The following is a 144,179-nucleotide window of genomic DNA, read 5'->3' as shown; positions in this document are numbered from 1 at the left end:
CTGTAACCATGACATCCTGTTTGTCTTTGGGAAGCAGAGCTGAGCTTGTGATGTCATAATGCCTCATTCCACCAATAAGAGCCATCCTCATCAGTGATGTCACAATGGCTTGATTGTCCTGTTCTCCCCTCTGTCCTCCAACTCAGCCAGCAGATTAACTGTTCCCCTTATCTCAGTGGTCTCAAACTCTTTAATAAGACATTGACTATTTTTTTCTGAGGCCCTCCAAGTCCCTCCAAGTCCAAAATGTGGCCCTCCAAAAGGGTTGGAGTTGGAGACCACTGATATATAGGGGCTCTTATTTTTTTTTAGGACTCTTGCATTTGTATATACTGTAGATTCACATATAACCACAAAACCTGTTGTGTAGTCGTAGCCACTCAGGGGCACCCCACTTCAGACTCGACATGCACCCAATATACGAGGGAGAAAAAGCCTTAGCTTAAAGTAGCAGTGCGTACACCATAAGGCTTTGACTACTGTCACAGGCAAAAAAAGCTCCCTCACAAACAGCTTAGGTTTAGAAATGAGAACTGCCACCCAGGAGCACGCCCAAGGTCTTAGCTTGAAAGGGACGACTTGAGCTCCAACGCTGTCACGTCTCTTCAAACCTCCCAACACGCGACCTTGTGTCGCTTCTTTAAAGCATAGTTTCCACTGACTGTATCATGTAGGAATTTTGAGAAATACGATGGTATCTTTAACTGACTACAACATGTTTTAATGCATAAAGTTTCTGATACGCTGTGATAGTTCGCCGTGGCTAAAAGTGTTTTCCTGCTGATTTTCGTTTGTTCTCAGTGTCCGGTGCATCTCGTCGCAATGTCCAGCAATAGTCAGCCAACATTGATGGATTCCAGTTGCCCTGATATCTTTTTTTTTTTCCATAGTGGCAATGTCTTGGTGAAACCTTTTGCCATGTCCGTTGCTGACCATACCAAGATTTGCGGGGAAGAAATCCTAAGTGTGAATGTAGAAAGTGCATCTTCAGTGACATGTTGCACTTCATGGTTTTGTGTGCTCTAAGAAGTTTGTCAACCAGTTGAATATAGTTTTGTGTTCTGTAACTTCCATGCAAATTCTCAACGACATCCAGGCGATTTTCTCTGGCCCCGACTAACAGATATTCAAATCTCTTGTCATTGAGGACGTGTCTGATCTGTGGACCGAAAAAAATGCCTTCCTTAATCTTGGCGTCAGTTATTCTTGGAAATATCTATCTTAGATATGGAAAACATGTGCCTTTTACGAAATTTTTCATCAGTCCAAGTTTTATGTGAAGAGGAGGCAAAAATATCTTTGTCGGGTCAACAAGTGGTTCATGTACCACATTTTTCTGTCCAGGAACCAAATCCATGTGTGCGAACTGTTTTTATATAGCCTTTTCAGGCAACATCCATCAAGCCCATGTACAAGCATGCCCAGGCATGCCTAGACTGCATCATTTCCATGGACATTATGCAACCTGCCCTAAATGTTCACCTGGACATGCCCAAACTAAATCCAGTAAAATATAATGTGAGTAATAGGCCTATATTAAGAATTAGGCTAAGAATTAATTGCATTAGCCTGAAAGTATAACAGGAAATTGTAAAAATGTACTTTTTTTGTTAAACGGTCTGTGAAATGTAATTTTAAATGTGATTTTCGTGATTAGCAACCAAAAATCTGTAAGATACAGCCGAAAGTGTTGAAGAAGCAAAAACTTTATTGTCCAGCGTTTATGGGTGCCGAATTTCGGAAGGAATAAAGACAGAGTAGCAATAAGGCAGAGTTTGCTTCTTAAACCTTATGATCTGAGACTTACTTAAACAGTACTGTGGAGAAGAAAAAGTTATAAATAATGCCTCAGAGGGGAACACTTTTGATAAAAATGAACTTTTAGCCCCACTATAATGATATAAAGCTGAATTCCTAGAACAGTCTCTCTCTGGGGTGGAGAAAGAGGCAAGAATGGTATCAAAATTACAACCGTAACCCCTTAGACCAGCGATCTGAAAGTCCCTCCTTGAGGGCCAAATCCATTCAGGTTTTCAGGATTTCCCCAATGAATATGCATTGAAAGCAGTACATGCACATAGATCTCATGCATATTCATTGGGGAAATCCTGAAAACCCGACTGGATTGCGGCCCTCGAGGAGGGACTTTGAGACCCCTGCCCTAGTCTAACAAGCACGTGTTAGGATTTATCGCACGCTACATCGATTAGCGTGCGCTAGTCAGCTAATGCCTAAACGTTATGGGATGAATAGTGGGGGGAAATCTGGGACAGTCGGAGATTAAGCCGGGGTTCTCGAATCTGGAGTAATACAGGAATGGAGTAACTTCCCATTTTTAAAACAATGCTATCTAAGGAGGGGGGGGGGAGGGGGGAAAGGGATACCGAAAAGAAAATACATGCTTTGTGAGAGTGAGGAGGCTCGAGGGAAAGAGACCCCGGGGTTTAGACCTGAGAGAGGTCTCGGTTCCCTTGTGGGATTTAAGCGGCAAGGAAAACACCAAAGCACAAAGAAACAGGACACGCTGTAAGCTTTCTGGGTTGAAAACAGTAATGAAGGAAAACACTGTTTAATTTCTGCTAGCAGCATGGGGTTGCAGAGGAGCACACAGAGCAAGCCTACTGTAAAAGCAAGCTTATTTTCCTGATTTGCATTCCTCTGCGCTAATCCTAAACCACCCAAAGGTAAAATTGTAATGTAAAGTACCTGACTAAACACAAGGGAGGGTGGAGGGGGGAGAGGGGGGATTTCCTTCCCTCAGCTTCAGTGTTCCCTGTTTGGGCCTATTATCTGATAAAAATCTTCTAGAGGGGGGAGGCTAAATAGGGGAGATTTAGAGCTTATTTGCTTTGTGCAAAATGTGGCAATTCCACAGTAAATGCTTTCTGTGATTTAAATGCTAGGATGTAAATAGTTGTTAGCTGAAGATGAAAAAAAAAACCCCGAATGCAGGTGATCAGGGCAAATCTTTTAAATTACCACCTTGAGGAGAATCTCAATCATCGTGAAGCTAAATTAATTCTTCGCCACCTGTGTGCCACTTCTAGAGGGTTAAAGATGGGATTTCTGTTTGCTTCTAAATTCACCGTACTGCGGTCTACCCTCTCCCCTCCCCAATTTTTTTTTATTTTTTTTTTATTATAAATTTAATGCTTAACAATATCAGATGATATCAAAGAAAAAGGTTTCTTATACAAAATTTTAAATACTTATATAATACAAAACAATCCTTTTCAAGCCCACAATATTGGGGAGACATGTTGCTTTTCTACCACAACTTGTAAAGGAAAAGAAAGAAATGGGTTGAATTCATATGAATCCTAATCATTCCCTACTATATAGGACTCTGACATCCTACCATTTTCTCAGTGATGAATCATTATAGATAAAAAAGGAAAAAGAAAACTCACTTCTGTTCACGAGCTAACAAAAATTGTTGCAATTGAATGGGATCCCAAAAGACAAATTCAATGTCTTGTATCTTAACAAGACATTTGCATGGAAATTTTAAATAAAAAGATGCCTCAAGAGCTAATACTCTTGTTCTTAATTTCAAAAATTCTTTCCTTCTTAATTGCCCAATTTTTAAATGTAAAAATATAATTGCTGTATATGTACAAGGGCATTAATTTTTTTTTTTTTTTTTTACTGCATCAAGATTTACAAAGACTAGGGGGCACTCGATGAAGTTACAGAGTACCGTAATACTTTTAAAACCAATAGGAGGAAGTATTTGTCACTCCGAAAATACTTAAGCTCTGGAACGCGTTGCCAGAGGATGTGGTGAGAGCGGTTATGTGGCTGGTTTTAAAAAAGGCTTGGACAAGTTCCTGGAGGAGGACTCCGTGGTCTGCTGTTGAGACAGGATTGTATAATTAATGAACCCACTCTAATTGCAATTGTTTGTGCATTACTAAGCAATCTTTACTCTAGAAACTACACTCCTCCCTCCGTATTCACGGTGGTTAGGGGCGGAACATGACCGCAAATACAGGAAAACCGCAAATAACTTTTTATATGTTATTCACGGGTTGTTTTTTTTTGTAACAGCCATCCTTTAATATATTAAAATCGCGAATAATAGCACTCTGTCTTCCCCATTTCCCTTCAGCATCTTCTCCCCACTCTGTCATCCCTATTTCCCTTCAGCGTCTTCTCCCCACTCTCTGTTCCCCATTTACCTTCAGCGTCTTCTCTCTACTGTCTTCCACATTTCCTTTCAGCGTATGTTCCTCCCCACCCCTTTCAGCGTATGTTCCATTCCTTTCCACCATCCCCTCTTCAGCACCCCTCGCGCAGTCCTAGCATCTCCCTCCCTCCCCCTTACCTTCCTGGTGCGTTAGTGTAATTTATGCAGGCCACCGGAGCACGTGCATCTGCGGGCAGAAGCTTCTTCTCTGATGCAACTGAAATTTTTCTGCATATACTGTAAGTTTTTTTTATTCTGTGTTTTGTTTTTGACTTTATTATTCACTAGTCCTTATAACGGCAGCTCCAAATGACTGGAGGGTAGCTCCAATTTTTGTGTCCAGTGATTCGTGTGCAAATTAATGCTTCAAATCCTCCAACTTTAAAAAATATTTCAGAACTACCTTCTACAGACCCCTGAAGCAGGCGTTATATGCTGAAAACGGCCTGCGTTGGGTCCACCGATAATAAATCTCATTGGAATTTACCATGTCTGGATGGCCGAGGTTGCTTTCTTTTTTGTGTTTACTTTTTGCAACAGATTCTGAGTCCCTCTTCTACACTCTCCTAAGAAAATAAAAGGGGTATAAGTCAAGGGAATGGAGTTTCCTTAATAATATAAAAAGTGGGGTAGACATATTTTTCTTTAAAAACAAAATAAGTCAACCGCAAAATGTGTTGAAGTGGTAAATTTAGTTCTGCTGGGCAAGTGTAGATAAACTCAAACAATAACAAATAAGCCCCCTCTTTTACGAACGCATAGCGTGGGTTTTAGCACCGGCAGCGGCGATAACTGCTCCGACGCTCATAGGAATTCTATGAGTGTCGGAGCAGTTACCACCGCTACGACCCGCGCTGTGCGTTCTTAAAAGAGGGGGAAGGTGAAGTGGGAGAGAGAAGGTCTGGTACAGGGGGTCCCCAAAGTCCCTCCTTGAGGGCCGAATCCAGTCGGGTTTTCAGGATTTCCCCAATGAATATTCATGAGATCTATGTGCATGCACTGCTTTCAATGCATATTCATTGGGGAAATCCTGAAAACCCGACTGGATTGCGGCCCTCAATGAGGGACTTTGGGGACCCCTGGTCTGGTAAGTACAAAATTCAAACTACTTGGATTTGGGGATTAGAATTAAGATTTAATTTAAAATATGTCGGGGGAGGGGGGGAGGATCCAAGATGGCTGCACATACCTGACATGTGGTGTTCTCTTCCTGGACAGGTTTTCTGTAGTGTTCTCAAGCGCAGAAGCAAGACCTCTGCTCTACGTTCATACCTGGTCCTACGAATATATTTGTGGAGAGAACCAGGAATCTACAATCATGTTCAGAGGTGACCCTGCAATGTGAGAGGGCATGGAAAATCTAGACAGCGATAATAGGGAGTGAATCCTTAAAAGTCCCTGCAAAGGGCTAGCAAAAGCAGATTCTAGCATTGGAGGAGCAATGGTGGCCATGGAAGAGCCTTATGGCTTGCTTTCTAATCAAGTGGTGCTTGGGACCGAATTGCCAAAGTTCCTTCTAAATAAACTGACTGATTTTACCCTGGATTTTATTTGGCAACTTATTGCTGATCTCAGTACGACTTTATGGCCCCAGGTACAAACTAGGGCAAAAAGGTTAGAGGTGAAAGTTGAAAAAATTCTGGCAATATATCTTTGTTTAATCAACTAGAGTCATTGGAGAAGAATATGCAAACTTTGCAAACTTCATTTCTTAAAAATGAAAGTTTGAGAAACAAATATGAATCACTTAAAAATTATGCTAGAGTTAATAATCTTCATTTCTTGATCTTTTCTCAGATGTTCAGTTGCCGAATGGCTCAGGTACCGGCGGAAGAAAACTCTTCCAGAGATGCAAAATGATGTCCACGCATAGGTTGTTTCAACTTTGGAAAAAGGTCGAAGTCTGGCGGACTCATGTCTGGATTGTAGGGAGCATAAGGTAACATTGCCCAGCCATATTTGCGTAGTTTTTCAATGACGACATTCCCTATGTGCGGGCGAGCGTTGTCGTGAAGAATGAGTGGCCCAGCCAAGAGCAACTGAGATCGGGTTTTGTGCATTTTTCATGATAATACACTGCTGTGACATGGAACTTTGTCTGTGATGATGATGCCTTCATGATCATAAGCAAAAATCATAATTTGTTTGACTTTTGATTGAGCTCGTCAAAATGGTTTCAGTCCTGGGGAAGATGGAGCTGTCCACTCATCATTGAAAAACTACGTAAATACGGCTGGGAAGTGTTACCTCATGCTCCCTACAGTCCAGACATGAGTCCACCAGACTTCAACCTTTTTCCAAAGTTAAAACAACCTTTGTGTGGACATCGTTTTGCATCTCTGGAAGAGCTTTCGTCCGTCGGTTCCCAAGCCATTCAGCAACTGAACTAAAACGGTGTCTTGGATGGAATAATGAAGCTTGGGACTCAGTCATTGCAAAGCAGAAAGACTATATTGAAGGATTGTAAAGAAATACTTGAAAAAAAAATAAAACACGTAAATAAAAAAAAAAAAATAGTGTGCGTTATTTATCAAATGACCCTCGTATTTCAGAACAAATCAGGCCCAATCAGGCCCGATGAATTCTGGAAACGCCAATATGCAGATGGGGGCGATTGGAGAAACGCCCACCATCTGCCTGCCTGGATCACTCTATAGCGATCCCAGCGCATGCGCAGACCATCTTTAGATGGTCTGCGCATACGCTGGGCCTCCGGGCCTGGCAGAGATTTTTTTTTTTTAAATTGAGCATATGGTTTTAACCCGCAGGTTAAAACCACAGGCTTGCACTGCGGGGAAGAGTGGGAGAGTCGGAGCAGGCAGGCGATCTAGTTCAGCGGGAGAGTCAGGGCTGCAGGAGGCGTTCGGGGCTGCGACTTCCTTTTTTATTTTTAACTTTGCTTTTTCTTTTTAGCCCAGCAAGCCTGGGGCAGAGCAGGCAGGAGAAGAGCATCGGGGCGGCAGGCAGGAGAGATTCCGAGGGCAGCAGAGAGCAGGGCTTCGGAGAGTCGGAAAGCCGTTTGCGAGTGGTCTTCAGCGTTCGCTTCTTCAGTTGATCGGCCAGCCCAGTCAGTTTGGAAAATTTGTTTGACGAATCACGTCCCTGCCTACTTTACATGCGTCTTCCCTCATTTGCATGCATGGATTCGAAGCGGATCGCAGGAGAGGTTAGTGAATGGGGCCCGAGAGTCGCAAAGGGGTCGCACACCGATCGGTTTGCTTTGTGAAACCAGCCCATAGTTGTTAAGAGTACACCCTACAAACTCATTGCAAACACAGTACAGCGTTTGCAAAGAGGGTGCGTCCTAGTCAAAGGAATCACACTCTTTCCCGATAGTACGCACATGTGTGACATTTCATGTATGTGTGATGGTCTGCACATGTGCAATGGTTGGCAATGAATGTGCACTCTTTTCGAAAGCGTGGGCGTTATTTCAAATATTGCATGCAGCAAACGAAAATCAAAAATATCACGTTTTGTTCTGTTCTTTTCCATTTGCTGACACCCAACGACGTGGTATTTCTTACGCCTTTGCATCCTTTTCTTGCTAGCAAAAATCTTTAATTATCTCAGCATTCCCGAGTGTATTCAAAGGGACATGACGAGCTGCCTGCTCGTGTCCGAAAAGAACATAGAGATTTCCAGTTTGGAGTGCAAACGTATCAAGAAGTGTAAACATCTGGAAGGCAGGAAATGAAACCAGAAGTAAAAACCGGAAGGCCAAGTGCCTGAAAATATGATTCAAAGGCTTTAAAAGTGCCTGGATGTTTATTGAAGGCTTCACTCCACTTGGCTGCCTTAAAATAAAAGTGTTATTTATAACTAGGGTTTCGGTCTTGTGCAGAAGGCCATTGCTGGAATTCATATGCATTTCCTTTTGGTGTAGGAAACAGTGGATGTTGGGTTACCATATGGCTCCAGAAAAAGGAGGATGGATTGAGACATCCGGGTTTTACTTCCAATGGAAGCAATGAGGACAAATTGAAAGCAATGGAAGCTTAACCTGGATGTCTCAATCCGTCCTCCTTTTTCTGGAGCCATTTGGTAACCCTAAGACAGGGGTAGGCCATTCCGGTCCTCGAAAGCCAGAGCCAGGTCAGGTTTTCAGGATATCCACAATACATATGCATGAGATAGATTTGCATCTCAAAGGAGCTAGGACAGGGGTAGGCAATTCCGGTCCTCGAGAGCTGGCATTGACAAATACAGTGATACCTTGGAATCCGAAGTTAATCCGTTCCAGAATCCCGTTCGAGTTCCAAAACATTTGAATTCCAAGACAAGTTTTCCCATTGAAAATAATAGAAACAGGATTAATCCGTTCCTTGGTCCCACAAACAGATTTTCAATTAATTTTAACACTAAATACACTGGATTTTTTTGTAATTCAGAACACTCTCAAATACAGTACAGTAAAAGAAAGGTAAAGTGAACCTTGATAACACATGAGTCCAAAGCTCCAGCCACCATCCAGCATCTTTCAAGTGGAGAAAGCTTCATCCAAGGCTAGACAAATAATGGGTTGTATCCGGAGAAGTTTCGTCAGCCGGAAGCCCGAAGTCATAATGCCGTTGTACAGATCCATGGTGAGACCTCATCTGGAATATTGTGTACAATTCTGAAGGCTACATTACCAAAAAGATGTGCTGAGAGTTGAATCGGTTCAGCGAATGGCCACTAGGGCGGTCTCGGGACTCTAGGAACATAGAGAAAGAGGAGACATGATTGAGACGTTCAAATATATCATGGGCCGTATTGAGGTGGAAGATGATATCTTTTTCCTTAACTCTTTCAGGACCATAAGGATCGTAGGCCAATTTTTGTGGTTTTGACGACATTTTTATGGTAAAAAGGGCTTGCAGATGCCAAAAAATTGATTTTTTTTGTGAAATATCATTATTTTTATTTAAAAAAATCACACTTCTGGCTTATGGACAGTGTGGCAAGTGAATCTTCTCGTCAATCTAGCAACGACGCTAATGAATGAATGTCGGAACCAGTTTGTTTACATAAAGGCAGTATCATATGGAATCCGTACATATCAAATTTAGAACTGTAGACTATCCCAATCAAAATTTATAGGATTTTAAAGTTATGGGACAAATATGTCCCTTGGTCCTGAAAGGGTTAAAGGACCCACGGCCACAAGAGGGCATCCACTAAAAATCAGGGGCGGGAAATTTCATGGCAACACCAGGAAGCATTTCTTCACTGAAAGGGTGGTTGATCATTGGAATGAACTTCCACTGTAGGTGATTGAGGCCAGCAGTGTGCCAGATTTCAAGAGAAAATGGGATAGGCATGTGGGATCTCTTGGGGGAAGAAGTTAGGTGGGGTGGGTCATTAGAGTGGGCAGACTTGGTGGGCCGTGGCCCTTTTCTGCCATCATTTTCTATGTTTCTATGCTTCTAAACTCGCCTCCTCCTGCGTATGCATGCACCTGACGTATTTCCTGTTTCCGGCAGAAGTGAATGCGGCTGAGAAAGAAGTTGTGTCAGAGGGGGCGGGGCGCTGGTGGCGGCTGACTTCAGACAAGAGCATGAAAGTAGGATCGAAAACCCGCTAATAACCGAAACCGCGGACCGTGAAACCCCGAATATGGAAGGGTACGTGTATATTTTAGCATTGGGGGTGGGTCTGGAGACGGAGAATGGGCGTCCTCTGTGCTAATTGGTTCGCACAGCTACATTAATGTGGGCTAACTGATCAGTATGTGAGCCCTTACCACCTATAGACAGTGGCGTAGTGAGGGTGAGAAGCGCCCGGGGCAGTGGTGCCTCTCCCCTGCCTCTTCTCAACCCCCTCACCGCCACACGATCCTTCCCCGCCCCCTCCTGCCACGCACGTGCCACTTCCTTTTCTCCCATACCTCCGTAACAATCCTGGCGCGGGCTGCGACCCCCCCCCCCCCCCAAGCAGTAGTCACGCCAGCGTCGGCTCTTCCTCTGATGTCATTTCATAGGCATAGACCCAGGAAATGACATCAGATCATGAGCGGACGCTGGGGAGACAGCAGCTTGGGGGTTGCTGCTCGCGCCAGGAATGTTACAGAGGTACAGGGGACAGGAAGTGGCGCACATGCGCAGCGGTGGGGGCGGAGAAGGTGCAGGGAGGGGCGGAGAGGACAGGTGCCTGTGCCTTCACCAAGATGGTGGCCATGGCGGACTACTCCCCCTCTTACTACACCACTGTCTATAGAATGAGTGGCGGTAGGGGCTCATGCGTTAGTAGCCGTTAATATGGAAAATCGAACAATCTGCCATTTTACCCCAACGGTAAAATGGCCTTAATGCACAGGACTTTTTATTTATTTATTTTAAAAAAATGTATAACCTGCAGCATCCAACGATTCTGCGCAAGGTAGAATAAAACAGGCATAATAAAACCATATCATCATATCATAAAATGCAAAACAACAGAAAAACCCACTGCATTAATATAATTAATTAACACGAATCAAACATAATTGTCTTCAGTCACTTCCTAAACTGCAAAATACCAGGTACGTTTCTTACCGCTAACGGCAGAGCGTTCCGCAGGCTGGCACCTTGAATGGAAGCCGCTGAATGCCGATTAACATGGAGCCTCACAATATCTAAACAATCTCGCCTCCAATAACAAATTTATTCCGATCGCAAAGAACGGCAATGCTGAAATAAAGCGACCGACACAGGAGAACCTTTAAGTCTACACGTGCTCGGATTAGCAACTAATGCAAATCACTCAAGACACGTGTAATATGTAGAGTTCTCAAAACGTGACTCACTTAACGACACGCTAAGGTTACTTTTTTTTTACTGCTGCTTGGTAATAGGGCTCTGAAGATTGTGAACTCTGTCTCGATAGTGTGGACATTATTCGCATATCTGCAATGGTTTGCGCATGTGCACAGTATCTGGCGAAGGACATAAAAAGACTTGAAGCGGTCCAGAGGAAGGCAACGAAAATAGTAGGAGGTTTGCGCCAGAAGAAGTATGAGGAGAGACTGGAAGCCCTGAATATGAATACCCTAGAGCAGTGGTCTCCAACTCAAACCCTTTGCAGGGCCACATTTTGGATTTTATAGGTACTTGGAGGGCCTCAGAAAAAAAACAGTTAATGTCTTATTAAAGAAATGACAATTGGTAAAACTCTTTATAGTTTATAAATCTTTCCTTTTGGCAAAGTCTTAATAATAATATTGTCATTTATAGCTAAAGAGACATATGATCAAGAAACTGTTTTATTTTACTTTTGTGATTACGATAAATATACTGAGGGCCTCAAAATAGTACCTGGCGGACCTCATGTGGCCCCCCCCAGCCGCGGGTTTGAGACCACTGCCCTAGAGGAAACGAGGGACAGGGGAGATATGATTCAGACATTCAAATACTTGAAAGGTATTAACGTAGAACAAAATCTTTTCCAGAGAAAGGAAAATGGTAAAACCATAGGGCATAATTTGAGGTTGAGGAGTGATAGACTCAAGCGTAATGTAAGGAAATTCTTTACGGAGAGGGTGGTGGATACGTGGAATGTGCTCCCGAGGGAGGTGGTGAAGAAGAAAATAGTGACAGAGTTCAACCAAACATGGGATGAACACAGAGGATCTCTAATCAGAAAATAATGGGTATACATTGAAGGAACTAAGGCCACTACTGGGCAGGCTTGCCCGGCCTGTGTCCCATATATGGACATTCAGTTGAGGACGGGCTGGGGAGGGTTTCGATGGTTAAGATGGGCTGGAGTAAACTTTGATGGAGATTCCAGTAGATTAACACTACTGGGCAGGGCTCCGGGTTTCTGGCCCAGAAATATCTAAGAAAAAGGACCATTTAAACTAAACTAATTTATGGGCATGTATGGTTGGGCAGAGTGGATGGACCACTCGGGTCTTTATCTGCCGTCATTTACTATGTTACTATGTATGTTACTATGTTTCAGAAAATAGTGCATACTATTAATAATACATGAAAAAACTATGAAATTTCATGACATTTTTCATTTGAAAAGGACTTAGGCAATGTCTTTGACATTTCCCATGTTACCTCAAAAAAATATGCACATCTCTAATCCATTCCAGACATATCCAAAAGGGGCAAAGTCCAAGCCAAGACTTTGTTTTAACTTGCACTGGGAAGATTTTAGCTTCAGTGCAGAAAAAGAAGTGAATGGAAGAGATTGATCTCCAAAGTAAAGAATGACAAGGGGGAAAACATTTATCACCATTCCTTCCACCTTCCCCATGAGCTCAGTCCCCGTCCCCGCCCTGCAAACTGTCAGATCCCACCCACACAAGCCTCGAATAGTTATGATTTTATACTGAACTTATTTTGTTAAAGTATAAAAAGAGACTATTCTGTAAAATTGTCATTTTATAAACACAAATAATCCAGAGCAAGGATCAACAAAACTCCTGTCTCTCCTCCCTTTCACAAATATCCTTTCCACTATTGTGAAAACTGAACAAACCAAATTACTACACAGTGGCGTACCAAGGGGGGGGGGACGGTCCGCCCCGGGTGCAAGCCCTGAGGGGGTGCTCCCGGCCTTGAAATAATTGTCATCCGGTTCCCCCCCAGACGTCTGGGTCTCCTGTCTGGCGTCTGGATTTCCTCCCTCCCCCCCAGCCTCCCCGCACCATTTACCTAGAGAAGTAGCCTGCAGCAAGATCGCAATGCCAGCGATCTTTGCACTGCTTCGGCGCTGTTTCCTCCACCGTGGTCCCGCCCCTCCTCTGACATCAGAGGAGGGGCGGGACCACGGTGGAGGAAACAGCGCCGAAGCTGTGCAAAGATCGCTGGCATCGCAATCTTGCTGCAGGCTGCTTCTCTCGGTAAATGGTGCGGGGAGGCCAGGGGGATGAGCGGTCCTTCGGGGTGGGGGGGCGAGCAGTCCTTCAGGGGGGCAAGTGGTCCTTCGGGGGGGCAGGGCAGCAGGCCTTCAGGGTGTGGCGGGCAGGCCTTCAGGGGAGACATGCCTTCAAGGGAGGGACAGGCCTTCAAGGGGGAGACAGGCCTTCAGTGAGGTGCAGGCCTTCAAGGGGGGGCAGGCCTTCAGGGATGGGATGCAGACCTTTAAGGGGGGGGACAGGCCTTCAGGGGAGGGGAGGGCCCTGTTGTAGAAGTACATGGAGGGAAGGGGGGTTCAAAGAGACATGCATATGCCAGACTTTGGGTGGGAAGAAATAATGGGTCTGAAAATAGAGGAGAGGGAGAGAGATGATGGACCATGGGTTTTAGGGAGGGAAGGAACAGAAAGGGAGAGAAGTTGGACACAAGGGATGGTGTGGGGGGGATAGAGATACTGGGTAGGAGGGTAGTTGTACAGTGGGCTTGACTTGTCTTCTGGAGGAGGGATGGGGAGAAAGATGGGGAGAAGGAGGAGGGAATCAGATGGGCTAAGGCACCTGCTTCAACTAATGAGGGTTCTGGCCAATATTCTGTGAAAACCTGCATAAGTGTCATATGAGGGTTTCTAGTTGAATATTGTCTGGGACCCCCATAAACTCCAGCTGCCAGTACATGCTAGCCCTATGAGGGCCTTATGAGGTTCAGGGGGCTTGATTTGTTATCAGGGGATAAGGGAGGGGCAGTGGTTAAAGCTACAGCATCCTGAGGTTGTGGGTTCAAACCCATGCTGCTCCTTTTGACCCTGGGCAAGTCACTTAATCCCCCCATTGCCCCAGGTACATTAGATAGATTGTGACAGACAGGAAAAAATGCTTGAGTACCTGCTTAAATTCATGTAAACCATTCTGAGCTTCCTTGGGATAACAGTATAGAAAACTGAATAAATAAATAGTGTGAAACGTTTCAGCCTCTGATAACCAGAGCTGGTATTGTGATGTCATAAAGCCTCATTCCACCAATGCTTAAGAGCCAACCTCATCGGTGATGTCACAGTGACTTGATTGTCCCATACTTGGCTCACTTTTATTATATTTTGATTTCTAGAGTGGGGCCGTGGTTAAAGCTACAGCCTTAGCGCCCAGAGGTTTTGGGTTCAAATCCATACTGTTCCCTGTGTCCCCCATTGCTCCAGGTACATTAGATAGATTGTGAGCCCACCAGGGCAGACAGGGAAAAATGATTGAGTACCTGAATAATTTCATGTAAACCATTCTGAGCTCCCCTAGGAGAACGGTATAGAAAATTGAATGAATAAATAAATATCCCTCAGCCACAATCCAGGAAGGTTAACTGAGCACCGGCCGATGTGTAGACCAGTGCCCTGGTAGCTCGGTAGCTAAATTTAGGATTTGCTGTCCTCACTTTAGCCACTTACTTAACTGGTTAGCGGTCTGCTTATTTCTGCTAACTGGTTAACTATCTGCTCTACCTATGAACCACCTCAACTGTAACCAGACAGCGCAGGGGTGGTTTGGGCTGATACTCAGCGCCGTGGTCCCATTAAGCGCCACGGATTATCGTCAGATAGGCAGGCACAAGCCGGTTAAATCACCTTTAATATCCATCCAATAGCATGCTAGAGGTTTCGTCAGCCGTAAGGCGGAAGTCATTATGCCATTGTATAGATCCATGGTGAGGCCCCCACCTGGAATACTGTGTGCAATTCTGGAGGCCGCATTATCGCAAGGATGTGCTGAGACTGGAGTCGGTGCAAAGAATGGCCACCCGGATGGTCTCGGGACTCAAGGATCTACCATACGAAAAACGGCTTGACAAATTACAGCTATACTCGCTGGAGGAGCGCAGAGAGAGGGGGGACATGATCGAGACGTTCAAGTATCTTACGGGCCGCATCGAGGCGGAGGAAGATATCTTCTTTTTCAAGGGTCCCACGACAACAAGAGGGCATCCGTTGAAAATCAGGGGCGGGAAACTACGAGGTGACACCAGGAAATTCTTTTTCACTGAAAGAGTGGTTGATCGCTGGAATAGTCTTCCACTACAGGTGATTGAGGCCAGCAGCGTGCCTGATTTTAAGGCCAAATGGGATCGGCACATGGGATCTATTCACAGGGCAAAGGTAGGGGAGGGACATTAAGGTGGGCAGACTGGATGGGCCGTGGGCCCTTATCTGCCGTCTATTTCTATGTTTCTATGTAACACAGCAGCCCATATTCTGGCGTTAACATTTGGCTCATATATGCAAAACAGCACCAAGGCCTCTTGTACAGAAAGTAGCGCTGTGGTTTTTTTAAAAGCAAGGCCTTAGCAGCGGAATTCTGTGCCCTCAATTCAGATGGAAATGAAAATGAATTGCAAAGGGAGGGCAAATCTCTCCATGCCATTTAATGGGTTTTATCACACACACACACACAAAGAAGCCTCTCAGCACAGCTCGGAGGTGTGACAGTCCTGTGAGTAATCACAGTCTTCAGCTTCAGTTCATCAGCTCTTCTGAACTCCCCAGCTCTATCAGGGATGCTTTTTAGAGACCTCCAAGGCTACGGACTCCCTTTTTGTGACATTTGAACACAGGTTGATGCTTTCTGCTCTACAAGGCAGCTTTCCGTACGCCAGAATAAGAGCTTCCGTCGCTCCTGGGATTTCCTCCGACGTGCTTCTTGAAGTGTAAAGAAGAAACATTTCCTGTTGCCTTTCTCCTTGATGCAAAACTTTTTCTTTCACAAGACATGTGATAAAAGTGATAAGATATAGCGGCACTAGAAAGGGTTCAAAGAAGAGCGACCAAGATGATAAAAGGGATGGAACTCCTCTCGTATGAGGAAAGACTAAAAAGGTTAGGGCTCTTCAGCTTGGAAAAGAGACGGCTGAGGGGAGATATGATTGAAGTCTACAAAATCCTGAGTGGAGTAAAATGGGTACAAGTGGATGGATTTTTCACTCCGTCAAAAATGACAAAGATTAGGGGACACTCGATGAAGTTACAGGGAAATACTTTTAAAACCAATAGGTGGAAATTTTTTTTCACTCAGAGAACAGTTAAGCTCTGGAACGCGTTGCCAGAGGATGTGGTAAGAGTGGATAGCGTAGCTGGTTTTAAGAAAGGTTTGGACAAGTTCCTGGAGGAAAAGTCCATAGGCTGTTATTGAGAAAGATATGGGGGAAGCCACTGCTTGCCCTGGATCGGTAGCATGGAATGTTGCTACTCTGGGGTTCCAGAATCTTTTGTTACTCTTTGGGATTCCGGAATCTTTTGTTACTCTTTAGGATTCCGGAATCTTGCTATTCTTTAGGATTCTGAATGGAATGTTGCTACTCTTTGGGTTTGGAATGAGGCATTATGACATCACAATGTCAGTTCTGGAATGTTGCTCTCTTTGGGTTTTTTGCCAGGCACTAGTGACCTGGATTGGCCACCGTGAGGACGGGCTACTGGGTTAGATGGACCATTGGTCTGACCCAGTACGGCTATTCTTATATTCTAACACCCTTTCATATGTTTCACAGTGCATTAAAGCAGAAGTTTGTTTCACTGATCTACACAACATTCTCTGCACTTTCAACCTGGTGTTACTTAAAGGCACACAGAAAGGTGTGTATTAGAGAATGACACGCTGACAAAATTCATCATCGTTCCCGTTCCCGCGGATAACCGCGGGAAATAATCCCATGTCATTTTCTAGTGTCTATTTCAACCTCAGTCCTTCTACACCAGCATTCTTCAAAGCAAAGCTTGCGGGTCAGTGGTTGTGGCCATTCATACTCTGATTCTTATGTGAGCCAAGGATAATGAAGCCATTGTGACATCACTGATGTGATTGGCTCTTAGGCACTGGTGGAATGAGGCATTATGACATCACAATATCTGCTCTGGATACCAGAGACTGTCATTCTGTAGTGTCTGTTTCAACCTCAGTCCTTCTACACCAGCGTTCTTCAAAGCAAAGCTTGCGGGTCAGTGGTTGTGGCCATTCATACTCTGATTCTTATGTGAGCCAAGGATAATGAAGCCATTGTGACATCACTGATGTGATTGGCTCTTAGGCACTGGTGGAATGAGGCATTATGACATCACCATAACTGCTCTGGATACCAGAGACTGTCATTCTGTAGTGTCTGTTTCAACCTCAGTCCTTCTACACCAGCATTCTTCAAAGCAAAGCTTGCGGGGCAGTGGTTGTGGCCATTCATACTCTGATTCTTCCCTCTCTCCTTAAAGAATGACATGAAGATGGTTTCCCGCGGTTATCCGCGGGGACGGTAACGGTGATGAATTTTGTCACCGTGTCATTCTCTAGTGTGTATCCCTTTTCTCTTTTTGCAAACATGTATTTCTGGGTTTGGAGGTCAACAGGGAGAGACATTCTAAAGTGTGTCTCAAAAGGCTAGCAAGCTGTGTGGTTGGCATGTGCTTGGGGCTGTATGAGAGATGTTTGAGAATGGTATTTATTTTATTTCTTCCATTTGTAAATCACACATACTTATACAAGCTCTAGACGACATTACAGAGGAAGGTTAGAAGAAGGTAAGGAGGACTATGGAGGACAGGAAGGAGTGGAGAGGAGAGAAGTATGTAGAATATTTCATAGATAGGATATGTAAATGAATTAAAGTAATATGTAAAAAGGAAGAGAAGGGAGAAATCGTTAAACAATAGAATTCAGTTGATAAAATAAAAAGAATAGGGGTAAAAACAATGGAATAAAATTTAAAATAATTCATACACTGGAAGAAAAAAAATTGAAAAAACAAAATCAAATATGTCTGGCAGAAGTCCAATTTCCTGAAGCAGCTCTGTTGCCTCAGCATATTTTAAATAATCCCAACGGCAAAAGTCCAGACGGGGCAGATATCAGCTCGGGCTTTCCAGCTGCTGCAGCCCTGACTCATCGCTTCCAGGCAGAAGAAGCACAGAGATAGAACAATCCAGCGCCAGGCCTCACTGCTCTCGTAGGTTTGTGTCTTATGGGTGGGGGGTGAGGTGTATGAGTGTATTTGAGCGAGAGGTAAGGATAGATATATAGTACATATATATATGTGGGGGATGGGCAGGGGAAGGCTTCAGTGGCTGGGAGGGTGTAGATGGGCTGGAGTAGGTTTTAACAGAGATTTCGGCAGTTGGAACCCAAGCACAGTACCGGGTAGAGCTTTGGATTCTTGCCCAGAAATAGTTAAGAAAAAAAAATTTAAAAATTTAAATTGAATCAGGTTGGGCAGACTGGATGGACCATTCGGGTCTTTATCTGCTGTCATCTGCTATGCTACTATGTATGTGTGTGTGTGAGAGAGAGAGAGAAGAGTGGATGGAGATAAGGATGTAAGTAGGTGTCAGGGAGCTGTATATTTTTATGGTTGTGATGTCCTTGTTTGATGTTTTATTTCTTTTTAAATTAAGTATGTTTGTAATCCACCATGAATAAAGGTGGAATAAAAATAATAAACAGTAATGGTTGAACTGACAAGGGGTGTTTGTGTTTGAAAGGTGATAGTGGAGGAATCTGTGTGTGAGAGACAGGACTGAGGTAGTGTGTAGGGGGGGTGTATATATGTGGGGGGTTTGAGGTGCCATGGGCATGTGTGTGTGATGGGCGGATGTAGGAGTGGGGGAGTCTGTGTGTGAGAAGGGTAAGGGTGGGGAGTTCAGGGGGTTCAAATGTGTACAGTACTCCCCCGAAATTCGTGGGGGTTCTGTTCCAGGAACCCCCGCTAATCTTGAAAAAACGCGAATACGGTTTTTAGTGGGGGAAGAGAGGAGAGGGCAGCCGGAGAGGCAGGAGAGAGCAGCTGGAGCACCGGCGAGTGAAGGAAATCACTGGCGGTATGCTCTGACCGCCTCTTCCTGCACTAAAGTCGGGCCTCACCAATCAGGAGCTGCTTTGACACGCAGCTCCTGATTGATGAGGCCTGACTTTAGTGCAGGAAGAGGCGGTCGGAGCATACCGCGGGTGATTTCCTTCACTCGCCGGCACTCCGGTTGCCCTCTCCTGCCCGGTCATTCGCGGTCGGAAAATACCGCAAATGACTGGGACCGCGAATGATCGGGTGAGCACTCTATATGGGGGTGAGATAAGGGGGACAGGGTGGTCCTATTCCATCTGCTTTTCCCCTCTTTCCTACTACTACAACTACATTTTATTATTTCTATAGTGTTGAAAGGTGTACGCAGCGCTGTACATTTTAACATACAATAGACAGTCCCTGCTCAGAAGAGCTTACAATCTAATTTAGACAGGACATTTCAGGGTTGGGGAGTTTATAGTGGGCCTAGGTATCTGACAGCAATGAGGGGGAGTTGAAGAGTTGAAAGCATTTTGAAAAAAGTGGGCCTGTAGCTTGGATTTGAACACTGCCAGGGACGGAGCACGACGTATTGATTCAGACAGCCTGTTCCAGGCATACGGCGCCGCACGAAAGAAGGGACGGAGTCTGGAGTTGCTCCTTCTTGACCTCTGGTTCCCTTTCCCTTAACCTTCACCGCTTGCATTCTTACGGTGTCAGGTCAAAAGCGCGCCGGGACAAAGGCGCGAGCAGACAATTGAGCGCAGCGCGGAGGTGTGCGCTGAAGAAAATTACTGTTTTTAGGGCTCCGATGGGGGGGGGCGTGGGGGGAACCCCCCCACTTTACTTAATACAGATCGCGCCGCGTTGTGGGGGGGGGTTTGGGAGGTTGTAACCCCCCACATTTTACTGAAAACTTCACTTTTTCCCTGTTTTTAAGGAAAAAGTTAAGTTTACAGTAAAATGTGGGGGGTGAGAACCCCTCAAACCCCCCACAACGCCGGCGCGATTTGTATTAAGTAAACTGGGGGTGCTCCCCAACAAAATCCCCCGTCGGAGCCCCTAAAAACAGTAATTTTCTTCGGCGCGTGCCTCCGTCTTGCGCTCAGTTGTCGGCGAGCGCCTTTGTCTTCCACGTTGTTGTCTATGAACCCATTCTTACCCTCTCCTCCCTATATCCCCTCCCCCTTTCAGTGCCCTCCCTTTCTTTCCAATCCTGTCTTCCTTTTCCATTTCTTTCCCGCCCACTCCATTCCCATCTATATAGCTCTGTTTTCTACCTTATGACCTTCATTGTAGCCACCTAAACCCCAACAGCAGACATTGCAGCCCTTTCCTGTAGCGGTGGCTCCTCAGGGCTTCTTGAGCCAGTGGAGGTTGGGTTCCTAGCAGCATGGGTTCTTCCTGTTATAAGAATGCACAAATTTCAAGCAAGTATGCAAACAGACAGATAGACGAGTGAACTCTTACATATAGGTATCTAAAAACAATTATAGAACTACAGTCAACTTGGCTTACGTGCAAGGCCTCCGGACCGGACCGCCACGTGTGCTTAAGCGGAGTAAGCGCGTAATAGGAGTACCACTTTATATCAGGCGGTCGTTTAGCCGGTATCAGCAGTGACCTGGGGTGATGGCGGCAACAGCGAGCAGTGCTGAGAGGAAGGTGCTGGTGAGGGCTCAGCACACCGGCGTAGGTCTCCCGTCTGCTTGCCGCCTAGGACGGCTCGCGATGCTGTGACGGTCCGGGGAGGGGGGAGGGGTGGGGGATGGTCAATGCGGTGCAATAAATACAGAGAACCCGTGACTGCATTTAACCGGAGTGAATAGAGGTGGGACCTGTGACATCAGTGCGCATAAGTGAATTGGGTGCTTTTCAGAAGTGCAGATATCCGGAGTTTACATCCATTGACTTTAATGTTAAAAAAAAAAAATGAGACCCGTGGTGGTAGAGTGCGGATAACCAGAGGAAACCAAAAGCTCTTGATTGCTTTAGTCTATACAGTTACAATTCTTTGGTCAGGTTCCTGGAGGAAAAGTCCACAAACAATTATGAAGTCATTGCTTATCTGTGGAGATAAGCGTCACAGATTCTTATTACATTCTGGGATCCTGATAAGTACTTGTAGGATGGATTGTCCACTGTTGGAAAAAGGATACTGGGTTTGAAGGATCTTTAGCCTGACCAAGTGTAACAGTTCTTATGTTTTTAGATATCTTTTACCACAGCAAACTCTAATTCAATCTGGTTCCTAGATTTGCCTGTGAAGACCTCTGATAAGTTAAATAGAACCCACCTGTATCCAATCACAGTACATGAGCTGATTCAGATAAAGAACAAAACTTTCTGTTGTGCAAAGTGCATTTGAAGCCAGAGTCTAAACATGTTGAATGTGGAACTGCCAAAAAAAAGCTTTGGGATAAAATTATTCAAAGGTATAGATCAGGGAAAGATTACGAAGGGGAGCGCTGAAAAGTTCTGAGCCTGAACAATCAACTTCCTAAATTCTGAGCGTTATTTTGCCACTGCGGCTGAACAGCGCTATCTTATTTCGTTAAATGAAATTCTGTGTTTTTTGACATTGTTTCAGATCATCCATTGAACTGTATCCACATCATTCTCTTCTTGGTCGGGCTGAGAACTTTTCAGCACCCCCTTCGTATAAGAAAATTTCACTGTGTTTGGAATATTCCTTGGAACTCTGTCAGATGCACGATTGTAAAAGAGGAAGCAGTTTGGCATCGCCAAAGCACTGCTTTGATCAAGCTGTGCTTATAAAGGCAGCACCCATGGGTTATAGAAATACTGAAGAAGGTCACTGTGAGACCCAAGTTAACTTTAAAAAAAGATCTGGATTCATTAAGTTTATTAGGATTTTATATACCGTCTATCAAAGTTTTCTAAGCGGCTTTACAATCAGGTACTCAAGCATTTTCCCTATCTGTCCCGGTGGGCTCACAATCTAGCTAATGTACCTGGGGCTATGGAGGATTAAGTGACTTGCCCAAGGTCACAAGGAGCAGCACAGGGTTTGAACCCATAACCCCAGGGTGTTGAGGCTGTAGATCCAACCACTGCGCCACACACTCCTCCTTTCCCGAAGGGGAAGTCCATAGGTCATTATAGAGATGGCTTGGGGAAAATCCACAGCTTATTCCTAGGATAAGCAGTATAGAATCTGTTTACTACATGGGATCTACTTTGGCCACTGTTGGAAGCAAAATACTGAGCTTCATTGACCTTTAATTCTTATGTTCCTTTGTGATCCAAGTTTGGGACAATCAAGCCATTGTGACATCACTGATGAGGTTGGCTCTTAGGCATTGGTGGAATGAGGCATTATGACATCACCATCTCATCTCTGGAATGTTGCTACCACGTAGTTGGTTTTCCGCTTTGCGATCTGGGTTGGCCATTGTTGGAACCAGGATGTTGGGCTTGATGGACCTTTGGTCCTGTTCCCACTAGGATGATAGGAAGGCCCACCTGTAACTTGAATTTGTATTTGGCGCATGTCCTTCTCAGCAAGGAAATATGGACATGAAAATTTGTTTACAAAGCCAAGCTTGATTTTCCAAGTTGGAAAGGAGCCTACCTTATGCTCATGGCTAATGGTGAGATACCATGTGCAATGTGAGCACTGTTTTAACCTATCAGCTGTCCTGATGTTGAGAATAAATACCAAATCATGTTCAGTGGAAAGAGAAGCAGGGGTTGTTTGGGAAAAGTCCTCTAACTTTGACCCTCTTTTATGAAGCCATGTTAGGCTTATTTTTATCACCGGCAGTGGCAGTATTAGCTCCAATGCTCATATGAATTCTAGAAGTGTCCAAGCTTTTACCGCTGCGGCCGGTGATTAAAAAAAAAAAGGCCTAATGTGGCTTCGTAAAAGGGGGAGGGGGAGGAAAGGTTTGTTCTGAAAGTCTATGATGGTCAGGCCAGCTGCCACATCTTCCTATGCATGGCAGATCTTTAACCAAGACAGTCATGTAAATAATAATGATATTAATAATAATAAAGTTCTAAATTTAGAAAAAGACAGAAATCACATCCGATTGCATATCATACCCATTTGAAATGTTTCTTTCATAAAAATATATTCTGTTTGACTCAATTTAAGCTTTATAGGAGAGTCACAAGAACTGCAAATTGCATGTAATGTGTATTACCTATAGTTCACTCTTTAATTAGCACCATCATGAATAACCTTGGAACTGACGCTCATTCTTGTGAAATTACAGGCAGTCCCTGGGTTAAGAACGAGTTACGTTTTTAAAGCTGTTCTTAAGTTGGATTTGTATACAACTCAGAACTTGTAGATTTTAAGATTCTTGCTGCTTATCTCTGCTCCCAGCTGACAAAAGGGCCAACTGTCCCTAGTCCAGAGTTCCCTCTAAGGTACAGCAAGAACAACCACACACTGTTCTTCATGTGGCCATGCATCATTCCTAAATCTACTGCAGGAGAAGTGGAGGAGTCTCTGCCACTGGAAATACTGATCAGTGAAATCAAATGAAGCCGCAACCGCATTCTTAATTACGAGTCGTTCTTAAGTCGGGCATCTGTAACTCAGGGACTGGCTGTACGTGACTCACATAAGAACATAAGAGTTGCCATACTGGGACAGATCAAAGGTCCCTCAAGCCCAGTATCCGGTTTCCAACAGTGGCCAACCCAGGTCAGAAGGGCCTGGCAGAAGCCCAAAGAGTAGCAACGTTCCAGAACTGAGATTGTGATGTCATAATACCTCATTCCACCAGTGTCTAAGAGCCAACCCCATCAGTGATGTCACAATGGCTTGGTTATTTCTATACAGGCGGTCCCCGGGTTAAGAACGAGTTATGTTTTTAAAGCTGTTCTTAAGTCAGATTTGTATGTAACTCAGAACGTGTAGATTTTAAGATTCTTGCTGCTTTCCTCTGCTCTCAGCTGACAAAAGGGCCAACTGTCCCTAACCAGAGTTCCCTCTAAGGTACAGCAAGAACAACCACACACTGTTCTTAATGTGGCCATGCATCATTCCTAAATCTGCTGCAGGAGAAGTGGAGGAGTCTCTGCCACTGGAAATACTGATCAGTGAAATCAAATGAAGCCGCAACCACGTAGTATTTAAGTCGGGCGTCTGTAACTTGTGGACTGCCTGTAGTAGCACAAAATTCCTCGGCATATTCTGATCAAGCATATGCAAATTACTGCGACATCAACAAATGTCGCAGTAATCTACAGCTCACTGCTGTCAGCTTTCCTGACTGTGCCTGAGTAGTGATTGGTTCAGGCACTGACAGGAAAGGATGAAATTAATAAAACATGCCACAGCATATATCTTCCCTTATCCTCACTCCCCAACTTGACACCTCTTCTTGCATCCTCCACAAACATATCCCTGGTGTCTTGTCTTAACAACCGCCCTGCCACCACATGACTCAGTCCGAAAAGGGCGAACAGAATGCTCGGAATGATTAAGAAGGGGATCACGAACAGATCGGAGAGGGTTATCGTGCCGCTGTACTGGGCCATGGTACGCCCTCACCTGGAATACTGCGTCTAGCACTGGTCACCGTACATGAAGAAGGACACGGTACTACTCGAAAGGGTCTAGAGAAGAGCGACTAAGATGGTTAAGGGGTTGGAGGAGTTGCCGTACAGTGAGAGATTAGAGAAACTGGGCCTCTTCTCCCTTAAAAAGAGGAGACTGAGAGGGGACATGATCGAAACGTTCAAGATAATGAAGGGAATAGACTTAGTAGAGAAAGACAGACTGTTCACCCTCTCAGGGGTAGGGAGAACGAGAGGGCACTCTGTAAAGTTAAAAGGGGATAGATTCCGTACAAACGTAAGGAGGTTCTTCACCCAGAGAGTGGTCGAAAACTGGAATGCTCTTCCGGAGGATGTTATAGGGGATTCAAGACAAAGTTAGACAAGTTCCTACTAGACCAGAACGTACGCAGGTAAGGCTAGACTCAGTTAGGGCTCTGGTCCTTTACCTAAGGGCCACCGTGGGAGCGGACTGCTGGGCACGATGAACTGCTGGTCTGATCCAGTTTGGCAATTCTTATGTTCTTTCTCCTACTATTTTAAAAAAAGGACTCTGATGGTCTATTGGTCCTTGGGGCCCCCTTTCCTCCCACCCATCCACAAAATTCCCTAATAGTCTAATACACTGTTTCTCAGCTCGGTCCTGGAGGACCCCCCCAATGGCCAGTCAGGCTTTCAGGATATCCACAAGGAATCTGCATAAACTTTGATTTGCATACACAGTCTTCATTATATGCAAATTTATTTCATGCATATTCATTGTGGATATCCTAAACACCTGACTGGCTAGGGGGTCCTCTGGGACCAAGTTGAGAAACCCTGGTCTAGTAGTCCCTTCCCTCCTCCCCAGTCACAAAAACATCTCTGATAATCTAGCAGGCCCCCCAACTCACCCCATGACCCCACGCTGAGTACTCTGACTCCATATCTTGAATGAGACAGGTGCAATGCCCCCTCACTCCTGCCTAAGTCACCATCGTCTTCAAAATGGCAGTGCCCTGCCCCCTTGTGATTTATTCTGGGATGCACCATATTGGGGAATTTTTAGACCCGCAGGGAATTTGAGTAGGGGAAAGGAAGGGGGGGAGGGCATAGTTCTTTTTCTAATATTAAGGGAAGGGGAGTTTTGCCAGACCACCTTGGAATTTTTTTTTTTTTAAATATGGGGGTGGGGGGTCAAGAAGCAATTTAGGGCAGGGCAGTCAGGTTGGATACCCACTCTTCTACACTGCCCCAGACCTGGCAAAAAGTTCCCCACACCCAACCTCCATAAGAACGTGTTGTTTTTTTTTCTTGTAGCATGTCCGCTGAATACCTAATGAATGCATTAAGATGCATTTTATTGCAGTCGGTGGTAATGGTTTCCACACCAGTTAATATCTGCTGAAACCATCCGAGCATTTTTCGACCAGAAAAACCTACGTCAAGACCTGGTTAAAGCCGCAGTATTGCTTTGTGCATCGACCCCTGAGTTTGCAATTCTCTTTCGACCTTTTTATTGCTTTCTGTTGTAAATGTTCATTTCGCTGTTGAAAGTCGCTGATGTTAATTAGTTGCTAACAGCATCATAATGTGATCTTGATGGATAACCGTGTCATTAGTACTTAGCCCTGCAATTCACATCTCTAGTAGGACAAAGGTTACACCATTTTGCGAGCTGCAGACCTAGAGCAGTGTCACGGCACAGTGGTGTGCCCCAAAGAGATTCTGGGTGTGCCACAAGAGATTCCAAATTTTACTTGATTTTTTAAAAATTCCCTTCATAAGTATACACTAGAATACATGACATGTACATCGTGTACGCAAGAGTCTGTCAATGTTATGAGCATTGATACAATCGTCCAGGCAAGCATCAATCTTGAAACCTGACGACAAGTAATTTTAGGCCCTCTTTTACTAAGGTGCGCTAAGCGTTTTAGCGCACGTTTGGCACGCGCTAACTCAACGCATGCGCTAACGCGTCCACAGGATAGCATGCACGTGGTAGCGTTTAGTGCGTGTTTAGCGTGCGCTAATATTTATCGCGTGCTAAAAAGCCTAGCGCACCTTAGTTTTCGTTTTTATGCCGTAGTTATCCTAACTTGAGCAATGAAGCGATCAAGGCTTTGTTACCGTTTGGATCTTTTTATCTTTGCGAACTTCGATTTTCAGCTCTGTCAGAAATTAAATTGGAAAAAAAAAAAAAAGAGGACTGCAGATGGTGGATGATGAAATGGGCCTTTGCTTGCCCACTATCGAGCTACGTTTAGAGTTAATTTGCACTCAAAAACAAGCATTGATTAGCAATTCTGTTCTATCTATTTTAGTTTCACCGTTGTTACAATCGGCCTCTTATACAAAGCCACATTAGCGGCTGCGCTGTGCTAACGGCCCCGAAGCCCATAAAGATTTAAAGGGCTTTGGGGCTGTTGCCGGGCAACAGAGGCCAAATGACCCATTTGATCAAAAACTAACCCAATATACTTGTTGGCTAAAGGAGGAATCCTGTATCTTGTTACAATTACCCATACATAGCTTAAAGAACTTTAAATAAATAACTCTCAAATTTAATTGTTTTCTTGCTTTGCAATTTTATAATTTCAATTATAATGTGCAGCAAAATCATTAGCTCCATTTAGTCGCCAGAGCTAAAAAAAAAAAAAAGTTTGAGAGACACTGATCTAGAGTATATATATAATATAACTAGCCATCAGTTACGTCCCTTATCCCATTTCAGATCAAGAGCGCAGAGCTCGCAGCGCACTCCCTTGCATGAATGGGGCAGTCAGAAAAGGGCATTTGAAAAACACCATCAGCCCACGTGAAAACTCCCTAGCGCTCTAAATTTAGCTCTGAGTCGCACTTGCGAGAAAGGTGGCTCAAGACTCCCTTAGTGTATTTTAATAATAAATGCATTTACATTGTACATTGTAATTTTTTCCCTTTTTTCAGGAAAGCTGCAATTTTTCTTTACAGGTCCGCTCCGAAATTCTTAGCAAACATTATATTTTGTAATTTTGATTCCTAATAGTCTCTGTACTCTATACTCCCTCCACATATTGTAAATCACTGAATGTCCAGCTCTCTTGAATGTAAACCGCCTAGAAGTCGCAAGAATTGTGGCGGTATAGAAGAGTAAAGTTATTATTATTATTATTATTATTACATCACATTTCTTTAGTGATTTCTATTCCACTTTTACCTTGCGGTTCAAGGCGGATTACATAAGATTTCTCAGGAGGTTACAAGAATTGTAACTTTACATAAGAATTGTCATAAGAACTGCATAGGAATTACATAAGAATTTATGGGAACTCGATGGGATACCTGTTGGGTAATTAGATACATTTTAGATTTGAAAGGGGTAGAGAGTGTGGTAGGTGGAGATTGGGAAGGAACTGGTGGGTGTTAAATAGGTTTAATGTATTTTTTGAAGAGTAGAGTTTTAGTTTCTTTTTTGAAGGTTTTTGTAGTCTGTGGTCGAAGACAGCAGATTGGTGATTTGTCTGTCTAGTTTTGCTGCTTTGGTGGCCATTACATTGTCATATCGTTTTCTACGTTTGACATTTCATCATTCTCATGAAACAAAGGCGTTGCAAAGCCAACGCATTCATGCACTTTTTCAACTACTGTAATCCGTTTTCTTGCATTTCGCCTAGAAATATTTGAATCGGCGACTATATCAAATTGTAACAAGACTTGAAGACTTAACAGAAACGCCTCGTGGTTTTTCGCGTAACAAAGCGCGTCATTTTTTTCATTCTCGATTAATAACTCCATATCAATCGCGCGCAAAGCTTCTCCCGCCTCCAGTCGCGGATTTGCTTCCACTCCTGCCAGCGAAGGCCGGGCCTGCGCGCAGGGCGGCTCGTATTCCACCGCCTCGCTCCGCCCCGTCGCCCCACGGGAGTTGTAGTTCTCCTTCGATCCGGCCGGCCGGCCCGACTCCTCTCAAAAGACTACACGCCCCGCGTCGCCCCGCGGCTCCCCGGCTCCGGCGGGCCGGCTTGGGCTGTCAGATGACGTCACGGGCTTGGAGGGGGGCGGGGTTTGGGGGTCCGGCGGCGGCTAATGCGGAGTATGGATGCTTATAAACAGGGAGGCAAGTGTCAGGCTCGTCTGCCTCGCGTGGCTTAGGGCGAGCGCGTGCCCAGACTCGCGAAAGCCAGCGCGCAAAGTGGCTCCGCCGGGCGCGAGACTAGCGCGCTTTGCCCAGCCTTGCGAAGCCCAGCGATGAGGCGGAGGAGGGTCACGGTGGCCGCCGGCTTCTGCTTCTCCTTCTGCCTGGGCACTTTGCTCAACCTGGTCTTCGTCCCCGGCTTTGATCATCACCAAAGCGGGGTCGCGCGCTCTCGGACCGATCCCTCTCCGGCCTCCGCCGACCTAGCCCGGCAGCTTCGGGAGCGCTACGGGGAGGTGATCCGCTACCGGGAGCATCGGGCTCCGCCGGCCGCCGCCAAGAGGCTCGTCCGACCGCTGGAGAGGAGGCTGATGGACCTGGCCCGGCGGGCTCCCGCTGAACATCGGTCGGAGAGGGCGGTCGCCCCCTCCCCTAAGTCCCGGGTCGACCTCGCCGCCGGGGCTCCTTTGCTGGGCTGCGGGGACCTGGGCGACGCCACCGACGTCCGTTATCTGGGCTCGGGCTACACCAAAGCGGTTTTCAAAGCGGTTCTGAACGGGACGGCTTGGGTGGCCCTGAAATCGGTGGACTTTGGGGGGCACGACATCGAGAACTGCCTGAGACGTTTCGGGGCGATGGGGGACTGTTACAGGCTGGCCTCCTACAAGCTTGTCAAAGAAATGATACTTTTGCGGCGGCTGCAACACCCCAACATCTTGCAGGTAAAAAAAAAAAACCAACCCCCAAACCACAGGGTACCGCTGCCTTTTGCATCTTACCACGTGTCTGATTATATTGTAATTATAAATCTGTAGCTGGAGGAAATCGGATTTTAAGCGGGCTGTTGCAACGGCTGCACCTATCGTGTTACGTTTTCCATTTAAAAATAAGGCTCAGAATTAAACGGGATGAGCAGATTTTCATAGGAACCTCTCCCGGTGTAATAATACGATTACAGCCTGTAGTGTTTATAACATGAGAAACCCTTTGGCAGTTCCATAAAGGTGTAAAGTACATGTGTGGTTTTGAGAACTCGGGGGATAGGTTTTGTTAAACGGGATGATCAGATTTTCATAGAAACATCTCCCGGTGTAATAATACGATTACAGCCTGTAGTGTTTATAACATGAGAAAAAAAACCCACCTTTGGCAGTTCCATAAAGGTGTAAGTACATGTGTGGTTTTGAGAACTCGGGGGATAGGTTTTGTTAAACGGGATGATCAGATTTTCATAGAAACATCTCCCGGTGTAATAATACGATTACAGCCTGTAGTGTTTATAACATGAGAAAAAAAAACCCACCTTTGGCAGTTCCATAAAGGTGTAAGTACATGTGTGGTTTTGAGAACTCGGGGGATAGGTTTTGTTAAACGGGATGATCAGATTTTCATAGAAACATCTCCCGGTGTAATAATACGATAGTGTTTATAACATGAGAAAAAAAAACCCACCTTTGGCAGTTCCATAAAGGTGTAAGTACATGTGTGGTTTTGAGAACTCGGGGGATAGGTTTTGTTAAACGGGATGATCAGATTTTCATAGAAACATCTCCCGGTGTAATAATACGATTACAGCCTGTAGTGTTTATAACATGAGAAAAAAAACCCACCTTTGGCAGTTCCATAAAGGTGTAAGTACATGTGTGGTTTTGAGAACTCGGGGGATAGGTTTTGTTAAACGGGATGATCAGATTTTCATAGAAACATCTCCCGGTGTAATAATACGATTACAGCCTGTAGTGTTTATAACATGAGAAAAAAAAAACCCACCTTTGGCAGTTCCATAAAGGTGTAAGTACATGTGTGGTTTTGAGAACTCGGGGGATAGGTTTTGTTAAACGGGATGATCAGATTTTCATAGAAACATCTCCCGGTGTAATAATACGATAGTGTTTATAACATGAGAAAAAAACCCCACCTTTGGCAGTTCCATAAAGGTGTAAAGTACATGTGTGGTTTTGAGAACTCGGGGGACAGATTTTGTTAAACGGGATGATCAGATTTTCATAGAAACATCTCCCGGTGTAATAATACGATTACAGCCTGTAGTGTTTATAACATGAGAAAAAAACCCCACCTTTGGTAGTTCCATAAAGGTGTAAAAGTACATGTGTGGTTTTGAGAACTCGGGGGACAGATTTTGTTAAACGGGATGATCAGATTTTCATAGAAACATCTCCCGGTGTAATAATACGATTACAGCCTGTAGTGTTTATAACATGAGAGAAAAAAAAAACCACCTTTGGCAGTTCCATAAAGGTGCAAAGAACACGTGTGGTTTTGAGAACTCGGGGGTGGGGTGGGGACAGTTTTTGTCTAACGATTACTATTCGTGGGGGCTGAAGCAGGTTAAGAATTGGTCCAGGCTTAGTTACTGCAGATAATTTTTCTCTAAATATGAGAATGGACTATTCATTTGATTCGAGAGTAAGCAAGAAGTCTGCATTAACTAACATTTTCTGAAACTCTATGGATGCTATCATTAAAAACATGAAGACAAAATATATATATATATATATATGTATATATATAAACTTTGTTTGGGTTGTGGGATTTGGGGAGTGCAGGACAAAGAGATCTAACATATTGCAGAGTCTGTTTGAAGTTTGCTAATGAATACTGACAGATTTCACTGGAGCTGCCAGGGTGACAGGAAAAGAGGACAATGTCCTCATGATATCTGGCCCAGGAGAAATAATGCGCTGCAGGGTAGGAGAGGGGGGGAAAGCCGGAGGGATCCGAGCCGCGGGCTGCTCTCCTTGTGAACTCCTGCGCTTTGGCCTAGCAGCCCTGCTGTTTATTTGCTTTTGGGGGGGGGGGGGCGTTGCTTGTTTCCTGCAAGAGGGGCTAACATTTGAAATTGTTCAGCTAGAGAGTGCATGGAAACCTAGTTGAAGTGTGAAGTGGAACAGCCTAAGTAAGGCGAGGGGTTAAGCCAGGCTTGTAGGTTTCTAGAAGCATAATCAATCATTTGGTGTAGAAACCAGGGAGAGGGGGTCCTTGGACCTCACCGAGATAATAATGGCATCAAATCTTTCACACTTCATGATTAAAGAAAAGAAATTGAGTCAAACTCAAACACTGATCCGTTTCATTTTCCAAAAAGAGCATTTATACATTTCGGTGTTGTTTTTTTCTTTTTTCTTTCCATGTAATTTATAACATTTTATTGAAGGAAATAGTTAAATATAATACTATATAATACAAATAGATTTCATTTCAAATAGAGTCACAATTATGATATTTTCATACATATTTCTATCATTCCTCCAAAATATATTTCCATAAGACCCGTATCAACCCCCCTACTACTCCCCAACTCCCTTCCCCCTCCTCCCTCCTATTCATATTGCATTGAAGTAATTAATGAAATTATAATAAAATATGAAATTTATCATTCCTTCAATATACATTTCTAGATGACCTATTTCATCCTACCCCTGCACCCCCTATTCTCCCCCCCCCCGAATGCAAGATGACACATATTACCAGGTATTGCAAAGTTATATATGTTTCTAAAGCTTCGATGTAAAATATTAATAATCATACTTTGTGCTCTAGAAGAAAGATTTTGAAAATATGGATCCCAAATTTTCAAAAAGAAACTCGGAAACTTACAAACATCCCTAACATTTTGGTTTTTAATAGCTAAGATTCTGTGCTCTTCCTAGACAAAATTGCATTTGCCACTGCCTTCTGCTATCCCGAGGTATTCCTCTGAACAAATATTGTGCCTGATTAACTAAAGAAAGATGAGGAATCTCTGAACAGCACTCCTTAAATAGGATTTATCTTTAAGAAGTCATTTATTTAGGTTAACTCAATTTGGTTAAGCAAAGTGTTGTGGTGGTCGAGTCCTGGTGAGCGAAGCTTAATATGTTAAATTAGTTGAATAAACAGAGCCCCCCCCCCCCTCCGGAAATGCGTTTAATGTCCAAAGCTTTCATTCAGGCGACTAGACTAAGCAGTAGTGTGGAAACGTTTTGGTTTTACTTTCACACCGATTCAAAAAAAAAATCTGCAAGATGACCGCCTTAAAGAAAGTCTCTAAATCAGAACGCGCAATGGTTTGAACTGTATTATGCTTTGCTTAGTTGAGCCGTGGAGGCTTGCTAGTTTATAATATTGATTTGGGTGAAGATAGGTACTGAAAGAAAAATCAGTATGCTCCTTTCCTTCTCTATTACGGCCAACCTCTTTTAAGTTCAGCGGACTGAAACCTTCAAATGCTATAACGATCCGTCTTTCAGGTTTTATCTGGTCTAAAGCAACATCCGTAATAGCCAATAACACAGAATCTCCAAGACAAGAAGACAAAAAGTCATCTCTAAGCAAGATGGGACCTGCTATTATGTATGTTCCTAACCCCCGAAATGATAATCACCCGGGGTAGAATAACTTTGACCCTAAGCGGGCATCTGTTTCTGCCTGACACACATTCATTTGGGTTCAGTGCAGCCGATCTGTGTAGCGAAGCTGTAATTCCAACTGATTTGCCCGTAGTTCTTTGGAAGCGCGCTATTTTCAATCTGTAGGGCCAGCATCCAGCCGTCTGAAATGAACAGACGCAGTTGAATTTTAGCTGACTTTCTGAAAAATAAATAAATAAAAGCAGCATAGAAAACTAGCACGATGGTCATGGAGCACTCTGCTGAAATATATCCAGGATCGATGCAGCTTAACCCTTTTTTTTTTTTTTTTTTTTAAGTGGCTTTCCATAATATTGTTCTCTCCTGGGTTCGGGAGAACGGCTTAAATTTCAACGCAGAAGTGAAATTTCAGTTTCCCCCCGAGAGCAATTTGCATCGAGTTTCCCGTTTTAGAAGAAGCGATATTTTCAGAGGGGTTTAAAAAAAAAAAAAAAAAAGCAGCTCAGTTTCACTCTGGCACGGAAGCCCGAAATACCGCAAAATGAGACAGTTGCTGAATTAACGCAGCGAAGGGTGGTGTAACAGCTCTACGAACCCCGCTAAATTACAGCCTATTTGCAACTGCACCATATAACATACTATATAATAATACCACCTTCTAAAACGAATTTAGGGTTTGTCCCTTAAATGTGATATTTCCAACAGAAGCACGAGTCTGCTAAGTACATCTTTCTTGTAATAAATCGGTTATTAGGGACACCTTTCATTTTTCTATTGCTCTATCACAAGATTTTTTTGTAAATTGTTGGTTCTTCTGGCTACAGAACAAGTTGGTTCTTATAGTGTAGATTAAAAATAAGGAATGCACACAGATCTCTGTTAAAAGTCTATTAATATTCTTTTCTAAAGATATTAATGTACAGCATATGAAAAATTTCTATCACAGGATGAAACCTGTGAAGTTGTAACATGCTACACACATCCTATTCTGCACCAGTCCATATGGATTAGTTCTTGTCTGGTTTATTTTTTGAGGGCGGGGAGGGCTTTTTTATTTATACTTTTTGACAGTAAAGTAAATAATGCAATGAAATAATCTAATGGAAAACAATTAGACGTACAACATTTTATTTTTCACTTGGAAAAATTCAGTGCAAAATGAGCTAATCCTCGCTCATGCAACATGAGAGAGAAAATATTGTTTTATTTTAATTAACTGTAATATTTTGCCACTATTCGCCCTTTGAGGGAGTCCCTCACCAGGAGTTGGACGGGATCAAAATCGCCATCTATCCCTCTAACAAGTTTCACTCCAGTTCCAAGAATGAGGATCTTTCTGCTGACCGCGGGCTCTTTGCTTGTTCAATTCTGGTGTGTGTCTTCACTTTTTAAGCGGTTCTTTAGAAGGCCTGGTTCGTGTTAACATGAAGATAGGTTTCAACAAAGAAATTTTGAAAGATTACAACTTTTAGGCCCTCTTTTACTAAGGCGCTAACGGATTAACGTGCGCTAAATGCTAGTCTATGGACGATTTAGCGTTTAGCGCTTGCTAATTCATTTAGCTCATGCTAATCGGTTAGCGCACCTCAGTAAAAGAGGGGGGGTTAGATTTATTTATATTTTAATTTAAATTTCCCTTCTCATACTTTCCCCCACAATATAAAACAAATTACACACTTACATATAAAAATCAAATTGCATATGACAGACATGTCGCATCAACGACGAACATTATTTAAGGCCAAAAAACTGGCCAAACCCTAAAATACATGAAAATATAAAATTCCATGTAGCATACAGGACGCCTCAATGACAAACATCGTTATGCCAAATAGAACAGACTAGACCATTGAAAACCTCTGTGACCAGCACTCAATAGTCACTACGCCTTCTCCCTCAGCCAAACTCAGACCCCATATTTCTGTGGTCTCAAACTCGCAGCCTGGGGGGGGGGGGGCCACATGCGGCCCGCCAGGTACTATTTTGAGGCCCTCAGTATGTTTATCATAATCCCAAAAGTAAAATAAAACAGTTTCTTGATCATATGTCTCTTTAGCTATAAATTACAATATTATTATTAAGACTTGGCCAAAAGGAAAGATTTATAAACTATAAAGAGTTTTCCCTCATGCAAAATTGTCATTTCTTTAATAAGACATTAACTATTTTTTCTGAGGCCCTCCAAGTACCTACAAATCCCAAAGGGTTTGAGTTGAAGACCACTGCTATATTTCATCATACAGGTGTCTTTTCAGCATTTTCCTAAAGTTCTGTAAATTTTGCTGTTTACTAGCATAGGAGAAGACATATGAATCCGAGCACTGGAAAAATGACCTCGGTGGAGGGCTGCTTTGCCACTTTAAGCCTGGCCTCGTATTATGGCTTCCCGTTGCCCAGTCTCTCGCTGCAAGCTTGCGTAGGGCTGAAGGGCCGCAAGGCCATCTCCTTTCCCTGCATTGCTCGGGTTTCATGCATTCCTTCCTAAAGAGCTATTGTGATAAGCAGGTGCAGGTCCATTAAAATGGAAATGTATTTGGTTTGGAGGGTGGGTTCATGAAAGCTGATTTAATAATGAGGGGGGATTTGGGTCACTGATTTATTTGTAGCGAAGGGGCTTAGCAGAGAACTTAATTGCTTTGCAGCCGCTCTGTGGCCACTATTCCTGATGGTCTCTCTCCTGCAGCACTTTTGTTCCTGGGCTTAAAAGTTAAATGGTCTGTTTAAAAGCCCCGCATTTTCTTGTCAGGAAGAAAGACGCTGACGAAGAAGCCGGAGGCCTTCGCTTTCTCTTATGCACCTAGGAAAAAAGGCTGCTTTCTATTAGTTTAGGCTAATTGATATTATCCTGGAAAAGGCAACGATTTACAGTATCAAATAACGTATGTTGCGTCTTCATGTTACTCTTATTGCACAACACTGAGCACACGAGACTGCTGGCAGCGCTCCCGGCCCATACGTTTTCATTGAATAAAACAATGAGCAAGAGAGGTAACAGTCCAATAATCCTGCTTCTGAATGATTTCGGCACTGTTGTCTCCTAGTACTTTGTGGCTGACTGGAGTGGAAGGCAGTCCCTAGGTATTTGAGCTCACACTTGAGCCCCAAGCCTGACATGATCCCCCTCTTTTACAAAGGTGCGCTATGCTTTTTAGCGGCGAAATATTAGCGCGGGCTAAACGCACGTTAAACGCTGATGCGTGCATGTTATCCTGTGGACGCGTTAGCGCACGCGTTGATTTAGCGGGCGCTACACGCGCGCTGAAAAGCATAGTGCACCTTTGTAAAAGAGGGTCTATATCTTTTATAAAAGAAACAAAACAGAAAAATAAATGTTTTCTTTCTCCGAGTTCCTGGAATATCTGCCATGTACTGTACATTAAATCTTAATTGACAGATGATGCACAGTCTCTCTACTCCCCCCCTCCCCCAATTAGTTGGTAGAGAAATAATTTACATATAGAGAACTAGGTGTTTGGGGAGTGATAATTATAACTCTTCGCTGTGCTGGAGAAAAAGTCCAGAGTCTGTTATTGACCCAGTAGGGCTATTCTTATGTTCTTACATGAGCCAAGTGTAGGACAATCAAGCCATTGTGACATCACTGATGAGGTTGGCTCTGAGGCACTGTGGAATGAAGCGTTATGACATCACAATCTAGGCTCTGGGGTTCCGGAATCTTGCTGTTCTTTGAGATGCTGGAATGTTGCTACTTCTTGGGTTTTGGCCAGGCATTAGTGACCTGGATTGGCCACCGTGAGAATGGGCTACTGAGCTTGATGGACCTTTGGTCTGACCCAGTAAGGCATCTTAACTGAGCAACCCCTCAACTATATGATGCAGCACAAACTGAAGGTGTAGGATGGCAACCTATGAGAGTTGAGTCGGTTCAGCGAATGGCTACCAGGATGGTCTTGGGGCTCCGGGATCTCACGTATGAAGAAAGGTTAAAAAAACTGCGGATATACTCACTGGAGGAGCGAAGAGAGATTGAGACCTTTAAATATATCACGGGGCATATAGAGGTAAAAGATGATATCTTCAGTCTTACAGGACCCACGGTAACCAGAGGACACTCGCTGAAAATCAGGGGAGGGAAATTTCAAGGTGATGCTAGGAAGTACTTCTTCACCGAAAGGGTGGTCGATCATTGGAACGAGCTGCCTCGGCAGGTGATTGAGGCCAACAGCGTGTCAGATTTTAAGAGAAAATGGGATATTCATGTGGGATCTATAGGGGAGTAAGAATCAGGGAGTGGGTCATTGGTATGGGCAGACTCGATGGGCTATGGCCCTTTTCTGCCGTCAATTTCTATGTTTCTATGTTTCCCTTCTCTCTGCAGTGCCAGAAATTTCCCACCATGTGCTGGAACTTACTAGACTTTACAGTTAGTAAATGTGAGGGTGGGCAGCTCAGCTGATCACCGAGACCGCGCAGCTTCACCCTAAAGTTCTTTGGTGGCCAATGCACAAAGCATTACCATGACTATAACCCAGCTTTATCATGGATTTTACTGGCCAAGAAATTCTTAAATAGTTTCAGTGCTGGTATTAGCTTGAATGAAAACCACTGTTTCCTGTAAGCTGAGCAGCTGTCCTCCAACTGCATTGCTGCCAGTAGGGGGCAGTGCTTAATTATTATGTTTTCAATTACTAGGCGCAGGTAGGTTTCTCTGGAGTCCTGCAGAGCTTGCCAGTCTCTCACTATTGAGAATATAGTCATGAAACATCACCCCCTACTGGCAGGACTGCAGGTGGAGGACTCTTGCTTAGCTTAGAGCAGTGGTCTCCAACTCAAACCCTTTACAGGGCCACATTTTGGATTTGTAGGTACTTGGAGGACCTCAGAAAAAATAGTTAATGTCTTATTAAAGAAATTACAATTTTTGCATGAGGTAAAACTCTTTATAGTTTATAAATCTTTCTTTCAGGCTGTCTTAATAATAATATTGTAATTTATAGCTAAAGAGACACATGATCAAGAAACTGTTTTATTTTACTTTTGTGATTATGATAAACATACCGATGGCCTCAAAATAGTACCTGGCGGGCCGCATGTGGCCCCCGGGTCGTGGGTTTGAGTCCACTGCCTTAGAGGGAACAGTGATGGAAACCATTATCACAGATCATAGTAACACGCATTAAAATGCATGGTAATGGAGTCATTAGATATCCTGCAGTCGTGCTAAAATAAATAACATTCTCACACCTGTTGTAAGTGGAAAGTTTAGCCAGGCTGCCGCAGAAGGTTGCAGCTGACAGGAGTGTAGTAAGGGGTGTGTGTGTGTGTGTGAGACGGGGTGGTCCACCCCGGGCGCCATCTTACTCGGGGCGTCGGAACTCCTCTCTGCCCCCTTCCTACTCCTCCCCCTGCTGCCCACACGCTCCTTCCCTTCCCCCGTACCTTTTTGACTTTGGCGTGAGCAGTCACTAATTTACTACCCGTGTCGGGTTCGGCGCTCTCTCTGACCTCAGTTCCGGGACCCGCACCTAGGAAGTCACATCAGAGAGAGCGCCGAAGCCGACACGGGCAGTAAGTTGGTGGCTGCTGTTGCCTATATTAAAAGGGTACAGGGAAGGGGCTTGCACGTACCGCAGGGGGTGGGGGTTAGGGGAGGGGCGCTGCTCACCCTCGCTTCGCTACTGGCAGCCGCTATTTTGAGATTGGAAATGGCGTGAGCAGGAGTGATTGGGGATTGATCTGGCTCGTGTGGGTTCCGGTCCCAAAGTGATGGCGGCCACCTCCTGCAGCGGTCTCGCCGGGCTGCCTCAGGACATTCCGGCCGCCATTTTTACGGTGGAGACAGGAGCAATTCAGGATGCTGCAGCTTCAGAGAGATCCACTTGAATTGAAGAAAACAAAAAATTTGTTCAAACAATTAACAATTACATAGGCAGGAGAACAAATTAACATCAAGTTTGATTGGATAACCAGACCTCAAATACCCAAGACACTACTTAAATTATCTTTCGTGTCCTTAGTGAAAAAACCAAAACTTGATCATTATTTAATTAGTGTCAATCTCAGCTAAACTGAAAGAATATCCTCTTAAGCATTTAAACCATATTTAAATCTCACATTTATTCCGAAAAGCCTAAGTTCTAACACACTGTCCAATTTATTAAAAAAATTATTTGAAAATCTTATTGACTGATTGATTTGTTATTAGTTATTTATTCAATCAGTCAATAAGATTTTCAAATAATTTTTTATAAATTGTTATTTTTTAGTTTTGGTGCATGCATAGAAGGAGGCAAAGCCCCTTATGAAACCGAGTGTGAAACGGTTGGGCAGCCATCGGGCATAAAAGATAAGTGCCTTCCTTTTTTTAGCACCTTAAACACTAAAAGCACTTTATATTTATTGTATGCTATCAAATCAAGTTTAGAAAATAAATTTAGAGCACATGTCACTTTACCAAGACCAATGATGAACTCTATTACCCCAGTTGAGACACGAAAGATTAATTAGTGTCTTGGGTATTTGAGGTATGGTTATCCAATCAAACTTGATGTTAATTTGTTCTCTTGCCTATGCAGCTGCTTCAGAGAGGCCACTTGACGACCAGGGCTTTTAGAAAGTAGGCCTGTGGGGGGCGGAGCCGGTGGGCTGCCTGGGAGGGGCAGGCTTTCTGTCAGGGTGAGGCTGGCCCAGGGAAATGAGCTTGCAGCAGTGGCGGTGGTACGGGGTGGGCTCCTTTTACTAAGGTGCGCAATGCTTTTTAGCGTGCACTACGCGCACGCTAAACGCTGACGTGTGCATGTTAACCTATGGACGGGTTAACGGTTAGCGCGTGCTAAAACGCTTAGCGCATCTTAGTAAAACAGGGGGCAAGTGGTGAATTTCAGTCCCGAATTTGGTTTCGCCCGGGAACGAAAACCGCCTGTTGCAGTCGCCCTGTAATTCTAATTGATTAGAGCACGCCTCGGCATTTTTATGGTGCTAATTTCAGGGTAGAGCAGGGGTGTCCAACCTGCGGCCCGATGGGCGCCTGCGGCCCCGTGAAGTATTTTGTGCGGCCCCTGTCGAGGGCGATGCAGTGTTTTTCTCTGCCCACGGGTTTTTACCGTCTTGCCGGCTCCTTCCTCTGTCTTGCTGCAGCGTTTGCACGGCCCAAGGAACATTTTTTTCGGCCAATGCGGCCCAGGGAAGCCAAAAGGTTGGACACCCCTGGGGTAGAAGAAAGGACTCTACTGCGAGCCTTTGAGTACATCAACCCCATTATGTCTCGGGTCAGAAGTGTAGAAAAGGGTGCGAGCGAAGAGTGCGGAAGACAGAAAGAGCGGTGATTTGATTGTGCTCCTAGAAAAGCAGTGTATCCCAGAGTGAAGAGAGCGTGTTAACACAGACGACGGTGGTCTGTTTGGCAACACAGAAAACCAAATATAGATCTGCAGCTGAACACCTTGTTCCTGCTGTGCCCCTGAATCCTCTCCCCCCCCCCATCCCCCCTCATTGCAACCGATGCAATGAGCATCAAACCTATGCGCAGGTTCGTGCCTGCGTTCCGACGGCTATGGGGCAACAGTGCAGAAAGTAGGCGGACCAAGGAGGGGTAATTTCCATTGGACGCAGCGTGCTTTTGGGAAAATCTGGCTTCCATAAAATGGGCAACTTTAAAGCTTAGTAAGATGCGATTAGTTAAAGAGAAAACCTCTCGCATGAGGAAAGACTAAAACAGTTAGGGCTCTTCTGCTTGGAAAAGAGACGGCTGAGGGGAGATAGGATTGAAGCCTACAAAACCCTGAGTGGAGTAGAATGGATCGAGTTTTCACTCCGTCAAAAATGAGAAAGACTAGGGGACACTCGATGAAGTTACAGGGAAATACTCTTAAAACCAATAGGAGGAAATATCTGTCTCGGGGGAGAGAGGGGAAAAAAAAAAAGATTTGCATGCATGCGCACTCCTACCTGCGGTGCCCTACAGCTCACGGAAAACAGGCGCATGCGTGGCTTAGGGTTTTATTATATTAGATTATAATATTTTCATCTTTGTTTTCCATTCCTTTCCTGATAATTCAATATGCGAACTGTTTCACGATACTACTCGTAAATCCATTTTCTCAGTTACTGCCCCCTCTTTGTGGAATGCCCTCCCATTAGATGTTCGATTAGAGAACTCGCTTGAAAAATTTAAGACCAAGCTCAAAACTTTTCTCTTTAAAGATGCCTTTCTAGTCCGTAAATTGTTTCTGTTACTGAAACCGTTAATAAAATCTAAAGAAAGAATCCGTTTCAGGCAGCGTCTGAATGTTATCTTACAACCCCCTTTCTGGTATTGGATTTTACTTATTCTATGTTCTTATTTCTAGTCTATTGTTTTATTTCATATGATTGTATGACTCTTCGTGGGGTACTGAGGGAGGTGCTGGGGTGTTGCATAAGTATAGACAGCTCACCAGGTCGTGCAGGTGCAAGGCTGGAGGGTTAGGACATTGATGGGAAGATAGGACTTCGATGAGAAACCTAGGGGGCAAGGGGGCCCCTTCTGGTGATTAAGGCAGGTCATGACCTGTTGGGCCGCCGCGGGGGCGGACTGCTGGGCGGGATGGACCTCTGGTCTGACCCGGCAGAGGCACTGCTTATGTTCTTATTTTTTCACTCAGAGAATAGTTAAGCTCTGGAACGCGTTGCCAGAGAATGAGGTAAGAGCGGATAGAGTAGCTGGTTTTAAGAAAGGTTTGGACAAGTTCCTGGAGGAAAAGTCCATAGTCTGTTTTTGAGAAAAAACAAAGAGCAAACAAAACAAAACTGCAGATCTGTACAAGATGTAGGCAAAATTTATTGTGACAAAATAATTATATGCAAACCCTTTTACCAATCAGGGGACCCAACACGGTCCGTGTTTCGGACAAACCTTCGTCAGGGGTCCATGGTAAAAAAAGGGGGATAATAAAAAAGTCACAAAAAACTGTAGAGTAGCAGCAGAGTATGAGCGACGTCAAAATTCGCCACTGCAAAATCAACGCATGCGCTAACCGCTAGCGCTTCCATAGGATAGCATGCAGGCGTTAGCGTTTAGCATGCGCTAACATTTACCGCGCACTAAAAAGCGTACCTCACCTTTGCAAAAGAAGGGGGGGAGGGGTTTGTCTCTACCACTTCCGCTGAGAGGCCATTTCATGCATTCACCGCCTTTTCCGTGAAAAAGTATTGTTTGAGGTCAAAATTTTGTGCAAAGGGGTTTCCCCTGAAAATTAACTCCGCCTTACATAGAAACATAGAATATGATGATAGAAAAGGGCCAAAGCCCATCAAATCTGCCCACGCTAATGACCCACTCCCAGACTTCACCCGGCTAGAGATCCCACATGCATATCCCATTTCTTTTTAAAATCTAGCACGCTGCCGGCCTTAATCACTTGCAGTGGAAGTTCATTCCAATGATCGACCACCCTTTCGGTGAAGAAATACTTCCTGGTGTCGCCATGAAATTGCCCGCCCTTGATTTTCAGCAGATGTCCTCTTGTGGTCGAAGGTCCTTTAAGAAAGAAGATATCGTCTTCCACCTCGATGCGGCCCGTGATATATTTAAACGTCTCAATCATGTCCCCCCTCTCTCTTCGTTCCTCGAGCGAGTATAGCTGCAGTTTATTCAGTCTCTCCTCATATGGGAGGTTCTTGAGTCCCGAGACCATCCTGGTGGCCATTCGTTGAACCGACTCAATTCTCCGCACATCTTTATGATAATGTGGTCTCCAAAATTGAACACAGTATTCCAGATGAGGTCTCGCCATGGATCTGTATAAGGGCATTATGACTTAGGAACACACAGCTAAGCTTCTTTGTGATAAAGTCTATCACTGTGAATCTGATTTGCATATTACAGTACTTAATTGGATGGGTAGCACACATCAAGGTTTTCATGTTACTGGCCTTGTCCTGTGAATCCACTTGCAAATTCGTACATTGTGGCCCCCTAAAGGACATTTTCTTAAAGGTCTGGCCCATGGAGAATGGCTGCTTATATGGTGTCAGGTCAAAAGTGCGCCAGGACAAAGGCGCGTGCAGACAATTGAGCGCAGCGCGGAGGCACGCGCTGCAGAAAATTACTGTTTTTAGGGCTCCGACGGGGGACCGTGGGGGGGAACCCCCCCACTTTACTTAATAGAGATCGCGCCGCTTTGTGGGGGGTTTGGGGGGTTGTAACCCCCCACATTTTACTGAAAACTTCACTTTTTTCCCTGTTTTTAGGGAAAAAGTTAAGTTTACAGTAAAATGTGGAGGGTTACAACCCCCCAAACCCCCCACAACGTCGGCGCGATCTCTATTAAGTAAACTGGGGGGGCTCCCCAACAAAAACCCCCGTCCGAGCCCCTAAAAACTGTAATTTTCTTCGGCGCGCGCCTCCATCTTGCGCTCAGTTGTCGGCGTGCGCCTTTGTCTTTCGCGGGGTTGTCTATGAACCGCTTATATTAAGAGTACAGATTTTATTGCATCTTTTACAGATTATGTATTAAAATATTATATTTGTCTTTTTTTTTTTTTTGGAGAAAGGATAGGAATATATTTGACAAATTACAATGGGCCTGTTTTACAAAGCCACGCTAGCAGCTGCTGCGTGGTAACGGCCCCGAAGCCCATGGAGATTTAAAGGGCTTTGGGGCTGTTACCACGTGGCTTTGTAAAACAGGCCCAATGATTTTTTATTTCATTTATTAACATTTATATCGAACATTATCCCCAAAAAAGTTTTGGTTCGATGCGGCTTACAATAGAACAAAATATAAAATTCATCCTATATAATAAAACCCTAAGGGTTTCGTGTTCCCTGCTGCCGTGGTGTGTGATCCGTGGCCGTGTTCCATTTTAGAACCCGGTGGCAGAGAACACTCTGGCCACTCCCCTCCTCCCGCCCTCACTCACCAACCGCTGCTGCTGGAGGAAACTGCAGGCAAGTTCTCTCCCAGCGGCGCCAGAGCCGCATCATCGCCGTCCAGTACCGCTGCCGACGCCGCTCTTTATAGGAGCCTGGTGAGAATAGCGGCCGCCTGTAACAAACTTCGCAGGCCGCTCAGCATCTCAGTAGCACGTTTCCTCTGACGTACGTGATCGCGTTAGAAGGAACTTGCTACTGAGGTGCATAGCGGCCTGCAAGGTTCGCTACAACTGGCCGCTATCCTCACCAGGCTGCAAACGAACATGCTGGACAGGGGGAGCAGGTAAGGGGCGCTGATGGACCGGGGAGCAGGGAAGAGGGACAGGGGGAGCATGGAAGAGGTGCTGATGGACCGGGGGGGAAGGGAAGAGGGACAGGGGGAGCACAGAAGAGGTGCTGCTGGACACGGGGGACATAAAAGGAAGGGAGAAGGGCTACTGCTGGACAGGGGGAGCTGGCAAGGGGTGGTGGTGGTGGACAGTGGAGGAAAAAGAGACAGAAAGAAAGAAAGACAGACAGAAAGCAGCCAAGGAGAGAGAGAGAGAGAGAAAGAAAGACACATCTACTCTAGCACCCGTTAATGTAACGGGCTTAAAGACTAGTATACAATAAAGTACTAGTTAAAAATACTTAACCATGAAAGAATGGATAGTAATAATAAAAAAAGAAACGCAAGACAAACCTTCATCACTTACCCCCTCCCCCCCTCTTTTTATTAAGGCCCTCTTTTACAAAGGCATGCTAAGCATTGTAGCGCGGATTTAGCGTGCACTAAATCAACATGTGCACTTACGCATCCATAGGATAACATGCATGCATGCTTAGTGTGCACTAAAAAGTTTAGCACGCCTTTGTAAAAGCGGGGGGTAAATCTCTCATTAGACTTTTTTATTGCCTTTTTCTGAAGCCGCATTTGGCTTTCTTTTATCACCTCTTTATAATGTCACTGGGGTACTAATAGTTAAATATTAGTGGAAGTCAGAAAAATATTAGAGTTCAAATAAAAGAACTGTCTTCTCATTCAAATTGGTAACCAAACTTCAGGATTGCAACCGTCACGTTTGAAAGTCACTCAGAGGTATAGAGTTCTTCAAGAAGAGAGTTGCGCCCTCTAGTGATGAACCAAAGTATATTTTTCAGTCGTTGCAACTTTATTAGTTCTGGCTACGCTCCAAGTTTGATTACAAAAGTAAATAAATAAATAAATGTCTTTACAGTCTTAGAGACCCCGAACCTGTTATAAACTGAATTATCAAGCTGCTCTCAATTTTCTCACAGAGCGATGTTCATTTGAAAAGATTTGTAAAGATAAGAAAAACAAAGTATTTTCATACAAGTGTTTGAAAGACTGTAAAGACATTTATTTATTTATTTACTTTTGTAATCAAACTTGGAGCGTAACCAGAACTAATAAAGTTGCAACGACTGAAAAATATACTTTGGTTCATCACTAGAGGGTGCAACTCTCTTCTTGAAGAACTCTATACCTCTGAGTGACTTTCAAACGTGACGGTTGCAATCCTGAAGTTTGGTTACCAATTTGAATGAGAAGACAGTTCTTTTATTTTAATTTCTTTTATCACCGGCCGTGGCGGTTTTATCTATGACGCTCATAGTCGGAGCTAATACCGGTGATAAAAAAAAAAGACTAATGCGGCTTCATAAAAAGGTGTGTGTGTGGGGGGGGAATTAGCCATTACTTCTGAAAAAGATGTGTATTTAAATGATCTTTAAAAGATCAGATAATTTCTTTGACTCCTAATGTCAAAGGGAAATGAGTTCCACCATTTTGTTCCTAGGTAAGCATAGCCAGTGGAATGAACAGATTTATAAGTTATTTCATTACATTTAGGATAATGAAATATTAAATATTCCCTCATGTCCATTTTAGCATTGCAAGGGGGAAGATCCATTATATAAACTTAAGGATGGGCTGGAGTTAGCTTTGATGGCAACTCCAGCAGTGCTTATGTAGTATCACATCCAAATTTACAAATGTATCTCGTTTGGCAGACTGGATGGACATAAGAACATAAGAAATGCCATACTGGGACAGACCAAAGGTCCATCAAGCCCAGTATCCTGTCTCCAACAGTGGTCAACCCAGGTCCCAAATACCTAGCTAGATCGCAAGTGGTAAACAGATTTTATGCTGCTTATCCTAGGAATAAGCAGTGGAATTCCCCAAGCCATCTCAAAAATGGCCTAAGGACTTCTCTTTTAGGCAATTATCTAAATCTTTTTTTAAACCCCGCTAAGCTAACTGGTTTCATCACATTCTCCGGCAATGAATTCCAGAGTAACTGTGATTTGGGTTATTCTCCCCAATGTGCGTCCCTTTGCATTTGTCCACATTAAATTTCATCTGCCACTTGGACATTCAGTCTTCCAATTTCCTTAGGTCTGCCTGCAATTTTTTCACAATCCGCATGCGTTTTAACAGCTATGAACAGTTTAGTGTCAGCTGTAAATTTAATCACCTCGCTCGTCGTCCCAATTTCCAGATCATTTATAAATAAGTTAAATAGCAGCAGTCCCTGCACAAATCCCTGCGGCACTCCACTGTTTACTCTCCTCCTTTGAGAAAAATGACAATTTATCTGCCGTCATCTACTACGAGCCCCTATATGTTACAATCTTAATATTTCAAAAGTGCTCAAGGATGAAAATTGTCAAAAGCAGCAAAAGAAATAGTAATGAAGTTGTGTTGAGGTTTTTCATCTGAAAATGTGACCTGCAGAGTGAAAAGGTACAAAAATGACAAAAAAGCAATAAAAGTTACGAGGGAAAACACATTTTTGAAAGGTTTGTGTACCATGGGGGTCAGTTGAATGAGTTTATGCAATGTTCTTCACAGCTTTGATGTTTCTCATGTTTAACAGCTTGAAAACCACAGCTCCCTAAAGTGGGGGGGAATGTGATTTATGGGGTTAATTGCTTGACAAACATTTTTAATTTCTTAAAGACAAAATTAGTCCATACCTGAAACTGTGCAGGATTCTGCAGTTGATATCTCTCTATCTTGTACTGTACAAATATATTGCGTACCCCGCTTTTAGAATCTTTTCACTCAGCGGATCACAAATGGTGTTTAGTGGAAAAGTTTAAATAGAAAATTTCATTGTTAGAGCTAAGCAAGAACTCTCTCTCCCCCCCCCCCCCGTCTCTCTCTCCCTCCTCTCTCTTTCTTCCTGTCTCCTTCCCTCCTCTCTCTCTCTCTCCCCCATCTCTTTCTCCCTCCTCTCTCTTTCTTCCTCTCTCCTTCCCTCCTCTCTCTCTCTCTCTCCCTCTCCCTCCCTGCCCCCCTCTCTCTCTCTATTCCTCCCTCTCTCTTTCTCTCTCCCTCCCTCTCTCTCCAAACCAGTGTCTCTTTGTGAAAAGAGAAAATCTTAAAGACGACTGCTCACAGTACTTCAAATATGTGTAAATTCCATGCTTCTGATAACCTCTTTAAAAACAGGGACATCATCAGCTAGAAAACCCTTGGGAAGTCTTTTCAAATTTCACCCTGGCAGAATAACTTCCCCTGCTGAAAATCAGACAGCCAGTGTATGAAGCGTGAGAGTCGCTATGGCCTTTTGCTTCAGATCGGCAGCGGGTGTGCACATTAATGTGATCAATTGCATTTTACATCCCTTTCGAAAGCTCAGTGATCGGTCGTCCGATGGCCAGTTTGACAAATACACAAGAAAATATATTTTTAAAAGGAGCGGGGCAGTAATGCTAAGTTGTTCCAGTCAGATATGAGTCTACTCTATCTGTCCGAAAAACTATGACACATTAGTTAGGGTCTGAGGACATACAGAACCTTATACTTGAATATTCCCCTGCCTGCTTTGTGTTTTCCATATGTTGCCCAAGGCAGTCAGAACTTAGTTTGCCCTGACCTTGTCAGTGAAACTCTTAGTTAACCTTTTCTTTAAACTATTAAACTAAACCATATACTTTTCATTGCAATACAAGTTAAATTTACATGGGAAATAAAGGTTACTTAAGTAATCTCATCATTTGTCAAGTAGAAAGACATGTCTGTAGCCAGAATTAGCTTTATTTTCTTACCGCGATACAGCCCTTAGCAGTGAGGAAGGCAGGGAGTACGGTATATTATTTCCTTCTGTTATAGACACATCAGAAAAAAAAAAGTTAAATCCGTATCCTTGATAGTCACAAATTTACCCCCTCTTTTACTAAGGGGTCCTTTTATCAAAGCGCAGTAGGGGTTTAACGCACAGAATACCGCGCGTTAAACCGCCTGCCGCGCTAGTCGCTATCGCCTCCATTGACGAGGCGTTAGTTTTTTGGCTTGCCGCGGGGGATAGCGCGCGACGAAATGTCCGACGCGCTAACCCCGCTAGCGCACCTTGATAAAAGGAGCCCTAAGGTGTGCTAATCGATTTAGCACGCGCTAAACGCTAACGCGTCCATAGACTAACATGCACGCATTAGCGTTTAGCACGCACTAATTAGATTAGCGTGTGCTAAACCGGTTAGCGCACCTTAGTAAAAGAGGGGTTTAGTTTTAACAGTGGCTGTTTCCTGCCCCCCCCCCCCCATTCAATAATAGTTAATTTGGAAACCAAGCATTGCTTAAGAAAACAATTTTCAACTTGTTTTTCTAGAAAACTCTATTCATCAAAGCACTTCTTGGGTCTTCCTAGGACTCATTCCCTTGAAATGGTTCACGCGCGCTCTTCAGAGGCGCTCGGGCGCGGTATGTTGACAAGAGCAAACAGAGATGCTTCAAAAGCTGTAATCCAAAAATTAACATGTCAGGCTCAAGTTTCAAGTTTATTAGGATTTTATATACCGCCTATCGAGGTTATCTAAGCGGTTTTTACAATCAGGTACTCAAGCATTTTTCCCTCTCTGTCCAGGTGGGCTCACAATCTATCTAACGTACCTGGGGTTATGGAGGATTAAGTGACTTGCCCAGGGTCACAAGGAGCAGCGCGGGGTTTGAACCCACAACCCCAGGGTGCTGAGGCTGTGGCTTTAACCACTGCGCCACACTCCTCCTCCTCCAGGGCTCTGCTCTTGCCCTGGACTTAGCTTTAGTGCCCGTCCCGAGCAGCAGGGAAAATGTTTAATAAGGAAACCTGTAACGTGTTACCTTATGAATGCAGAATAACATTGTCGCTTAAATCTTTTCTTAGCAGTGGTTGCCGGAGCTAATGTGGCTAATGCCGGAGGGTCTGTTTGCATCTACTGCCCCGCTGATGACAGCTTAATAAGGTCTCTTAGGCTGTGTTTTTATTCAGTAGGGCTTGTCGGCTTTTGTGTGTAGCCTGACCTCTGCCTTTTTTTGTGTGTGTGTGTGCGTCTGAAAAGGGCAGCTGTGTTCCTATAATTTGTAATAATAGGGAATCCTGAAGTGACATGGGAATGTCTTGTCTGCGTGGATTGGAAAACCCCAAAGTTCTTATGGAAGAACTTAAGAAAATCAAACTGGATCGTAAAAACGCAGAAAACAAAATCCTATCGGGAGATTTACACTTTCAGGCTGAAATAAAACCACTGCTTTTTTTTTTTTTTTAATCTGTACACTTGGCCCTCCCCCCCCCAAAAAAAAACCAAACTTCAAATAAAATCAATTTTCTTCTTGCTATTACAGAATTATGTATTTGTGATTTCGCCTAATTCTGCTTCTGATGCCCAATGTAACTCAAGTCCATCCTCAGTTTTAATACTGTTCATAGCTGTGACTGAACCCTGGAGGCGTATCCTTTTTTTCGGCAGCAGACTTTCTGAAAATGTCTCCAAAGCATAACCCCCTTGGGCTATAGCCACACTCTGTCTTTTGTCAGCTTAAAGCTGTGGATCAAATGCTTCATTTTCAAAAGCGATATGACATTTTGTGCCTGTGGCAATAATCTTAACAATAGAGAATCCCGGCTTTTATCTTGTTATATTTACACTGTTCTGATTATGCCTTGTTTCTTTTGATTTTTTACTTGAAGGCTGTCAGTGGATCTTCAGTCGTTTCATCTAATCAGTTCTAAGGTGTCTTTTGGTTTTATTTTTTTATGCAACTGTTCGAGGGGGTGCTGAAAAGTTCTCAGCCCAACCAAGAAGAGAATGACTTGGATATGGTTCAATCAAAGATCTGAAACAATGTCAAAACACGGACTTTCCTTTCTGCAAATTGGCACTTAACGAAATAAGATAACGCTCTTTTCAGCCCCTAGGATTTAGGAAGTAGGTTGGGTTGAGAACTTTTCAGCACCACCTTCTATGTAATAAAAGTGAGCCAAGTACAGGACAGTCGAGCCATTGCGACATCAGTGATGAGGCTGGCTCTTATTGGTGGAATGAGGCATTATGATGTCACAATCTCAGCTCTGGAATGTTGCTATGAGAGGGTGCTGAAAAGTTTTCAGCCCAACCAGGAAGAGAATGACGTGGCTATAGTTCAATCCATAATTAGAAACAATATCAAAACACACAAGGGCTCCTCAAAAAGTTTCCACACTTTCATATTTTCGTGAGAAATGGTTGGGGGCGGGAGAAGTGGGGAGAGGGTGTGTTATAGAATGTCATGTGACTAGTCAGTCAGGCAAAGCAGGGTGGCTGTGGAAAAGTGATGTAATTTGCTTTTGAGATATTTAATAAATAATGTTTAAAAAATGAAAGTGCAGAAACTTTTTGAAGGTCCCTTGCAGAATTTTGTTTCTGCCACTTAGCACTTAATAAAGGGGTCCTTTTACTAAGGCTAAATGCTAACACGCCCATTATATTCTGTGGACGCGTTAGCATGTAGCGCGCGCTAATCGTTAGCATGCGTTAAATCGATTAGCGCGCGCTAAATCGGTTAGCACGCCTTAGTAAAAGGGCCCTAAAATAAGGCGACGGAATAATGCGCACAATGTAGGAAGTTGGTTGGTTGGTTGGGCTGAGAACTTTTCAGCACCCCCTTGCTTTCCACGACGGCGGCAACAACAACAACAACAACAAAAAGTTTAATTTGAAGATCGAAATAAAGAAAAGAAGAAGAAACGTCCCCCAAATAACAGCAGCAATAACGTAAAACCCAAACAAAATGGGGGGAGGCCCACTCCGATTCCAACACAAGGGTTTATTATACGTCCACGGAAAAGACTCAAAGTGGAACTGTGGGCTGCTTTTACGAAGCCGCGTTAGGGCTTTAACGCACAGAATAGCACGTGCTACATTGTTGCGCGTGCTAGACCTTAACGCCAGCATTGAGCTGGCGTTAGTTCTAGAAGCGTAGCGTGCGGTAATTTCCTCCATCTGCTAGAAACACTAGCGCATCTTAGTAAAAGGAGCCGGTGTCAGGTCAAAAGCGCGCCAGGACAAAGGCGCGAGCAGACAACTGAGCGCAGTGCGGAGGCGCGCGCCGAAGAAAAAGACTGTTTTTAGGGGCTACGATGAGGGAAAAAGTTACGTTTTCACTAAAATGTGGGGGGTTACAACCCCCCAAACCCCCCACAACGCCGCCGCGATGTGTATTAAGTAAAGTGGGGGGGGGGCTCCCCAACAAAAACCCCCGTCGCAGCCCCTAAAAACAGTCTTTTTCTTCGGTGCGCGCCTCCGTCTTGCGCTCAGTTGTCGGCGCGCGCCTTTGTCTTCCGCGTTACTGTCTATGAACCAAAGGAGCCCTGTGTTTTGGCTCAGGGCGTCTGGCTCAGAAGTCAGAGTCAACGTAGGTGGGAATGCTGACAAACTTTCGTAGAAAGCGTACCATATACTGGCCACAATATCTTGAATAAGCAGTAACTGAAATGACAGGACCAACAGGAACCCCCACCACCACTACCACCACATCCTGATAATTTTCAAAATTCTTTATGGTCTAGCCCTGACTTATCTTTCTGATACAATTTCATTCCATTCTGCTGCAAGACCGCTATCTTTGACATGAGAAATTACATTCGTAATTTCTTCAGTTTCGGTTTGCCTGAAGTCGACAACCAGGAAGAGATCTATTGTAGGCTGCGGCCTTGTTTTGTGCAATAAATTATTGCATTAAGTTCCTAAGGGGGATTACAATTTATTACACATTTAGAAAATTGGTAACCCGAAATTGGAAGAACTACGACCGCCTAAATTTTCCTTTCTGGTGGGCCAATTTGTGCTCCAGCTAAAGATATGAAAAAATGAATGCCAATAGTTTGGGGCACAGTAATTTATTTAAGCTGATTGGGGGGCCGTTGACATCATATATTACCTCACTATAGTAGGTCTTTGATTATAAGTCAGTTTTGGTTTATTTTCGTACACATCCAGGAAAGGGGGGGGGGAGCTATTTCTGTCCTAATTTGACTTTTGAGTATGTCCACCTAGGGTGGGAGGATATTTTTAATCTGAACAGGGTAGGGTTATTGGGATAGTCTATGTTTCTGTGTTTTATTGAATAATCATTGGGGGGGGGGGGAGAAAATGGTTGGTTATGCATATTTGTAAGTTGAATGTGCTTTTATTAACTTATTATATTTATTAACTTATTATTATTTCCACTACTTTAAGGCTCCTTTTAAAAAGCCGCATTAGGTTGTTTTGGGTTTTTTTTATCGCCGACTGTGGCGGTGTTGGCTCCAGCGCTCCTATTTACCACCTTTATGAAAAGATTCATCCAAGGCGGTGTACAGCAGGTATAATTCAACATAAAACATACAATTTTGTTAACAGTAGTAAAAAGACCAAATCTAAACTTTGATACAATGAATAAGGTAAACTCAAAATCGGCAAACTGAAACTTTACCCCTCTTCTACGATTCTAGTGCAGAGAGCCACGTTGAATGGCCTGCCCTGCTCCCGACGCTCATAGGAACTCAATGAGCGTCGGGAGCAGCGTAGTCCATTCAGCGCGGCTCTCTGTGCTAGAAACTGCTAGCGCAGTTTCATAGAAGAGGGAGTTAAAATGGGACTATCATTGAAAGAGTCTAAAAAAATATATGAGGGAGCTTCAAAAAGTTTCCACGCTTTTATTTTATTTTTTTTGTTTTAACAGCAGGGACTTTTCAGAAATTTTATGGATGTTTGGGAGCCATTGGCTAAATTTTGTAAAGAATGATAACTGATTTTATGTCATTGAGCTGTAAACATACACATCCAGGGTGGGTGGAGGGGAGGGGGAAGGGAGTTGCACTGGAATTTGATTCAGGGAATTTATGGATAGTTTCTTGAAATTTTTATTTTATTTGAATATCTGGTGGGAGGGTGGGGGGGAAATATAATTGTACATTAATATCTGAAAATTTTATTGTGCTTTTCTTGTAATATTATATGTATAATAGTCTTATAGCCCGTTACATTAACGGGTGCTAGAATATATGTGTGTGTGTCTCTCTTTATTTCTTTTTCTCTCTCTCTCTCCTTAGCCGCTTTCTTTCTTTCTGTCTTTCTTTTTCCTTGGCTGTCCATCACCACCCCTTGCCTGCTCCCCCTGTCTATTTTCCCTTCCTTTTGCCCTTCTCCCTTTGTTTTATCTCCCCTCTGTCCAGCAGCACCTTCCTTCTCCCCCTGTCCAACATTAGGCCTCCGTTCCTTTTTCTTCACCCACCCCCTGTCCATCAGCACCTCTTTCCTTCTCCCCCTGTCCAGCAGTAGGCGTCCCTTCCTTTTTCTCCCCCCCCCTCCTTCTTATTCCTATGATACAGTTACCTTGCTCTGCCTCTGATCAGAGGTTCCCGACAGCCGCCCAGTTTGCACCCATTGGAAAAGTTCCCTCTGCGGCATCCCGCACCTCTCCTTATGCGACTCCCGCTGTCTTTCTTTCTGTCTGTCTCTGTCCCTGGCCCCCTTTGTCTGTTTGTCTTTCTGTATATCTCCCTGCACCTGTGTTTTTCTTCTTGTCTTTCTGTCTCCTTTCCTTCCTCTGTCTGTCTGTCCAAAGCAGCATTCCCTCCCCCTCCATTTCCCTCCCCCCATACCAGTTCCCTGTGCACCTGCCCCTGTGTCTTTCTTCTTGTCTTTCTGTCTCCCTTCCTCCCTTTGTCTGTGTGTCCAAAGCAGCATTCCCTCCCCCCACACCAGTTCTCTGTGCAGCAGCATTATTGTTTCTTCTACCCCCTTTCCCTTCCCACAATCGCGACTACAAACGCGGGCCCGAGTCCTTTGCCGGCGGCCCCCCCTTCCCTTCCCGCGGGTCCGAGTGCACATGGCGATTCAAGCAGCGTGTCCAGCAGTCTTCACACGCTGCTTCGGGTCCTTCTACTGGCCTGATTTACTCTGGCACGTCCGGAGCAAATCAGGGTAGTAGAAGGGCCCGAAGCAGCGTGTGAAGACTGCTGGATACGCTGCTGAAATCGTCAGTTGGGGCCGCGGTAAGGGAAGGGGGGGCAGCGGCGGAAATCTTCTTCTCCCTTGCCTCTCCTCCACCGTCGGGAGTCAGCGCCAGGAGCTTTAACGGCTGGTGGTTCCGCGTTGAAACAATCGCGCGGCTCTTTGAAAACTGTGACGCCGCTGGAGCCGGGAGACGACGGAGAGGGCAGGGGGTGAGCCGCGCATGCGCACTTCCTAGCTACAGCTCACGGAAAACGGACCCACGCTTAGGAAATGCTCATGCGCGGCTTACCGTTTTATTATATTAGATGAATTACTTGTTGCACAATTGTAGTTTGACAATTCAATAAAGACATACAAAAAAACCACTATTTATTAAATATCCCAAAAGCAAGACATCACTTTTCTACATAATCGCCTTGTTTTTCCTGACTGACTAGTCACATGACGTTCTACAACACGCCCTCTTACCACCTCTCGTGCCCCAACCATTTCTCGCAAAAATACGAAAGTGTGGAAACATTTCGAAGAACCCTCGTACTTAACAGCATTAAAATCCAAATAAAAGAGATATAATACAAGGTCAGCATAATATTTATTTTTTTATTTTTAAAATTTCTATACCATCTAGTTCAGGGATCTCAAAGTCCCTCCTTGAGGGCCGCAATCCAGTCGGGTTTTCAGGATTTCCCCAATGAATATGCATGAGATCTATGTGCATGCACTGCTTTCATTGGGGAAATCCTGAAAACCCGACTGGATTGCGGCCCTCAAGGAGGGACTTTGAGATCCCTGATTCTAGTTCCTAGGTGGTTTACAGTGTACATATCCTGATTGTATTTGTCCTGATTGAGGATTAACTGTGAACTTAAATGCTAAGATTTGTCTTTTTATGTGGTACCTTGGATTACGAGCATAATCCGTTCCAGGAGCATGCTCGTAATCCAAAATGCTCATTTATCAAAGCCAAGTTCTCCATAGACAATAGTGGCAACAGCTACGATTGGTTCCAGAACCCGGGGTCTGTACCTGTCGGGGCTGGGTGCTGCAGCGCCGTCTCCTCCGTATGCCACCTCCATCCGTCATCGGAAGAAGAACCCGACAGTGCCGCTTCGGGGGGGGGGGGGATGCGTGTAATGTCCGCCAGCCGCTAGAGAACCCCGCAGTACCTTCAGAGGGATGCCTTCTCCATCTGCCGGCCAGCCCTCCACGTCGGATGCTCCTCGCATGCTGGAGAGCCCCCCACCCGAGCCCACGCAGCCGATCGCCGCCCCACCTGCACGACACGCACAACGCCGATGATTGATGCTGTGCGGGTCACACGCAACGCACAGGCGGGACAGCGCCCGGCCGCGCAGGCCCAGATAGAGGTCCTCCAATCTGCAGAAGGCACCCGACGTAGAAGGCTGGCTGGAAGACGGTAGAGGAATCCCCCGAAGCGGCGCTTCCTGGTCTGTAAGTGCTCGTTGATCGGGGCAGTGCCCGGTTTGCGAGTCAAAAGTTTGCTGAGGGTTTTGCTCGTCTTGCAAAACACTCGCAAACTGAGGTTCCACTGTATATGTATGTATATAAAAAGACAAATCTTAGCATTTAAGTTCACAGTTAATCCTCAATCAGGACAAATCAGACCCTATAAAAAGGCATTAACAAACAGTTGTGTTTTGAGGCGTTTTCAAAAAGCTCCTCCATCAACCCATTTTCTCAACTGCCGTTCCAGCGAATTCCATAAATTCACCCCAGCTCAACAAAAGGTCATTGAACAAGTTCCAACATATTTTGGATTAACTCTGGCCTTTGACAAAACAGAATTCTCAGAGTGCAACAATCTGTTAGGCTGGTAATGAAGCACTGAATATGGCACTGATGCTTTTCTACAATCTAGCTTATCATATAGATCCAAGGGGGCCAAGGGCAGATATTAGATGGGGATAAGATGGCTGGTAGAGAGTGCATTGGGATCAACCGATGGGAGGCTAAACTCAAGCCAGTGGGTTTTATACAGTTAAACAAGACGTGAGGAGTTGACTTACCCTCTCTTTCATAAAGGTGCGCTAAGCTTTTTAGCGCGCCCTAAACGTGTGCTAAACGCCAGTGCGTGCATGTTATCCTATGGATGCGATAGCGGTTAGTGCACTGCTATAAAACAGTATTTGGCCTATCCCCAAGCTACTTAAACCCTCACTTCTATCTGAATCACATAAACAAGCACTCCCGCAGAATTCAACTCTTCGCCTTCCCCTCCCTAAAACTATGTCACTCCAAAAGATTCCTTGATAAAACTTTTGCCTTCCAGGCCGCCAAACTGAACCCATGGCTAGCCCAAATTGTCCTTGAGGCCCCCACCTACCTTGGGTTTAGAAAATCTCTCAAAACTCACCTATTCCATGGACAAGACACCTAACACCCCTCTCCAATGAACAACAATCCCCTCCTCCCCCCTTCCACCTCCTTTCCCAACCTACCCACCCCCTCCCCCCCTAACCTACCCCCCTCTCTTCTCCTAACTTCATTCTACCTCCTTGCTCCAAATATTGTTCAATTGTTTTTGAACCACTTGTAATTTTTTGTTAATCTAATGTAAACCGCCTAGAACTCCTTGGGTATGGCGGTATACAAAAATAAAGTTATTATTATTATTGATTTAGCACGCTCAAAAACGCTTCGAGGGCCTTAGTTACCGTGTCTGAGGCACTGAACTGTTGCAATCGACACGCTAGAACAGAGCTGTCAAATTTTTATGTTATATGTTAAACACACCCAAGTACGAAGCTATCTGGTTTGCTAAAAATTGAACTTTGACTCCCACTGTCCCCCATTATAAGGGGTACTTGTGTTTCTGCCAGGTATTATTCCGGTGTCGGGTCAAAAGCGCGCCGGGACAAAGGCGCGAGCAGACAACTGAGCGCAGTGCAGAGGCGCGCGCCGAAGAAAAAGGCTGTTTTTAGGGGCTACGACGGGGTTGTGGGGGGGAACCCCCCCACTTTACTTAATACAGATCACGCCGCGTTGTGGGGGCGTTGTGGGGGGTTTGGGGGGTTGTAACCCCCCCCCCCACATTTTATTGAAAACTTAACTTTTTCCCTGTTTTTAGGGAAAAAGTTACATTTTCACTAAAATGTGGGGGGTTACAACCCTCCAAACCCCCCACAACGCCGCCGCGATATGTATTAAGTAAAGTGGGGGGGGCTCCCCAACAAAACCCCCCGTCGCAGCCCCTAAAAACAGTCTTTTTCTTCGGCGCACGCCTCCGTCTTGCGCTCAGTTTTCGGCGCGCGCCTTTGTCTTCCGCGTTACTGTCTATGAACCATTATTCCTGCTTCCTGAGTATTATTTCTGCTTCGATTCATGCCCTGCTTTGTCTGTCACTGCTCTTCTGCTGTGGCATCTGCTTTTGAGGTTGTTTTACAAAAGACTTTTGCCCTGAAGCCTTTTTCTTTTTGTCTCACTGAGATCTAAACACTTTTATGCTTTTTTTTAATTTCTAAATTGGACTATTGTAATTTCCTTTATCATGGTTTATCTGGCTATCAGCTCCAAAGGTTACAGATAGTTCAAAATGCTACAGATAAGTTATTATAAGTGATCATCCGTATTTGCAGCTCTATATTGGCTGTCTATAACTTATCATATTAACCCCCTCTTTTTCAAAGGTGTGCTAAGCGTTTTAGCGTGGATTTAGCCCGTGCTAACCGCTAATGTGACCATAGGATAACATGCACATGTTACCGGTATATAGCGCGCACTAAAATGCTTGGCGCACCTTTGGAAAAGAGGGGGTAAGTGTAACATCTTAATTTTGTACATTTTTTTTCTTCATTCCGATCAGCCTTTATATCTTGTAAACTGGTAGATTCCTTATCACTTCATATTATAAAAAGAGGGGGTTTCTTTGGACCACAAAAAGTTATTATTTTGAAATTTTTTAATTACACAGAAGTGTAATAAATTCTACGTGTATCAATGCAATGTAGATGACATCCTGCTCAAGCCGTTAATCCGGACATCCTAGTTGGAATTGGCGAACAGCCATTTCGATAACTGTTGCTGCTTCTTCTTGTATATACAAATTTGAGGACGTTGTCCTTCGTTGTTTCTTGATATGAAAATTAAGTTATAACTCTAGTTAGACATAAATAAAGGTCAAGGTGCGCTAATCAATTTAGCACACGCTAAATGCTAACACGTGCGCTAATCGGTTCGCACACCTTAGTAAAAGAGGGGGAAAGTTTACATGTAAGGTTGGGACGGAGGTTTGATGTAAATTATTATATTATAACTTCAGCAGGGACTAGATTGCTAAGAGTCAGAAAAAGCACTGAACTATAGTACTTATAGAACTTATAGTAAATTATTATATGGCAGTTTATCTATTCAGGATAAGGACCTGTAATAACATAAATGTTATATGAGGTTCTAAGTACTGAGCTTTTTGCCTCCATATGATACTTCAGCCTCCTAGTGAACTTATTACTTGGGAGAGTTTTCTTCAACTAGGGTGTCCCGTATTAATGGCTTGAGTAGGATGTCATCTACATTGGATTCTTACACGTATAAGTTATTACACTTGTGTGTAATTAAACATTTTTAAACTAATAACTTTTTGTGATCCAAAGAAACGCTCTCTTTTTATGATATCATTTCATTATTGGATATACAGTGGTGCCTCACACAACGAACTTAATTGGTTCCAGGAGCAAGTTTGTTATGCGAAAAGTTCGTTATGTGAAACGCGTTTTCCCATAGGAATACATGTAAAAAAAAATAATTCGTTCTGCAGCATAAAATATGCTAAGATGACATAAAAAAGATAAATTTTTTGTTATTATTTTTATTTAGATACATCTAAAAACATACATCTCCCTGTCCTTTTACTTCCACTATCTTCCTATCCCATCTCTATTCCCTTTTGTCCCTCTCCCCATGATCAATCATCTCACCACCTCTCTCTGCCCTCACCCTCAGGGTTCAAGATTGCTTCCACTCTTTTTCCTGTTGTTCTCTCTGCCTGTCACCCTATGATTTAGCATCCCTTCTGCCCTTGTCCAATATTTCCCCTTCTCTCCCTCCCTCTCATCCCCTGCTCCAACATGTGCTTTCAGCGGCCTTCTCCCCCCTTAAGCGTCTTTTCTTCTCCATTCCACCTTTCCTCCCTCCCTGCCTCCACCTTTGTGGCGCTTTTGCACCCGACCGACAACAGAACAGGCCCGGTCGGACAAATCTCCCTGTCCTGTAGCCGCGAATCTAAATTACCTTCTTACAGCAGCTGGATTATTGAAGCTGCTGTAAGAGGTAATTTAGATTCGCGGCTACAGGGCAGGGAGGTTTGTCGGCCGGGCCTATTGTCGGTCGATCGGGGGACCTGACCAGCTGTGCACATTCTTCGGGGCGGACCGCCCCCTCCCCCCTCTTTCGTTCGCCATTGCCTTCTTCCTACCTGCCCTGCCGCAGCCGCACACAGCCGACCGGAAGTCTTCCTGATGTCAGCGCTGACGTCGGAGGAAGGGAGGGCTTTGCTTAAGCCCTCCCTCCGACGTCAGCGCTGACATCGGGAAGATTTCCGTTCGGCTGTGTGCTGCGACAGGGCAGGTAAGGAGAAGGAGACTACCCTCGCGGCTCGACCAACCCCGCTGCGATCCAACCCCGCAGGAACCCCGGAAGGATGCAGCTCGGGCGACTTCGTTGTGTGAAACGAAGTCCGTTGTACGAATCAAGACATAAAGTTCGTTGTGCGCAGCGTTCGCTGTGCGAGGCGGCCGTTATGCGAGGCACCACTGTAGTTTGAAGTGGTCCGTGTTTTTTTGTTACATTCCTTATCGCTGTCTTGTTCACAGGCCTTGCTTTTCACCATTCCCTCATGCCTGCGTATCCATCCAGAGGTGACAGAGCACTGTTTTCCTATCGGATCCCCCTTCCTCTGGAATTCTTTGCCTCATTATTTATACAAAGACCATTCTTTTATATATTTTAAGAGAGGATTAAAACCGTGGCGGTTTGAACTGGCCAGTGCAAGAGCATTAAATGGCCTAGGCCAGGGGTAGGCAATTCAGGTCCTCGAGAGCCGGAGCCAGGGTCAGGTTTTCAGGATCTCCACAATAAATATGCCTGAGATCGATTTGCATCTCAAGGAGGCAGTGTGTGCAAATCCATCTCGTACATATTCTTGGTGGAGATCCTGAAAACCTGATCTGGCTCCGGCTCTCGAGGACCGGACTTGCCTACCCCTGGCCTAGGCAAACTTTCAGCCCAATCAGTTGTCTTTAGGTTTAGGTTTCTCCCTGAGATTGTCATAACAGATCTCAGCAACCATGATTATCCCCCAAATCATCCATCCACGAACAATCTTGCAATAACATTACACTTTTAAATATTTTTAATGTTTTATATGTTTTTACATAGTATGTAATTGAGTAAATACATAGTATGTACATGTTAATACATGTTTTACTATGTGTTTTAGCATACGTTTAGCGTGCGCTAAATATACGCGCATGCTAACCGCTAATGCGTCCATAGACTAACATGCACGCGTTAGCGTTGAGCGTGCGGTTAGTGCGCGCTAATATTTTGCGCATCTTAGGCCCTCTTTTACAAAGGCACTCTAAGCGTTTTTGCGTGGATTTAGTGCGCGCTTAATCAACGCGTGCCCTAACCGCTAACGCGTTCATAGGATAACATGCACGCGTTAGCATTTAGCGTACGCTAAAAAGCTTAGCGCACCTTTGTAAAAGAGGGGGGTTAGTAAAAGGAGCCCATAGTATACATACTAAATACATACCCCCTCTTTTTCTAAGGTGCGCTAACCGATTAGCGCACGCTAATCGATTTAGTGTGCGCTAAACGCTAACGCATCCATAGAATATAATGGATGCATAAGCGTTTAGCGCGCACTAAATCGATTAGCGCGCACTAATCGGTTAGTGCGCCTTGCCCCCTGTTTTACTAAGGTGCGCTATGTGTTTTAGCGCACGATAAATATACGCATGCGCTAACCATCAATGTATCTAGACTAACATGCATGCGTTAATGTTTAGTGCATGGTTAGCACACGCTAATATTTAGCGCGCACTAAAAAGTATAGCGCACCTTAGTAAAAGGAGCCCTTAGTAAAAGAGGGGGTTAGTATGTACATAGTACAGTACTCCCCCGTTATTTGCGGGGGTTCCGTTCAGGAACCCCCACGAATCTTGAAAAACCATGAATACGTTTTTTAGCGCGGGAGACAGGAGAGAGCAGCCGGAGCGCCAGCAAGTGAAGGAAATCACTCACGGTATGCTCCGACTGCCTCTTCCTGCACTAAAGTCAGGCCTCACTAATCAGGAGCTGCTTTGACACGCAGGAAGAGGTGGTCAGAGCATACCGCGAGTGATTTCCTTCACTCGTTGGCGCTCCGGCTACTCTCCTGCCTCCCTGGCTGCCCTTTCCTGCCTGGTCATTCGCGGTCAGAAAATACTGCGAATGACTGGGACCACAAATCGCTGACCGCGAATGACTGGGGGAGCACTGTATGTACATGTTCTATATGTATATACATAGTATGTAATTGAGTAAATTTTAAATGTTTTTATATGTACAAACATAGTGAGTGGTATGTAATTGAGCAAATAGGCTACTTGCAAATTTCCACTCTCCCCTGCATTAAAAATATGTGATGTTGGTTTGGGTTGTCTGTCTGTTAGAATCTATTGTTTTGGTTTGACTGAAGTAGTTCTTTTGTTTTCTACCTAGAAGCTGCTTCCCCAGGCAACTGTCTATTTGCCTAGTGATTAAGCCAGTCCTGATCTTGTCAAAGCTTTTTTGTTGGATACATGCAGATGGGTTTATAATTTACTAGTGTTTAAGCCCGTTAGATTAACGGGTGCTAGAATAGATGTGCAGACTTAACAGTTAAAAAAATTTACTCTTTTTGCTGTCTGTCTCCTTGGCCGCTGTCTGTCTGTCTGTCTCATTGGCTGCTGTATGTCTGTCTGTCTTTTTTTGCTGTCTCTCTTCTTGGCCGCTGTATGTCTGTCTGTCTTTTTTTTGCTGTCTGTCTCCTTGACTGCTGTATGTCTGTCTGTCTTTTTTTTTTTGCTGTCTGTCTCCTTGGCCGCTGTATGTCTGTCTGTCTTTTTTTTTTGCTGTCTGTCTCCTTGGCCGCTGTATGTCTATCTTTCTTTTTTTTTTTGGTGTCTGTCTCCTTGGCCACTGTATGTCTTTCTGTCTTTTTTTCTGTGTGTCTTTCTCTCCTTGTCCGCTGTTTGTTTTTTTCTTTCAATCTGTCTCCCTAGTCCCCTGTCCTATGTGTGTGGAGATGTCGGGGGAATATTGGGGATGTTAGGGGGGATGTCATGTGTGTGGAGATGTCAGGGGGATGTCGGGGGAATATGTCCCTTCTTCCACCTTCCTTTTTTTTTTTTTTAATCGCGCATTGTCTTGGAAAGGGCAACTGGCACAGAGTAACTTGTATAAAAACGCCACTCGTTGGAAATAAAACATGCGCATGCGCCAAATTTTCTCTGCTTTACAATTTCTCTGCTGGCCACAGAGCTACGGATCACAGAACGCGCAGGTTGGAGTGCGCATGCACGCTTAGGGTTTTATTATTAGTGATTACATTATACTATACCTCTTACTGCCAGAGCAGGTCATAGTTTAAGAACTGGGTAATTTAATTTTCTTTTATTTTAATACTTTTTTTAATTTTTGGTCATTTTATTCATTTTCTTCTTTTTAGTTAATGTTACTTGCATTCTGAGTTCTCTTTTGGGGGGGTTATAAATGGTATTTTATTGCCTGTTTTTTTTTTTTTTTTTAAATCAGTAAACCACTCTGGAAACCTGGTTGGAGGGGTGGTTAAGAAAATGTTATAAATAAATACATCAGCTGAAAGGTTCTCAGCCCAACCAACCAACTTCCTAAATTCGGAGAATATTTTGCCCCTGTAGCTAAAAAGAGTGTTATCTTATTTCCTTAAGTGCCAATTTGCAGAAATGAAATTCTCTGTTTTGACATTGTTTCAGATCATTGATTGAACCTTATCCACGTCATTCTCGTCTTGGTTGGGCTGAGAACTTTTCAGCACCCCCCCCTCATAGCAGCATTCCAGAGCTGAGACTGTGATGTCATAATGCCTCATTCTACCAGTGCCTAAGAGCCAGCTTCATCAGTGATGTCACAATGGCTTGATTGTCCTATACGAGGGGGTGCTGAAACTTTCTCAGCCCAACCAACCAGCTTCCTAAATTCTGAGTGTTATTTTACCACTGTAGCCTAAAGCCACGCCCCAAGGAGGCAACTGGCCCAATTCCGGTTGGCCCAGGAGCCTAAGGCCCCTGCTATGGGTGGGGCCTTAGTCGCCTGGGCCAGTCAGGCCCTAGGCCCGCCATTCCGAGGATGGCGGGCCTGCCGGTCTGGGGACCTGGCCAACCGGCCAATGTTAAGGTAAGCAAGGGGGTTGTCCGGGGTTAGGGAGGCGGGTAGTGGGGGAGGGGGTGCATTCAGGGGCTCGGGGGGCCGTTCAGGGGTTCACAGGGGTGCGCCTTTGGCAGGAGGGCCTGGGCTCCCTCCTGCCGGTATTGTCAGGGCTGGGTTGGGGGTGTCGAGGGTGCGCATTGGCAGGAGAGCTTGTGCTCACTCCTGCCGTTGGGTGGGGAGTTCTGGGAGTGCGTCTCCCTGGGATCCCTCCCGCCTGTATTCGAGGGGGGGGGAAGGGTGTCGGGGGTGCACCTCGGCAGGAGAGATTGGGCATATCTCCTGCCAGTATTCGCGGCAGTTCAGGAGGGATCGCAACAGGGGGTGGGCAGGTTGCCGGGGCAGCTCAGTGGCCCCTATTTGGAACTTAGAGCTGTTTTGACTTGGTCTAAGTCAAAATGTATAAGTTCCGACTGGGCAACCTCGTTAAACTTTTGGTTATACTTGCTGTACAACTAAGTCTAGGTCGGCCCACCTCCTGCCCTTTCCCCTCCTCCAAAACTGCCTCTTTTCGCTGTAGGCGTTCAGAGTCAGGGGAAAGGCCTAAGCTGGTTTTAAATACGTTTAAAACCAGCTTTGATTATCGGTACTTGGACGATCTGTCTTTTTGATCGTCCAAGTACCGATTTAGGCCACTTTTTGGGCGTGTTTTTTTGAAATTATGAGCCCCATATTGTCCCTTGCAAGCTTTCACCCACAGGTTTGTGCTTTTTAAAATGATTGCTTAGCATTTTCATTTCACGAGTAGACTTCTAACGGTATATGCCAAAATAATGCCCAACCAGCTCAAATTCTGGTCTCCATGCTTGTTTGGAACTAGAAGTCTTTTTAGTTCAGTGCCAGTCAATTGTTCCTACAGGAAATCGCAAACTCAAGAACCTTCAGGCTCTCAAATGCACTTGGACCTCTTCGAGCAGCCAATCAACTGACCCATTAAAAAAAGAAAAAGAAAATGTAAACACGCCATAATTGCCTTGGCAGGGACATTTTATAGATTCTTATTTCTTCATTTTTATAAACAGATTTGGTTGTATTCTAGCTCTGCATTGTATATTTCACTTTTTTTTTTTTTTTTTCATAATTTCACATTCCTATGAATCGTGGAAACCGAAAGCTCTCTTTCTTCTTAAAAGCCACCCTGCGTGTCTCTGCTAGGATTATTTTAAAATACCTGCCACGAGTACGTCGGCGATGCCAGGCTCTGACAATGCGGTTTTTCAAATAAGCCCTTTAACTTGCTTCTCATTGTGCATAGGTCTGCCCTTTATTTACCAGGAGACCTTTTTCAAATCTTTAGGTTCAATAAAAACACTAATTTATGAGTAGGTGCTTAAAAGTTCTCAGCTCTTAAAAAATCAGTCTAGTTTGCCGTTCCTGGACGTCCAGGCGGATTTCTTGAGACACCAGGCCGCTCGGTGGTATAAATTAATACAGTGGTACCTTGGATTACGAGCATAATCCGTTCCAGGAGCATGCTCGTAATCCAAAATGCTCGTTTATCAAAGCGAGTTTCCCCATAGAAAATAATGGAAACTCGCTTTGATACGTTCCCCCCCCCCCAATAACCGGCATCACTCTCCCCCGCTCGCAAAGGCCCCCTTGCTCCAAACGGCGCCCCCCCCTCGCGTGAACCGCCCCCCCCCGCCCGAACAACTTAAACTTACCCCCCCCCCCACGTCTAGCGCAGGCACAGATCGTGTGCCTAGAAGATCTTACGGCTTCTGCCTGCCTGCCTTGAGCATGCATCTGTGCATGCTCAAGGACTTCGAATTCTCCCTCTCGCCGAGATCCCGGATTGAACCTTATCCATATCATTCCTTGTTTAGGCTAAGAACTTCTCAGCACCCCCTTATTGTTGTTTTGCTTATTTTCTGGTTTAAACCCCCCCCCACCCCCCCATTTCAAGTGAAAGAAAGGCAAGTAGGATTAACTGTAACTCAGAGCTGTCAAAGTCCCTCCTCGAGGGTCGCAATCCAGTCAGGTTTTCAGGATTTCCCCAATGAATATGCATGAGATCTCTTTGCATGCACTGCTTTCATTGTATGCTAATAGATCTCATGCATATTCATTGGGGAAATCCTGAAAACCCGACTGGATTGCGGCCCATGAGGAGGGACTTTGACACTCCTGCTGTAACTGATCTATTGTACTTGCCTGTCATATCTGACGGGTGTTAAAAGTGATCTGAGGCCTAGCAGCTCACACATGTGCATTGGTGACAGTACTTTAGAAATTGCCAGTAAAAATTGAAGATTTGGTCGCTTTTAAACAGGGCAATTTTGCAACAGTGTCAACATATACAAGGGGGCGCTGAAATGTTTTCAGCCCAACTAACCGACTTCCTAAATTCTGAGCGTTATTGTTGCACTGTAACTGAAAAGGGTGTTATCATATTTTGTTACGGGCCAATTTGCAGATACTAAATTCTGTTCCCCCTCTTTTACAAAGGTGCGCTATGCTTTTTAGCGCGCCCTAAATGTTAGCCCACGCTAAACACGCACTAAACGCTAACATGTGCATGTTCTCCTATGGGCGCGTTAGCGGTCAGCGCACGCGTTGAGTTAGCGCGTGCTAAACGCGCGCTAAAATGCTTAGCGCACCTTTGTAAAAGAGGGCCTATGTTTTCGACATTGTTTCCGATCTCTGATTGAACCATATCCATGTCATTCTCTACTTGGTTGGCCTGAGAACCTTTCAGCAACCCTTAGTAGTGTGAAGAGTTTCCGTCTCTGGTAAACTAGAGCTCAGATTGTGATGTCATAATGCCTCATTCCACCAATAAAGCCCAACCTCATCAGTGATATCACAGTGGCTTGACTGGCCTATACACGGCTCACTTTTAGTACATACGAAGGGGTGCTGAAAAGTTCTCAGCCCAACCAAACAACTTCCTAAATTCTGAGCGTTATTTTGCCACCGCAGCTGAAAAGAGTGTTATCTTATTTCGTTAAGGGCCAATTTGCAGAAACAAAATTCTATGTTTTGACATTGTTTCAGATCATTGATTGAACCAGATCTACGTCATTCTCTTCTTGGTTGGGCTGAGAACCTTTCAGCACCCCTCATAGCAACATTCCAGAACTGAGATTATGATGTCATAATGCCTCATTCTACCAATAAGAGCCAGAGACCTCATCAGTGATGTCACAAGGGCTTGACTGTCCTGTACTTGGCTCACTTTTATTACATACGAGGGGGTGCTGAAAAGTTTTTAGCACAACCAACCAACCAACTTCCTAAATTCTGAGCGTTATTTGGCCACCGTAGCTGAAAAGAGTGTTATTTTATTTCGTTAAGGGCCAATTTGCAGAAACAAAATTCTATGTTTTGACATTGTTTCAGATCATTGATTGAACCAGATCCACGTCATTCTCTTTGTGGTTGGGCTGAGAACCTTTCAGCACCTCCTCGTAGCCACATTCCAGAGGTGAGATTATGATGTCATAATGCCTCATTCCACCAATGCCTAAGAGCCAACCTCATCAGTGATGTCACAAAGGCTTGATTGTCCTGTACTTGGCTCACTTTTATTACATACAAGGGGGTGCTGAAAAGTTCTCAGCCCAACCAACCAACTATTTTAAAATTGTACTTTGTGAAAAAACAGGAGATGTTTTGTGGCCAACGGGTGATAATTTTTCCTGATGTCTCTAGACAAACCCAGTTTAAAAGGAAGCAGTTCCTTCAGCTAAAGCCTAAGGTTTTGGCAATTGGAGCTATTTTCTTTTTGAAATTTCCATGCAAATGCTTTATATCGTATGGAAGTGATAAATATGTGTTTTATGATCCAGTTCAGTTAGAAGACTTTATTAAAGAGAAACCTTTGTTGAAAGTTTAGTTCCTATTACTGATTTTATTTTTGGAGGATGATGTGTATAAATATAAATGCCATTTTGCCTGTCCTTAGATGGTAGATTGATGGATTTGATTCTTTTTTCCTTTTTCCTTTTTAAAAGGTACTGGCGACCATGATAATGTGGACTAAGACACGGTTGATAATTGCCTATGTTTTCATGTTCTCTTTATTGAGTTTGTTGTGGTCATTCATGAATATTTGTTATTAATGTATTGTAACAAATAATTAAATAAAGAATTAAAAAAAAAAAAAATTAATTGCCATTTACAGGATTTCCCTCTTAGGACCTGATTCTATAAATGGCGCTTAGATCACAGGCACCGTTAAGAATGGTTGTTAAATCAACTTCTAGGTGTTGTTTATAGAATCACAACTAGCAGTACCTAGGCGTTCTTAGATGTCGGTAGGAATCATTAGCTTAGCACACTCGCATTTAGGCCAGGTCTAAAGGAGTGCATCTAAAGTAGATGCCTACCTATGCCCAAGTCATTCCATGCTCAAACTCTGCCCCAAATCCACCCCGAACCTGCCCATAATTGTGCCTAGTTGCTGGCGCCTTGGTGTTGATGCCTACATCGAAGTTGTAAGCATCTACCGAGGTAGATGCCTGTCGGCAAATTCATTTTTTAATTGGTTTTTAATGGTGCGTTCAATTACCAATTATTTATGCCAATTCAAAAAATGACCCCCCCCCCTTTTTATGAAGCCACATTAGGCCTTTTTTATCGCCGGCTGCGGTGGTAAAAGCTCCGACACATTGGGATTCCATGAGTGTTGGAGCTATTACCACCATGGCCAGCGTTTATATTTATATATATATATATATTAAAAAAAAGCCTAACATGGTTTCATAAAAGGGGAGGTAAGGTTGGTGCCTAGATTGGAGCGGTATACCAATTTAGGCGCCTACCAGAAGGCATATTGTATAGAATCAGGGCCTTACCCCCTTCTTTTACAAAGGTGTGCTATGCTTTTTAGCGCGCGGTAAATATTATCGCACGCTAAACACGCGCTAACACTAACGCGTGCATTGACGCCTTAGCAGTTAGCGCACGCGTTGATTCAGTGCGTGATAAATCTGCTTAGGTCGCCTTTGTAAAAGAGGCCCTTCATTTGTTGTAGAATAAAGATTCTCTTTAAAGGCTTATTTAGGCAAATATGGAAGATAAATAATTTGCATTTCTTTCTTGTGTGTGTGTGTTTTTTTTGTCTCTAAATTTTAGTTATATGGTTATTGTTATCAAGACAGTAATGAAATCTCAGATGCATTAACTACTATCATGGAACTGGGTGCACCATTAGAAATGATTCAGCTTTTGCAGACCTCCTGGGAGGACAGATTTCGAGTAAGTACTACATTTTAATCCTGACAAAGTGAACGTGTATTAATGCATCAGTTTGTTAGGTAACAACAGGCTCTGTGTCTCTTTTCCTGCTATAATCTTAACGCAGTGTCTCGCAAACTTTGCGAAGCCACGGCACACTAAACTGGTAGCTGCGGCTTGAGGGCGTCCGAAAGTGCGCAGACGTTGACATGATGATGTCAAGTGCATTTGTGACGTCATCATGTCAAAATCGTAGGCCCTCCAGACAAGGTGCTGAGCCGCCAGTGAGGGGTTCTGGAAGGGAAGAGGCGTGGAGAGGCGGCTGACTGCCTACAGGATATGCCTTTTGCCGTGAGAGGCATGTCTTGTAGGCAGTCAGCCAATGCTGGCGCCTCTCCTCCTCCCCGGTGTCTCACCTGGAATCTCATGCGGCATACTAGTGTGCCACGGCACACAGTTTGCGATGCACTAGTCTAACCCAAGTAGCCCTCAAGAAGAATACATAATCCCCTGGACTCAATGTAGGGCATACTTGGGTGCTGGATGAAGGAATGTCCGGGCTTAAGGATTTCTCATACGAGGACAGGCTGCACAGATTGCGGCTATACTCTCTCGAAGAGCGTAGGGAGAGGGGAGACATGATTGAGACATTTAAGTACATCACTGGCCGCATAGAGGTGGAAGACAACATTTTCTTTCTCAAGGGTCCCTCGACCACAAGAGGACATCCGCTAAGAATCAGGGGCGGGAAATTTCATGGGGATACCAGGAAGTACTTCTTCACAGAAAGAGTGGTGGACCATTGGAACGAACTCCCGGAGAAAGTGATCATGGCCAGCAGCGTACAAGATTTTAAGAAAAAATGTGATGCCCACGTCGGATCTCTACGAGGGCAGTGTAGAGGTGATGCCACCTGTGAGTGACCCTTTGGGGGGTAGTTTGGGGAGGGTTAATAGAGTGGGCAGACTTGATGGGCTATGGCCCTTTTCTGCCGTCATCTTCTATGTTTCTATATGTTTGCAGATGCCAGTTCGATGTTTGGAAGGGTCCACCATGCAGAAGTAGCACTTGCTTGAGTGGTTAGTGGGTTTCTGCCAAAATCTTGGGATAGCAAATTCATGGCTCTCTTTTCCCCTCTGTATCATCCTGTAGAAAAAAAATGAAATTGTGGTAATGAAAACAATAAATTTATTTCACCTATAACCCTAACCCTAATGTGTACAAGATTCTTGCAACATATTTCATAAAAGATATAATTTTCAAATAACATTGAAAAATTTTAAATTTAATTTTTTTTTTTTTTTTTAAATTAAACATTCTAAGAAAATTTATAGCGGAAAATTCCACCGTCCTAGTGAGAAACAAACCCCCTCTTTTACAAAGGTGTGCTATGCTTTTTAGCGTGTGGTAAGTATTAGCGCGTGCTAATCATGCACCAAACGCTAATGCGCGCCTGTTATCCTATGGGCGCATTAGCGGTTAGCACACGCGTTGATGTAGTGCCCGCTAAATCTGAGCTAAAATGCTTACCGCGCCTTTGTAAAAGAGGGCCTTAGAGTGTTGGGGGTCAATTTTGAATATTGGTTCTCTAAGTAGAAGAAGTATATTAAGAAAGTCCATGGACTAGTGTGAACCATTTTTTAACATGGCCACACCCTATGGTAACAGAGCAAGGCCATTAATGAAAGCTGTGTTAATGGCAAAGACCTACATGAGGGTGTGCTAAGGACATTAATACAGCGTAATAAAAAGGCCCGTAATAGAATTTCACCACTAGTAAAATATAAAACCCCTCACGTGTAGCACATGCCTTTTTTTTTTTCCTTTCAGATCTGTTTGAGTTTAGTTCGCCTCTTGCATTACCTCGCGCACTCTCCCCTTGGATCTGTTTCCCTGTTGGATTTCCGTCCTCGGCAGTTTGTGATTGTGGACGGTGAGCTAAAAGTGACCGACATGGATGACGCTAGCACCGAGGAAGAATCTTGTTCTAGAAACAGTGACTGCTTTATGGAGTTTCCAGCGAGAAATTTTACACTTCCGTGCTCAGTCGAGGGCAGATGTCAAAGTATGAATGAAAAGAGGAACCTCTACAATGCATACAGGTAGATTTCATTGCTTTTACCACTTTTTATAATTCCTTCCCTCCCCCCCCCCCCCGTTTTATGGAGCCCCATTAGGCTTTTTAAATTGCCGGCCGCAGCAGTATTAGCTCCGAGAATTCCTATGAGCATCGGAGCTAATAATTGCCACGACCATTGATAAAAAAATGCAACACAGCTATGTAAAAGGGGGCATTTTTTTTTTTTTTTGCAGTTTGTGGGATTGTCATTACAACCTATTTCGTGCTGTCTAAAAAGAATTGATTTGCTGAGTACAGCACTTGCTTTTAAATTGAATACAGATAAAACTATGGCCCTCTTTTACAAAGTTGTGCTAAGCGTTTTAGCGCGCACTAGATCAACGCGTGCGTTAACCGTTAACGCCTCCATAGGATAACATGCATGCGTTAGCATTTAGCATGTGATTAGCGCGTGCTAAAAAGCATAGTGCACCTTAGTAAAAGAGGGGGTAAGCTTATTTGGCTTGTTAGAACTGGTCAGAATACACTTCTCCCTCCCTATTCGCGGGGGTTAGGGGCAGAGCCAGCCCGCGAATAGGGAAAAATCGCAAATAACTTTTGGTCGGCTCTGACCCAACCCCCGGACTTTACCTGGTGGTCTAGCGGTGACATGGGGCAGGAGTGAGCTTCCTACACTCCTGCCCCATGCAAGAGCCGTGCTGCCGAGTTCCCGTGGTCTCACGAGACTACAACAGGAACTCCCTGTTGTAGTCTCGTGAGACCACGGGAACTCGCAGCACGGCTCTGCACGGGGCAGGAGTGTAGGAAGATCGCTCCTGCCCCGCATCACTGCTAGACCACCAGGTAAGTTCCACGCTCCGATCGCCCCCACCCCACCTCCGATCGCCCCCCCGCCACCTCTGATCATCCCCCTCACCACCTCCGATCGCCTCCCCGCCGCCTCTGATCGCCCCCTCCGCCACCTATGATCGCCTTCCTCCAAGTCTCGGGGCCAGTTTTTTTCGATGCCAACGAGCAATTCTGAAGGGGGGGGGCTGGGGAAAAAATCACAGATAATTGAAACCGCGAACATTGAAACCATGAATAGGGAGGGGGAAGTGTATTCCTAAGGAACTGTCTTTTCCTGATGGTCTTATATTGAAAGTCGACAATGTTACTAAGATACTTGGGCTGTGTTTCTATAAAGCCCGCTCTGATTTCTGCCCTGATTTTATAAAACTTAGGCCCTCATCTGTATCCAATACACTCTCTAGAACCTAATTCTAATGTACCGTATTTTCACGCATATAACGCGCACGTTATACATGATTTTTACAAACCGTGCATAACCTTGGGCGTTATACGCGTGAGCGCGTTTTACAACTTTTTTAACATAGTTCCCCCCCCGACGTCCGATTCACCCCTCCCCCCCCGCAGGACCGCTCGCACCCCTACCCCGAAGGACCGCTCGCACGCACTTCCACCCGCACCCGCACCCCCACCCTGAAGGACAGCTCTCACCCCCACAGCCTCCCGAACCCCCCCCCATATCATATAGAAGCTCCTACCGGTGTCCTGCTGCTTCCTCTTGGCGGTCCCGGCCCTTCTGTGAGCCCTGCTTCTGCGCTGCTTCCTCTTCCGGCGGTCCTGCCCTTTCACAGAGAAAGGGCGGGACTGCTGGAAGAGGAAGCAGCACAGACGCAGGGCTCACAGAAGGGCCGGGACCGCCAAGAGGAAGCAGCAGGACACCGGTAGGAGCTTCAACATGATGGGGGGGTCGGGAGGCTATGGGGTTGCGAGCGGTCCTTCAGGGTGGGGGTGCGGGTGCGTGCAAGCAGTCCTTCGGGGTGGGGGTGCGAGCGGTCCTGCGGGGGGGTGAATCGGACGTCGGGGGGGGGGGCATCAGGCTTTCAGGGTGGGGACAGGACTTCAAGGGGGAGAGGAGAGTTGGGGCGGGCGAAAGGAGAGTCGGACGGTGACGGGAGAGTCGGGGCAGCATGCGCGGTATACGGGTATACGCGGTATATATAAAAATTTATTTACATAAATTACAGTTTCCCGCGCGCTATACCCGTGTGCGTGTTTTACACGGGTGCGCGGTACATGAGTGAAAATACGGTAATAACAGATTCCAATCTTATTGTAAGCTGCAAAGATCCCTTGCTGAAAGCTGCGGGATATAAGAAACTGTATGGTATGGTATTATAGAATCACGCTTAGCATCACCTAAGCGTTCTTAGGCTGCGCTCTGCATCTCGATATTTAGGCGCATCATATTTATGCCAGAGTTTTCTTTGCCTAAAGTTGGCATCAGTATCAGAGTCTAATAGCAGCTAATTCGCAAAGAAGCGCCTAACTCAAAAACACGCCCGTGACCCACCCTCTAACCATGCCCTCTTTTATTGTAGGCACATTGGGCTAGGCGCCTAGTCTATGTAGAATTGATTGATTTGAGTTAGGCGCCTAACTTTCAATTAAGTTCAGCTGAAGCCGATTGTGAGGTGTTGGGTGCCAATATCAGCCCTGATTAAATCTGTGACTTATTAACCCCTCCCTTTTATGAAACTGCATTAGGCTTTTTTTTTTTTTATCACCGGCCATGGAGGTAAAAGCTCTGAGGCTCAAAGAATTCCTATAAGCATCGGAGCTAATACCGTCACAGCCGGCAATAGAAAAATTTAACACGGCGTCATAAAAGGGGGGATAAGTGAGGCTGTGAATTTTGAAAAACCACAAATGCGGTTTTGAATCTGTAAAAAGGTAGGAGAGGGCAGCTGAGGCGCCGGCGGGTGCAGTAAATCATACCCAGTATGCTCCATGAAGGGGAGAGGAGGAGGAATCGACTGTGCAGAAGGCTGATTGGCTGACCGGGGTGGGGGGAAAGGAGGAGGAATCTGCTGTGCAGAAGGCTGATTGGCTGACCAGGGGGGGAGAGGAGGAGGAATCGGCTATGCAGAAGGCTGATTGGCTGACCGGGGGGGGGGAGAGGAGGAGGAATCGACTATGCAGAAGGCTGATTGGCTGACCTGGGGGGGGGAAAGGAGGAGGAATCGGCTGTGCAGAAGGCTGATTGGCTGACCAGGGGGGGAGAGGAGGAGGAATCGGCTATGCAGAAGGTTGATTGGCTGACCGGGGGGGGGAGGGGAGGAGGAGGAATCGGCAATGCAGAAGGCTGATTGGCTGACCGGGGGGGGGGGGAGAGGAGGAGGAATCGGCTGTGCAGAAGGCTGATTGGCTGACCAGGGGGGGAGAGGAGGAGGAATCGGCTATGCAGAAGGCTGATTGGCTGACCAGGGGGGAGAGGAGGAGGAATCGGCTATGCAGAAGGCTGGTTGGCTGACCGGGGGGGGGAGAGGAGGAGGAATTGGCTATGCAGAAGGCTGATTGGCTGACCGGGGGGGGGAGAGGAGGAGGAATCGGCTGTGCAGAAGGCTGATTGGCTGACCGGGGGGGGGGGAGAGGAGGAGGAATCGGCTGTGCAAAAGGCTGATTTGTGAACTCATTCCCTGTATTTTCTGACCAGAAGAGGCAGTCAGAAAATACAGTGAATAACTGAGTTTGCGAATCGCGAATTTGCGGGAAAACACTGTATATTAAATAAATTGAACTTGAGCAGAATGGGGTGGGGCCATGTGACCTTAGTTGATTTTTTTTTTTTAAAGAAATCTGGTAAACCTAGAGAAGCTTCCAAAACTTAAAGTAGGGCAGGATTAAGGCCTAGCTAGAGTTACCAAATTTTCTTTTGGGAAAATCTGGACCCATGGCCACGCCCCTAGGACTGCCCAGTTCTGCCTTTGTCACACCCTCTTCCTCCCACCCAGCCACACCCCCAGACAGCATCAAAGCATGTGCGGACGTGATGCAATGACATCCCGTGCCTGTGTGCGTGATGTCGCTGCGTTGCGTCTGCAAACGCGTGGATGCTCCTTTCCTGACGCAATTTTGACGGGAAGCTTTTGAAAACCCTGACAAAGTGCCGGGTTTTGAAAAGCCGTACTCCGGACCCTCAGACACGGCCCCAGAAGGAGGATATGTTCAGGGAAACCGGACGTATGGTAACCCTAGGCTAGAGAATGACACGGTGACAAAATTCATCACCGTTCCCGTCCCCGCGGATAACCGCGGGAAACCATCTTCATGTCATTCTTTAAGGAGAGAGGGAAGAATCAGAGTATGAATGGCCACAACCACTGACCCGCAAGCTTTGCTTTGAAGAATGCTGGTGTAGAAGGACTGAGGTTGAAACAGACACTACAGAATGACAGTCTCTGGTATCCAGAGCAGATATTGTGATGTCATAATGCCTCATTCCACCAGTGCCTAAGAGCCAATCACATCAGTGATGTCACAATGGCTTCATTATCCTTGGCTCCCATAAGAATCAGAGTATGAATGGCCACAACCACTGACCCGCAAGCTTTGCTTTGAAGAATGCTGGTGTAGAAGGACTGAGGTTGAAATAGACACTACAGAATGACAGTCTCTGGTATCCAGAGCAGATATTGTGATGTCATAATGCCTCATTCCACCAGTGCCTAAGAGCCAATCACATCAGTGATGTCACAATGGCTTCATTATCCTTGGCTCACATAAGAATCAGAGTATGAATGGCCACAACCACTGACCCACAAGCTTTGCTTTGAAGAATGATGGTGTAGAAGGACTGAGGTTGAAATAGACACTAGAAAATGACATGGGATTATTTCCCGCGGTTATCCGCGGGGACGGGAACGGTGATGAATTTTGTCAATGTGTCATTCTCTACCCTAGGCCTAGGTAAACTAGGAGGAGCTACGTCAGATGTTCAGTGACCCCTGATGAACAGTTTTGCCCTGGTAAGCAAGCTGAGAGACCAGAACCAGCCTTGCCCACAGCGGACCATCTATTCTCCCCACCCCGTGGCTTCTTCCCCTGTGGTCAGAAAAATGCAGGAACCCCGCGTGTGAGAGTTTTTACCTGTCCTTAAAGATAGGCAGCGTGTTTGTTTGCCTAAGGCCCATCAAAGGGTTAATCCTGCCGTAGCCTAAAGAATGACAGAACTTGACTATGAAATTGATGCAATTACTTAATAGAACAGGGTATCCCTAATCAGATTTCATCCTGCTGCACTGGCTGCAACAGACGTTGTTACTTAAGAGTTAAGAAAGCAAAAATGTGCTGTTTATGAAAGGCTATAGGATGCCAAGCTGAACTAATGTGATGGACTGTGGGAAGTACTGGAGAAAGAGACCCTTGACGAGGGAAAACCATCCTAAGGAAGACTTGAAAAGAAGAGGACATTTAACCGAAATGTCTTTACTTTGCTGTACTTTATTAAAGGAAACTGACTTTCATTATTTTTCCCCTCAGAAGGTATTTCTGCTCTCCTAGATTCTATATAGGTCATCTAGATTTCGGCATGTAAATTTGAGATACCGATTCCAGTAAACTAGTTAATGTGGTTTTAACAACCAATTATAATTATAATTAGTGTTAATTGGCAATCCTAAAGGTTTACATAGAAACATGATGGCCACATGGACCATCCAGTCTGCCCATCCACTATTTCCTCCTCTCCCTTTTGGCTAAGTCTCTTAACACTTACATTGTGAGGCCATAGAGGTTTATGGTTATAGATCTAGAAATATTGTAACATTTTTCATCCAACATTTATTTTTACTTGATTGTCATATATAAACATGATGGCCGATAAAGGCCAAATGGCCCATCCAGTCTGCCCATCTGAGCCATCCACTACTCCTCCTCTCCCTAAGAGATTCCACGTGCCTGCCCATGCTTTCTTAAATTCAGACAACGTCTTTGTCTCCACCACTTCTACTGGGAGGCTATTCCAAGCGTCCACCACCCTTTCTGTAAAAATGCATTTCCTTAGATTACTACTGAGCCTGTCACCTCTTAACTTCATTCCAGAGCTCACCTCGTGTGCATGTACGCCATGTAGGTATTTAAATTTTAAACATCTCTATCATGTCTCCCATCTCCCGCCTTTCCTCCAAAGTATACAGATTGAGATCTTTAAGCCTGTCCCCAAACACCTTATGACGAAGACCACACACCATTTTAGTAGCCTTCTTCTGTACCGACTCCATCCTTTTTATATCTTTTTGAAGGTGCGGCCTCCAGAACCGCAAGGTAATGGCGGAATAAAAATCACTAATGTAATGTAATACAATATTCTAAATGAGGTCTTACCAGAGCCTTGTACAGAGGCATCAATACCTCGTTTTTCCTACTGGCAATACCTCTTCCCATGCATCCTAGCATCCTTCTAGCTTTCGCTGTCATCTTTTCAACCTGTTTGGCCACTTTAAGATCATCACATACAATCCCACCCAAGTCCCGCTCTTCCGTCGTGCACATAAGTTCTTCACCCCCTAAACTGTATCGTTCCTTTGTGTTTTTGCAGCCCAAATGCATGACCTTGCATTTTGTAGATTGAAATTTTAGCTGCCTATTTTCAGGGTTGTAGAAGTCTGCCCAGCTTTAGCTCTTGTTCTCCAACAACTGAATTTGGCATCTAAGCCTCACTCCAGCCCTTCCAAATTCTCCAACCGCAGTCAGGGCTCAGACCATAAAAGTCTGCCTGACACTGGCTTAGCTGTCTAGCCACAAACAGGGTGCAAACTGTGGATGTCTGTCCAGCACTAACTGTGATTCTCAATTAATGGTGTTGGCATTTTTGTAGTTTTGTAATCTCTGTAGGTTTATTTTTGGGGGTGGTACCTTTTCTTTTATCAACAACAAAAAATGCCAAAGTTGGCGAGCTTTTGAAAAAATAAAGGTTCCTTTGTCAAATAAAACATGGCAGTGAATGACAAGACAGTAATAAGAACATAAGAATAGCCTTACTGGATCAAACCAGTGGTCCAGGTAGCCCAGTACCCCGTCTTCATGGAGGTCAATCCAAGTCGCAAGTACCTGGCAAAAACCCAAACAGTAGCAGCATTCCATGCCACCAATTCTGGGCAAGCATTGGCTTCTCCCACATCTGTCTCAACAGCAGTTTATGGATTTTTCCTCCAGGAACTTGCCCAAACCTTTTTTAAAGCCAGCTACATTAACCGCTCTTACCACAACCTCTAGCAATGCGTTCCAGAGCTTAGCGATTCTCTGAGTGGAAAAAATATTTCCTCCTATTGGTTTTAAAAGCATTTCCCTGTAACTTCATCAAGTCTTTGTAAATCTTGATGTAGTTAAAAAAAATCGATCCACTTGTACCCGTTCTACACCACTCAGGATTTTGTAGAGTTTGATCATATCTCCCTTCAGCCGTCTCTTTTCCAAGCTGATATTGCGGATTCAGCATTATGACTGTTCAAAGGTTAAATAAACCTGGTTGGAGGATCTGGATTATAATATTGCACATGGCTGGGAATGTCTAGGAGTGAAAAGGCGTATGGGGACAGACTTAAAGATCTCAATCTGTATACTTTGTAGTAAAGGCGGGAGAGGGGAGATATGATAGAGATGTTTAAATACCTACGTAATGTAAATGCGCATGAGTCGAGTCTCTTTCATTTGAAAGGAAACTCTGTAATGAGGGCATAGGATGAAATTAAGAGGTGATAGGCTCTGGAGTAATCTGAGGAAATACTTTTTTTTACAGAAAGGGTGGTAGATGTGTGGAACAATCTCCCGGAAGAGATGGTGGAGAAGGAGACTGGGTCTGAATTCAAAAGGGCCTGGGATAGGCACGTGGGATCTCTCGGAGAGAGAAAGAGATAATGGTTACTGCGAATGGGCAGCTCTATGACCTCACAATGCAGGTGCACAGTGCCTTAGCCTATAGGAAGAGGAGATGCAAATGTTAAGAGCCTTAGCCAATAGGGAGAGGAGGAGATGGATGCTGTGGATGGGCCATTTGGCTTTTATCTGCCATCATGTTTCTATGTATGATTGCATCCATATGGTAGTTATCTAAAGCAAATGTGACGTACTTACAAAAATAATTGATTCATATTTTATCTCTAGTTTTCAAAGTCTACTTTATATCAAGAGTCAGCATTTCAATTTCAAGATTGCAGGCTTTATTTCTTGAACACTTTTTAATTTGGTGTTGATTTTCCAAGCAATTTACCGAGGGATACTGTGGACTCTTTCACATGCTGTGACATTACATCAACCCCATCGATCCTTATGATCGAGGATCACGATGTGTTTATCTGTCAACGAGTTACAGCATGTGAGGTATGCTAGTACCAGTGCTATGGCTATTTTGGTGGCAGGGGTAAAGCTTTGGAATAGTCTATTGAAAATGAATAATAACTTTCAGAGTGTTAAAAAATTATTTAAAATGCCTCTTTTTAGAGAAGCTTTGTAAATGGTTATGAAACAGTAACTGAAGGAATAATGTGATTAATGGAAATGTTATCTGTGTGTTGTTTTGTTTTATTGTGTGTTTTTATCTTATGATTATGTTTGTTGGTTTTTTTTTCTGTTTTTTTCTATAATCCGCTTAGGTATAAAGTGAATATAACTTTTTAAAATAAATAAATATTTTTCTATACATGTCTCTAAAACCATAAATCATGAAAAAAAGTTCAAGAAGACATACAGTCCAATATCATATGGTGAAGGTCACTTTTATTCAAATGAGCCCAACACAGCTTCATTGACAAGGAGTTTCATTCACCTGTGGTTTGAGTCTTGAGTCCGGTCTTCATATGTGAATTATCTGTCAGATACAATTTTACTACTTGGAGATTAAATAAAACTATAGGATCATTGTTTAGGCCCCTGATGCAGGCATAAGCTGAAACGTGGCCATGTCGGGTTCATTTGAATAAAAGTGACTTTCACCATACTATGCTGGATTGTGTGTTTTACCCAACTTTTTTCATACCTCTGTGTTCTTTTTAATGGATTGTGCCTATATTTTGGTTTCTTTATTCTTTGGGGTATGTCTACTAAAGGGTATTAAGCTTTAACGGTTGCTTAGTGCATGTGAGAACGTTTACTGCAAAGTACCTTAAAGTGTTCTGTGGTAAGCAACTTGTTTGCATGGGCTAGGCCAGGGGTAGGCAATTCCGGTCCTCAAGAGCCGGAGCCAGGTCAGGTTTTCAGGATATCTACAAACGTAAGGAAGTTCTTCTTCACCCAGAGAGTGGTGGAAAACAGGAACGCTCTTCCGGAGGCTGTTATAGGGGAAAACACCCTCCAGGGATTCAAGACAAAGTTGGACAAATTCCTGCTGAACCAGAACATACACAGGTAGGGCCAGTCTCAGTTAGGGCGCTGGTCCTTGACTAGAGGGCTGCCGCGTGAGCGGACTGCTGGATACGTCTGACCCAGAAGTGGCAATTCTTATGTTCTTATGTTTAGAAAACTGTTGAAAACTTTTCTTTTTTTCTCAATTTCTGATCAGATTTCTGTATATTATATTATTCCTGCATTTTTTCATGGCATAATCTTTTGTTAACCGCATTGAACGTATGGCTAAGCGGTTTGGAAATCTGTGATTACGTTATGTAAACTTATGCTCTTATGGGGTTTGTTTGGATTTTTTTGCAGATTTTTTTTCACTTATCTTCTACCACACAGTGCACCTTCACCACTCAGGCCGATGTTGGACCTGATAGTCAATGCTACAGGTAATATATCATATCCTTTGTACTGTGGGGTGGGGAGGATAGGGGGCTTTTTCTGACATGGCTAAAACTGTGAGAGTGTGCAACACTCCTGAACAAAGCTTCATTCCTGTGTTAACCCTTTCAGGACCAAGGGACATATTTGTCCCATAACTTTAAAATCCTATAAATTTTGATTGGGATAGTCTACAGTTCTAAATTTGATATGTACGGATTCCATAGGATACTGCCTTTATGTAAACAAACTGGTTCCGACATTCATTCATTAGCGTCGTTGCCAGATTGACGAGAAGGTTCACTTGCCACACTGTCCATAAGCCAGAAGTGTGATTTTTTTTTAAAAAAAATAATGATATTTCACAAAAAAAATCAATTTTTTGGCATCTGCAAGCCCTTTTTACCATAAAAATGTCGTCAAAACCACAAAAATTGGCCTACGATCCTTATGGTCCTGAAAGGGTTAACCTTCTGAAAATGTACTTTGTGAATTGTATTGGGTTGATTAGCTGTAATAGCTGTTCTGAGAAAGTGATTAGTGAAAAGTGTACTACCGTATTTTCACGCAAATAACACGCACCCGTATAAAACGCGCACACGTGTATAGCGCGCAGAAATCACGATGATAAGCACAAAAACTTTGGTATAACGCGCTCACGATTATACCGCGCATGCTGCCCGACTCTCCGTTCACCCCCCCTGACTTCCGTGCACTGCCCCGCCTCTCCGTGCGCTGTCCCGACTCTCCGTTCACCCCCCCCTGACTTCCGTGCACTGCCCTGACTTTCCGTGCGCTGTCCCGACTCTCCGTTCACCCCCCCCTGACTTCCGTGCACTGCCCTGACTTTCCGTGCGCTGTCCCGACTCTCCGTTCACCCCCCCTGACTTCCGTGCACTGTCCCCCCTTGAAGGTCTGTCCCCATCCTGAAAGCCTGATGCCCCCCCCCCCGACGTCCGATACATCCCTCCCCCCGAAGGACCGCCGACTCCCCAACAATATCGGGCCAGGAGGGAGCCCAAATCCTCCTGGCCACGGCGACCCCCTAACCCCACCCCGCACTACATTACGGGCAGGAGGGATCCCAGGCCCTCCTGCCCTCGACGCAAACCCCCCTCCCCCCAACGACCGCCCCCCCCCAAGAACCTCCGACCGCCCCCCAGCCGACCCGCGATCCCCCTGACGACCCCCACGACCCCCCCACCCCCTTCCCCGTACCTTTGGTAGTTGGGCCAGAAGGGAGCCCAAACCCTCCTGGCCACGGCGACCCCCTAACCCCACCCCGCACTACATTACGGGCAGGAGGGATCCCAGGCCCTCCTGCCCTCGACGCAAACCCCCCTCCCCCCCAACGACCGCCCCCCCCCCAAGAACCTCCGACCGCCTCCCAGCCGACCCGCGATCCCCCTGGCGACCCCCACCCCCCTTCCCCGTACCTTTGGTAGTTGGCCGGACAGACGGGAGCCAAACCCGCCTGTCCGGCAGGCAGCCAACGAAGGAATGAGGCCGGATTGGCCCATCCATCCTAAAGCTCCGCCTACTGGTGGGACCTAAGGCGCGTGGGCCAATCAGAATAGGCCCTGGAGCCTTAGGTCCCACCTGGGGGCGCGGCCTGAGGCACATGGTCGGGTTGGGCCCATGTGCCTCAGGCCGCGCCCCCAGGTGGGACCTAAGGCTCCAGGGCCTATTCTGATTGGCCCACGCGCCTTAGGTCCCACCAGTAGGCGGAGCTTTAGGATGGATGGGCCAATCCGGCCTCATTCCTTCGTTGGCTGCCTGCCGGACAGGCGGGTTTGGCTCCCGTCTGTCCGGCCAACTACCAAAGGTACGGGGAAGGGGGGTGGGGGGGTCGTGGGGGTCGCCAGGGGGATCGCGGGTCGGCTGGGAGGCGGTCGGAGGTTCTTGGGGGGGGGCGGTCGTTGGGGGGGAGGGGGGTTTGCGTCGAGGGCAGGAGGGCCTGGGATCCCTCCTGCCCGTAATGTAGTGCGGGGTGGGGTTAGGGGGTCGCCGTGGCCAGGAGGGTTTGGGCTCCCTTCTGGCCCAACTACCAAAGGTACGGGGAAGGGGGGTGGGGGGTCGTGGGGGTCGCCAGGGGGGTCGCGGGTCGGCTGGGGGGGGCGGTCGGAGGTTCTTGGGGGGGGGCGATCGTTGGAGGGAGGGGGGTTTGCGTCGAGGGCAGGAGGGCCTGGGATCCCTCCTGCCCGTAATGTAGTGCGGGGTGGGGTTAGGGGGTCGCCGTGGCCAGGAGGGTTTGGGCTCCCTTCTGGCCCGATATTGTCGGGAAGTCGGCGGTCCTTCGGGGTGGGGGTGCGAGTGGTCCTGCCGGGGGGGGGGGGATGTATCGGACGTCAGGGAGTCGGCCGGGCAAGAGGGCTTGGGCTCCCTCTTGCTCCGATCGTGGATGCGGGTGCGGGTGGGAGCGCGTGCGAGCGGTCGTTCGGGATGGGGGTGCGAGCGGTCCTGCTGGGGGGGTGAATCGGGCGTCGGGCGGGGGTGGGAACTATGTTTTAAAACTTTTGTATACCGCGCTCACGCATATAACGCGCGAGGGGTATGCGCGGTAGGTAAAAACGCGTATAACGCGCGCGTTATATGCGTGAAAATACGGTACTCTTCTGTTCATGATAAAGAATCTCTCTGTTGGCTTGTGAAGATGTGGGTAATATCTGATATGTGCCTAGATATGATGGGCAGTGTTTGGGGCGGAGCTTGGGTAGGGTTGCCAGATTTTCGGTTTGGAAAATCCAGACCCATTAGATCGGCCCGGAGCCCGCCCAGTTCCATCCATCCCTGCCCCTTCATTACCCAGTCCCGCCTCCAAGTCCGCCCTAGCCCCGCCCCAGCCACAACTCCTGCTGCCTGCTCTAGTCGGGCAGGATCGCAGGCGCGCACGTGCCTGTGATGTCATCGCGTTGCCCTCCCGCCCGACGGCGATTTTGAGGGAGGCTTTTCAAAACACGGACAAAGTGCCGGGTTTTGAAAAGCCGGCCAGACCCCCGGATGTCTGGTAACCCTAAGCTTGGGCAAAGTTTGCAAGCATGCACCCATGAGGGAGTGCATAAGAGAACCCCAGGCCACCTTAAAAGGGCCAAGACAGAGGAATTCAACCAGGAGGGTGTGGTTGGTCCAGGGAAGATGAAAGCCCAGAGCTATAGATAGTCAGAGAGGCGCAGAGGGAAGAGGAAGGAGCCTCCAGGGCAAACCTCCAAACTGCTAAAGGCTGCTGAGGAAGAGGTTGGGGATTTCTTGTTGAATGCAAAGTCTGGCAGCGCTATAGACACGATAAGTAGTAGTAGTAAATTTAGATGAAGGCATTTGCACCACATTTTCCTTGGTGCAAATGACCACACCTAAATTTAGGGCTTCTTTTACTAAGCTGCGATAGCGATTTTAGCGCACGCTAGATGCTAACACCAGCATTGAGCTGGCGTTAGTTCTAGCCGCGTAGCGCGGGTTTAGCGCGTGCTAAAATTCTGCATGCGCTAAAAACGCTATCGCAGCTTAGTAAAAAGAGCCCTTGGTTGCGTTTCCCAGGCATAAGACCATTTTGTAAACCACACCTAACTTTAAGCTCAGCTTATATAATAGTGCTTTTTTTGGTGCTGATTTTTTGGGTACCATTTATAGAATTTAGCGCTGTATTTTTAGTATTTTTCTGTGAAGCTCATTCCTTCTTTAGCTTTAAGAATGTACAGTCTCAGCATACGCTATCCTATATAATAAAACGCTAGCCGCGCATGCGCACTCCTCTCTGCGTGTTCCATGATCAGTAGGTCTGTGGCCGCAGGAGTGCGCATGCGTGCCTAGCTGTGACAATGGCTGGCAGAGAATCTGTACGCGGGACTCCCTGCTCTTCAGCTCCTCCAGGCAGTGGCCGACCAAACAGGACCCGATCGCGGAACCCAAGGTAATGTTCTGACCGAAGTTAGTTTTTAAGTTCTAAGCCGCGGCGGCGGCTCCTCTCACAAGCCGCACCTGCGTCGGAGAAGGCTTCCGACGCAGGCAGGGATCGTGAAAGAAGCTGCTGCCGCGGCTTAGAACTTAAAACTAACTTTGGTCAGAACTAAGGGAGTCAAGGCCCCAATTGTAAAGGTCGTCGGCATCATCTTCGCCCCTCTCCCCGGCACACCCGAAACTCCGTTCAGCCTCCCATCCGACCCTCCCTTCGGCTCCCTTAGTCCTTTGCTGACACTCCTCTTCTCTTTCCGCTGTCCCGACAAACGTCCTGACTCCAGCAGCGGCCGCAGCACTGTAAACACGCTGCTTCGTGGCCTTCTACTGGCCTGTTTGCTCTGCCGTATCGGGCAGAGCAAATCAGGGCAGTAACAGGCCACGAAGCAGCGTGTTTAGAGTGCTGTGGCCGCTGTTGGAGTCAGGACGTTTGTCGGGACTGCGGGAAGGGGGCGGCAAGGGACTAAGAGAGCCGGCCACACTGCGGGAAAGGAGGGTCGGATGGGAGGGAAAGGGGGCTGCTTTGGGGGGCGGGAAGACAGAAGGGGGGCCACTGAGACACAGTAAGGGAGGAAATGGAGGGGGAGAGGAATAGGGGGCTGCTTTGGGGGAGGGGTGTGCTGGGAGGCAGACAGCTTTGCTTGGGGGAGGGGAGACAGAAGGGGGCCACAGAGAGACAGTCAGGGATGAACTGGAGGGGGAGAGGGAAAGGGGGCTGCTTTCTAGCACCCGTTAATGTAAAGGGCTTTAACACTAGTTTCTTATAAATTGTATTTTCTTGTTCATATATCCAGTTTTTCAAGATCTTTATGAAGCCAGCCTATTATATGTGTGAGACCTGCTAGATCAGGGGTGCCCAACGCGTCGATCGCGATCGACCAGTAGCTCAGGAAGGCAACTCGAGTCGATCGCACTCGTGTTGCCGTCCTGATCTACGGGCCGATCAGCCTTCCTCTCCAGTGTTCTCCCTAGGGCCTTTTAGCTGGGCGGTCCGCCCAGCTGTCATCTGCCGCTGCTGAACATTAAAAAAAACCCCAAAAAAACCGGCTTGGAGATTTCAGCCCCTAGCGAACTTATGCTCCGGGCTCTAACGTGTGCGTGCAGGCTTCTCTTCTCTTCCCTCCGAAACCGGAAGTTATGCCCGGGGAGGGGGAGGGGGGGGAGAAGGGAAGCCTGCACGCACATGTTGAGAGCCCTGAAGCAAGCGTTCGCTACGGGCTAAGGCGGGAGACAGGTTAGTGAAGCATTTCCTCTTCTTGCTGCCGGGTCCTGCCTACTTTCTGTTTCCGCGAAGGCAGGACCCGGCAGCATTTCCCCCAACAGTTCCTCGCGATGCTGGTCGGCCGAAGCAGGGAGAGGTTGGGGCGGCGGCGGCTTTTGGGCGTGTTATTGGCGTCGGCTTTCGGGCCTGTTATTGGTGGCGGTTTGGGTCCTGGTCCCCGATGGCAGTTTGGGTCCCCGATGGCAGTGGCAGTGTCTTGGGAGAGGGCAGGGAGAAAGAAAGAAAGAAAAAGGGCAGGCAGGGAGACAGAAGGAAAGAAGAGAAACAGAAAAAAAGGAAAGGGAGGCAGAGAGAAAGAAAGGGCAGGGAGAGAGAAAGGAAAAGTTGGGGGAGGGAATGAGGTGTGGAGGAGAGGAAGCATACAGGCTGAAAGAAGGGAAGAAAGACTGGATGCACAGTCAGAAGAAGAAAGTGCAACCAGAGACTCATGAAATCACCAGACAAGGTAGGAAAAATGATTTTATTTTAAATTTAGTGATCGAAATGTGTCTCAATTTATATCTGCTGTCTATATTTTACACTAAGGTCCCCTTTTACTAAACCGCAATAGAGTTTTTTTTTAGCGCAGGGAGCCTATGAGCGTCGAGAGCAGTGCTGGGCATTCAGCGCAGCTCCCTGCGCTCTAAAAACTGCTATCGTGGTTTAGTAAAAAGGGAGGGGGGTATATTTGTCTATTTTTGTATGGTTGTTACTGAGGTGATAGTGCATAGAGTCATCTGCTTTGACCTCTTTGAAAAACCCTGGAATAGGAATGATAATTAACATTTTCTATGCGTACAGTGTGCGTTGTGTTTTTTTTAAATTTTATTGTTGGTAGATCATTTTGACTTGGTCATTTTAAAAGTAGCTCGCAAGCCCAAAAAGTGTGGGCACCCCTGTGCTAGATGATAGATGACTTGTGTCTTATGTTGTCTCAATTGTATTCTCCTGTGCTATTCTTTGTTGATCTTTTCTTTCAATAATCTATGCTGGACTGTTGCTGTTTCCTCAATTCCTAGACATTTATATACACTTTCCTGTTCAAGTTCCATTACGTGACAGTAATTAGTCAGAGATGTTTTCAGATTTGCTCAATTTTTTCTGTAAGGAAGGTTGCCTTAGCACGTACGTCCAGGTCAAAAGTCATCTTGATAACATCTGTAAAGCTTTCCAGTACATGGAGTTGTTCCACTAGGCCAGGGCTGCCCAAGTCCGGTCCTCAAGATCTACTGGCAGGCCAGGTTTTCAGGATATCCACAATGAATATGCATGAGAAAGATTTGCCTGCACTGCCTTCTTGGTATGCAAATCTCTCCCATGCATATTCATTGTGGATATCCTGAAAACCTGGCCTGCCAGTAGATCTCGAGGACCGGACATGGGCAGCCCTGCACTAGACACTGATAATGGGAACTATAAAGCTTCAAATCAAATCTGCAGACAGTAGATGTGATGTTATCTCTGGACGTTTACCATTTTTAGGAAGAAAGAAGAGACACTTTGTTTAGTTCTGAAAAACTGTTTATTACCGTATTTTCGCGGATATAACGCGCACCATTGTAAAACGCGCACAGGGGTATAGCGCGCAGAAATCACGATGATATGTACAAAAACTTTTCTATACCGCGCTCAGGCATATAACGCGCATGCTGCCCGACTCTCCTCTGGCCACCCCGACTCTCCTTTCGCTCTCCCCGACTCTCCTCTGGCCACCCCGACTCTCCTTTCGCCCTCCCCGACTCTCATCTGGTTGCCCCGACTCACCCTGACTTTCGGTGCACTGCCCCGACTCTCCTCTGGTTGCCCCGACTCACCCTGACTTTCGGTGCACTGCCCCGCCTCTCCTCTGGTTGCCCCGACTCACCGTTCACCCGCCCTGACTTTCGGTGCACTGCCCCGCCTCTCCGTGCCTGTCCCCCTTGAAGTCCTGTCCCCCCTTGAAGGTCTGCCTGTCCCCCCTTGAAGGTCTGCCTGTCCCCCTTGAAGATCTGCCTGTCCCCCCTTGAAGTCCTGTCCCCATCCTGAAAGCCTGATGCCCCCCCTCGACGTCCGATTCTTCTCCCCCCTCGGCAGGACCACTCGCACCCCCACCCCGAAGGACCGCCGACTCCCCGACAATATCGGGCCAGGAGGGAGCCCAAATCCTCCTGGCCACGGCGACCCTCTAACCCCACCCCGCACTACATTACGGGCAGGAGGGATCCCAGGCCCTCCTGCCCTCGACGCAAACCCCCTCCCCCCAACGACCGCCCCCCCCCAAGAACCTCCGCCCGTCCCCCAGCCGACCCGCGACCCCCCTGGCCGACCCCCACGACACCCCCACCCGCCTTCCCCGTACTTTGTGTAGTTGGGCCAGAAGGGAGCCCAAACCCTCCTGGCCACGGCGACCCCCTAACCCCACCCCGCACTACATTACGGGCAGGAGGGATCCCAGGCCCTCCTGCCCTCGACGCAAACCCCCCTCCCTCCAACGACCGCCCCCCCCCAAGAACCTCCGACCGACCCGCGACCCCCCTGGCCGACCCCCCCACCCCCCTTCCCCGTACCTTTGGAAGTTGGCCAGACAGACGGGAGCCAAACCCGCCTGTCCGGCAGGCAGCCAACGAAGGAATGAGGCCAGATTGGCCCATCCGTCCTAAAGCTCCGCCTACTGGTGGGGCCTAAGGCGCGTGGGCCAATCAGAATAGGCCCTGGAGCCTTAGGTCCCACCTGGGGGCGCGGCCTGAGACACATGGTCGGGTTTGGCCCATGTGCCTCAGGCCGCGCCCCCAGGTGGGACCTAAGGCTCCAGGGCCTATTCTGATTGGCCCACGCGCCTTAGGCCCCACCAGTAGGCGGAGCTTTAGGACGGATGGGCCAATCCGGCCTCATTCCTTCGTTGGCTGCCTGCCGGACAGGCGGGTTTGGCTCCCGTCTGTCCGGCCAACTTCCAAAGGTACGGGGAAGGGGGGTGGGGGGGTCGGCCAGGGGGGTCGCGGGTCGGTCGGAGGTTCTTGGGGGGGGGGCGGTCGTTGGAGGGAGGGGGGTTTGCGTCGAGGGCAGGAGGGCCTGGGATCCCTCCTGCCCGTAATGTAGTGCGGGGTGGGGTTAGGGGGTCGCCGTGGCCAGGAGGGTTTGGGCTCCCTTCTGGCCCAACTACACAAAGTACGGGGAAGGCGGGTGGGGGTGTCGTGGGGGTCGGCCAGGGGGGTCGCGGGTCGGCTGGGGGACGGGCGGAGGTTCTTGGGGGGGGGCGGTCGTTGGGGGGAGGGGGTTTGCGTCGAGGGCAGGAGGGCCTGGGATCCCTCCTGCCCGTAATGTAGTGCGGGGTGGGGTTAGGGGGTCGCCGTGGCCAGGAGGGTTTGGGCTCCCTCCTGGCCCGATATTGTTGGGGAGTCGGCGGTCCTTCGGGGTGAGGGTGCGAGTGGTCCTGCCGGGGGGGGGGATGTATCGGGCGTCGGGGAGTCGGCCGGGCAAGAGGGCTTGGGCTCCCTCTTGCTCCGATCGTGGATGCGGGTGCGGGTGGGAGCGCGTGCGAGCGGTCGTTCGGGGTGGGGGTGCGAGCGGTCCTGCTGGGGGGGTGAATCGGGCGTCGGGCGGGGTGGGAACTATGTTTTAAAACTTTTGTATACCGCGCTCAGGCATATAACGCGCGAGGGGTATGCGCGGTACGTAAAATCACGTATAACGCGCGCGTTATATCCGCGAAAATACGGTAAATGAATAGTAAAAAAATTAAAAATAAAAGGGAAAACATAAGGGGCTAATGATAGCTCGCACTGGGCCAGAGGTAGGCAATTCCGGTCCTCGAGAGCCGGAGCCAGGTCAGGTTCTCAGGATCTCCACCATGAATATGTATGAGATGGATTGGCATGCACTGCCTCCTTGAGATGCAAATCGATCTTTATTGTGGATATATCCTGAAAACCTGACCTGGCTCCGGCTCTCGAGGACCGGAATTGCCTACCCCTGCCCTAGGCTATTATGACAAGATTTGATCTAAAATTATACAGCCGCAAGCGCTTGAGGTCACCTTTTCCCCTATAAAACATCTCTTGAATAACAACTACTGAGATGTACAATGTCTGCATTTGAGACAATCGTGGTTTTTCTTGCTGCATAGAGCTTTCTGGACCCCCTGTTCGTTTAAAAAAATTAGATAGCTCTAAATCTGATAAATGCTGGCATTGTCATCTTGAAGCAGGGACTTTAGATCATTTGTTATTCTATTGTCCATATATATTAAAATTTTGGAAATCAATCTGGAATCAAATTAATTCCCTATTAGAAAATCATGTGGCATTATCATATGACAGTTTTATTTGGTATAGAAATGAGGGCTAAGAAACAAATCTCATCTAATAATAACAAGTTATTGCTAATTTTAACTGGGGTTGCCATTCAATAGATCACTTATAATTGGAAGAATTGGAATAGACTTAATTATTGTTTTTGGTGGAACTCTGTATGCCATACATATAAAATGGAGAGGACACTAGCTGTCCAAAAAAGGAAATTATAACAAATTTCAAGATGTGTGGAGGCCATTAATAGATTATTATAAAGATTAAAAATATTCTTCCCTGTATAAAAATTTTAAGACATTAAGTGGGGGAGGGGGATGGGTATTTTTGATTATAATTGAAATAAATCATTTTCATAAATAAATAAGGGAGGGGGTAATATTTTATATTATGATGATCAATGATAGGATTTCAAGTGTATTTGAATGCTTAATTGATAAATATCAATATTGTACTTGATTTAAGATTTGAAATGAATAAAGATTAAAAAAAAAAAAGAATAACTACTAATATATTTACAGGTCCTTTTACTAAGGTACGCAAATTGATTTAGCATGACCTAACGCGTCCATAGAATATAATGGACGCGTTGGCTTTTAGCGTGCGCTAAATTGATTAAATCCTCAAAATAAATTTCCCTCCCCCCACCCACCCACCCTGGATGCGTAAGGAAATCTAAGAAAAGGAGAGATACATGACCCTTATTGTGAGGTAACAAATGTAGTCAACGGGCTCCACGCTTTATTAAATGAACTACTAAACCCCATACATTCCGCATTCATTCTCTCATATTTATATGTGGTACACACATTTGCCCACCAAAATATGTAATTTATTTTGTCGTGGCTCTTCCAGTTGTTTGTGACCCTTTGGATGGCTATTCCCGTCATGATTAAGAAAAGACGGCTTTTATATTTATCCAAAGTAGGCTTAACGTGTAGTAACGTACCACAAATTATGGCTTCATAAGTTAAGGGAATAGATGACTCAAGAATAAGATTTATTTGTCCCCAAATTGACCTCCTGAAATTAAGTGTCAATGGACAAAAATATGACAAGTGATCCAGAGTCTCTATATTAATATGACAATGCCAGCATCTATTAGACTTAGAACAATCTAGTTTTTGTAAACGAACTGGGGTCCAAAAAGTCCTATGTAATAAAAATAACCATGTCTGTCTCATAGATGCTGACGCTGTACATTTCAACCTCCAAGTCCAAATTTGTGGCCGAGATACAGAAATATACTGTTTTATCTCAATGCTCCAAATGTCTCTATTTGAGGTCAGTTAATATTAAAGAGAATACCGTATTTCCCCCATGTATAGGCCGCAGGAAATGTAGATTTAGGTTGTAAAACTCTTAGATAAGCCGCCCCTTGTTACTAGCCGCAGCTTATCTAAGCGTTTTAAAAACCTAAAATGGCCTATACAATGGGGCGGCTGGGGCAGCCTATACATCCCTCCCCTGGTAAATACCTTCACCAGCTGCCTCTTGCCTCGTCACGGCCAGCGGTGCAGGGCAGGCGCATTCTTTTCAGCATCCTGCCGGAGCCACGCTGCTTCCTCAGTGCCTCCGTCAGTTCTCACGAGTCCCACAAGAACTGGCGCAAGCATTGAGGAAGCAGCGCGGGGCCGGCTGGATGCTGAAAAGAATGCTCCTGGCCCTGCACCGCTGGCTGCGACGAGGCAGCCGGTAGCCGTCCAGGAGGGAGCTGCAGGCAAGGGGGACTCCACGGCTGTTCTTCCAATGGGGCGGCTTATCTACGATGTCTTTAGATAGGCCGCCCCATATAAGGAAGCCGCAGGGGATTGTAGAACCCACGAATAGGCCGCAGCCTATGCATGGGGAAATACGGTATAGTAGATGAATTCCCTGATAAACAATGACACATTAAAACTGACGAACTGAAGCCTAATTAGGCACAGTTTTTCCTGGCGCGATCTGTGGTATAAATCTGAGCTTGTTTCAGCTAAAGTAAAGCTTGGCTGCAGTGTATACCTTTCGCTCCTGTGTAATTCACACATTTCTTGGCAGGAGTCTAGATTTTAAAAAAAGATACCAGCTGGAAAGAATGTCACAGTGGAAGTTTCCTTTTGGTTAGAAGGGGGTGGGGGGGGTAGAACTGAACATTTACAAAGTGTGTAGTGAGATGAGGCTCGATTAGGGATATTTAGCTAAGAGTGAGGTATAGGAATCCTGTCGGTCAGACAGCCTGCCGCTTCCCGGGTTTTACTTCCCCCTTCCAATGCGTTGCAGCTGTTGCAGTGGAGACTTGACACATCTAATTCAAAACGTGTGCCTGCGTCCGGCGAGTATCAAAATTGGCACGTATAATTCAAAAATAACTGATTTCCAAAGCAATACCTATATGTAGAAAGGCCACTTTTACTATGCCACGTTCAGCGCTAACGATGGTGTACCGTCGGATGCGCTTGAGTGTCTTTTGGTAACTGCTAAATTAGTGCGGGGGGGGGAGCAGAGTGGGCGTTCCTGCGCTAACCAGTTAGCACATTCTTAAGTGCGCGTGTTTACTGGTTAGCGCAGGATTATCGTGTCTTTACTTTACTGCCTACAAAATGGCTGAGGGTAAGTGCTCACTCAGTGGGTTTTTTTTTTAAACTCTCTTCACGGCACAGCCTTTACAGAATACTAGCGTAGCGCGGATTTTGGACTCAGTTCTATAAAAGGCGCCTAGGAACGCAGCGCTTGGTACATGCTAATCTTAAATTAGATGCCGTTTATAAAATTGCCGGTAGATGTCTGAACCTTAGACGTAACCTATTAATGCCAGGTTTTTTGTAGCCTAAATACTGGTGCCCACATAGAGAATGGCATGGGGACAAATTTTTTCCCGGTCACCTCGGTGTCTAAAAATGTACCTGGTCACATCTCATTGAGTGGTAGAATACCTCAATTGGTTCATAGTCGCGCGCGAGACACCAGCGTGCCGACAATCGAGCGCTGACAGTTCGGCGCATGAAAGAAGCGCACCACGGGAAAACTTAGTTTTAAAGAGCTCCGAACCGGGGTGTGAGTGGAGAACTTCCCTCCCACTTTACTGTATAGTGTTCGCACTGCTGTTGGGGGGGGGGGGTTGGGGGGTTGGAACCCTCCATTATAGAGAAAACAGAACTTTTTCCAATTTTTTTCGTGAAAAGTTCCGTTTTCTCTATAATGTGAGGGGTTGCACCCCCCCCCCCCCCAACGGGGCTCTTTAAAACTAAGTTTTCCCGCGGCGCGCTTCTTTCTTACGCCGAATTGTCAGCGCTCGATTGTCGGCTCGCTGGTGTCTGGCGCGCGATTATCCTGTCACCCCTCAACTACTCCATTCTTATGTAAGTCTAACAAAAGGGAGCCATCAAAACAGGTAGCTATTAATTCCCATTAATTGTAGCTTTTCGTTGTTTCTGTAGGAGAGCTTCGTTGGGGGATAGATGAAACATTCAGTCAACTGGAAAAGGTTTTGTATTTATACAAGAGTGGTTTATATCTACAGAACGTTTCACACGCACACAAAGCTGGTAAGATATAACCTTTGGTTTTACCCAAAAACTAGTCTTTGAAAGTTGAAGTCAGTTGGGGTGACGTTGAAATCTTTGTCCTGCATCATAACATTCTCTCTGTGATGTGTTCATCAAATATCTTTGGTACCCGTTCATTAAGGTGTAGTAAAAAGTGGCCTTAGCATACCCCTGATGTGGGTCTTTCCTGTGTGCTAAGACCATTTTACTGCAAATATTAAAACCCTTTATTTTCTATTTATTTCAATTATTGTCATGCATTGATGTTACCATTAGTGTGCAGAAAATTAAAAGACGTGGGATAAGTAAAACTGAATTTAAGAAAGCCTGGGATAGGCAGGTGAGAGAGAGGAGGAGATAGTGGTTGCTGCGGATGGGCCATTTGGCCTTTATCTGCCATCATGTTTCTATAACCATAAAGCTCTATGACCTCACAATGCAGGTGTAAAGAGCCTTAGCCAATAGGAAGAGGAGATGCAAATGTTAAGAGCCTTAACCAATAGGGAGAGGAGGAGATAGTGGATGCTGCGGATGGGCCATTTGGCCTTTATCTGCCATCATGTTTCTATAACCATAAAGTTCTATGACATCACAATGCAGGTGTAAAGAGCCGTAGCCTATAGGAAGAGGAGATGCAAATACTAAGAGCCTTAGCCAATAGGGAGAGGAGGAGATAGTGGATGCTGCGGATGGCAATTTGGCCTTTATCTGCCATCATGTTTCTATGTTTCCATAACCATAAAGCTCTATGACCTCACAATGCAGGTGTAAAGAGCCTTAGCCAATAGGGAGAGGAGGAGATAGTGGATGCTGCGGATGGGCACACTGGATGGGCCATTTGGCCTTTATCCGCTACCATGTTTCTAGGTATACAGATAACCTTTATTGTCAAGAAGCTTCATTGCAGCACTTAATATATGAATGAGATCAACAAAAATAATGGTTGATGTGGAAAGGACGCAACATGGTCTGTGTTTCGGCACGCCTGGCCTAGGGATTGGGGACGCCTTGCCAAGTTCTGCGCGGAACTCAAAATCAATTAATTGGCTTTATTGGTGTGGTAATTGACCATGACATTGAAGTTATTTAAAACAAATATAAAAAATGAATCAATTAAGAGATCCGCATGGACCTCGGAATGGCACCTAAGTTGAGGTGCCTCCCATGCCTAACAACGCCTGCCTGAAAAGTAGGCGTGATTAGGGGCGGAGAGTAGACTTAGTAAGACTTAGGAGCCGGTAGGCGCCTGTGTTAGGTGCCAGAAAATTAGGCCAGGAAAACCCTTCTATGATATCTCATCAGACAGATCGAAAGAGAGATGAGCCAACCCTTGCCAAAATAAAAGCCATCATGTTGGGTCCTTTTCACATCAACCATTATTTTTGTTGATCTCATTCATCTATTGAGTGCTGCAAACGAGCTTCTTGACAATACAGGTTGTCTGTATACCTATCTTTACTTATCCCACTTCTTTTTGGGTTTTGTCTACTTGTGAAGGGGTGCTGTCAAGTTCTCAGCCCAACCAAGAAGAGAACGACATGGATATGGTTCGATCAATGATTTGAAATAATGTCAAAACACAGAATTTTGTTTCCGCAAAGTGGCACTTAAGGAAATAAGATAGCACTCTTTTCAGCTACAGGGGCAAAATAACACTCAGAATTTAGGAAGTTGGTTGGTTGGGCTAAGAACTTTTCAGCACCCCATCGTATGTAATAAAAGTGAGCCAAGTATAGGTCAATCAAGCCCTTGTGGCATCACTCATGAGGTCTCTGGCTCTTATTGGTGGAATGAGGCATTATGACATCATAATCTCACCTCTGGAATGTTGCTATGAGGGGTGCTGAAAGGTTCTCAGCCCAACCAAGAAGAGAATGACGTAGATATGGTTCAGTCAATGATCGGAAACAATGTCAAAACATAGAATTTTGTTTCTGCAAATTGGCACTTAACGAAATAAGATAACGCTCTTTTCAGTTGCGGTGGCAAAATAACACTCAGAATTTAGGAAGTTGGTTGGTTGGGCTAAGAACTTTTCAGCACCCCATCGTATGTAATAAAAGTGAGCCAAGTATAGGTCAATCAAGCCCTTGTGGCATCACTCATGAGGTTGGCTCTTATTGGTGGAATGAGGCATTATGACAACATAATCTCACCTCTGGAATGTTGCTATGACAGGTGCTGAAAGGTTCTCAGCCCAACCAAGAAGAGAATGACGTAGATATGGTTCAGTCAATGATCGGAAACAATGTCAAAACATAGAATTTTGTTTCTGCAAATTGGCACTTAACGAAATAAGATAACGCTCTTTTCAGTTGCGGTGGCAAAATAACACTCAGAATTTAGGAAGTTGGTTGGTTGGGCTAAGAACTTTTCAGCACCCCATCGTATGTAATAAAAGTGTGCCAAGTGTAGGTCAATCAAGCCATTGTGACATCACTGATGAGGTTGGCTCTTATTGGTGGAATGAGGCATTATGACATCATAATATCACCTCTGGAATGTTGCTATGACAGGTGCTGAAAGGTTCTCAGCCCAACCAAGAAGAGAATGACGTAGATATGGTTCAATCAATGATCTGAAACAATGTCAAAACACAGAATTTCGTTTCTGCAAATTGGCACTTAACGAAATAAGATAACGCTCTTTTCAGGCCAAATAACGCTCAGAATTTAGGAAGTTGGTTGGTGGGTCTATCTGGCTGCTAAACTTAGCCAGTCAGCCGATGAATATTGTCTGTTTTGTGCAACATAGCTGGTGACCAGGCTAGCCACTGGGGGCATCTTTGGGGGTGGAGAGTGGGCATGACAGCGCTAATCAGTTAGTGCATGAGGCATTGCCGTGCGCTAATTAATTAGCGCTGAAGTGCTGACTCCGCCCCTAGAACGCCCACAACATAGCTGGCAGTAGCCGTGATATTCAGCAGCATTTAGCCGGTTAAATGCTGTTGAATATTGGCGTCTAACCCTGACCAACCCCCCCTCTTTTACAAAGGCGCACTAAGCGTTTTAGCGCAGATTTAGCGCACACTAAATCAACACGTGTGCTAACCGCTAACGTGTCTATAGGATAACATGCACGCGTTAGCATTTAGAGTGTGTTTAGCGTGCGCTAAAAAGCATAGTGCGCCTTTGTAAAAGAGGGGGCAAGTGATTGAACTGGTCAGCGGCTGGCTAAATCGCTTTCAATATCAGCCCTATGGTTGCTTCAACAGTGTTTAAATGAATGCGGCTTATATTTTGGGGAGCTGAGGTGCAGAATCTACAAATGGCGCCTAACTTAATTGCTTTAATTGGCGCACTAATTGACTGCGCTAATTAAAAACCAATTGAAATATTGTTTGGGTTTTTTAAATTCTTTATTCATTTTCAAACGTACAATAAGTGTATCAATATGTTAAAACAAATAAATCATAAATATATCACTTAATAATCATCAAGAGTACACATAATATGCTGTTAACCCCCACCCTTCCCATCCCTTCCTATCATATAATCAAATACATTGTACAATATATAATAATAAAATTATCCCCCCTCCCTCCTTATAATTGAACCTGTAAATCAAGGGAAAAAATGTCATCTAATCAGTACAATATTTTGTTAATGGCTCCCACACATCTTGAAATTTCCTAAAACACCCTCGCTGTATTCCATTTTATTTATATAACATGGGGAATTCCACCAAAAATTATAATGTAGTCTACTCCAGTTTTTCCAATTGTACGTAACTTGTTGAATGGCAACCCCAGTCATTATAAGTAATAATTTGTTATTTGTAGAAATCTGACTTTTTGCTCTCATTGCCATACCAAATAGCACAATATCATATGACAATGCCACTGGATTATCTAATAAACAATTAATTTGGTCCCAAATTGATTTCCAAAGGTCATAATAAATGATCTAAAGTCCCTGCTTCGAGATGACAGTGCCAACATCTACTAGACTTGGAGCTATCCAATTTTTGTAACCAAACAGGGGTCCATAACGCTCTATGTAACAGAAAAAACCATGTTTGTCTCATAGATGCTGACATTGTACATCTCATCCTCCAAGTCCAAATTTGTGTCCATTTAGACACAGAAATTTGATATTTAATCTCCATGCTCCAAATGTCTCTCAGACCAGTGTTTTTTGGTTGTTTTTTTTTTAATAATTCCAGTTAATAATTTATACCACTGGGCAGCCTGGTGACCCAGGAAGTCCGCCTGAAAGCATAAGAACTCCATACTATATTGCTCACTAAGATTTTTCCATTCAGGGGAGCCCGGCCTGCTTCAATTGCAACTATCTAAAACTTTCTGATTTATTAAGGCCATATTTATATTGCAACTGTGAAAACTCAAGCATTTTACTGTTAAAGATAACATCATTCAATAAACGTATACCTACTATATCATCCAATGCTTCCAGACGATCTTTTTTCCGCCGATTTGAATCTTGGAGTTTAGATATATAGATTGATTTGTAGATTTGTAAATTGGAATAGTTGTTAAATTACTTACATAAAGCAATGTTTTCCATGTATCAGCTAATATTCTGTTATCTTTACTGTAACTAGGCATTTTGATACTGAGCACATGGCAAAGGCGTACTGGAGACATGAGTTGCCATTCTAACCACAACCAATCTGCGAAATATTGTTTAAAAAAATGTAGAAACCCGCATGCGCTTACAAAACGAATCGCATCAACAGCGTTGCCTAACAGCGCTTAAAGCCAAAGCAGACGTGGTTTGAGCTGGAAATGACTTTAGGCACCGTTAGGCGTGATTCGCTGTGAAAGGTAGGCCTTTAAAAACCTGGCCCACGTTACCGGCGCCCGCCTTTAACGGGAGCCGCGATTCTGCAGATGTCGCCGTAGTGCGGTTGATGCGAATGGTGCTGTCTTCTCTTACCAAACATTTACCCCCCTCCTTTTACTAAGGTGCGCCAACCGATTAGTGGGCGCTAAACGCAAACGCGTCCATAGACTAACATGCACGCGTTAGCGTTTAGTGCGCGCTAAATCGATTAGCACGCACTAGTCAGTTAGCGCACCTTAGTAAAAGAGGGCCTTAGAAGATCACTGAAGACTCATTTATTCGACAAATTTGTTTAAATTCTTACCGGTTTGATAAATGATAATTGCTGTGTATGCTGGTGTATTTTGATGTTCTCGTTGCTTATTATGCAATTTATCTTGATGTAAACTGCTTAGAACTGTGAAGTAGGGTGCGATATAAATAAAGCTATTATTATTATTATCATCATTGAGACGCTGTTTGCAGAATCTGACTTTAAAGGGGACTTGTACTAAGACGCACCAGCTGATTTAGAGCGCGCTAAATGCTAACGCTTCCAGTATATTCTATGGGCACGTTAGCATTTAGCGCGCTAAATCGGCTATTACGCCTTAGTAAAAGACCCCGTAAATGTTTACTGTACTTGTATTTAACAGCAGCTGTTTTCCACCTAAACTGCTTTAACCCTATGGTACAAATGCTGTGCGTGAAATTAATCAATCTAATCCAATAGAATAAAACACCGCTGTTTGTTCAGAAAAAGAAATGGCTTTAAAATGTGCTCTGAAAATGAATTTTACTTATTTCACTGCAGCTAGAGAAGAGAAATTTAGGGCTCCTTTTACTAAGGTACGCTAGCGTTTTTAGCGCAGGCAGGAAATTACCGCGCGCTACGCTTCTAGAATTAACGCCAGCTCAATGCTGGCATTAAGGTCTAGCACGTGCTATTCCGTGCGTTAAAGCCTTAGCACAGCTTAGTAAAAGGGTTTGGGGTGTTAGATTAGATTATAGATTGCCTTTTGAGAATCAGATAAATGAACGGGTCAGCTGGATTTTTTTTTTTTCTCAATTGGGCCAGTTGCATGCAGTCCGCCCTGTTACGCCTTCAAATAGTTTTCGAACAGGAGAGCGGTCGATTTACCTCAATTGGATCATTGTAATTCATTGTATCGTGCTATAATGCTGAACTTGAGAAATGGACTGGAGCTACTTTAGAATGCAGCGGCTCACCGAATTTTCAAAGCAAAAAAAAATATGGATTACTGCGCTTTAACAACCAATCGCATTGGATCACCATTGAAAACATAGGGCTCCTTTTACAAAGGTGCTTTTGGGCCTTAACGCGCGGAATAGCGCGCGCTAGACCTTAATGCCAGCATTGAGCTGGCGTTAGCTCTAGAAGCGTAGCGCGGGTTTTGCATGCGCTAAAATCCTGCGTGTGCTAAAAACGCTAGCGCACCTTATTTATTGTATCTTTTAATGCATCATTTTTGTAAACCGCTTAGAAACCTCACGGTTATTAGCGGTATATAAGAATTAAATTAAATTAGTAAAAGTACCCATAGTTAATTTTAAGATGGTAGTATTGATATACATATTATTGTATGGTTTGAGACCGGACGGTTTGTTGAATTATTTATCCTTTCAAGTTAGCCGGATTACTTCTCAGTCTTTCAAACTTGTACTGGCTTTACAAAAGTGCGGTCCAGTGAGGTAAATGTTCCAGCATTTATATTGATATATTATTATATATATGTTATATGTTATATTATTATATATATGTTATTGTTATATTGTTGGATATAAGAGAGGGGAGATATTTGATGAGAGCTATAATTTGATGATATAATAAGTAATGTTAAAGTATAAAATGATTGTATTTTGTGTTATACTTATTGTGAGTTTAAAAAATGAATAAAGATTAATTAAAAAAAAAAATTCCAGCGCTCATTGAATTCCTACAATATCCTACAATATAAGCGTTAGAGCATTTATCTCACTAGCCTGCGGTATAAATCTTTACCACACCTTTGTATAAGGAGCCCTTGGTTATCCATCAGTTAAGTACATTCATTTGAAGTCCCTAATTAATAAATTTTTTGAGTATTTGGGTACTTAGCTTTGGAATGATCTGCCAGCTGAACTGAGAAAAATTCCTTCTTTTTATGTCTTTCATAAAATCTTAAAGACTCACTATTTAATTTATGGTTTGAACAGTGGGGCAGCGAGGGTGAGGGTTCATAGACGAAACTGCGCGAGACAATCGCACGTGGACAAACCCGCCCAGACAATCGCGCGCAGGATGTCAGCACGCTGGATTTCAACATTATTTTAAAGCGATGTGAAGGGGCGTGGAGGGGAACCCCACCACTTTAGTTAGAAATGTTGGTGCTCCTGTTGAGGGGTGTGGGCAGGGAGGAACCCCATCCCATTACAGAGAAAACAGCCTTTTCCCCTATTTTTTAGGGAAAAATTACTCTTTTCTCTATAATGGGGGTTCCCCCCCCCAATGGGAGAGGCAACATTTCTAAGTAAAGTGTTGAAATCCAGCGCGCTGACGTCCTGCGCATGATTGTCTGAGCGGGTTTGTCCGCGTGCTTTTGACTGAGAGTGAGAGGCACTTGGGGCAGTACTGCCCTTCCCCTGCCCTCTTCTCTGCCCCCCACCTCCATTCACTCCTTCCCCGCCCCCTCCCACCACATGTTTGCACCCCTTCTATTCCTCCTGACCTCTTTAACGTTTCTGGCATGAGCAGCAACCCCAACTTTTGCTGCTGGTGCCAGCGTTGGCTCTTCCTCTGACATCACTTCCTAGGTGCGGGGCCAGGAAGTGACATCAGAGGAAGAGCTGACACTGGTGTGAACAGCAGGTTGAGGCTATTGCTCCCGCCGGGAACGTTAAAGAGGTATAGGGAAATGGAAGGGGGGCACGCACGCGGTAGTGGGGGGGGTGTGAATAGGAGAATGAGTGCTAGCGCCCCCCAGCTAAATGGCACCTGGGGCAGACCGCCCCTCTCCCCTTACTATGCCACTGGGCTTAAAGTATGTCAGATGTAATGTTATCCACCTAGAATCTAGTATCAGATTAGTGTGGGTATAAAAGTAGAATAGAAGGAACTTAGGGATGCTCTGATAGCTCCGCTGACTGATCTTTTCAACGAGTCTCTAGAGTCGGGAGTGCTAACGAAGGACTGGAGAAGGGCGGATGTGGTCCCTCTCCACAAAAGTGGAAGTAAGGAAGAATTAGGGAATTACAGGCCGGTAAGTCTGACTTCTGTAGTAATCAATTTCTTTGACTGGGTTACCAGAGAATTGGATAGAGGATGTGCGTTAGATGAGATGTATTTAGATTTTAGCAAAGCCTTTGACAGTGTTCCACACAGACATCTAATAAATAAACTGAGTGCCCTCGGGATGGGTCCCAAAGTGACAGGCTGGGTCAGGAACTGGTTGAGAGGAAGGCGACAGAGGGTAGTGATCAATGGAGATTGCTCTGAGGAAAGGGATGTTACCAGTGGTGGGCCTCAAGGTTCTGTTCTTGGGCCTGTTCTTTTTAACATTTTTATAAGAGATATTGCTGAAGGGTTGTCGGGTAAGATTTGCCTCTTTGCGGATGATACCAAAATCTGCAATAGAGTAGACACACAGGATGGTGTGAATAATATGAAGAAAGATCCTTACGTGCCAGTTATTCAAATGTCTGTACCGTTAGTCTAGTGCTGTTCTTTTTATTTTAATTTTATTTCCTTTGTATACCCCGCTTTGAATTTCTGATAAGATAGAATATCAAATGTTAATAAACTTGAAAGTTGATGTGCACAACAGAAGAGCGGGACTTGGGTGGGATTGTATGTGATGATCTTAAGGTGGCCAAACAGGTTGAAAAGGTGACGGCGAAAGTTTCAAGTTTCAAGTTCAAGTTTATTAAATTATTTGATTAAACGCTTTTCAGGATACAAAGCGTTTTACAAAGAAATAAAATTGGATTTCTTAAATCACAAATACATCATAAAATAAATAAAAATAATTACTTTAAAATTAAAAAAAAAAAAACGAACTGGGGTAACAAACACATGAAACAATAGGAAAGGAGGGAAAAAGAAAAAATACAATAAAAAAAAGAAAAGAAAATGTGTTAATCAGATTAGGTTAGAACATAAGGATGATGTGAGAAAAGAATTTGCAAACAAGAAAATCTAAAAAGAGGGGAAATATAATCTGAGTTTAATACAAGACGATGAGATTAAGAATCAACCGGAAAGTAAACTTTTAGTTAAAGGCTTCTTTAAAAAGAAAACACTTTAGACTATTTTTGAATTTTTTCAAATCTTGTTCAAGTCTTAAATAAAGAGGGAGTGAGTTCCAAATAGTTGGGGCTGTAACCGAAAAGATCAGGTCACGGCGAGTACCGATGATTTTTAAAGAGGGGACATATAGGGACGCTTGAGAGGATGATCTGAGAACTCTTGACGGGCTGTAAGGAATCAGAAGCCTATCTATAAATGCAGGAGTATTATTTCTTATTGTCTTAAAGACTAATAGTGCTATTTTATATGTAATCCTATATGAAATTGGTAGCCAGTGAGCGTTTTGAAGCAGAGGTGTAACATGATCGTATTTTTTTGAACCTGAGATTACCTTTATTGCAGTGTTTTGTATGATTTGGAGGCTATGCCCTCTTATTGCAGAGTTTCCTTTCAAATGAGAGAGACTCGACTCATGTACATTTACATCACGTAGGTATTTAAACGTCTCTATCATATCTAGAAGGATGCTAGGTTGCATGGGAAGAGGTATGGCCAGTAGGAAAAAGGAGGTATTGATGCCTCTGTATAAGACTCTGGTGAGACCTCATTTAGAATATTGTGTACAATTCTGGAGGCCTCACCTTCAAAAAGATATAAAAAGGATGGAGTCGGTCCAGAGGAAGGCTACTAAAATGGTGTGTGGTCTTCGTGATAAGGTGTATGGGGACAGACTTAAAGATCTCAATCTCTATACTTTGGAGGAAAGGCAGGAGAGGGGAGATATGATAGAGACATTTAAGTACTTACATTGCATAAAAGTGCTTGAGTCGAGTTTCTTTCATTTGAAAGGAAGCTCTGGAATGAGAGGGCATAGGCTCCAGAGTAATCTAAGGAAATACTTTTTTACATAAAGGGTGTTAGATGCGTAGAACAGTCTTCCGGAAGAGGTGGTGGAGACAGAGACTGAATTCAAGAGGCCCTGGGATAGGCACATGGGATCTCTCAGAGAGAGAAAGAGATAATGGGCCGACTAGATGGGCCGTTTGACCTTTATCTGCCGTCATGTTTCTGTGTTTCTAGAATCGAATTATGTAATGGACAGAGACAGATAATGAGTGAAATTGGATTTTGGAGAAGTGAACAGTATAGTTTTTTTTTAATTTCACAGTAACATGTTCAAATTATAATAAATGCTTTAATATTTAGTTTTTTGTGAAACTATAAAGGAATCTTGGTTCAGGTGTTCAGTTGCCTTTTTGATTTTCAGATTTTGTCACATTCTTTGCTTAGTGACGCCTGTCATCACTGGAAAATTATTTTCAGCCGTACAATCTATAATACAAACAGCCCCTTTGTCAAAGAAGTGCTGAGGAGTTTGAGGCTTGATACGATGGCGCTTGCTTCTTCTTATGGCTGCCAGGTCAGATGATGTGAGATTTGGTATTCAAAGGCATTGGGCTCCTTTTACAAAGGCGCGCGGAATAGCGCGTGCTAAATTGCCATGTGCGCTAGCCGCTCCCGCCGCCTTTTGAGCAGGCGGCAGATTTTTGGCCATCGCGCGCCATTGCGCACGCTAATCCAATGCGTGCGCTTAAAACGCTTGGCGCACCTTCGTAAAAGGAGCCCGTTGTGTTGCGAAGAAAGAGCTGTGCACTAGGTACATCCTAACGAGGGCCGTATTTTTAAGCATAGAACATGCCCACCCACATAGGATAAAATTATTTATATGGCGCTGAAAATTCGGCAGTGTAAAAAAAAATGAGCAATTAGGCCCTGGTTCTGTAAATGGCGCCTTTCTCAAAATCTAGCCCGGGGACGGCTTTCATGGAAGCGGTTCATAGACAACCCCGCGAAAGACAAAGGCGCGCGCCGACAACTGAGCGCAAGACGGAGGTGCGGGCCAAAGAAAATTACAGTTTTTAGGGGCTCCGACGGGGGGTTTTGTTGGGGAGCCCCCCCAGTTTACTTAATAGAGATCGCGCCGGCTTTGTGTGGGGTTTGGGGGGTTGTAACCCTCCACAGGGAAAACAGGGAAAAAGTGAAGTTTTCAGTAAAATGTGGGGGGTTACAACCTCCCACAACGCGGCGCGATCTCTATCCCACGCCCCCCCCCCCTTAGAGCCCTAAAAACAGTAATTTTCTGCGGAGCGCGCCTCGGCGCTGCGCTCAATTGTCCCGGCGCGCTTTTGACCTGACACCGATGGAAGCTCCAGTGACAGGACGGTTAGGACAGTCTGGAGTGAGCTTCAACGGCAAATCCGGTAGTGGGAACCCAATGGCGATACTGGGTAGACTTCTATGGTCTATTGCCCAGAAATATTAAAGAAAAGACTATTTAAACATGAACGTATAAGGAGGGAGAATGTTGGACAGACCGGATGGACCATTCGAGTCTCTATCTGCTGCCATTTACTATGGCCCTCTTTTACTAAGCTGCGCTAAGCGTTTTAGCGTGCGTCAAATCAACATGCGCGCTAACCGCTAACGCGTCCATAGGATAACACGCACGCGTTAGCGTTTAGCGTGCGCTAATATTTACCGTGCGCTAAAAAGCATAGCGCACCTTAGTAAAAGAGAGGCGGGGGAGGGGTGTTTTTTCACACCCTCAAAAATGTAGCAAATTGGTAAAACAAGATTTCCCTAGGCTCGTTCCCTGTTTATGCTGTCCCGTTAAAGCAGTGTATCGCAAACTGTGTGCCGTGGCCGATTCCAGGTGTGCCGCGAGATGCCGGAGAGGAGAAGAGGCTGACTGCTTACAGGACGTGCCTCTCGCAGTGAGAGGCACGTCCGGTAGGCAGACAGCCGGCGCCGGTGCCTCTCCTCCTTGCTACACTTCTCCTTCTCCAGCAACTCCCCCCCCCCCCCCCCACACACTTCCAAGTAGTAATAGGAGGCTCAGGGCCACGGCTGGAGGTCATCCGCGCTTATGTGGATAGCGACGTGATGACATCACACAGGTGCGTGACATCATCGCACCAACATCTGCACATTTCTGGATGCCCTCCAGCCGCGGCCCTGTGTTTAGTGTCCCGCGGCTTCAAACAGTTTGCGGCACACTGCGTTAAACCATATTGTACGAGTATATGTAGTCAGTAATATATGTTTTTTTTAATAGTTTCTACCATTTTGCCCAGCACTGACGTCAGGCTATTGTCTGTAATATACAGTGACACCCCAGGGGTCTATAACATACAAAAATATTTGCATACATAAATCCAAAAGTACAAATTTAAAACAACATTTAAAAATATCATCCTACTTTTTACAACTCACAACATCCTATATTGATTCCCTGAAGGGTGTTTTCCCCTATAACAGCCTCCGGAAGAGCATTCCAGTTTTCTACCACTCTCTGGGTGAAGAAGAACTTCCTTATGTTTGTACGGAATCTATCCCCTTTCAACTTTATAGAGTGCCCTCTCATTTTCTCTACCTTGGAGAGCTAAAGGCCCACTTTTTTGAAACTGCTTTTAACTCTTAACTCCCACTCACTACTGTCAGCTACCTAAACACACTATAATTTCCCCTACCCTGAAACGTCCTTTGTGCCTATCATCACCTTTCTTCCAGGTCTCCCTCTCTCCCTCCTCTGTTATGATCTTGCATCTCTCTGTTCTTCCTCAGGGTCTCTTCCCCACGGTCTCTTCTGTCTGCACCTCCCACAGTCCAGCATCTGCCTCCTGTCTTTCCCCTTTGGTCAGGGCCTCTCTCTTTCTGTCTTTCTTCTGCTTACAACCCCCCTTCCCAACCCATCCCCATGTCCAACATTTGTTCTCCTTTCTTCCAGGTCTTTCTCTGCTTCTCTCTTTCTCTCTCTCTCCTTCCTTCCTTCCTCCCTCCCTGGACCAGAATCTTTCCACCTCTCTGTAGTCTCTCTCTCTCTCTTCCCTCTATATACCCCCAAGTCCAACATCTGCCCCCTCTCTTCTGCCTCCCCTTTGTTTCAAGTATCTTTCTTCTGCTTACAACCCCCTATCCCATTCCCATTTGTTCTCTTTTCTTCCATGTCTTTCTATGCTTCTCTCTCTCCTTCCTGGTCCAAAATCTTTCCACCTCTCTGCAGTCTCTCTCTTCCCTCTATACACCCCCAAGTCCAACATCTGCCCCCCTCTCTTCTGCCTCCCTTTAGTTTCAGGATTCTCCCTCTTTCTATCATCCTTCCGCTAACATTTTGAGTGTGTTTCCCCTGCCTACCCCTTTTAGTCCAGCAACTGCCTTGTCTTCAAGTCTGTTTTCCTGCCCCTCCTCAAGCTTCTTTGGAAGCCTCTTCTCACTCTCACCCCCCCCCCCCCAACCCGGTGTCCAGATCCAGCATCCTGCTGGGGCACTCGCGACAGGCGGGGCCTTACATCCAAGCTGTTTCCTGACCCAGCGAGAGAGGTCGTCTTCCACGATATGACCGCTGCTGACCTAATTACAGCAGCCTGCAGAGCAAACTTAGCAGGCTGCCATTGGCCTCCGAAGTGCGTTACCTCTGCCGCGGTCCCGCCCCTCCTTTGACATTAGGGGCGAGACCGCTCTGCAGGCTGCCATAATTAGGTCAGTAGCGGTCACAGCATGGAAGATGGCCTATCTCGTTGGGTCAAGAAGCAGCTTGGCAATAAGGTCCCACCCATCACGAGGGCCCTGGCGGGACACTGGATCTGGACACCGCGGGTGAGAGTGAGAGGAGGCCTTCAAAGATAGCTGGGTGCTCACTGACGCTAGGGAGAGCCATATTGGACGCAGACATTTAAAAAGGTACGTCGGGAAGGGGGTGGAGTGTTTAAAAAAAAAAAAGTATCTTCGCTGCATAAGACGCACTGACATTTCCACCCACTTTTGGGTGAAAAAAAGTGCGTCTTATGGAACGAAAAATACGGTATATAGTTTTTTGAAAATCGTCTACTTAGATGTCTTGGTCACCGGGACGTCTAACTATATACTCCATTTTCGATCAGAAAAAAAAAAATCCATGTTGAAAACATCCGAATCCTGACCATTTGGATGTGGGTGGGGCTAGCATAGTAATGGACCGACCACATAGACCTCCCGAGAAAGCAATGGAACACCTTAGAGGGCAATTCTGTGAACTTCACATAAAGAGTGCCAGGTGTATATCTTACCATAACCCCTTTGTAATTTAGGGTGAGCCCCCAAACTCCCCCAGTGGCACTTATGACTGCAGGTGGTAATATATCAAATCATTCAACTGACCCACATTGGTAAAAAAATTCATGGAGAGTGATCAAAATAAAGTTTATAAAAGAACTCAGAGATGTGGAACTCTGTAAGGAAGGCTTGAATACCTCCCTTGGGTGAAGAGTTCACCTTCCAGTCATTGTTGTTTTATAAAAACTTTGATCACTAACTCCACAGAATATTGTTTGATTCAGTCTCAAAAAACTTTCATAATAAAGATTTTTAACGTATTTGAGAGTCACTGTGTGTTGTACTATGTGCTGAAATAACACTTAGCTTAAGCAGGACTTGGAGGTCCCAACGTGGCCCCGTTTCGTTCCCTGCGTCAGGGGACCCGAGTAGTATAATTCAGACAGGTTCCTGATGAGATGCTGTTGAAAAATTGCTCTCGTGACTATCAAAATGATTCTCTGCTGGAAAACAGTTGTTTAATTCAAAAACCGCCAGCTGGTATATATATGGCAGCATAGTAGGGTCTGAGTGGGCTCAAACATTCTACCATGAATGTAGTGGTTAGAGCGGCTTAAGGGCCTGGGCCCTCCTCTCTATGGTTCACTAGCCCACCCACTAGGCTACTTAAAACACCTGTGTGCAGCTCTGCTAAGCATCCCTATACCAGATGATGCGGTTTTCGAGACAGGTGTATACCTTTTTGTTCCCATTTTTGTGTGGTGGAAGGGGGGGTCCATGAGCACTGGGGGGGAGTGTAGGGGTGTCTTACCTTGATGCATGCAGTGTCATCTGCTCAGTTTGGGCACTTTTGTGGCACTTACACCCTTCTGAAACAGGTCTAGTTCCAAACGTATAAGTTCCATCCGGGATGTCTTGCAAAATGAGACTGCTCAAAGCCCACCCGTAACGTCTCCACCACCCTCATCTCATGCTTTGAACATACAGAGGCTGAAACACCTCTCTAGATGTACAGAAAGACGATTTCAATTATCGGCACTTGGATGTCCTGGAGATTAGGACATGCCGATTTAGGATGCTTTTTGGACATCTGTGTTTTTTGATTATGAGCCTGTTAGTATGAATAGTGAGATGTGTTTTTTCTTTTGCCAAGTTGTGTCATGCTTTGTGATACTATGCTCACCATACTATTTCTCATCATACCATGTTTGTCATGTTATGTTTTTTACCATGCTTTGTTAATTATGTTTTGCCATCTTCGTCAATGTTTGCCATGCTGTCTCTTACCATACTATAATAATAATAATAATAACTTTATTTTTATATACCGCCAGCTATCTTGCGACTTCTAGGCGGTTTACAGTAAAAGAGATTGTGAATACAATAAAAGAAAATGTAAATACAATAAAGAGAGGCTTTACGTACAATGAATTAAGGAGTTTAGCAGTATACTTCTCGTACAATGACTTATAAAGTAAAGCAGGTTACATCTGATAATATTAATAATGTTAACAACAGTTTGTGTGTTGTAAGGCCCGGAAGTGCCAAGCTGTTTGTTCAGAAGTAGAAATATTCCGTGACTTGAATAGAGTGTTCGTAGGTAGTGATTAGGGGTTGGGGTTAACAGTTTGCAAGTTTGATTATGTGATGGTGTTACGAGGGGGTTGATGTTCCGGTTCGTTGCCTAGGTGTTTCAAGAATAGGTAAGTTTTTAGGTGTTTCCTGAATTCTTCATAATTGTTTGTGTGTGCAATGAGTTTTTCTAGGTCTTTACCCCATATGGCTGCTTGATATGATAGCAGTTGTTGATGGTATCTCTTATATTTGCACCCTCTAGCCGGTGGGGAGACAAATTTCATGTGTGTTTTTCTTTCGTGTCTGTTGGTTGGGAATGAGAAGAGGTCTGTGATGTATTTTGGGGCTAGACCATTTAATACTTTGAAGCAGAGACATCCTAGCTTGAACTTTGTGCGCGCCTCCATCGGCAGCCAGTGTAGGAGTCGGTATGAGAGTGTGGCGCAGGGATTGAAGCTTTCAGGCTCGGCATCCTGAGGTTGTGGGTTCTGCTCCTTTTGACCTTGGACAGGCCACTTGATCCCCTAATACCCCAGGTATATTAGATAGATTCTGAGCCCGCCGGGACAGACAGGGAAAAATGCTTGAATGCCTGAATTAATTCATGTAAACCGCTCTGGGCTCCCTTGGGAGAACCATATAGAAAATGGAATGAATGTGTTATAGGTGCAGTAGTGTGGAAATAACTTCCTGGTTTGAGAATATGTAAAATAGTCCTTTCTATTTTGAATTTCTCTTTTCAGTAGAAGCAGATGCTTGATTGTATGTGAATAAAAACAACATTTTTTTAAAAAAAGGTGCATTAAAGTGTGCTAATGAGTCAATATAGGTTAGAAAATTGATCCTTACATTTCCTCAAAATCTCATTGTCATTGGCCTTCCTGAGTACATTCTTTCTCTAAAGCTAAAAACAAACTTGCATTTTTTTTCCCCCTGGAAATATAGGGCTCCTTTTACAAAGGCGCACTAGCGGTTTTAGTGCAGGCGGTAATTTTTTCGGCTAGCACGCGCTAATCTTGTGCGTGCGCTAAAAACGCTAGCGCGCCTTAGTAAAAGGAGCCCATAGTGGACAGCAGCCTCTGTTTATAACTCTAAAGCAGGGATCTCAAAGTCCCTCCTTGAGGGCCGCACTCCAGTCGGGTTTTCAGGATTTCCCCAATGAATAGGCGTCGAAAGCAGTGCATGCACATAGATCTCGTGCATATTCATTGGGGGAAATCCTGAAAAACCCGACTGGATTCCGGCCCTCGAGGACCGGAGTTGCCCATCCCTGACATAGACACTCTAATCCAGGGGTCTCAAAGTCCCTCCTTGAGGGCCGCAATCCAGTCGGGTTTTCAGGATTTCCCCAATGAATAGGCGTCGAAAGCAGTGCATGCACATAGATCTCGTGCATATTCATTGGGGGAAATCCTGAAAAACCCGACTGGATTCCGGCCCTCGAGGACCGGAGTTGCCCATCCCTGACATAGACACTCTAATCCAGGGGTCTCAAAGTCCCTCCTTGAGGGCCGCAATCCAGTCGGGTTTTCAGGATTTCCCCAATGAATAGGCGTCGAAAGCAGTGCATGCACATAGATCTCGTGCATATTCATTGGGGGAAATCCTGAAAAACCCGACTGGATTCCGGCCCTCGAGGACCGGAGTTGCCCATCCCTGACATAGACACTCTAATCCAGGGGTCTCAAAGTCCCTCCTTGAGGGCCGCAATCCAGTCGGGTTTTCAGGATTTCCCCAATGAATAGGCGTCGAAAGCAGTGCATGCACATAGATCTCGTGCATATTCATTGGGGGAAATCCTGAAAAACCCGACTGGATTCCGGCCCTCGAGGACCGGAGTTGCCCATCCCTGACATAGACACTCTAATCCAGGGGTCTCAAAGTCCCTCCTTGAGGGCCGCAATCCAGTCGGGTTTTCAGGATTTCCCCAATGAATAGGCGTCGAAAGCAGTGCATGCACATAGATCTCGTGCATATTCATTGGGGGAAATCCTGAAAAACCCGACTGGATTCCGGCCCTCGAGGACCGGAGTTGCCCATCCCTGACATAGACACTCTAATCCAGGGGTCTCAAAGTCCCTCCTTGAGGGCCGCAATCCAGTCGGGTTTTCAGGATTTCCCCAATGAATAGGCGTCGAAAGCAGTGCATGCACATAGATCTCGTGCATATTCATTGGGGGAAATCCTGAAAAACCCGACTGGATTCCGGCCCTCGAGGACCGGAGTTGCCCATCCCTGACATAGACACTCTAATCCAGGGGTCTCAAAGTCCCTCCTTGAGGGCCGCAATCCAGTCGGGTTTTCAGGATTTCCCCAATGAATAGGCGTCGAAAGCAGTGCATGCACATAGATCTCGTGCATATTCATTGGGGGAAATCCTGAAAAACCCGACTGGATTCCGGCCCTCGAGGACCGGAGTTGCCCATCCCTGACATAGACACTCTAATCCAGGGGTCTCAAAGTCCCTCCTTGAGGGCCGCAATCCAGTCGGGTTTTCAGGATTTCCCCAATGAATAGGCGTCGAAAGCAGTGCATGCACATAGATCTCGTGCATATTCATTGGGGGAAATCCTGAAAAACCCGACTGGATTCCGGCCCTCGAGGACCGGAGTTGCCCATCCCTGACATAGACACTCTAATCCAGGGGTCTCAAAATCCAGTCGGGTTTTCAGGATTTCCCCAATGAATTTGCATCGAAAGCACATAGATCTCATGCATATTCACTGGGGAAATCCTGAAAACCCGACTGGATTGCGGCCCTCAAGGAGGGACTTTGAGACCCCTGCTCTAAAGCATTTCAGTCCTTATCGGTCTAGCTTGGTCCTTTTTCCACCGACCCTCTGTCTTCTCTCACCAGGCAGCTCACTGTACATATCAGGCCATTTTTTTCCCCAAAGTCATATTTGATAACCTTACGGTTTAACCTCTTCTGTGTTAATGCCAAATGCCCTTTGAAGTCTAGACAGATCACGTCGGCTGCTTCCCTCCCTCCATCTGCTTCTGATTGTCCTGTTCCAAATTTCACTTCAACGCGACTTACCATTTATAAAAAAAAAAAAAAACCACGGGTCTTTGTTTTCCATTTCTGTAAATGTTTTGTTTTCATATCCTTGACTTTAAAACACTGCAACCTTGCTTTCCTTCTTGACACTTAAGGGCTCCTTTTACGAAGCCGCGTTAGAGGTTTTAGCGCACGCAGCTTTTTAGCGCAGGCTAAACCCGCGCTACGCGGCTAGAACTGACGCCAGCTCAACGCTGGCGTTAGCATCTAGCGCGGCTGGCAGTTTAGCGTGCTCTATTACCCGCGTTAAACCGCTAACGCAGCTTCGTAAAATGAGCCCTAAGTTTAAGTTACTGCTACATAATTTTCGGTTTCATTTTTAGTGTCCTATTATCGTCTTAATTCTTTGAACAGTACTACCTTACTGCTGCTAGTATTTATTATTTCCATAGCACTGAAAGGCCTACACAGCGCTGTACATTCTAACACACAATAGACAGTCCCTGCTCAGAAGAGCTTACAATCTAATTTAGACAGGACGTTTCAGGGTAGGGGAGAATATAGTGTGTTTAGGTAGCTGACAGCAGTGAGTGGGAGTTAAGAGTTAAAAGCAGTTTCAAAAAAGTGGGCCTTTAGCTTGGATTTGAATACTTCCAGGGACGGAGCACAACGTATTGATTTAGGAAGCCTTACCCTCCCACCCCCCTTTTACAAAGCCACAATAGCGACTGCTGTGAGGCAAATGCTCCGACGCCCATTAAATCCCTACGGGTAGGGTTACCAGACGTCCGGATTTCAACGGACATGTCCTCCTTTTGAGGAGACATGATCGAAACATTACTGAAGGGAATAGATTTAGCCGATAAAGACAGGTTGTTCACTCTCTCCAAGGTAGAGAGAACGAGAGGGCACTCTCAAGTTAAAAGGGGATAGATTCCTTACAAACGTAAGGAAGTTTTTCACCCAGAGAGTGGTAAAAAACTGGAATGCTCTTCCGGAGGCTGTTATAGGGGAAAACACCCTCCAGGGATTCAAGACAAAGTTAGACAAGTTCCTGCTGAACCAGAACGTACATGGGTAAGGCTAGACTCAGGGCACTGATCTTTGACCTAAGGGCCACCGCAAGGCATGCTGGACCACTGGTCTGACCCATCAGCGGCAATTCTTATGTCCAGGGGTCCGGCACTTTGTCTGGGTTTTGAAAAGCTAAGTAAAGGTTCCCGACAAAATCGCATCGGGAAGAGGCATCCAACGCAGTGATGTCACGCGTTGCGTCTGCGCATGTGTGGATGCCAGCGTGGGGGAGGGTGGAACTGGGCAGTCCCAGGGGCATGGCCATGGGTCTGGATTTTCCCGAAGGAAAATCTGGTAACCCTATCTATGGCTGCCGTGAGTATCATAGTCTCTCGAGACTACGACGGGAGCTCACGGCAGCCATTTCCTATTAGTGATCTGCAAGGGGCAGGAGCGTAGGAAGATCGCTCCTGCCCCAAAAGCCTGCTAGATCACCAGGTGAGCCCGGGATGCCTAGGGGAAGGCTAAACTATGGGTTTTTTTCTTTTTTTCCCCCTCCCCCAAAATATGTGAAATCGCGATTGCCGAAACCGCGAATGGGGAGGGGGCAGTGTACCACCTTTGTCTGCTGGGAGAGAGTCTAGTCCAAGGTACTCGGGTTTATCCATGATTACAATTAGGTTAAAGTAGGACTGAGTTACACCTCTCAGAAGGGAGGAGCCACATGAAGTTGCACCATGTGAACTAGGCTCATGGCACAGAGAGGCCTAGGTTTAAGCTTTCATAATGTTTCAACTGCAAAGCTTCTTTTTATGATGTTGTAAATTGCGTTATCTCTGGACTTTGCTTCATTAACCCAGAAGCAAAATCAGAGTGGCCGGAAAACCACTGTCATTAAATGCAAAAGGTTGTTTAACTTTTCATGTAATGGTGGGTTCTGATGCAGTAAAAATGGGCTTGGTGCATGGGAAAGTGTCCTGTTAGGATATACTAAGCTCGTAGTTTGCTCATTTTACAGTTTAGTGAAAGGAACCCTTTATGATTTATAGTAACTTTTGAGGGTATATAGTCATATTAAGGTGCCCTTTAGTTAAATCGCCATAAGGTTTTTCAATTACCAGAGGGCCTTGGTGGGGATAGCTGCATGTGCGCTAAAAACTGCTAGCACAGTTTGATAGAAGAGGCTGTAAGTTTTTTTTTATAATTTTATGTTTATTTTTATTAGAATTTTATTTTGTAATTTTTTATTTTTTTTCAGAATTTTTACTTTCCTATTGACGATGGAGGTCTTTTCTTTTTGTTTTGTATTATGTAAACCGCTAGGATGATGTATCGAACAGCGGTCTATAAATACCAAGAAGCACAAACATAAATCATGTTTCTGTGTTCTATTCAGATACTCAAATATTTTCCCCCATCTGTCCTGGCGGGCTCACAATCTATCTTTAAAAAAAAACCAAAACTTTATTAATTTTCAAAACTAATACAAAGTGCCAGGAATTATACAGACATTAATAATCAACGCAAGCACTTAAATTCCATCAATCTCTTTCTCTCTCTTTTTCTTTTTCTCTCTCTTTCTCTCTCTCTCTCTCTCTCTCTTTCTCCCTCTCTTTTCTTTCTCTCTCTTTCTCTCTCTCTCTCTCTCTCTTTCTCTTCCATTTATTAATTTTCAAAACTAATACAAAGTGCCAGGAATTATACAGACATTAATAATCAACGCAAGCACTTAAATTCCATCAATCTCTTTCTCTCTCTTTTTCTCTCTCTTTCTCTCTCTCTCTCTCTTTCTCTTCCATTTATTAATTTTCAAAACTAATACAAAGTGCCAGGAATTATACAGACATTAATAATCAACGCAAGCACTTAAATTCCATCAATCTCTTTCTCTCTCTTTTTCTCTTTCTCTCTCTCTCTCTTTCTCTCTCTCTCTCTCTCTCTCTCTTTCTCCCTCTCTTTTCTTTCTCTCTCTTTCTCTCTCTCTCTCTCTCTTTCTCTTCCATTTATTAATTTTCAAAACTAATACAAAGTGCCAGGAATTATACAGACATTAATAATCAACGCAAGCACTTAAATTCCATCAATCTCTTTCTCTCTCTTTTTCTTTTTCTCTCTCTTTCTCTCTCTCTCTCTCTCTCTCTCTCTTTCTCCCTCTCTTTTCTTTCTCTCTCTTTCTCTCTCTCTCTCTCTCTCTTTCTCTTCCATTTATTAATTTTCAAAACTAATACAAAGTGCCAGGAATTATACAGACATTAATAATCAACGCAAGCACTTAAATTCCATCAATCTCTTTCTCTCTCTTTTTCTCTCTCTTTCTCTCTCTCTCTCTCTTTCTCTTCCATTTATTAATTTTCAAAACTAATACAAAGTGCCAGGAATTATACAGACATTAATAATCAACGCAAGCACTTAAATTCCATCAATCTCTTTCTCTCTCTTTTTCTCTTTCTCTCTCTCTCTCTTTCTCTCTCTCTCTCTCTCTCTCTTTCTCCCTCTCTTTTCTTTCTCTCTCTTTCTCTCTCTCTCTCTCTCTTTCTCTTCCATTTATTAATTTTCAAAACTAATACAAAGTGCCAGGAATTATACAGACATTAATAATCAACGCAAGCACTTAAATTCCATCAATCTCTTTCTCTCTCTTTTTCTCTTTCTCTCTCTCTCTCTTTCTCCCTCTCTCTCTCTCTCTCTTTCTCTTCCATTTATTAATTTTCAAAACTAATACAAAGTGCCAGGAATTATACAGACATTAATAATCAACGCAAGCACTTAAATTCCATCAATCTCTTTCTCTCTCTTTTTCTCTCTCTCTCTCTCTCTCTCTCTTTCTCCCTCTCTTTTCTTTCTCTCTCTTTCTCTCTCTCTCTCTCTTTCTCTTCCATCTATTAATTTTCAAAACTAATACAAAGTGCCAGGAATTATACAGACATTAATAATCAACATAAGCACTTAAATTCCATCAATAACAATGCAGAAAAAAAATATCCCTCCCCTCCCATCCAACAATTTAATCAAGAAATAAACCAAAAAGATATCCCCCCAGCCCGTCCTGCATATGTATAAAAATAAACAAAACAAAAATAAAATAAAAGACAACTATGTTGAAGTAACAAAAGATGTCAACGGGCCCCAAACCAAATTAAAAAAATTGCTATGCTCCAACATATCAGCATTCATCTTTTCAGATTTGTAACATAAACATAAACTGGCCCACCAAAAAGGAAAGTTGAGGCAGTCGCAACTTTTCTAATTGCGGGTTATCATTTGCATAGCGATCCCTGTCATAATTAGGAAAAGCCTACATTTGTAGGGCTCACAATCTTTTTTTTGAACCATTTTTGAAAAAACACGTCCAAAAGAAAAATGCACAAAACAAGCCGTTGGGTTGTAGGAGGAGTCAGCATTTTTAGTAGATTGGCAAGACATCCCAGCACAGCGGTGGGGCATCTTAGTGGGCATGGCAGTGAACTTCATACAAAAAGGCCCAGGTCCACATCTCACATAACCCACTTATAATATAAGGTAAGCTCTCCAAAGCCCACCCAAAACCTACTGGACCCAACTGTGCACCACACCAGTAGTCCTTATGCCAGCAGGTATCACCTACAAATAGGTACAGTAGGATTTGAGTGGGTTGTGGAAGAATTAGGGTTACCAGACGTCTGGATTTCCCCGGACATGTCCAGAGGTTCAGATTGTTTTTCAAAACCCAGCACTTTGGGATTTGAAAAGCTTTCCTAGTCTACGTCATGTCAAGCAAGAGGGCGCGGATGTCACGTGATGACATCATGCGCATGCACGTGACGTCATTCCATCGCATCCGTGCATGCGCGGATGTCCTGCCCGACGAGAGCAGGCAGTGTGGGGATGGGGCTAGGGCGGGATGGGGAGGGAATGGGTGGAACTGGGTGGGCCTGGGGGCCGGTCTAGGGGTCTGGATTTTCCAAATAGAAAATCTGGTAACCCTAGGAATGCTCACTTATTCTACAATAAGTGTAGTACTTAGAGTGGGGTGTGGACCTGGGTCTCCATCTCACCATAACCCCCGTATATTATATTATGAGTCCTCCAGAACTCTCCCAAAACCTACTGTTCCCACCTGTCTATCACCCCAATAGCCCTTATGCCTGCAGGTGTCACCTACCTAGTACAGTGGATTTTGGTGGGCTCACACTTTCCACCAGAAGTGTACTAGTTAAGGTGGCATCTGGGCCTGGGTCCCCTTCTTTGCAGGCCACTGCATTGCCCACCTGGCTTCTCCAGAGACCTGCTTGCAGCTCTACTAGGACTGGCCATAAAATCTGCAGCTGTCCTAGGGACTAGAGAATGACACGGTGACAAAATCCATCACTGTTCCCGTCCCCGCGGATAACCGCGTGAAACCATCTTCATGTCATTCTTTAAGGAGAGAGGGAAGAATCAGAGTATGAATGGCCACAACCACTGACCCGCAAGCTTTGCTTTGAAGAATGCTGGTGTAGAAGGACTGAGGTTGAAACAGACACTACAGAATGACAGTCTCTGGTATCCAGAGCAGATATTGTGATGTCATAATGCCTCATTCCACCAGTGCCTAAGAGCCAATCACATCAGTGATGTCACAATGGCTTCATTATCCTTGGCTCACATAAGAATCAGAGTATGAATGGCCACAACCACTGACCCGCAAGCTTTGCTTTGAAGAATGCTGGTGTAGAAGGACTGAGGTTGAAATAGACACTAGAAAATGACATGGGATTATTTCAAGCGGTTATCCGTGGGGAGGGGAACGGTGATGAATTTTGTCACCGTGTCATTCTCTACTAGGGACAGATATGTACTGCTTCATGCAGATATTTGTTTGGGGGGGGGGGTCAGTAACCACTGAGGAAGTGTGTGGTGGTCATGTTTTAATGCCTCCTGAAGTTATCTGGCCAGTTTGGGTACCTTTTTTGGCCCTTATTCATTTTAAAAAACAGGTCTAGCCCAAAACGTCCCAATTGTGCTCCACGCGTTTTGTAAAATGTTTGCGTATCACAACGTTTGAGTGCTAAGCCCAGCCGTATCCCACCTAAAACACGCCTCTGACAAAGCCTCCTTAAGATTTAGGGCTCCTTTTACAAATATTAGTGCACGCTAAACATGCACTAAACGCTAACACGCGCGTGCTATCCTATGGACGTGTTAGCGGTTAGCGCATGCGTTGATTTAGCGTGCGCTAAATCCACACTAAAATGCTTAACGTGCCTTTGTAAAAGAGGGCCCAAGTATACACCTGTATAGAAAGCAAGTTAGCAAGTACATATTACGATGAAGTTTTAAAGCTTCATGTTCACACCAAAAAAGAAAATAAAGTAATTTTAGCTAATAATGCTCAAGTCCTCTTAGGATCCAAGATAATGAAGTTTAGCGAGATTTAAGAAAATATTTAAACAAAGTTAGGGGGGGAGGCGGAGAGTAACTAAGATGGCGGCCTGATCCTACCACGGAAACGCCATTGTCCCTGTAATAAGCTTTTTTCCTGATACCGGATGGTAAAACGTAAATCTAAAGTCCGGGTGTTCCCGGACGAAACTATTTTACCTACAGGCCCGATGGATGCCTTTGTAGAGCGCAGCTCTGGAACGCGGCAATCGGAGATATCCACGGCTGGAGAGACCGCGCGAACTGAGGCGAGGGGTCTCTCCTTCGAGGGCGTCACACTGTCCTCCGATAAGCGTAGTCCACCCAGCTGTCCTGGTGCGACGGGAGGATCCTTTTTGGATGAGCCGGCCCGGGAATCCTTCTTGCTGGTCCCACGGAGCGGGAGGACTGACTCTGGCAGGGGGCAAGAGGAGGTACTAACTTCTTCCCAGTTGGAGACGGGAACACAGCAAACTCAGGAAGAATTTTCTACAGCTGAGGCGGTTCTTGATCTTTTGGGTTCTGCACAGAGCTCTCGAGCAGAAGTAGTTCCCTTCACAATGAAAACTATACTGGATGCGATATCCAATATGCAATCTTCTCTAGGGAATCAAATCCTGCAACTTTCCATGAGATGTACTACAGCAGTGTTTTTCAACCTGTTTACACCTATGGACCGGCAGAAATAAAAGAATGATTCTGTGGACCGGCATCGGTCCGTGCACCGTCGGTTGAAGAACTCTGGGCTAAGTCGTGGGCCAGACCCCGCCCATCTCTACCCAATCTCCACCCCAGACCCCGTCCCATAATAGTACTAATTGCACCTTGCACGTCCCGTGCCTCATCTGGAAGCCTTCCTTCTGACGTTGCAACATCAGAGAGAAGGCTTCCGGTTCAGGCGCAGGATGCCCGTAGGAGCCGCTGCCCGTGGCTTTGTGCACTGAATCAGTTAGGAAGAGGGAGCTGGCTCGAAGATAACGCCGCATCGATCGCACCGTGGACCGGCGGTTGAAGAACACTGTTTTGGGCCTGATGCACGTGCTGGCCCTGTGGACCGGCAGGAAATTTCTGTGGACCGGCACTGGTCCATGGACCGGTGGTTGAAGAACACTGTACTACAGTACTTTCAGAAAATCTGGAACTTAAGACCAAGGTAACTTCTTTGTATAGTAAAGTGACTGAATTGGAGACTAAAACAAAATCCTTGGAATTACAAGCTTTAACTTGGACTAAGGACAGTGCTAGTTTGCACTTCAAGCAAGAAATGATGGAACATTCTATTAGGAGATGTAATCTTCGGGTTATTAATTTCCCTAAAGTCCATACTATAACTGCCTTAGCAGTGTTTAAAAGATATTTGAGTGAAATTCTGAAAGTGCCTGAAACCTCATACCCACCCCTCTCAAAAATTTATTACCTACCCTCGAAAGTTAAATCTCAAATTCCTAACCAGCAGAATGTATCTGCTGATAGTTTGGATCTGACGAATTTCCTAGAGAGGTCGGATACTGAGGTCCAGGTTTCAGCTACATTAATTGTACACTTTGCTGTTGACTCTGATAGAGAATAGATGCATAAGATGAACTAAAACTGAACTCGGAGAAAACTAAATTCCTACTACTGGAAAGGGAAAAAAAACCATCTCTCACAGAACTAGAAGTAAATACAATCAAGTACCCAATGCAAAGCACACTCAAGATCCTGGGAATTCTACTAGACAGAAACTGCACAATGCAGTCTCAAATCCACAAAATCATCCAAAGAGCATTCTTCACAATACGTAACCTAAGAAAAATAAGAAAATTCTTCAACAAAGATCAATATAAGATATTAGTACAATCCCTAGTACTGAGTATTGTAGATTACTGTAACAGCCTATACCTATCATGCCCAAACTACATGATAAAACAATTACAGACAGTTCAGAACACAGCCCTCAGAATCATCTACTCACTAGGCAAATATGACCACATCACCAAAGCATACCTAGACTCACACTGGCTACCAATAAAAGCAAGATCCCAGTTCAAATTCTACTGTCTACTATACAAAGTAATACATGGGAACAGCACCCAGCTACCTAAACAACAGACTACACCGTAACCTCTCACACAGATTAAGGAGAACTCAGAGCCTATTCACTCACCCCCCTCTCAAAGGAACACGACGAAAGAAACTATATGACAGCCTTTTAGCGACACAGGCAGCAAAGATCGATACTACCATCACCAATCTACTGACCAAATCAATAGACACTAAAGTATTCCGAAAAGAAATCAAAACTCATCTCTTCAAAAAACACTTCCCATCATCATAACCTCACAAAAGTATTAGAAAATGCTCTCATGACTACCCTAACACCACCACCAGCAACACCTCGAATTCGGACAGTATTATATCTATTCGTCTAAACAACCTATCACTATCTACTATCTGCTTCCAATTTATCCTGGAAAAGTCCAGAATAACAATTGTAACTTAACGCATTCTTGACTACATGTACTGCAATGCTACTGGAAATGTCCAGTCTTCTAACTTGTAATCCGCTTAGAACCGCAAGGCACAAGCGGAATAGAAATCACTAATGTAATGTAATGTAATGATTTTTAATACATCGCTTATTTTTATTTGAGAGTTGGGAGGTTCGAGGTTCGCCTAAAAAAACTCGTCTTTTTATGGAGGTTTGGGATCCTTATATTCAGAATCTTTCACCAAAAATACGAAGTTTAGTTATCAATGATTTATTATGAAAATTAAGTTTAATAATTACATTCCAGTTATTTATTTTAATTCTTTATTTTTGTCAACTTTCATCCAGGGTGAGGGATTTCATTTAGGGGAAGATAGTGGGTAGGGGATGGAATTAAGGGGGGTGTAGATAAGATTGAATTAATTCATATGGGAATTAAATTTGAAAGAATGATTTAAATTTGTATGAAATATTATTGTAATTCTTATTGTATTAAATGTATTTTTGTATTAAGAACATAAGAAGTTGCCTCCGCTGAGTCAGACCAGAGGTCCATCGCGCCCAGCGGTCCGCTCCCGCGGTGGCCCATCAGGCCCATTGCCTGAGCAGTGGTCCTAGACTATTTTTCTAATCTATCTCTACTCCTATCCCTATCCTTAATTCTTATCTGTACCCCTCAATTCCCTTGTTCTCTAGGAACCTATCCAAACCTTCTTTGAAGCCATGTAACTTGTTCTGGCCTATCACAGTTTCTGGAAGTGCGTTCCACATATCCACCACCCTCTGGGTGAAAAAGTACTTCCTAGCGTTTGTTCTAAACCTGTCTCCTTTCAATTTCTCTGAGTGTACTTGTGCTTCCCCATAATCTGAAAAATCTGTCCCTGTCCACTTTTTCTATGCCCTTCAGGATCTTGAAGGTTTCTATCATGTCTCCTCTAAGTCTCCGCTTCTCAAGGGAGAATAGCCCCAGCTTTTTTAGCCTGTCAGTATATGAGAGGTTTTCCATACCCTTTATCAGTTTAGTTGCTCTTCTCTGGACTCCCTCGAGTACTGCCATGTCTTTCTTGAGGTGTGGTGACCAATACTGGACACAGTACTCCAGATGTGGGCGCACCATTGCGCGATAAAGTGGCAGGATGACTTCCTTTGTCCTGGCCGTGATGCGCTTCTTAATGATTCCAAGCATTTTGTTTGCTTTCCTTGAGGCTGTGGCGCATTGTGCCAATGCCTTCAGTGTTGTATCCACCATTACTCCCAGGTCTCTTTCAAGGTTACTTACCCCCAGCAGTGATCCCCCCATTTTGTAGCTGAACATCGGGTTCTTTTTTCCTACATGCAAGACCTTACACTTCCCTATGTTAAAACTCATTTGCCACTTATTGGCCCACTCTTCCAGTATCGTCAGATCCTTTTGGAGATTTTCACAGTCTTCCGTTGTTTCAACCCTGCTGTATAGTTTGGTGTCGTCTGCAAATTTAATGACCTCGCATTTTGTTCCCGCCTCCAGGTCATTTATAAATATATTGAAAAGGAGCGGTCCCAACACCGACCCCTGCGGCACCCCGCTCGTGACCCATTTCCAATCTGAATAGTGACCCTTCACTCCAACCCTCTGTTTTCTGCCTGCCAGCCAGTTTTTGATCCATCGATGGACCTCCCCTTGTACCCCGTGGTTCCATAGTTTCTTAAGCAGTCTTTCGTGTGGTACCTTGTCGAAGGCCTTTTGGAAGTCAAGGTAAATGATATCTATGGATTCCCCTTTATCCACCTGTCTGTTCACCCCTTCAAAGAAGTGTAATAGGTTAGTGAGGCATGACCTACCCTTGCAGAAGCCATGCTGACTTGATTTAAGCTGTCCATTGGCTTCGATGTGTTCACAGATGCTGTCCTTGATCAGCGCTTCCATCATCTTTCCCGGGACCAAGGTCAAGCTCACCGGCCTGTAGTTTCCCGGGTCACCCCTCGAACCCTTCTTGAAGATTGGCGTGACATTTGCTATTTTCCAGTCCTTTGGGATCTCTCCAGTTTTTAAGGATAGGTTGCATATTTGTCGAAGTGGCTCTGCTATTTCGTTCCTCAGTTCCTTGAGTACCCTTGGGTGAAAGCCGTCTGGACCTGGTGATTTGTCGCTCTTTAGCCTGTCTATCTGCCTGAGGACATAAGAACATAAGAACATAAGCAGTGCCTCCGCCGGGTCAGACCATAGGTCCATCCTGCCCGGCAGTCCGCTCCCGCGGCGGCCCAAACAGGTCACAACCTGTCTGCATCACCAGAAGGGGCTCCCTTGCCACCTTGGTTTCTCATTTAAGTCCTATCTTCCCATCGTAGTCCTAACCCTCCGGTCTTGCACATGCACGACCTGTTGGCTTTCTATACCTGTGTTACATCCCAGCACCTCTCTCAGTATCCCACGATCCCTTTATCCCTCAGGAATCCGTCCAATCCCTGTTTGAATCCCTGTACCGTACTCTTCCTGATCACTTCCTCCGGTAGCGCATTCCAAGTGTCCACGACCCTTTGGGTGAAAAAAAACTTTCTTGCATTTGTTTTGAACCTATCTCCCTTCAGTTTCTTGGCTTCCCTTCATCCTCTTGGCTTACCTCTAGTTGGGCCAGCTTATCTTCCTGATCACCATTTACGATCTCTTCTGGCTCCGGAATGTTGGATGTGTCCTCTCTCGTGAAGACTGACGTGAAGAACTCATTTAACTTGTCAGCCATCTCTTTTTCCTCTTTTACCACCCCCTTTCTGTCTCCATCGTCCAAGGGTCCCACTTCCTCCCTTGCTGGTTGCTTCCCCTTAACGTATCTGAAGAACGATTTGAAGTTTGTTGCTTCCCCCGCTAATTTCTCTTCATATTCTCTTTTTGCTTTCCTAACCACTCGGTGGCACTCTTTCTGGTGTTTTTTATGCTCCTTTAGGTTGTCCTTTGATTGATCCTTTTTCCATTTGCTGAACGATGCTTTCTTGTCACTTATCACCTTCCTCACTGCATTTGTTATCCACACTGGGTTTTTCGTTCTGTTTTTTTTGCACCCTTTCCTGAATTTGGGGACGCACAGGTTCTGTGCTTCGTGTACCACGCCCTTGAGTAGGGTCCAGGCTTTTTCTACGGACTCCGTCTTCCTTGCGTTGTTGAGTTTCTTTCCCACCATTTTCCTCATGGCATCATAATTCCCTTTTTTGAAGTTGAGTGTTGTTGTTGCGGTCCTTTTCACCTTCGATGATACAATTTCTAACCTGCACTGGATCGTATTGTGATCGCTGTTCCCCAGTGGTCCTAGTACTGCCACCTCCTTTGCGGGTCCCCCTAGTCCGTTGAAGATTAGGTCAAGAGTGGCATCTCCCCGTGTTGGTTCCATGACCAGTTGTTCCAAGAAACAGTCCCTTGTGGCTTCCAGGAATTTGGCCTCCCTTGTGCAGTTTGAGTGCCCGATACTCCAGTCTATCCCAGGGTAGTTGAAATCCCCCATCACCATCCCCTTCCGCTTTTGCTTACCTATTGTACTGATTATTTGATTCTTTCAATAAAAATTGTTATACTTATAATGAGGGGAAAAAAAGATGATTTTTAAATATAAAGATGTTCCTTTTATGACGAATACCACAAGAATGTATCCAGATGTCTCTCGTTCCACCCAAAAGAGAATGAAACAATTTCTCATTTTGAGACCTCAGGTAGTTCATTTAGGGGCAACTTTTGCTCTAAGATACCCCTGCAAGTGCGCATTGGTATTTAAAGAAAATAGATGTTTTCTATGAGCCGCAACAGCTGTCTAAATTTATTTTGGCTAGAGAACGGCCTGTATCTAACTTATGAGAATTGCTGTTTTTCAAGATAGCTCAGGAAAAGAATTGTTCTAAGAGCAGTCAGACCTCCATTCGATTTCCTTTAATTTAATTTCCTATGTTTTATTTCAGTTTTACTTTAGCTACGCCCTTAAGAATATTGAGGACTAATTATACTTTGTATTAATAAGGAGATGTCTTTGAACAATTTGGTATAGTATAATCATACTTTACATTGTAATTTTCTTGTTTGACTGGTAAGAATGTCAATTATTAAAATTATAAATAAAGAAATTTTTAAAAAAATATTTAAACATATATTTAAGCATAATTTTATTTATGCATTTATATACCACTTATAGTCTTTCAGGGGTAGGGAACTCCGGTCCTCGAGAGCCGTATTCCAGTCGGATTTTCAGGATTTCCCCAATGAATATGCATTGAAAGCAGTGCATGCATATAGATCTCATGCATATTGATTGGGGAAATCCTGAAAACCCGACTGGAATACGGCTCTCGAGGACCGGAGTTCCCTACCCCTGGTCTAAGTGGTTTACATTCAGGTACTGAAACATTTTTCCCTATCTGTCCTGGCATGCTCACACTCTATCTAATGTACCTGAGGCCATGGGGGATTAAGTGACTTGCCCAGGGTCACAAGGAGCAGCATAGGATTTGAACCCATAACCTCAGGGTGCTGAGGCTGTAGCTCTAATCACTGTGCCACACACTCCCCTATAGAGCTGGGTTGAGAGTCTCATATTACATAAATCAATTGGGCTCAAGGTTTTTCAGTTCCCAGGCGGGATAACGACAAAAATGCTGTCAGCTGACTAGGTTCGACAGTACGGTAATACACTATGCACTTACACCTGTGGTTCCCAAACCTGTCCTGGGGGACCCCCAGCCAGTCAGGTTTTCAAGATATCCCTAATGAATATGCATGAGAGAGATTTGCATATAATGGAAGTGACAGGTATGCAAATCTCTCTCATGCATATTCATTAGGGATATCTTGAAAACCCGACTGGCTGGGGGTCCCCCAGGACAGGGTTTGGGAACCACTGACTTACACCCAAAGATGTAACCCCCGGCTTCATCAAGAGAAAACTCACGATAGCACTTCTGCGTCTCTCGTGAGCGATCAGGGAACATTTGTACTTTAAAGTCAATAAACTCTTTCTGTTGATTTTTAAAGAAAAGTTTCATTAGCCAAACTTTATCAATTGAAAGAGCTAAAGATATGGGGCTTCTTTTACTAAGCCGCGTTAGGGCATTAACGCGCGGAATAGGGCGTGCTAAATTGCCACGCGCGCCAGACACTAAAGCCAGCGTTGAGCCGGTGCTAGTTCTAGCTGCGTAGCGCAGGTTTATCGCACGCTAAAATGCTGCGTGCGCTAAAAAACGCTAACGCAGCTTAGTAGAAGGAGCCCATAATCAAAGTGGATGCCACTGCTGCTTCAGTATCAGAAGACGAACAATTCTGAAACGTTCATTGGCTCGTAATCTAGAGCCTTTTTCTGTTGAGATTGATTTTTATCAGGGATATAATACTAGTCTTTAAGCCCGTTACATTAACGGGTGCTAGAATAGATGTGTCTGTCTGTCTTTCTCTCTCTCTCTCTCTCTCTTTGGCTGCTTTCTGTCTGTCTTTCTTTCTTTCTGTCTCTTTTTCCTCCGCTGTCCACCACCACCCCTTGCCAGCTCCCCCTGTCCAGCAGTAGCCCTTCTCCCTTCCTTTTATGTCCCCCGTATCCAGCAGCACCTCTTCCGTGCTCCCCCTGTCCCTCTTCCCTGCTTCCTGGCCCATCAGCACCTCTTCTGTGGTCCCCCTGTCCCTCTTCCCTGCTCCCCAGTCCATCAGCGCCCCTTACCTGCTCCCCCTGTCCAGCATGTTCGTTTGCAGCCTGTTGAAGATAGCGGCCAGCTGTAGCGAACCTCGCAGGCCGCTATGCACCTCAGTAGCAAGTTCCCTCTGACGCGATCGCGTACGTCAGAGGAAATGTGCTACTGAGGTGCTAAGCGGCCTGCGAAGTTTGCTACAGGCTGCCGCTATCCTCACCAGGCTCCTTCGAAGAGCGGCGTCGGCAGCGGTACTGGGCAGTTTCACAGCAGCAGCGGCCACCGCGGCCGGAAATCGGTCGGCGATGATGCGGCTCTGGCGCCGCTGGGAGAGAGCTTGCCTGTGCTTCCTCCAGCAGCAGCGGTTGGTGAGTGAGGGCGGGAGGAGGGGAGTGGCCAGAGTGATCCCTGCCGCCGGGTTCTAAAATGGAACACGGCCACGGATCACACATCACGGCGGCAGGGAACACAAAACCCCAAGTGTTCATGCGCGTTTAGGGTTTTATTATATAGGATACTCGAGAAAATGGTGGCATTGTTTCTTCTGGGATTTTCAAAATCTCCAACAAATGTCTTTTAAAGCAAGTCAAATTTTTGAACTGATTAAAGAATGCCATGCATAATCCTAGAATTAGTTTTTTTTTTTTTTTTATACAATGTGATGTGTCACCACGAATAAAGGCAGGATAATAGGATTACTTTTGGGAAAGATGTGCATTTTGGCTGGGTCAATGAACTATGGTATATTGGCAGGTGATAACTATAAAAAGGGACCGGGCGAGCTTCCAAGCGGTAGCTGTTATTCGCAGCCCTTCTGCAGTCTGAACTGCGGTGACTGAAATAAATGTCCATTAAAACTGATTAAAATCAGACCGAGGGGATTTCGAGGGAGACCACAGGCTGCATTACCCAATTTATGGCTGTACATTTCTTTAGAAGACTGAAGAAAAAGCTTTAAAGAAAACAGTATTTCTAAACCCAAATGCAAATAAAGAAAATATACCCCCCCCCTTTTTACAAAACCGCACAAGAGGTTTTTAGCGCCAGCTGGCACGCTGAATGCTCTGCGCTCCGGAACTCTATGACTGTCGGAGCAGCGCAGAGCATTCAGCATGCCAGCTGGCGCTAAAAACCTCTAGCGCAGCTTTGTAAAAAAAGGGGGGGGGGGATAATTTTTTCATCTTTCAAAAATCAACTTCATTTATTTGTTTATTTTAAAACGTTTAAAACATTCATAACCAATTTTAGTGGCCCTTTTACAAAACCGTGCTAAAAAGCGGCCCGCACCATGACTTGCGTGTTGGTTTCCCACACGCTGAGGCCACTTTTACATGGCTATAAACTGGCCATATTTTCCATTTGTGCAGTAATGGCTACACGCTAATCTTCCCATTAGCACAAGGCCAGTACTGTGTGAGCTCTATACACCTATTTCGTAGGTGTTAAGAGCTCATGCACTAATCACATGCTAATCGGCTGGCATGTGGTGATAGAGCTGCGCTAACCAATTAGCACTGGACACTGCCATCAAAAGGGCCTGGGATAGACACGTGGGATCTCTTAGAGAGAGAAAGAAATAATGGTTACTGCGGATGGGCAGACTAGATGGGCCATTTGGCCTTTATCTGCCATCATGCTTCTACAACCATAAAGTTCTATGACATCACAATGCAGGTGTTAAGAGCCTTAGCCTATAGGAAGAGGAGATGCAAATGTTAAGAGCCTTAGCCAATAGGAAGAGGAGATAGTGGATGGGCCATTTGGCCTTTATCTGCCATCATGTTTCTATAACCATAAAGTTCTATGACATCACAATGCAGGTGTTAAGAGTCTTAGCCTATAGGAAGAGGAGATGCAGATGTTTAGAGCCTTAGCCAATAGGGAGAGGAGGAAATAGTGGATGCAGCAAATGGGCCATTTGGCCTTTATCTGCCTTCATGCTTCTATGTTTCTATAACCATAAAGTTCTATGACATCACAATGCAGATGTTAAGAGCCTAGCCTATAGGAAGAGGAGATGCAAATATTAAGAGCCTTAGCCAATAGGGAGAGGAGGAGATAGTGGATGCTGCGAATGGGCCACTTGCCATTTATCTGTCATCATATTTCTATTCTCCACCTTCAAAAACGTCCCCAGCCCTTAAAAATTAGAAATTATTTTATAGCGCATCGGAAGCACTCACAGATGCCAAAAGTGTGCCCCAAGGTAGAGGATTTTAACCTGCGGTAAGCAAGCATTGGTAAAAAGACCCCCTTAGTTTGAAATCCATTAAACGGCCTTTTAAGTTTGGCACCTAACTTAAGTGGAAACAGCCATTTAAACAGGATTAGAATAATTTTAAAAACAAAAATGTAGGTGCCTACTGGCGCCCAGCAAACCGGCACCTTCGTCGCAGCTACGGAGGCATTTTACAATGCCTAATGCCACTGTAGGTGTGGCTAATACCAGAAGTGTAGTTAGGCGTCATAAAGCACCTCCACAGCAGTGATTCACGCGAAAGGTAGGCGCCTGATATGTAGGCCTGTAAAACCTTGGCCTACATTTCCTGCGCTACTTTTTGCAAAACTACGATTCTAGAAACAGTTGCCGTTGCGTGAAAGACATGCTATCGGCCACCGGTTTTTACGCAGCCGTCTCCGAAGGCAGCACCGTTTGTAGAATCTGTCTTTCAGTCTTCGATATATTCATAAAATGGTTGTTGAAAGAGTGGAACTTTCCGGAAATGTCCTGACATTCTAGTTAATTCTTTGACAACCTATTAAAAGCAGAGTAAAATCAACATCTGGCCAATTTTTATGCATGCTTTTTTTTTTTTTTTTTTTTTACTTTATAGGTGATAAACTTTACACAGCAGGATTATGAACTAGTGGGATGTATGTGAAAGTGCCATGAGACAAACGTTTAATGGTTTTAAGCTCCGCTAGTCTGAAAAGTGATCATAAATTTTGACCGTTTTGTGATATGATTTATTGTTTTAGACCTTCAAATTTGATTGGTTTACATAAATTCCAGCTTTTTACAAGACTAAAGGTGGTATTCCATCTTTCTTTAAGTCAGTAGAGGGTTGTAACATTATGTCAGTCAGTGTCTGTAAAAGAAAAGGTAAAGAGTGAAAGTGATTCTATGCACAAAGCTTACTTGGAATATAAAGTACTAGTATTTTAGCCCGTTACATTAACGGGTGCTAGAATATATGTCTGTCTTTATTTCTGTCTCTCTCTTTCCCTCCCACTGTCTTTCTTTCTGTCTGTCTCTCTCCCTGGCCCCCTTTGTCTGTCTTTCTGTGTCTCTCCCTGCCCCTGTGTCTTTCTTCTTTTCTTTCTGTCTCCCTTCCTCCCACTGTCTGTCTTTCTTTCTATCTATCTGTCTCTTTCCTTGCCTCCTATGCAGCAGCATTTCTCTTCCCCCACTTCCCTATGCAGCAGCCACAGCAGTATTCCCTCCCCCTCCATTTCCCTGTGCAGCAGCCACAGCAGCAGCATTCACTACCCCTCCATTTCCCTCTCCCCACACCACTTTACTGTGCAGCAGCAGCGTTTCCCCTACCTCCCCTTTCTCTTCCCGCGGTCTGGCCGGCTCCCTTACTGCTCCCCCCCCCCTTCCCTTCCTGCGGTCCCGACAAACCTGTCGATTCTAGCAGTGTGTGCATCACTCTACACACGCTGCTTCGGAGCCTTCTACTGCCTGATTTACTCTGGCACGTCCCTGATGACATCATCAGAGACACGGCAGAGCAAATCAGGGCAGTAGAAGGCCCCAAAGCAGCGTGTGTAGAGTGCTGCACACGCTGCTGGAATCGGCAGGTTTGTAGTGGGGACCGCGGGAAGGGAAGGGGGGAGCAGTAAGGGAGCCATGTCTCTGTCTCGCAGCAGGCTTGCCGGCTCCGGCCAGCCAAAGTTCATTTTTTAGTTCAAAGTCTTCTCCGACTCTGGTGAGGTTTGATAGAGGAGCCGCGGCGGGGGCTTTGAACAAAAAAATGAACTTTGTCTTGCCGGAGCCGGCAAGCCCGCTGCGAGACAGAGAGATGCGTGGTAAGCGCGCATGCGCACTCTGCCGGCCACGGAACTACAGATCAGGCAACACGGCGTTAAGAATGCGCATGCGCGCTTAGCGTTTTATTATTATAGATTAACGAAATAAGATAACACTCTTTGCAGCTGCAGTGGCAAAATAACGCTCAGAATTGAGGAAGTTGGTTGGTTGGGCTGAGAACTTTCCAGCACCACAATCAAGCCATTGTGACATCACTGATGAAGTTGGCTCTTAGGCACTGGTGGAATGAGGCGTTATGACATCACAATCTCAGCTCTGGAATGTCGCAATGAGGGAGCGCTGAAAAGTTCTCCACCCAACCAGGAAGAGAATGACATGGATATGGTTCAGTCAGGGAGTGTGTGGTGCAGTGGTTAGAGCTACAGCCTTGGCACCCTTAGGTTGTGGGTTCAAATTCCACACTGCTCCTTGTGACCTTGAGCATGTCACTTAATCCCCATTGCCCCAGGTACATTAGATAAGAGTGGGAGCCCGCCGGGACAGTTAAGGAAAAATGCTCGAGTACCTGAATAATTTGTGATCCGCATAGAATTGTAGGCTATGTGGAATATAAATTAAGAAAACAAAAAAAATTAACGATCTGAAACGATGTCAAAACAGAGAATTTTGTTTCTGCAAATTGACAAAATAACGCTCAGAATTTAGGACGTTGGTTGGTTGGGCTGAGAACTTTTCAGCACCCCCCTCGTATTTTCTAATTAGTTAATCTTGCTCTAACTGATTAGCTCAGATTTAATACGTGAGGCATGCCTCTCCTCCTCCCGCACCCCTCCCCCCACTGGCGTAGTAATAGCAAGCTCAAGGCCCCATCTGGAGGGCCTCCACACATGCTCAGATGTCGGCGTGACGATGTCCCCACTTGCTTGTGACATCATCGCGTCAACATCTGCGCCCTCCAGATGCGGCCCCGAGGTTTGGGTGCTGCAGCTTCGAAAGGTTTGCGAGACACTGCTCTAAGGCTGCTTTTTATCAGTATTCGGTAAAAGGCGCGCTAAGCATTTTAGTGCGGATTTAATGTGCACTAAATCAACACGTGCGCTAACCGCTAACGCATCTATTGGATAACATGCACGTGTTAGCGTTTAGCGCGTGATTAGCCCAAGCTAATATTTACCGCACACTAAAAAGCATAGCGCACCTTTGTAAAAGAAGGGTTTAGAAACTAGCGAATGAAATAATAAATTTTCAAAATTTTCTTCACGTTCTTTCCCATTAACCCCCTCCTTTTACAACCTGCCCAACCGCAAAAGCGGTTTTTAGCACCGGCTAGCACGCTTAAATGCTCTGCTTCCGACACTCATAGAGTTCCTAGGAGCATCGGGAGCAGCGCAGAGCATCCAGTGCTCTGGCCTGCGCTAAAAATCCGCTTTTGCGGTTTTGTAAAAAGGGGGTATAAATTTGACTCGATATACAATAAATTGGGTAAAATTCTTAAATGAATTGCTCTTTTAGTTCCACATCGTAAATAGATGCCCTGCGGTGGTCTGTGAATATTTGAAAAAGCTGCCATTATATTCTTTGTCAGCTCTAGGCCAAATCTTCAGTCAGAACTGCTAGAAAAGTATGACTGTTATTAATATTTCTTTATTTAGTCACTTAGACTAGCTGCAGGACTTTCTACTATAAGGGAGCTAATTAGTTTACTTTGATTTGCTTCATTCGTTCATTTGTGGGGTTGGGATGGGGGGAGAAGAAGCTCGGGGGCAGTTTGAGTAGCTGGTGAACAGAGAACAAGAGAGAATGCATAAAAGCAAACGAGCTTGAATGTCCGCCAAAGGAGCCCGGTAATCCACAGGACATGATGGAGGAACAGGGCAGGAACTAAAGACTCATGCTTCGTGTACTCTTTTCTGAGAGGGCCACTTAGCAAATCCCTCTTTGTGCTAAGTTGAGCAAAGAAATTTTTTTTTAAAAAAAAGCCTGCTTAATTAGAGGGTTGTTTTCTGTTCGGGCCTCGAAGAGACAATAGTGAAGAAGCAGGCTCTTCTGATGGCAAGGGAGGGGAGAGGAACACCTCATGAAAAGTTGCAAAGGCAGTCAGTTTCGGCGCTAAGGAATACGTCCATTAGTTCGTCTTCAGGAAACACATTTCTTTATCTTATGGAAAAAAAAAAGCCTGGGAAGCGCAAACGATTCCTTCAAAATTACAGTGGCAGAAACATTGTACAAGGTTAAGCATGATTCACGGAAATTTATTTCTCTGCAAACGATTCTCGAATTACCCTCTGGGAGAAAAAAAATTGTGGCTAAGGATCAGGAAAGCTCTGAACAGGAGTTGGATCCTCTTAATGGACTCTCCTCCTTTATGAAGCCACGGGAGAGATTTCTGCCGCAGGCCAGAGCGCTAAGGAAAAATTCTATAAGAAGCGCCAAAAGTTAGGCACCGATAAAGGCACCGTTCAGCGCGATTCAAGCACAATTGGGCGCTGTTTAGTGAATCGCGCTGAGTGGCACCTATTTTGGAGGCGCCCAGTAAATAGGCCAGCTCTAGGCACAACTAAAAGTTAGGCGCCCATGCGAGCGCTTAAGCACGCTTAAGAGCAGTGATTCTGTAAGAAGGCGCCTAACACGTGGCCACGTCCACGCCTAACACGCATAGCGCCTATTTTTTGAAGGCCGCCAAAATTTTTAGAGGCGCCTTGTTACAGAATCGCGCTTTTCTTGATAGGCGACTAGGTTTCAATTAGCGCTGATTTTAAAAGCTTAATTGAGCTTGTCGTTCAATTTAGATAGGCGCCTCTCTAGTTGGACACTGCCAAAATAGGTCTGGCCATGCCCTATTCTGCCTGAGTCACGCCCTGTCCCGCACCCAGCCCCCACCCTGAGCCCCGCCCCCCTCGACCTGTGTGCTGATTGGGACGGCATCTGCCCATGCGCTGGTGTTCCCTGATGACGTCGCCGCGTTGCATCCCTGCAGGCGCAGATGCTGTCGGACGTCGCTCGTTGCTGGAAGCTTTTCAAAATCCAGACAAAGTGCCGGGTTTTGAAAAGCCGGCCGGATGCCCGGGCATGTCCTTGAAAAGGAAGACGTGTCCGGGGAATTCCAGGCATCTGGTAACCCTAACTATGATTAAAATGTCAATACATTAAAAAATATATATATGATTCTCAAATTACAGAAGCAATCGGTGTAAGAGTGGCTGCAATATTAGCATGACAGCTTTTTCGTACCTCTCAAACCATCCTCTTTCCTGCTTCCAAGTAGAGGTCTGCACAGGAACGGGGATCGCGGGAATCCCGCGGGTCCCGCGGGAATCCCCCCTAACCCACGGGACTCCCACGGGGATGGAAGGCTTTGGAAGCAGGGTTCGTCCATATAATATAATGGACACATCAGCCTTAGTAAAAAAAGGGGGTTTATAAGTTAATTACCTGAACAGAAAACAAAAAAGGGTTCCACCAAAGAGATTCCACAAGGAAAACAGCAAAATAAACTGGAATTGATGATCCTGTCAGAAGTAATTGCTGCTTTTTATAGGGACGGACGGGGATGGAGGTAATTCCTTGTGGGGACGGAGAGGATCCCGGCGGGGATGGGTGGGATTTCTGTCCCCGTGCAACTCTCTACTTTCAAGTCGTTGTTTGTAAAATGGAAAAATTATTACCCAAGTGGAGCTTTTAAAGTGTGCATTTCTTATTCTCATTTTAGAATACAGAAGAGTTCCCGACACGTCTATTGTAGAGGAGAATTATAGGTGCTGGCCATCTTATCATCACCAAGGTTGTCTCCTCTCCGTATTTGATCTCAGGGAAGCCATAGAAGTCTGCGAGAGCCACTCCCAGTGCAAGGCTTTCGTCTGGACCAACCAGACAACTTGGACAGGTAAACCATGCTTTAGGTCAGATGCAGTAAAGCTTCAATTTTTTTCCCCTTATAGGCCGCAAAGCAAAATGTTAGCGGTCGACATAAATAGTCAACAAAGATGTTCAGAATCAAATGAATTGTAAGCAATGGGAAGGAAAGGCAGTGAAAATGATGGGCTTGTTGAATGATAATAGATGAAAAACACCGCAGTTTGCACTCAGTGCCAAGGATAGAACCACGGGAGTTTCCAAAGAACTGAATTTTGTTTAGGGGAGAAAGAAGAGACAGAATAATGTTAAAATACTTGTCAATAATTTAACATTGCAGGAACGAGTTAGCTATCGTCTTAACTGGCAAATTCTATATAGTTCACCTAAAGTCAGACGCCTACATCAGCACGCCTAGCCGATATAGGTATCTAACTTGAAAAACATGATTCTATAAAAAAGCAGGGCCTGGATTCTCTATTTGGCGCTGATTTTTTTTTTTAAGCGTCAGTAGGCACCCCAGCTTAGTTAAAAAAACGCCATTTAAACAATGTTTTGTAACTGAGTTTCAAGGCGCCTAGAAAATGAGTGCCAGAATCATACCTCCATAGGCCCGTTAGACCGCCTAATGCCACTGTGGGCGTGGCTACTGCCGGATGGGGCGTTAGGCGGCCTAAAGCACCTATGTAGGCCCGATTCGCGACAAAGATAGGTCATGGAAAACCTTGGCCTACCATTTCCGGCGCCTATCTTTCCCCGGAGGCGCAACTCTCTATACGGCACCGACGCGTGATGGATGCACGATTGGCGGCCACCGATGTTGACGCCAAGCAGAGAATCCGGGCCTAGGTGCCTAGTCCAAGTTTCCAAGTTTATTTATAATTTGATAAACCGGCCATCGACAAGCAGCTGGTCAGTTTACAGAGCTAAAATTAACACTTTAAAATCATTTTTAAAAAAGTGCCTATCTACAAGTGGGCGTGGATCATGGGTGGATCATTGGTTAGAGGCGGCCCAGGGGTAGATCATGGGTGTGTTTTTGAGTTAGAACCTCTTTGTGAATTAGGTATTTAGGTGAAGAAAGCCCTGTCACAAATAGGGTGCGGCTAAGGTTAGGTCCCTCGTTACTTTTCTAGAACACTAAGATCTAATACTCGGAATTTTTTACATATTCCTTTCTCTTAGACATATTTTTTACGATACTACCCGCAAACGCATTTTTTCCTATTAGCGCCCCCGAACATTGGAACTCATTACCGGCTCATTTAAGAGAAGAGGAAAATATCGATAAATTTTAAACAAACTTAAAAACCTTCATGTTTAGGGACGCTTATAATTTATGCCCTTTCGTTCGAGCAAAAAAGGAAAAATCACAGACTTCTCCCAATTAAACATTAGCTAAGGAAGAGCTTAGTTTCCCTTTCCCATCGTGCTACCCTTTCTCCTTCTTTCCTATAAATCAGGGGTGTCCAACCTGTGGCCCCGTGAAGTATTTTGTGCGGCCCTGGTCGAGGGCGATGCAGTGTTTTCCTCTGCTGCCCCCTAGTGTTTACCGTCTTGCCGGCTCCCTCCTCTGTCTTGCTGCAGCATTTGCGCGTTTGTGCGGCCCCCAATAAATATTTTTAGGCCAATGCGGCCCAGGGAAGCCAAAAGGTTGGACACCCCTGCTATAAATGATTGTCGTTCCAAACCTATTCCCTTGTCTCAATTTGTCATGTATCTACCTTGAGTACCAATGGTATGTCACAAAATTTTATAATTTTTAATGTAATGTACACCGCTTTGACAATTTGAAGGCAGTATATCAAATTTTAACGAACTTGGAGGACGCCTAAGCAAGCTTGCCCCCTCTTTTACTAAAGTGCGCTAATCGATTTAGCGCACGCTAGACGCTAACGTGCCCATAGACTAACATGCACGCGTTAGCGTTTAGCGCACGCTAAATCGATTAGCGCGCGTTAATCGGTTCGCGCACCTTCGTAAAAGAGGGCCTTAGTGTTATTAGGCGTCAAGAATCTAACACGGTGTGTCTCAAACTTTCTCGAGCCGGGGCACACTAAAGGTAGTGGCACCCAGAAGCGCACGGGCGTCACCGTGATGACATCACGCATATGCTTGACATCATCATGGCGACATCCCCGTATGTGCAGAGGCCCTCCCGATGGGCCCTGAGACGCTAGTAAGGGGTGCCGGCGGGGAAGAAGGCCGAAGAGAAGGAGAGGCCCTGGCGCCAGCTGATTGCCTACTGCAGTGTTTCTCAACTACTTTAAGCTAAGTCCCCCCTAAATCTAACAAATATCAACTGAGTACCCCAACCACAGATCTCTATAGGCCAGGGATCTGAAAGTCCCTCCTTGAGGGCCGCAATCCAGTCGGGTTTTCAGAATTTTCCCAATGAATATGCATGAGATCTATTTGCATGCACTGCTTTCATTATATGCTAATTCATTGGGGAAATCCTGAAAACCCGACTGGTTTGCGGCCCTCCAGGAGGGACTTTGAGACCCCTGCTCTAGGCCATCCAAACTCTGCCCCAGATCCCATCCCCTTTACTAATTGTAAGGCCATTTTTTCCATTCATTTTTCATATACACATATATACAGCAGATTTAAATTCTCAAAACTGACACATTTCAATCACTATATTGAAAATAAAATCATTTTGCCTACCGGTGATCCTCTGCAGGCTGCTGTAATTAGCCTTAAAGGTGAGACCGAGAGGCCAGGCCAGGGAGGAAGCTGGAGGACGCTAGAGAGAAGAGGCCTTTGGTGAATCGGGCAGCGCCGGCACTGTACCGCGTAGGGAAGTCAGCTGGCAGGCGCCTCGGGACACAGTTTGAGATGCACTGATCTACCTCAATAAAGCCCTCTGCAACAGTGAGCAAGAGACTTTCAATGCACTGTTTTATTGAGAGCCAGTCGAAATCTTCTTTATAAGAGAGGTAACGTTCTTAAACCACAAAGTTCAAGACTCCTGAGGAAGGTGCCGTGTTTTTATGCTACCGACAATAAAGACCCCCCGACTGGAACATCTCGACCTTCCCACTTGGTTTGGTTTATTCGATTGCTTCCGTGGGGATTTGCTGCCGCTTCCAGGCTTCTCTGCATGGACGAGTGTGCAGGCAATAATGTAGCTGCTTCTAACGTGGAACCCGCTGTTGTCCCCGGAATGATCTGTCGGGACTTTTCAACTGTGGTCACAGCCCTTTCACGTACTTCTCCCATCATTCTTTCAGCAGCTATTCTGGCATTGTCGGATAGAAACATAGAAACATAGAAATAGACGGCAGATAAGGGCCCACGGCCCATCTAGTCTGCCCACCTTAATGTCCCTCCCCTACCTTTGCCCTGTGAATAGATCCCATGTGCCGATCCCATTTGGCCTTAAAATCAGGCACGCTGCTGGCCTCAATCACCTGTAGTGGAAGACTATTCCAGCGATCAACCACTCTTTCAGTGAAAAAGAATTTCCTGGTGTCACCTCGTAGTTTCCCGCACATGCACATGCGCCGTTATCTCGACTGAAGATCCATCTATGTGCCTTTTTCTTCTGCCTACACAGTCACGACGCACACACCTCCAGGACATGGAACCGTCTGCCATCACTCGGTCACGACGATAACAGTGTCTTTCATGAACCCAGTGCTCTTTCCCACGCTGTGAAGTTATTACTTCCATCTCGATGGCAGTTCACTCCTGAAACCATACAATTTATTATTATTATATATTGCAATTCCTTCCCTCCCTTTTCTTCCCCCTCCTAGAAAAAAAGAAAAAAAACCAACTCCCACCCTTCCTTCCTTCCCTCCCCTTCCACACTCCCTCCCCTCTTTCCCTTTACCCCTCCTAGATCTGTACTTTTCTACAGCGCCCTATTACTTGCTACACTCGTTTATCTTGCAATTCAGTAGCGCACATCTTACAAGCACGCCAAGGGAGTCGAAATTATGCGGTTGCACTAACATCAAAACTTTGATCTGTGACCTATTGTTGCTACACATCTTATATAACTTAAACCGTTAGCGTGGAAGCCACAAGGGAACTTTGAGCGAAACTTGAGCTACAAAGCGTTTTCTTATGCCCTCATTTATCTAGCGATTCTGTTGCGCGCATCTTATATAGTTTTCAGCGCGCCTCCTTCCCTTTCCCCCATAGCTTTTTAACTTTTCTGGCGTGAACAGCGTGCCCAGGTCAGTGAGCCCTTTGACGTCACTTCCTAGGCGAGGGTCAGAGAGCGCACCGATGCCGACGCGGGCAGCAACCTCGCACTGAGAAAGTAAAAAAGGCACAGGCAGAGGCAAGGGACCTACGGCAAGGAGAGGAACGGGCAAGGCGGACGACTGAGTAAGACAGCCCGGGGCGGACCGCCCCCCCCCCTCACACCGCCACCACACGTGTTCCCCATTGTAAAAAGGGAATAGAATACATGTGTATGGGGAAGAATTTCCATGCTGAGTTTTGCACCAGCTGAAAGGCCTGCATAGGTTTAAAAAAGTGCTCATCTTGGCCAAGCTTTATACCAGGGATTAAGGGACTCATTTTCCTTAATCCCCTGTAGTTTATGTCTTCCAAAATGAAATCAAGTTAAAATGATGGTTTGTAAAATGAGGCAGCCACATATGAAAGTTGAGAAATTGTCACTTCCATTTGGCTGCACTAGGACGGAAGTTGGGTTATTTTAACCACGTTTATATTTATAAATTGGCTGCCTGGCATTTTAAGTGCTGGCAAATACTTGTGCCCTCCTGTTGGTATTTTAGAAGAGGTTCTGCGCTGCCAGAACATTTTCTAAATTGCCACTGGAATTGAAGATGTCCCAACCAGGACGTCTCAGTTTTGAACTCTTATGTCCTTTGTAAAAATTGGACTCTGGGTGAGCTTAATGTTCAGTCCCTCCCAGGGCTGCTCGCTAAGGGTGTCGAGGACATTCTGAAAAGCAGCTTGCTTCTCACTAGGCAGCCGACTATTCTTCTCACCTCACCCAAAATGCGAGGGTTCTTCAGAAGGTTTCCGCCCTCTCATATTCTGGCGGGAAATGGGGGTGGGAGAAGTGGTGAGAGGGCTTGTCGTGGAATGTCATGTGACTAGTCGGTCAGTCAAAACAGGATGATTATGTGGAAACGGGACGTCATTTACTTGTGAGATATTTCATAAGTAGTGTTTAGAAAAATAAAAGTGCGGAAACGTTTTGACGATCCCTTGCTTTATAGCAACATTCTCATATTTGAAAAAGAGACTGGGGGCTCCTTATAGACTAATCAAGACATGAATTTTCAAGAACAAGAGTCCTTTCCTGTCAAATACAGTTCTACCAGCCTCTGTCATGTGAACTATCATGGTTACCCTTCTGATATTTGCATTTGAACCCCTTTTGTATGGTAGTTTGATGTTAGTGAAAAGAGATGTGCGTTCACTAGCATGCACTCACTTCAACATTTTTCTGCACTCAGAATTAGTTGTGCATACAATAACATGCAGAGTAGAGAATGACACGGGGAAAAATTCTGTCCCCGTTCCTGGACCACCGTCCTCTTCACCGCCCGTCCCCGTCTCCGCCCGTCCCCGTCCCTGCCCCTGCTGTCCCCTTCACTGCCCCGTCCCCTTCACCGCCATCCCCTTCATCTCCCATTCTCCACCGTCCCTTTCACCGCCCCATCCCCATCCCCGCAGCATCCATATAAGCCTCAGTACTGCCAAAAACAAACAAAATTCTCAGCTGTGTGTGTCTAAAAAATGGATGTAATCAGTTTTTCCAAAATTATTTTATCAATTAAAATTAACAAGTCTCTCAGTTGTATAGCTTTTCTCTAAAAGACACAAGGGTGTCAGAGGGTGGAGGTGCAGCTAGATGTGAAGGACAGAGCATGGGAAATGTAGATCAAGCTGAGAAAAATCCTGCTAGAGAAATTTTGCTCCCTGTCACGCCTTTCATTCTATAGTGCATCGGTAGGGGTACTGAAAGCGACAGGCTGCAGTGTAATGTGACTAGCACAGGCTTCTCAGGCCCTGGGTCTCCGTACCTACAGATTGACTTCCCCATGGTTGCTGCTGCTGCTTCTCTGCCCTGGCCGTCGACCATTGTTCGTGTCCCTTCTTCAGTCGCGTGTGGCTGCCGAAACTTCTCTGATGCAACTTCCTGTTTCCAGTTGCATCAGAGGAGAAGTTTCAACTTTCAAGCAGCAGCACGCAACTTGTTGAAATGCTCGTGCGCAAAAATGAAAATCGCCATGAAGGTAAGGTGAGAGGAAGAGAGGGAGCGAGATGCCTGCACGCGGCGATGGGGAGATGCCTGCAAGCGGCGATCGGGAGGGAGGGGGGTGTTGGACCGTGCGATCAGTGACTGCACGCATTCCCTCACTTCACTGCGGAGACAAGGCTAGTGAATGGCCTTGTCCCTACACTTGCGGTGACCACTTTTTTTCTGTTCCCGTTTTGGTGGGTTACCTGCGGCTAGCCGCGGGTAACAGCCACCGTGTCATTCTCTAATGCAGAGTTGCCTGTCCATTATCGACTTGCATATATTTTAAAAGTTTTTAACGTGTCAAGAAGCTCTTTTACTAAGCTGCATTAAGCAAATAACATGGGATGTACCACGCAGTAGATATTAGCTCAGATGTGTGCTAATGTCTTCTGTGATTAAGGAAAAAGCAGCCAGTGCATTAAAAAGCCCACCCATGTTAAGTGATTGATGCTGAGATGGGCAGGAGCTAGGCATGACAAGTGTGGGTGGAGGAGTGGCCAGCTGTGTCAGCCAGCGCACAGGTCAAGAGCAACTGCGCTACTGGCAGTGCAGTAGTTCAGACATAGCTGAACGCCCCCCCTTCTCTCCAATTCACCAAGCAGTTTCATAGTCTGCACTGTCCTTGTAGCAGGATCCCCAGCACCCTGCCCAAGGGCTTCTGCCTCCAACTCCTGTACCTCCACCACATCCTCAAACAAATCATCGTCAGACCACATCTCATCTTCCGACTCTCCAGAGCTGCTACTCTCAGACGAGGCCTCCAACACAGGCCTGCCCTTGACCTTTTCCTCTTCCACTTCCATGGACACAGGGTTTTCTGGCCTACCTCCGCTCCTTCCAGGGCCTGCTGAACTGCTACCAGGCTGGGGTTCCTCCACCTGCCCCCTTTGCGCCTTCAGGGAACCTTCCTCCAGGAAGAACCCCACTAAAGTCACCCCAAACTTCCGCCTTCCATCCTTTCTAGGCATTGCAGCCTGGGCCTTTCCTAGGGAAGGGACCCCAGGGATCCATGGACAACCCTGGGGCACAGAGCTAGGCCCAGCTCCCTCCTTCCCTGACCGACAACCCTGGGGCACAGAGCTAGGCCCAGCTCCCTCCTTCCCTGACCTCTGGTTCTCTCCAGCAGACTGGACGGACCGTTCACATCTTTATCTGTCTTAATTTACTAAGTTACTATGTAATTGCTTTTTTAGATGATAGAATAATTAAAATGATATGGACACAATCAGATCAATTTCCTTCAGTACAGATTTTTAAAAAGTATGAATCAATTGAACAATTCTTTTAGTTCATCGACTGCACATCATACTTTTACGAGCAACGAGTTCTGAACTCTCTGAATCAGTTACTTGAATTGTACATGGCTCCTTAAGTTGAATAAGGCAAGTATTTGTTTTATCTCGAAAATAAATTAGAAACGAATGACTTGATTAAATATAGATCAGTATCATCATCGTCATTCTTAGCTAACCCCCTGTTTTACTAAGGTGCGCTAACCGATTAGCACGTGTTAATCAGTTAGCGCACCTTAGTAAAACAGGGCTTAAGTTACTAGAAAGAGATTTTGGTTACTGACATTGGCTTTGGTATATTCCCTAGGTCGACAGCTTGTCTTCTTCAAGATGGATTCAAGTCATGTCGTGTCTGATCCTGACAAAATAACATATGTGAAGATGGCAGGATGATTGATACCGAGGATTTTCGAACGAACAAGCCAAAGGCTGGCTGTGTATAAACTCTACACAGCTCTTCAAATGCTTCCTTTGCAAACCGAAAGAATTGCACTATTAATAATATTAATCTCTGAAGTGCTAAAGAAAAGAAAGCAATTGCCTGGTTTTACCAGGACGAATGTGCAATAGAACATTAAAATGTGATTTAAAAAAAAAAAACAAATGTAATGTGACACACTGTTCAGATGTAACACTGGCTACGAAGCTGTTGCCAGATTTAGCTTTAGCACATTTGCAAAAAAAAAAAAAAGTATTTTGTTCTATAAGAACCTACCTATTGATGCTTTTGGCCCAGCAGTTTCTTCTCGCTCTTTTGGGCTTCCAGCTCAGTCAGGAGCAGCCTGTACTGGGGGACATAGGGTCACGAGCCTTCATTTGCAAATATTAGGGCATTAGCCCTGGTTTTCCCCTCCTGACTATGACTCCCTCTGAAACCTAGGGCTCCTTTTCCAAAGGTACGTTAGGCATTAACGCGCGGAATGGCGCGCGCCAGCCGCTACCGCCTCCTCTTGAGCAGGCGGTAGTTTTTCGGGTAGTGCGAGCTATAGCATGTGCTAAAAAAGCTAGCGCTCCTTTGTAAAAGGAGACCCTGGTGTCTCTGCATTCTAAGCCTAGCCCCTAGGGGTTGATGTTGCACAGTGATCGAGACTCCTTCTGCCCCACTTAAGGATGTGAAATATTTGGTTTTGACATCAAAGTTCTAATTATTGCCCTGCAAACCTTAAAGAATAGATACTAAGGACCAGACTCGGTAAATTGTGCCCAAATTTGTAAGCAAACCAAAACAAGGAAAACTGCAGACTGGCGTACAATGATGCGGGCAAAGCTTATTGGCATACGTATACTCTCTCCCGGAGTTTCGCGTATACAGGTAAAAGCTTTTTTTTTGCGGCTTTACCTGATTCTTTCTTCATTTGGGACCCCTGATGAAGGTGTGTTTTCCGAAACACGGACCGTGTCGGGTCCATTGGCTTGTTTGCCCTAAGGTGATGTTTTTAACTGCATTTTATCCAATAAACTTTGCCTGCATCATTGTACGCCAGTCTGCAGTTTTCCTTGTTTTGGTTTGCCTTCGTATTCCTGACTGCAGACTTTGTTGGTTCCCCCCTTCGTTGTTTGCCCAAATTTGTAAGCCATAAAAATCAGCATCCAGCACTGTTCTATAAAGGACACTCTGGGCTTCTGGTAGGGGGTTATGGTGGGGGGGGGTAGACTAGACATAAGGGTACCCTTCAGGCGGGGGACTTTGAGGTGGGGTGGATTTTTATTAAAGGGCCTTAAATTGGAAGGGGGGGTCTCTGAAGGGGGTTTGTGCTTGGGGGACTTCTAAAAATAAATGGGTTAACCCCTTTAAGGCTCCGATGCCCCTGGGATAGTAAAATAACCCCAACTTTTTGGATCAGCATGTGTTTTTCATACGGGAGGGGGGGGTCATTTTTGGGGGGCGGCAATTAGGAATACCCGGCACTAATTAGCTAATGCAGCTATGTTGGCATGCAACCAACAATTAGCACAGGGGTACTTCAGGAGCCCTTAGGGCTGGATTCTGCAACCGGCGCCAAAATCGGCTGGCGCCTCCAAAACTGGAGCCGGTCGTGTCAGTCGTGTACCGGCGCCGGTTGCAGAATCACGGCCACATGCAAATTAGACACTGGATATGTAGGCCAGGGTTTTACTGGTCTACATTTCCAGTGCCTCCTTTACACGAGAATCACGTCCTCCTACTGGCGTCTACGGTCACTTGTGGTGCATGCCACGCCCGATTTGACCATAGGTGCTGGCAGGTGCCTTGTGGATGGGATCTCGGTGGCCTATCCTGTAGGCCCCTACATTTTTTAAATTAGTTTTAAATGGTCTGGTCAATTACTGCATCGTTTATTGCCAATTAAACCAATTAAGTTAGGGGGCAGTAGGATGCCTACCACCGTCTAACTTT

General features: G+C 45.2%; 1 protein-coding gene across 2 annotated transcripts; it reads left to right on the top strand.

The window, feature by feature from the left end:
• The first annotated feature begins 28,424 nt into the window (after window positions 1-28,424).
• PKDCC (protein kinase domain containing, cytoplasmic) lies at window positions 28,425-143,430 on the top strand. Of its 2 annotated transcripts, XM_033935657.1 has the most exons (7): window positions 28,425-29,175; window positions 68,471-68,593; window positions 70,403-70,674; window positions 80,142-80,221; window positions 93,125-93,232; window positions 134,127-134,300; window positions 142,110-143,430. In XM_033935657.1, exons 1-7 carry the CDS (start codon window positions 28,567-28,569, stop codon window positions 142,193-142,195), a joined length of 1,452 nt encoding a protein of 483 aa, XP_033791548.1. In that variant the 5' UTR covers window positions 28,425-28,566; the 3' UTR covers window positions 142,196-143,430. The 2 variants fall into 2 exon arrangements, with proteins under 2 accessions (XP_033791548.1, XP_033791549.1); XM_033935658.1 differs by lacking the exon at window positions 93,125-93,232.
• Window positions 143,431-144,179: the final 749 nt, after the last annotated feature.

The sequence above is a fragment of the Geotrypetes seraphini genome, chromosome 3, assembly GCF_902459505.1.
Source record: "Geotrypetes seraphini chromosome 3, aGeoSer1.1, whole genome shotgun sequence".
NCBI lineage: Eukaryota > Metazoa > Chordata > Amphibia > Gymnophiona > Dermophiidae > Geotrypetes > Geotrypetes seraphini.
The sequence above is the reverse complement of the archived record's forward strand: the minus strand, read 5'-3'. Positions and strand labels throughout refer to the sequence as shown.

Excerpts from the sequence above, each read along its gene's own strand:
- PKDCC (XM_033935657.1), top strand. The coding sequence starts at position 28,567 with ATGAGGCGGAGGAGGGTCACGGTGGCCGCCGGCTTCTGCTTCTCCTTC. Across the intron at positions 93,233-134,126 it reads TTCACACGCACACAAAGCTG|AATACAGAAGAGTTCCCGAC; the intron begins GTAAGATATAAC and ends TTCTCATTTTAG. Across the intron at positions 134,301-142,109 it reads CAACCAGACAACTTGGACAG|GTCGACAGCTTGTCTTCTTC; the intron begins GTAAACCATGCT and ends TATATTCCCTAG.